Here is a 140,937-nt window from a genome sequence, read left to right on the forward strand (position 1 = left end):
TTTGGGAAAGTGAGTGAGGATGAGAGGAAAGGAGTGTGTGTGTGTGTGTGTGTGTGTGTGTGTGTGTGAGAGAGAGAGAGAGAGAGAGAGAGGGCTTCCCTCTTCCTCCAGTCACCCTCCTTCACCTAACGTCTGTGATAATTTATCACTCCTCCTAGCTTGGCTGACAAACTATTTGCAGGAAAATGAGTTTTTCCGCCACGGATTTGTCCTCTGGGAATAGAAAGGGGAGCTGCTGTGTTTTTATTCCCCCACACACACACACACACACACACACATACAGATATATGGTTGTTCTCGTGCACTCGTGCGCGGGCGCACACACACACACACACACTAACACACCCACACACACATGGATTGAGGTCTCCAGTATTTATTGGGGGGAGGGGGAGGTGGTTAAGATAAATGAGGTAAATTAATAGAGTTACTGAGGGAAAGGATCTGCTTCCGCACCAGCAGATCTGCAACTGACACACAAGAGATGAGCACATACACCCCCTTTCCTCTCCTCCCCCTCCCTCCCCCCCTCTATTCCTCCCTCCTTTACCTGCCAGGCCCTCTCTACCTCCCTCTCTCACTTTGCTCTCCGGTCCTCCTGATCCCTCTTTTGCCCTCCCACAGATGACAAATGTAACACTCAGACAAACAGCGATCAGGGCCATACAGCATAATGTCAGCTTAGATCAACACTGGGACAAAAGCAAATATCACAGCATCAACACTGCATTACAAGCACTCTGCCTGAGTCTGTGTGTGTTAGTGTGTGTGTGTTAATGTGTGTGTGTGTGTGTGCCGGTATTACGGCGGCTGACCCGGGTCACTGGATTCCAATCTCACTTTCAACCTCATCAACCAAGCTATTGACAATGTGCTTGACGGAGAATTACACGACAGTAAAGGCCTAATTACATTGCTATTACCCAGGGCTGTCCATAATCGTCAACACGACGCATCAGTGGGACATCGCAGCAGTAAATCTGCAGGCGCTCTCTCTCTCTGTCTCTCTTAATGCCTGTTACCAAATACAGTGTTAACATTTCTTTCCACTTTATCGTCTGTTGACAGCAGAGACAGCCAAATATACTGAAGCCAGTCACTCTTACATGATATCAGTTTATTAATAAATATCAAATTAAATATGCGAAAATAGATGCATGCCTAACTACCCGCTTCTATTCTACACACCTCCCTAGCTTGACAATAAAAAGGTTTCACACCGTAGCGGCTATATGTGTGGCTTTATTTAGTCAGAGAGGTGCTTTGAGCTAATTGGTAACATACTAGCAATGCCAATGCTAACATGCTGATGTTTAGCAGATACAGTGTTAATCGTGTTATCTTGGTTCGCATGTGTGCATGTTAGCACTAACACACAAAGTGCATCTGAGGCAGATGGGAACGCCATCAGTTTTGAAGGTATATGGTCATAAAAAGTATTGGACAAATTACAATTTTGACATGATGATGGCGCCGGATGAAAAAGTTCTTACAATTCTGGGTCTCTTCAGCAAGTTAATTAGAAAGCTGACAAGATGACAGAACGTGTTTTGGTTTCCTTGCTGACATTCACTCAGCCTGCTAGTTGTGCTTTGATATTTTCCGCGCTCCAGCTGCATTCTGCTGTTTGGATAAAGAGGCTCTTTTGCCATCCACTTGATTAACTCGGTGCTCTCTACTTGTAAGACGGCACCTGAGTTCTCATGAGGACTTTCATCTCCACAAGCCTCAATAACACCACGGCCAACTGGCACATATGTGATGCCCGTCTCCCTGGAGACCGACTCTGACTGACAGGCATGAGGACGAGGTCCACTCTGATGGACCGCTCTGATCATCAAAGTCTACCGCAATCACCAGTGTGTGTCGATGGGGGTGCGTGTCTGTGTGAGTGTTTGTGGCCTTTATCACCCACATTGAATTCATTCATATAAATCACTAAGGTTGGTGACCTCTTTTACTGTTACACTATTTTAGGAGACGTTAAGGAAGGGAGAGGGTCAGTAACAGACCAACGGGAACGGAGACTGAGCAGATTAAAACTTCGATTGAAGAGTTCACATCTGACCACCAGTCCAAATTGCATGTGGGCTAAACACAACTAAACACAGCTCACAGGCCGAGCCCCTCTGTTGCTAATGGCCATTACTGCCTGTATGCCATTGTAGGCCTCACAATAGCAATCACGCTGGGATTTTGTGTGGAGCTTGCTGGCAACAGTTATTAGCCCCCCGCCCCCCCCCCAAAAAAAAAAAAGTTAAAGGGGGAGCAGTCAAGAGAAGAACAAGAAGATTTGGGGTCCTGCACAGGGGGGGAACGTCAGCAGGAGGGACAGTGGGGAGGGGGCAGGCTGTGGGGTCAGAGGGCAACACCAAAGCGGAAATGGGAGGCACAGGGGGAACAATGGACGGGGCTGGACTAAGACAGACAAAGCTGGAGGGATGCACAAAACACAGGAAGATGAGGAGAAAAAGATGAGGGCACAGAATGGAGAGGAGCCCAAACAGATGGTAAAGGCTGGTCGCGGAGAAAGAGGGCGGCACTGAAAGGACGAAGGTGGAACCAGCTGAAAAGCTAATGGCAACGCATGCATCATGACAGTATACACCTAGATGTGACTGAATCCCATATGGTAACAAATAGGCAACACATAGACCATGCACCATCTATGCAGAAGAGAAACAAGAATCGTCATATCACCTTATCCTTAGCTTAAGTTAATAGTAGTGGACTTAATTTAAGGATTATGTGTTGTGTCCCATTTCTCATGGGGACATACTGGGACACTTAAGGTCCTCAAAAAGCCCTTAAAGGAATATTTAATTCAACCCACAAATAAAGTCCAAAGACATTTGAGTAAATAAACATAAAGTATGATTGGCATTTTCCCGTATATTTGCAAAAACCCATATTATTATTGTGAATGTCTAAATTAACCAGGAACAGGGCAGAACACATTTCACCACTTGTGAGCTGGGAAGACCGTCGCCTATATAATGGGATCATCAATACTGAGGTGTTTCTGCAGCTATTATGACCTAATTACGGGCTCATCTCGACTCGCTGGCCACAGAGGAGACGTGCGCTCGCTGGGCTAGATTTATAAAAGTTGTCATTAAGTGGGTGCTTTCACCCCCCCCCCCCCCGAAAAGCATTCATCTTTACGGGAGCGCGCAGGGGAGCAGGAGGCGACGCATCAGTGCGGGAGCGCGCACTGCGAGTCCGACAGTCACACCTCTCTTAGTTTGAGTGAGGGATGGAGGATGAGAGAGGATGCGCCGCTGGTGAACGGAGAAGGACAAATTTGACTTTTATAAAACTCTCGGAGGGTTTTTATGTGTGTGTCAATCATAGTTAATCTTCAACAGGTTTCGCTTTAATATCCTCCAGGTGCACTCTACCCTTAACTTGTTCATAAGGGCTTTGGACCATATTACTTTCCATGTTATTACACTATTTTTTTTGGCCTGTAAAGTTTAATATAGTTTCTGCTATAAAACACATGTCCTAAAATATAGATGTGCAGAATTATCTATAAGCGGTTTTTTGCGGAAGTCAAAATACAATTCAACGCATTTTTTAATCGTGTCCAATTTATTTTGTGCGGTGTAGCATCCAAGCAGTTCCCTTTGGCAAAATACAACAAACAGAAAAAATAGTTATGCATGTCTTATCTCTGCAGTCGGAAGTGTTCGCCCTGACCTTTTACCCTCACCTCTTGTTGCCACCTGTCGCCGCAGGTCGTTTTTTTTTTTTTTAGCGGACACACAAACTTTGCTCGGGGATGTAAATCCGGAGATACACCCGTCAACAAGACACACCCGGAGACAAGAAAGAACAACGGAATAAACATTGCATATGTTCCTCTTTTCATCCTGAGCGTTTAGAAGGTCTCCTTGTTCCCGTAACTTCCGGGAGGAACATCCGAACGAGGAAGCAAACTCAGTTGTTCTCCTTAAACTGAGAATGTGTCCCACTGAAATGATTAGGCACTTTTAATAACGCAGTTTATAACATGTAAATTCAGCCTGCAGCTGAAACAAATCAGCAGCATACTCGAGAGGAAAAAAATGATACTGCAGATTTGAATCGGTGAGTGTGTTAAAGGTTTTATGAAGTCTGGCCTTGAATCTTTCTGACACATAATTGTAACTATAGTGGGATTGCACTGACACGATGGGGCGTTGCAGAAAACATCAAATAACTTGCACAATCACGTCTGACGAGGTATGAATGTAAGGGGATTATACAATTTAAACAAATCAAATATAATGTGCCAGCCTGTGCACATGCAAAAGACATCTTAGCACAGCACTGGTGTGCCTTTTAAAGTTATATTCTGAATTTCTTTCCCAAGTTGCACCTTGTCAGCATTAACAACGCATTTGATTGAGCTCTTCACATCTAATAGGCCTACGTGGGTAAAATATTTTAAAAATATTAGGACAAATATGGGAAAGTTGATATTTGCACACAAACAAATGCAGTTTCTTTAATAAATGTTACAATGGCTTTAGTTTTAAATTGAGACACGGTATATCTTTGCACATTTGTTTCGTTCGAAATGAAGTATTTCAATATGTATAGACAATATTTGCAATAATTGTAACGAAAATGTATTTGTCTATTTCTTACATTATGATCAACTCTTTATTCCTCTCCTTTCACGGTAGATGTCAGTGGCGAACTGGTGGCATTTAACATGAAGAATGTCTCACCATTAACGACAGCTATCCTAAATAAGCCCAAATGATAGATCTGACAGCATCCCGTCGGTGTTTCTCACGTGAAAACGGATTCACGTGAAACTTGAGGGAAACACGAAGATGCTTCATTTGGAGCTTTACTAAATATCGGCCTGTATGCGTTATGAAAGTCCCGAATTAGGGCGTGTGTGACTCCTGCCCCTTGGCATGTGTACCCATATAATTACGCGCTATTTTAATTCACAATATAATCACGATAGATACCAATCTGTGAGTTTTAATCCCTTGTTAAACTCTCGTTAACCTCTCTCTGTCTCTTTCTTCTGCCACTTCTGTCCCTCCGGGCACTTGTCATTTCTCTCTGGTCACTTTACAGAGGACTGTCTCTGTTTCCATCTCCGGTTATGATTCCCTTCAGTCTCCTGACGCTTTTATTTATTTAAAAACACTCGCCCCATTGTCCTGCAGAGGCACTGGGCTTTTTAAAGACAAGCCAATGAAGGACTTCAATCACATGGCTGACGCGATAAGGACTGGAGCTGCATTTTGGTTCCCTTTTCTTATTGTGAACCTGTCGTTAAACTGAATTCTTATGTATAACAACTAGTGTTTACCTCTCGCAGATCAACTTACTCCAACATAAATAATTTACTTAAATGTGTCTCATTTTCTCACGTGACAACTCCTCCTAATAATCGCTCCATATGGCTGAAAGAAACCTGCTTTTCCATCAGACGACACGGTGCCATGCACGGCTGTCATTAGAGGTGTTGTGTTTGTTTTTACGGACTCGTGAGAGACAACATTAACAGCGTTTTAGCTCAGGGGGATCCTGACACCCTGGTGTGACATCACGCGTGTATATACGAGCCCTGTTTCACGCGGCGTGCAGAAAGTAAAATCAACTCACTTCCCTGGAGCTTCAAGTCGTTTTCATGCATGCAAGAACTCTGCATATAGCACAGACATCTACACAGCAGCCCTGAAGTAGCATCACCGCTGTTGCAATGCATGCTCTCAACGATTTTTATATGTATTTTATTACTAATGTTATCTGGCCAATAGAAGAGGAGGATGGCCCTCTGTTGTGCTTTGATCTCATTTATTTCAAGATGCGTTTCAGGAGAAGAGCAAGATGAGCTTTAGGAATTCCGAATCAAACGTGATCCACGGACTTTAAAGTTATAGTGTTTCGCTTCACTATCACAGTGTCATTCGATTCCAAACTTATCTTAATTAAGATATAATTAAACCCGCATTGGACCAAAATAAAAGATGCCTCTGTGGAAGAACAATCGCCTGACTTGAGATTGAGTTGTTTCATAATTTCAGATGTTTTCATTTATTCAAGTAAAAGAAAAAATATTTTTTTACAGGACAAATTAATATACTGGTAACATATGATACAAAGAGATGTATGAGGGAAATGTTGTCATTTATTTAAAAGACCTGCTCCACTGTCAGAGCTTGAAAAGGAGCAACTGGCGCTGAAAAATATTTCTGCTTCCACTTTCTTGTACGAAATAGTCCCTATTGTCCAAATAGACGTTATGAAATCTATTCGGGGTCAAAGTGCCGGTCTGATCCTCAGTCAAGTGCAGTTTACCTGTCAGGAACCATCTGTGACTGATTGCAGAAAATCAGGTACTAAATTGTGTGTGAAAGACGGCCGTACACAGTCTAATTAAAGCGGGGCTGTCGCTGGAGGTGAATGGAAAACAAGCCGTCTCCCTGACAAGTGTTCCCGTACAGTCACTCAGTGGGTGTAATGCCATCAAAACACTGTCTTTTTTTCTTCTTCTTTTTTTTTTTTAGGGTGGGTGCTCCTCACTTTTCCATAAGACCACGCCTCCTTCTTCCTCTCCCCTCCTCCTCCTCCTCCAATGGCTGCAGGGCTCCATCCGGTGCGCAGCCCCGGTTGGATAAAACCGGGCTGAGTGTTGGCTGCACACACACACACACACAACACAGCACAGCAGCCCTGCCTCCTCCAGCACAGCCCGGACACACACCGTCATCTCTATTACACCACCGGAGTCCTCGTCATTTTGGATAATATCAGAATATCTGCAGGGGGACATTTTTACTTTGAGCGGCGTCGTTGAAAGGTAAGCTCTCACTTCAATGTGTCTCTATCTAGTTGCGTGGCGTGATGTCTGAACGGCTGTATCCGTCCGCAGTCCCGACAGCGAGATGTAAAACGGAACAGAGGATGCTTCAATTATCCATCCCCCCCCAAAAAAAAGCACTGTAGACTTACTGTCGCTCTGCTTTTGGGGATTCGTAGAAAAAAAACGAGGCATCCTATTAAGACTAGTTTATTTGATGAGCGGAAAGTTTTTAAAGAGCAAAAGCATTCAGATTCACCTCATGTACGCTTCGTTATTGCACAAAAGAGCAGAACAATTGTGGTGAATTCTCCGGAGTGAATCGCAGTTTGTGTTTTCATTTTCTCCGCTAGCTTCATGCATGATCCTCACAAAATAACCTCAAGTTAGAAGCTACGGGCCATAGTAGGCTACTAATCTTATTTCTGTCATCTGTTGCAGGCAAGTTAAACTCTGTAATACAACTGTGAAAATTTTAAAAAGTGAAAAAGTGAAAATCTGAAAAATATTCCTTAACAGAAACTGTTAATTAATTAACCAATGCAAGTGTAAATAATTAACAGAAACTCTCAAATAGAAAACACAAAAAGCGAGCTAGACATATGTTAAAATGCAAAAAGTCAGGTAATAAGATAAAATGACATGAGATGTTAAAAATAAAGGAAGTCATTGTTCAAATGTTCATGTTAATTTACAGGCTAAAAATGATTAATTATGATTATTAAAGGGAACAATTAATAACAGTTGTGTTCTAGTATTAGCAGTTTAAACTTCAAGAGCCACACAGTTACATTTAGTTGTTTTCATTCTTCCTTGTTTTTTATGTTCCAAAAACTGATCTCATGAATTGGTGATTTATTCATTATTTTGCTGCATTTTGCTGCATTTCTACTTCAGACAATCAAGAAGTAAAATCATTACATACCTCACATTTTAAATAATGGGCAATTTTTTATATACCGACCAGCTGCTTTTATTTTTGTATTTTAAGTTGTATTTATTATTTAAGAATTATTTTTAGATTTTGGGAGATTTACTTTAACTCACAACCTGCAAATGCTCATGCTGAATTTAAAAAACCTGAACAAAAAGTTAAAATTAATTTTCAAAAACTTTCTAATAAATCCATTATTATCAAAAGACAGAAGCTAATTAAACATGGCAATGCACAGTAGGCAGTAAACCAAAATAAGTTTGACTTAACTTACTGACGTCGTCAATCATCACATCGAATCTAACAGTGTGTGACAGGCCGCTAATTATTTGGTTAATTTTAAAGTGTCCACCCAGCAGGACATGACAACACCTGACACGCTTAAATGGCATTAAAACAGTTCCTCACAGCAACATTAACAATCATTTTCACATGATTATTTTCCACTTTTTTAATCATGTTATTCCAATAATTGCAGTTGATGCAAATTAACAGCAGCCTGAGTCTGTGTATTGAAGAAAGGGTGATATATCACCCTTTCTTTCCGTTGTTGTTTTTTCTTACTGTGGAGCTGGAAGTTCCTTCAGCAGAGTGGAAAGGTGTGCAGCAGCTGAGCAGATGGGGCCTGTAAACGAGGCTCACATATGGGCAAAAACTACTGCCAGCTACCACATTTACAGCAGATTTAGCATCTTTTAGTTAAGAGTTGAGTTTATGATAATTTGTCACATCTCTGAAGTCCATCTGTGTTGTTTCCTGTTTGTTTTTTATTAACAAATCAGAGATGAAGCAGCCACTTGATATCTTTCAGAAAAGCCCTTTATTTATCTTCACTTCATCGTAGTGATTGGATAGAGCTTAATTTCCTTTTAATAGTCATTTATTTTTCTCAAAAGGTCAAATAATCAGTGATTTGAACGCAGTACTGCAGCGAGTCTCTCAGTTTTTTTTCACTTACACCTCCACATCATGATAAATATATTACCCCAAATAGAATACACTCTCTGGTTCTAATAAGCCGATTAATGCAACCAGTCATTCCTGATTACAAAGCTGTTAATGAAGGGAAATTTTATGTATGACAGGGGCAGCCGTCTGGGTTGGCCAAAGGGGGAGAGGGTGACAAATACTGGTTATTCAATTGTAGTATTTTTCACACAAATACAGATACACAGGCCTGTTCTATGTAGCCTTAAAGTGAAACAGGAGACCCATGCAGGTGATTTGAATACAAGAATCGTAGCTGTATACCTTTTTAGAGACACACAGAGTGCCACCAGCTGAGTATTTGAGCTCAGAGGCGTCACACGTGACAAACAGCCAGTTTGATAAACCACTGTCCTCCTGCAGCGTGTGGTCGACAGTGCGCTCAGGAGCACACTCATGCCAGACGAGGCAGGACGGGGAGTAAAAACACTTTAACTGGGACAGCGTGGAGCCGACCGTCACGTTCAGCTGGTGGAGCAAGGACCAAAAACTCAGGGATATGTCCAACAACGCTGGAAGAGGTAAATACACAACACAAGTTGGCCTCTCGGACTCCTGTGAACAGTTTAGCTGAACACATTTTGGCATTTGCTCGCATGACTTTCCCCTTTTTATTTCCCCTTATGTAACTTGAAGTTTGAAAAGAAATACAAATCTCCTAAATCCCCTTTTCACATGCATACAAACACATAATAAATGGTTCATATCACACCCACTCACACATAGTTGCAAGCAGATATAAGTGTTTATTTATGTATTTGTCAACAACTAGAACTCCCTCTGTGAGTTTCCATAAGTTGAGGCTGCTGTATAAACAGATAATACAGCACAATAGTCAAAAGGCTTCGTAAGATATAGGTGTTGACATATACTGAACATTACTAAGCTCTGTCACACAACGTCCTTACATCTGCTTACAACCATTACAGTGTGTCAGATAAACCATTTATTAAATGTTTACGTGAATACTAAATAGGGTGACTTAAAGTTACCGTATCAGCTTGTTCCAGCTCTCTACTGAACCTGATGTTAACATGAAGGTTGTGCATCATTTTATACACACTTATCCGATATCCGGCCTGACATTTCGTATCCTTGGGATCTCCACTGGAGTTTGAAATAGAGTCACATGGGTTTGAACCATGTTTGGCTGTGTAGCATGACTGTAACAGTCACAATCAATAGGAAACGTTCTTTTGGAGCATGTAAGCCTACAATGGGATTCAGATAGGTGTCCTGTCTGCTCACTGTAATTATTGTCTTCTTCTCTGGTTGTTGTGCAGGATATTGAGGTCCTTAATTGGTTGGCACTAAAAGCTGTCAGATATAAATTTAGAACAATCTTCCCCTCCACCCATCTATCTATCGATCCATCTATCTAGCTATCCATCCATCCATCCATCCATATATCTATCTATCAATCTACTCATCTATCCATCCATCTATCTATCTATCTATCTATCTATCTATCTATCTATCTATCTATCTATCTATCTATCCAAGTTTTCTTGTAATGAATACACGCTTTGTTTTTTGGTGTGCTCGCGGTGTCTGTGCACCGTGCGCGTGCACGCGTGCGTGCTCGCCCCCCCCTCCCCCCCCCCCCCCCCCCCCCGGGTCTGCTCGGCTTTAATATCCTGCAGGTTGATGAAGCTTGGCGGGGAGATTTTTTTCCACACTCCGCTGGCAGCGTTAATAGAGGCTCCCCTCCCTCCCCTCCCTCCCTCTCTCCCCCTCTCTCCCTCCCCTCCCTCGGCCTCGTCCGGACGCCGTTTGATGTGGAAATGAAAGCTGGGAAAAGGCTGAGAGAGAAAAAAGGAGCGTTTCAATGGGTTAAATTAAAAGCAATGGTGTTCTTGCAGAGTCACCACCGTGCAGTCTATAGAGGAGATAGTGGAGGCTGCTGGTTGAACGCAGCCAGCGCTTTGTCTGCTGCAGTTTACCGGGAAAACCAGTTATGGTGTTGCACGTTCTTTTGCAGGAGCCACATTTGACAGATCTTTTGGGTTTATTTAGACTAATGCACGTGCTATGTATTTGATATTTATGACAATCAAATATAGGCTTAATCACATTGTCAGTCTTTTTTTTTTTTTGCAGTAATTGACTGATCTAAAAATATATTAAGCATTTCATACACTGGTATCAAAACAACACGCAAAATAAGAAAGTGAAAAACTAAATATCTTATATTTGGAAAAAGCTTATATGAAATATAAAGATTGAGTAATATACCACAATTTTCTTATTCCTGAGGAAAGACCATAATAATCATAATTATTCTCTATAATTATAGACTGAATTCTTTACTAAATCTCATGTTTCCTAATAATCTACAGGCACACAATAAGGACAGTCACCTTCACTGTCGCCCTCAAAACAAATTAGTGGCCATATAAATGATAATTGTGAGAATAAGCCTGCAGGTATTATTATTTATAAGGAGGTGATTAGCCTGCAATTAACCAAACAATAGTCCATTTAAAAGTATGAGCTTTGCTGCTGGGTAAAATTAAATAGGAGCATAATATAATAATCTGAAGCACCAATAATATTCCCATAATTAATATTTGATACAACAGGTTTTTTTAGACCCAAAAAAAAAAGTCTCAATGCGTTGAAAGTAGACATCTCAAAAACTTAAACTAGATCCAACTTTATTGATCAATTCACCTTAAATCTCTTCTTTTAAAATAAGAGTGAATAAATCAACCCTGAAACATGAACGTCTACCATTACTCACAGCCGCCTTGTTTGCTCACTGCAGTGAAGGTTTGTTTCTCCTCACTGCCTTCATCTCCTCCTGTGTCCTCCACTTTTTTAATGCAAAACTTCATTATGCACCTGACACTGCTACAGTTGTTTACGACACATCTAATCTTCAGCTTGTTAAAGAACGACTGATCCATTTTGCAGGTCGCTGCAAACGAGGGACAACATAATATTCTGTTTGAGAAAATGAAAAAGAAATGTCTGTTATTTTAATTACTTTTCTGTTTTAGATCAAATCCTTGAAGCTATAACACTAAGTTTTCCAAAGCTTTTTTTTTTGTTTTTGTGCTTTTTTTGACAGCTTCTCTTACATTCTCACTCGCAACATAAAATTATTTGATGAATTAAACTTGCATTTCAAATAGCTGTGCTTTTGTGTGTTTGAGTAGTGCTCTGTTTAATCTGTGTAATGTGTGTGTATTTGTGATTTAGCCATCGTCTATGAATGTGGAGATGATTTTGACCATGGGGACAGCTTTGAGGGATCTACATTGTAACTAATGAATTGCTAAAACATTTTCTTAGGTTAGTCTTTGGTCAGCAGTGTGTGTCTGTGTGTGTGTGTGTGTGTGTGTGTGTGTGTGTGTGTGTGTGTGTGTGTGTGTGTGTGTGTGTGTGTGTGTGTGACTTTGTAGTGCGGTAACATTCTCCCAGATCTCAGGTTCCATGACATTTATAAGTGTTCATCCCCCCTCCTCCCCCAGGTCATGGGGGTTTTAACCAACTAGGTGGAATGTTTGTTAATGGACGTCCACTTCCGGAGGTGATCCGGCAACGCATCGTGGACATGGCCCACCAGGGGGTCCGGCCCTGTGACATCTCCCGGCAGCTCCGAGTCAGCCACGGCTGCGTCAGCAAGATCCTGGGCCGGTAAGCGAGCGCCTTGCTCAACCTCCTGTTACATGCCGATCCGCCCGGTCGTGTTCTTTGAACCTATGAGAGTCTTGTTTACTGATCGGGAACAATAATGACTGAAAGCCTCGACCTTCTTCCAGTTACTACGAGACGGGCAGCATCAAACCCGGTGTGATCGGCGGCTCCAAGCCCAAGGTGGCCACCCCAAAGGTTGTGGATAAAATCGCAGACTACAAGAGGCAGAATCCCACCATGTTCGCCTGGGAAATCCGAGACAGACTGCTGGCGGAGGGAGTGTGTGACGGCGACACGGTGCCCAGCGTGAGCTCCATTAACAGGTGACATATACTGAATTATGAATGAAATCATGTTAGAGGTTAGTTATACAGATATGCCACTGCGTCTCGGGCGGCTTGCAGATATCTAGAAGAACTAGTGCATTAGTAAAGTTGTGAAATCAACAGCTACTGAAGATCTTCTTTCAACCTTTATATGCTATCATTATGGCAATGCTTACACCCACCAGACAACATTTACACACAGAGTTTAAATGTGAAATTATTGCTCACTTAGTTGCGTTTCTTCTTTTTGTTTCAGAATAATCCGCACAAAGGTCCAACAGCCGTTCAATCTTCCTCTGGATGGAAAAGGCCTGAGTCCAGGACACACTTTAAGTAAGTCTTTATCATTTGCAAACACACACGTGTACGCACAATGGAGCTGGTGTCACCATCCATATCGCCCAGCATTATAACGTGATGTTGAAGGATTAAGGTTAAAGAGAGTGCTTATTGTTGTGTAGGATTAAGCTTGTGACCTTTGTGGCTACAGGACTAGTGAGACGTACAGTATCATTTCCGCTCTCCGTCTCAAATCTGTCTGCGTTTGTTTTTGTCTCTGTCAGTCCCGAGTTCAGCAGTCACCCCTCCCGAGTCTCCACATTCGGACTCTTTGGGCTCCACTTACTCCATCAGCGGCTTGTTGGGTATCCCCCAACCCAGCGCCGAGGGCAAGAGGAGCCACGATGACAGTAAGAATTAGATCAAATGAAGGAGACACCACACCATTGGCATCATTTTTGCCATGAGATGTGTATCAGTGTGAAAGACGGAAGGGGGTTTTGCTTCTTTTTTTTTCTTCACGAAAACAACAATTATCTGATAGTTTTGGAGCAACATACTGGAGTAATTTCCAAATACAAACACTTAGATTCACCAAACTTTTTCAACTTCGTTGATTCGTTGCATACAGTGTATTAGCATTCAGCCGGAAGTCATTCACTCTGAAATATCATGTCTCAAAAAGCTGAGAAACACCCTTCACTCTTCAGATTGCTTTATTTAATAACTAATTTGACCTTTACTTTACCTGAAATTCATTAAGAACAAGTTTTTCTGCCACATGGGAGAACGGTCCGAGAGGCAGAAAACAAAGAGCGATGAAGTGTTTCGTACAAATTCTTTTAGATTGCATTCAAAATACTCCATTCGTCCCTTTAAAGGGCAATTTGAGGCGGGCTCGTGTTGCAAGCATTAAAAACACAATTTATTCACACATTTAAAGATAAACCTCATTTCTATATTGTCTTCTTACAGTTAAATGGTTCAGAGTCATTTTTGAAAAATGAAAGAATTGTTCAACTAAGAATTCTTTGTATTTTTTATATCTTGCCAGAAGAATTTTAGAGAGCACAAATGTGTGAATGAAAACCTTTTAAAGCACACACATCACATGTAAACATCTTTTTCCCGTCCCTCTTCTCCTCCGTCTTCTCAGGTGATCAGGAGAGTTGTCGGCACAGCGTGGACTCTCAGGGTAGCGGAGGCGTCCCGAGGAAACAAATGAGAGTGGATCACTTCTCTGCAGCCTCGCAGCATCTGGACTGTGGGTTCGATCGTCACCACTATCCCCCGGACTCATTCGGCTCCGCCTCCAGCAGCAAGACGGAGCAGGTAAAAAAAGCAAGTGTTACATCCCAATATGCACCCATGTTCATAAGGAATTCATGTTGAAGAGCAATTCAGATTTACACTTTCACACTTTACACCAATAGCTAATCCCTGTTCGTCATCCTCAGACTTTGTACCCGCTGTCCCTCATCAATGGCAGCCTAGACGAGGCCAAGACCAGCCTCTCAACATCCGGCTCTGCCATTGGACGGAATCTGACGGCGCACCAGAGCTACACCATGGTGACCGGTGAGACTCTTAATGCTAAATGATGACCTTTTGACCCGCGTCCAAGCTCCAAGTCGAAGCCCTCAACACGCTGACTCTTACCATCGGCATCCGTTAGGCTGTTGCACAACGGCGTCCTGAAACCGCTCACTCTTTGTTTGTTTTTGACATTTCACTCTTAATTTTGTCGTTCCACTCATGTTCACCATTCGTTTTCATTTTCTCACCCACCTGCGCGCTGGCTGTCGCCACCTCAGAATCCCTACAGCCCCTGCCGCTCTGTCTAAAACAGGAAATGTCCCCAGAAGTGACGAGCACGAGCCCCTCCCCAAACATGGCATTGTCCAACCTGGCGTTCGTGGAGCTGCAGGCGCTGCAGAAGCCCGTATCTGTCAGCAGCAGCTGCAGCAACGCCAACCATTACCCCAACGCCTTCAACTCATTCTCCCATCATGCACCAGTGTACGGGCAGTTCAGCAGTCAGTCTATCATCTCAGGTATTGACAGCATCCATCTCATTCATGTTCACACTCATCCGGGCTGCACAACAAAAGGGCAATATATTTTCATTATTGATTAATCGCCCAATTATCGGATGCGATTAATAATTTGGTCTATGAGCTGCAGAAAATAGTGAAAAACACTGAACAGTTTGCTAAACCCTTCCTCTTCAAGTATCTTGTTTTGCCTAGAACTCTAAAACACTAAATGTACTATCATAAGACAAAGAAATTAAGCAAATACTCACGTCAAAGTCGCTGAAACCAGTTCATTTTGGGCATTTCTTTCCTTAAAGAAAGAACTTACACGATCAACCGTTTTTTACCATCTTGTAGCTCTAACGAATAGTAAATTAATAACTTAACAGTATGTTAAAGGTGTGTGTTTTGGTGTGTGTTTAGGGCGTGACATGGTGAGCTCCACCCTGCCGGGCTACCCACCACACATCCCCTCCCCTGCCCAGTCAGGATACTCCTCCTCGGCCATCACGGGCATGGTAGCAGGTAATGAAAAAACAACAATGAAGCTTGTTTTTCCCTTTCCCTAGATTTAAAAAGTCAAATTGAGAAGAACGGGGGTGGGGGGGGGGGGGAAATAAAAAGCACCAAATGAGTCAAAGAGGTAGAAAGAAAGGAAAGGAAAGGTGATGAAGGCAGGAAAAGAAGGAGTGAATGGAGGCTTGCAGATTAACAGGAAGACAGGCTGAGTCAATGAGTAGTCTTGCCAGTGAGGTGAACTGTGTTGTGTGTGTGCGCGTGTGTGTGTGTGTGTGTGCGTGTGCACATGGGCCCAGGGGGTATACAGGGAACAGGCTGGGGGTTCCACCCTGCTGCCCACACCCCCCACCCAGACACCTCTGACCACACATCGCCATGGGAACCAGGGGGCCCAGGAGGGAGATGCAGGGTGGGCGGAGGGGGTGTAAAGTCTGGGCATGAGCGAAGAGGAGGAGGTCTTTGTGGTGTGTGTGTGTGTGTGTGTGTGTGTGTGTGTGTGTGTGTGTGTGTGCATTTGTGTGTGTCTACGTCAGGATGCCTGCATACGACCAGAGTGTGTGTGTGTGTGTGTGTGTGTGTGTGTGATGTGCCTTTTTTATTTGAAGTCTGCCCTCCGAAGCGCGAAATGAGAGGGTCTGATTTATTATTTTTCTGGTGGGCTCGCTGTGAGGAAGCGTTGATACACAATTACTGAGTGAAAGGAGGGGGGGTGGGGGGTGGGGGGGGGGGGGGGGGGGGGGGGGGGGTTAGGGCAGGAGGAGGTGGAGAGAGAGGGGGGGGGGGGGGGTGCAGGGATTCATTCCAGCCAACATAATTACCAATTAGATATTAAAAAAGAGAAAAGAAAGAAAGAGGAGTGCCAGAGAGGCTAAAGCAGGAAGTGTAGGAGAGGAGGAGGAGCGACGCGAGGGGCCGAGTGCTGAGCAGAGAGGGCGTAGAGGCTGGCTGCATGCACCACTGGGTCGAGGGATTTTACCCTCAGCCATCCACCTGCACCACAGATTAATGGTTTACAGGCTGCACTAACTGTTGGTGAATTATGAGCTAAGCCTGAGCAGACTCTGGCACACACACACACACACAAACAACCCAACCCTGTACAGAGCCCTCGGCGACATCTTAGCTTTGCCCGTTTAATAACGCTCTTTGTTGTATTGATGTGTTTTATCTGGTGTTTGATGAAGTTTTGTTTGTCTCGCAGCCGGCACAGACTATTCGGGTCAGACCTACAGCCATTCGCCCTACACCTACGGTGAAGCCTGGAGGTTCACCAACTCCAGCATACTGGGTATGTATGTGTACTGCTGACAACCTCATGCCCCCAGCACATTACCTCTTAATGTATTTAGTTTCACTACTTGGACCTCCACAATAAAAAGACTAACTGCTAATTATCATCCCCTGAGAATTAAGAATAAAAAAATCACTTCTACTGACCGTATGATTCACAAACATTTCCTCGTGGCTGTCATTTTAAAAGCGGCTGCAGGAAAGAGGAGAGACTCAACAGGAAGTGGTGTTCAAACTGCCACTAAAGGCTTAATACTTCAATTTTTGTGTTATTTTCACTTATTCAACCCATATTTAACAGGCTCCTTTAAGGTTGGACACCTCTTTTACAGCCTGCAGGCAGAAATCAGGCAAAAGATAAAACAAAAAAGGCTCAAATAAGAACAGGAGTCATTTATCAAATTCACAATCACATACTCCATTTAAATTCCTTTTACATGTCTATTCCAGATATTATGAAGGTTTTCTTTCCCATCTCACACCATCCCACGTCACTACCTTGACATGTATTCATTTGGCAGACGCTTTTGTCCAAAACAACATACCAATGAGGTGCAATCCAAATGAGACTCCTACAAGGATAAGTGTCACAACGATCAGCTCTTCCACCTGACGTCTTGTAGGCGAAGATAATGATTACAAGATCAACTTGCACCATTTTATGTCATTAGCAGAGATGTAATGATAACATTAAACGCTGAGTTTCAAAATTATACAAACAAAAAGGCAAGGCAAGTTAAAAGAGATCACCTTGTTTTTGCTCTGATAATGTAGACGATGATGAAATAGCATCAGACTGGTGTAAATGAGCCTGGAAGCTCTTTTTCAGAAGTATGTCAGTTGGGTTTTGGGGGGAAATCTCCTCCACTGCATTGCCAATCAACCTGGTAAGAAAAGGGAAAGTCCTGCGTCTCTCTTATCTCTTTTGATTATTCCTCAAGAGTCATGAGAGGGTTTAAGACTCAACCCAGTCTTGCAGGACAAACAGTCCAAGCAGCTCAGACTTTCAGCTCAACCATCTGCTGTAAAACCTCAGATAAGATGGATAAAGAAGGTCTGATCGACCAACACCAGCGCCTCCCAGTTCTGAAGGCCTCCATCTGTGTGTGTGTCCCCCCCCCCCCCGCAGGTTCACCCTATTACTACAGCACCGCCTCCCGCACCGCTCCACCGTCTGCGGCCGCCTACGACCACCTCTAGTCCCTCGCTGCAGCAGGGGACCCGACTCCACCAGGACCAAGACTGGAGAGCTCAACATCAGCTGACACTTCTGATTACGGACCAAGGCATGAGAGTCACAGCAGGATGTGAACTTGAGACTCTGCTGATGAACCAGCAACACGTGTTATTTTACCACACCTACTCGTATGTTATTTATTTGTCATTACCGATGCCGTTGCCCAGGGTGACTCTGACCCATGCACGTTTACACGTTGCCCAAACTCCTCCCATGCAGGGCCTGTTTCCAGAGACTCAGCCTGGCGTCTCTCACATCGAGGTGCATATTTTCAGCTTAGAGCTCTTCAATGCTGTTTTGGCCAAAGACTTTCTTTCCTCGCACATCTGCAACCTGACACCACTGATCCAGTGAATACGGATATGCAACGTCTTGATACTGAACTATGCCTGCTTTTGTTTACAATGCTTTCTGTCCTACTTTCACAAATTGATTCCTTTTCTTGATCTGTGTCTGCTTGCAAATTAATTTTTATGACTTGTTTTCACCATCAATTCAGATCTCAAGAGCTTTTCCTGTAGTGAAAATAGACTAAAGGGTGACACATTAAATCACAATTACAACAAAATGCCCACATATGCCCCTCCAAGACAATTAATATATTTGTCTAGCAATATGTACATATTGTAAATGATGAATTACTCACGGGGAAGTGATGCAATTTTACTCAGAGAATGACTGATGAGGTGGGAGGATGATGGTGATTTGGCTACAAAAACCAACAAGGCTTGAAATACATTTGTTTTGCTTCGAATAAATTTAGTTTGTTGTCATGCTGATGTTCTGATGTTTGGTAAGAACTGTGACTATTTTTTCTTATACTGTTATTAATATTATTGCAGATGTAAATAATGAATTTCTAAAGAATTATTTTAATTAAAGCATGACAAATTTACTGTGTTTTTTACTGTGGTCTTTTTTTAAAGAATGGCTTTGATTTGACAAACTATACAATAATAATAAACGAATTATATGTTCTGAAATTAATACTTTGTAGGTTTAGAGCTAACAGTACTGATAGTCTAATATGTTAGTTTTAGTCAACTGAGGTTGTTTAGTGTGCTGAAGTTTACTTTACCTACAAGTGCATTTTATTCTAAATATCTTATTATTATTATATTATTATTATTATTATAATTATTGTTATTATATTATGATTATTTGTAGTAATAGACTCTTATACTTACACGCTAAAAGCTGCCTAAAAATGTTGCATTTCTTTCTTTTCTTTTTTTGCACCTCTCAGCATTTTATAAGGACGAAAGCAACGATCCCGAAAACGCGCGCATCTGTTTAATTCCTTTTTTTATTTTCTGCATCATGTAGTTTTATTTGCAATTATTTCGTCCCTCTTTGAGGCCTCATAATTGCGGCGCGTTAACGACGCCACGGTTCGGCGGTGCCGCGGCCCACCTGGTGCCGCCGCGTGGGACGGCGCTAGGATGATGGAGAGGGAGAGGCCGCGCGCGCTCCATCTCCGAGACCTGCAGCACGTGAAAGTGGTTGTTTTTTAGGCGCGCGCTCAGACATTAAGCGTTATACATTGCAGATATTGTATCAGTGAGTGTATCACCAGATATGAGTTTAGAGTTTGCATATTATTTGTATTGTTAAAATCCAATGAATTAGCCTTTATGAAAACAACGATGATTAATGTGCGAGTAAACAAACCTAAAACCGTTTGTTTACTCCACTTAAATAATATACAACAGCATTCAGACCCGTCTATATTTGACTATGAATTAGTTTATTAGTAAGCACCTGGTTTCATATGAATAGTGGACAAACTATCTCACCACAAAGACCATTCTGGAGCTTTCATCACAGCAGTCTTCCTCAGGAGATGCAGTTTTCATGGCATTGTAAATATGTCATATGATGCATTAATAACAAATGTGATGTAAATGTAAAACTAAATGTCGACAAAGTTTGAATTATATAAAATACATTTATATACAAGAAAATATACAGATGTTTGAGCACAGTTTTTGACCAAAAGTGTACCAATATAACAAATATATTATTTACCAATGCAAAGTCAAGTATTTATTGACTTTACTATGTGTTTGTTTCTAGTTATGGTTTCTTTTTGTGTTCACTTGTTTACTTATCGAGTAGCCTTTCATGAGCTTCTAAAAAAACATTTAAAAAATGAAACCGTATCCAGTAACTTTAAGAGTCCCATCAGTGCGCTTGAACTTGCTCCAGTTTCAGTGCTTTTATTCTGTTTGGTCTCATTAGACCACTGCAACCTCTACCGTAATTCTCAGGTCAAGAACTTCTGTGTGGTTCATGGCCTAATTCATCATTAAAGAAACCCTCAAGCCTAATTACATAACTCTTGAATGACGTTTTTTGTCTGACTTCTGAGACAATCACTTAAAGTCCTCAATATCAGTTCAGTCGGAGCGGTATCTGTCTGCTGATGAAGATCGGCCCTGACGTCTTTGTGTTTACAGTATGCACTTCTCTTTCTCTCTGCTCCTCCAAGCCTCCCCTCTCCTCACATTTCACCATTTTCCTGACTCACCTCTTTACACCCCTCTCTTTGTATCCCTCTCCTGCAGCCGCACTACTGTACACACCCTGTAAACTTTAAACAATAGCTGCACTTCATCCCATTGTTGTCCAAGTGGCCTGCCCCACTCCACTCAGCCCATCAACTGACTGGACACTCTTTCATTCTTTGCAGTTCCCTGCTCAGGCATGCAGAAACACACACACAAATCCATATACACTCGTACATACAGAGGAGCTTTTCAAGTTGATGCGCCTCACAGGGGCGAAGGTAAACCTTCTCACCGAACCCAATTTCAAATTCCTCATCCAGCTGATGGCCGGCCAGAGAAATAACAGCAGTTAACGTTAAACATTAACAGTCTCACTGCCAGAGGAGTAAAAAACAAAAACATTACACTGCTACACACGAGCCACAGCAGAAATAACTCTTCTCTGTCTCTCTCTGGGCCTATTAGCGATGAGGTTTCGGGCCACAGTGCTTCTGGTAATGAGCCCGGCAGCACAATACAGGCACCGGGCCGGAACAGCTGAGGGCAGACAAAGCTGGCAGGACGGGGACTTACTACATTTAACACAGAGCCATACTAACACTGTGTCCGCGTGAGTGTGTGTGTGTAGGATGGAGGAGAAGGCATGTGTCCCATCACCATTATGGGGACAAACTCAAAGACAGAATGGGGGCCCCTGGAGAAATTGCTGCCAAAAAGGCAGCAGAGGAGTGTGTGGCAATCAGTGGGCTGACGGGTCGGGGTTGTCCTGCGCCAGTCATCTGGAAAGTTCTCCACTTATCTCTCGGGCTCGAGACACTGGGCCAACCAACTCAGCCTGGCAAATAAGCATTATGTAGGCTGACAGAATTTGTCCGTCCAAATGAGCTGCAGAACACGCTGTTGTTTCAAACTTTGAATGGCAGCGCCGCAGTGTGGGCCCCGCCCCGGTTCAGGCGCCTTTGTGGCCCTCCAGAAGACCCACATTGTGTGAGTGAACCCATCACCTTGTCTGTTCATTGTTTAGCCGAAGCCTGGCTGATTGTTTTGAACCCTTTGTCATCTTTTTTTGTTTTGCATTACACCATCCTCTTTGTCTTTGAATATGTAGCATCCCCTTCCAGAGTGTGAGATTCTCCTTTGGTTACTTAACAGGACTGACAATCAATACTTCACCTTTCTGACTGCTGGCATTGTGGGAGCTGTGTCCGACAGTCTGAAACCGACCATCTGACCATCTCGCCGACTTTACGCAACAATTAGCCGGTGTGCAGCCAGGGGAATGTCGGCAGAATCTCTGAAGCGCTCTTTGTTCATTTTGAAACGTGAAACTACTTCTGTTACTATTCTTACGTAGAGACATGCATGTACAAAGAGAAGTAAACATAAAAGTAATGTTGGGGCTGAAGGGAAGGCCTTAGTTTTGCAGGTATTTGTCATAAAACAAACAACAAAGCATTGGACACAATATTTTTACCTGATAATGGCACTAGATGAAAAGTTAAGGATCTCCAAAGATGTTACAATTCATCCTCAGGCGGATATGAACACCTGCTAAATTGAATTACGACCTTCCTCAGTGGAAAATCAATGTGGTTGAAAGCATCATTAACACTCATCCTTGTTTCTGTTTTTCGAGGACTAAAATGAACCTCCAGACCAAACAATGAATCGCTGTCACTACAACCAAAAGTGTCTTCCTCATGGTGACGCTGAAAAGAAACGTGAGATCACAGAAGTCAACAGGATTCATCCTCTTTGAACCATTAATAACGAAAGAAAAGTTTGTGCCAATCCATCCAGTAATGTGGGGATATTTCACTGAAACATTTAACTTCATGGTGGTACTACAGATGGAAAGTCAAAGATTAAAGAAATTCATTAGGATTCATCCTCTGGGGACCACGAATGTCTGTGCAAGATGTCTTGACAATCCATCAAACGGTTGTTGAGATATTTCAGTCAGGACCAAAGTGGGGGACCGACCGAACGTTGGCATAAGAGCCAAAGGGCCTCCGAACACCTGAGCGGACTTCAGAAGACAACACCTTCCTCAAATTTCAAGAAGCTATCTAATCTCCTCCACCTTTAACCATAATGCACCTGGAACAAATGTGCCAGTCAAACAGAGCAACGTGGTGAAACAGAGGGTGTTTCTGTTTGGGAGCAGGCTGAGAGAGGAAACACAGGTGCCCTGTGTCCGACCAGCCTATTAAACAACACACAGGCCCTGAAGGCAGGAAGCTGCTATTGACTGGAAGACATCAAGAAAAACGCACCTTTCAAGGCACGCACACACACACACACACACACACACACACACACACACACACACACACATTCAACACTATACACACACACATGGAGGTGGATAAAATCTGCCAGGTATCAGGTACTGCCCTGAGGGAGAGGGTTGACCTGTGGAGGCCGGGGGAGTCAAACAACACAGCTCACTCAACGTCACGCACACATCCCGATAATGCTGCTTTATCCTGGAATTAAACTGTAGGTTGAAGATCATGGATCAGAGAAAGAATTCATGCAAATATTCATAGCTTTTGGATTAAAGTTCAACCTGACTCCTGCTTCGAGTTGAAAGACGAAATGAGATAAGATGGAGGAGATAACTTCACTCACATTCTTGCTCTGCTCTATACGTTGCATTAACCTATGGAGCGACGACCGGTGTGTTTGCCCTGCATCTTAAAAGCCTTAAGAGAGTCTGTGCCCGAGGAGTGTTGTCAGAGGCAGGAGTGTGTGTGTGTGTGTGTGTGTGTGTGTGGAAGAGGAGAGGGCAGAAAGAGGTCATGCGTTTCAATGCCCTTAAGCAAGGCACTTGCCTTAACTCTCTCAATGAGAGGCTCCTTTGCTACAAAAAGCCAGCATTTGTATAAGAGGTATGGAGGGTCGGCTCTGATGAAATCTAAAGAGTGATTCATGTTTGGGTCTGATAGGCAAATAAAATGAAAATGTCTGGCCATGGGAGAAGCAATACTAATGAGTGCAGTCTGTGGGGGGGGGAAACAGGGCAGGGGAGATGTTTTTCTTCAGTGCCTCCCATTTCTTTCAAATCAAGTTACAGCGATAAAAGAATATCACTTCCCGCTGGAAATTACACTCACACCCAAGCCAAATATATTGACTGCGTTTGCACAAAAGTACAGGAGATGGTCTGGTACAAGTGGAAGCTCGGAGAGAATAAGAGGAGAGTTATTATTTAATGTCTCAGTGAACGAGGCGAGTAGATTCTGAGTGGGAAAACAAAACCCCTGAAAGGACCGCAGAGAGGCTTCGAGGGCTCTCGACGAGGAAATCACAACAACAGTAGTGAAGAGCGAAGGATGAAGGGGGGGGGGGACGCCGAGAGTGAGACAAAAAAATGTTTTGTTTCAATGACCAGAGTGGGAGAAATCAAGTGTTTGGTGCAGATAACAGATCAAAAGTAACAAGTAGAGCGTGCGAGGCGTCGGGCAGCAGATGGAGAATGTGCGTCAGGAGGAGCATTGAGGGCAGACAAAAAAAAAAGAATCCCAGGGATGAATGCGAGTGTTTACAGCACAGTTTATGTTTGCTGGCAGTGTTTGCAGGTGCTAATATTTACAGAGCATCTCAGAGCCATTGAGGATGTTGAGCAATGTTCAAAGCAACAACGTGTGTGAGTGTGTGAGGGGGAGGAGGAGGAGAAACAGAAAAAGAGGGTGACCTTACGTGTCGGGGTCTTTTTTTTGGAGCCCATGCTGGACAAGCCCCTAATGATCACAACTTGAGCTCTTGCCTTTTTAATTACCCACCCAGGCCTGACTGAGTCGCACAAAGCTTGAGAATGGAGTGGCGCAGATGGAACAAAAACAGGCCAATTCCTTGGGAAGGGTGCCCTCTGAACCCAGCAGCTAATGCAGCCCCTGCTGCTGCAGCCGGTCATTATTGTTGTGAGAGAGGAGAAGAGAGATGGCACTCCAAAACAAGGCCACCACCGCCGCTGAAGTCATGGTCCACAGGCCATGTGAGAAGAAGCTCTTGGTCGAGAGCTCCTGTGTGACGCCAGCACACAACGAGCAAACCTCCAGCGCAGACTCGTGCCCCAGTCGGAAACATAACACATTATTAAACATTTCAATTTGATCCGACGAACAACGGGCACTAATGGCCGCCTCTCGTCGTAACATTTCGTCACGGGCCCGAGAGCATTTAGGTTAGCCAAGATGGCGTCGCCTCTCAGCGTCGGCCTCCCCGCCCTTCTCAAGGTGCTACGATGGCCCCCAGCGCCTGTCACTCACATGGCCCATCAGTCAACCTCATCTGCTGAATCTGACTTTATCTTAATGAGCTGTTGTTATTCCTGTGACTGAATGGAGGCCGCTTCCTTTCATGGGACAAGAGGTTGAGCTTTATCACGTTAACTAAGCGCCAACGATGATCCGTCAGAGTTTCACCTGTCTGTCCAGGGCGGAAAAGTCTTAAATAAATCTGAACAAGGAGCTTCGGCTTTAATGAAACGTCCGCTTGTCCGGTGCCTTGATCCGATTCAGGCACCCAAACAGTTCCCGTCTGTATTGTCTGTGTTCTTCATTGCGTTTCCTATTGTCACATCACATTCCTGTGTGTGTGTGTGTGTGTGTGTGTGTGTGTGTGTGTGTGTGTGTGTGTGTGTGTGTGTGTGTGGAGCGGGAGGGGAGGGGAGGGGAGAGGGGGGGCTTAATTCCAGACATCCTGCTCTTATTGTTGACCGCCCCAGGTCGACTGCTGCTCAACATGTCAGGCTGAAAGAGAACAAAATGGGGCCCGTGCCACTGAGAGCGATTACACACACACACACACACACACACACACACACACACACACACACACACACACAATTCCAGGTCTGCTTCATCTTCTGTCCTTTTTGTAGTTGAGGTGACAGAATAATTCAAATTTACACCTGCAGTATTTGGAGGAAGTGACAAAGTAATTGTTATCGTACAGTTTGATCAGTAACTGCAACTCACACTGTGGCCTCGCGATGCATATTCTAAAAGTCTTCCTCCTCTTTGAGCTTATATTTGAGATATTATTTGAGATTAGAAAGTACGTTTTCCTCAAAATGTTTAACACTGTAAGATTCTGTTTTGTGCTTGATGACACACACACACACACACACACACACACACACACACAAAAACAAACATTTTACTGTGTTTGAATATCAATAATAAAGCAGATTTCTTTTATGAAAAATCAAACAAAAACAGATTACTGACAGGTTGAAAATGTTACAAAAGTGACACTGATGAAAAAGTGTTGCTGCATCTGTTCGTGTTACAACTCACCTTGTGGTGAAAGGAAACATGTTTGTATCTGACTTTACAGCTCACAAAACCTGTAATTGTGGAGCAAATGTTTGATTTCCTGCTGTTTGTCGTCTCTAAATTTAAACTGAATTACAGGCCCTCAAACCTGAAGTGTTGACGCTCATGAAGAGTCTCACGACTGAATGAAGAACAGAAGGAACATTTTATTTTTCCCCCAAAAGAGAAAATAATACATGACATTTTAAAAACAAATCCTTCATTTGGAAACAATATGTAACGATGTCATCAACATATTATAGACAATATTAAAAACAATGAAAGTGCAATTAGGATTTTTTTTTTTCTTCTTTTCTTTTAAACACACATCCTGTTCCCCTCCAGTCACTCACAGTTGTGCTATGCTACAGCACCCTCTAGTGGTTGACATTTTAAAAAAAGGGACAGTTTTGCCCAAAGTAAAAAGAACAAATGAAAGCAAACGTGTACAATGTTGAGCACAACTACAGACCAAAGTTAACACAACTAAAACAAAATAAATTAGCTCCAGACAGTCACTCAGAAAATGAATCAGGTTCCCGCTTTCTTTCCTGAGAGAAATTGAGGGTTTGGGATTCCCTGAGGTTTCATTTTGTAAAAGTGCACAAGATAAAAAAATGCAGAAAAACAAAAACACTAACTCGCTGAGGCCTCAGATATGTACAACTCTGGTGCTGCTTTCCTTCTCTGCTCATTGCTTCCACAACTAAACGCTCATAAAACACCGCTCAGACCTCCTTATTCCACCGAGGAATGATGGTCCGGCGATAAGTCCGTCTTTCTGAGATGTTGCGTCTGACTTTGATCACCGTCGGAGGGGCCAACTCCACTTCCAGAGAGGGGCTGGAGTAGGACTTTTTCAGCACGCCCTCAACCTCGTCTTCCTCCATCAAAGAGTCTGCCCACACTGCCTTATCAAACTGTTTCATGTCCGCGACGCTCGACACGCTGCCGCCTGTCTTCTTCACGCTCTTCCACGCCTCCAACCCCTGGATGTAGATCTCATAGCGACACATCTGCAAGGGTTTCAACATGCACGGGGTCACTAATGGGGATTTTTAGACACGTATACACACACACACACACATTCACTCGCAGCGAATTCATTACCTCGTACTGCAGGTACTCTGCTCTGACGCGATGCTCCTCCAGCTCCTTGGCTTTGGCTCTTTTGCCCTCTGGCAGGTTTTGCTGCAGGTACGCCAAGTCCTCTTTGAAGGACTTCAGTGTTCCTGCATAAGACTGCAGCTGACGCTCCTGCACAGGGAGAAGAGCAGCACAACAGATAAGCGGCTGCATGCAAGTCCTTTTTAAGCAAATCCTGCTGAGGAACAAACAGAAAGTATGAACCCTGTCTTGCTCCAGCTGCAGAGGTGAAGCGTTCCAGGATTTGAAATTGTGCATCTCATGATTCATGTCTGTGCTGTGAATAAAGTTGAATTCAATTCAACAACAATTCAGTACAATTCAGCTACAGCCTTGTTGGTCTCTTATGACCAGTAGCTTATGAACCTAAATTGACATAGTCTTGCTTTAACAGGACAGAAGGGAGTGTTTGAAAATGGAAATTCTTTAGATTTTAGGCTATTCACTGAAATGGCTGTTGGATCGTACAAGAACTGGGCAAAGTACAAGCTAGATTCATTACACAAGTCATAACAGGTTCAGTAGGAGCAGCTCAAATAAAGTGGTGGCTTGGCCTTTATATAAAAGAAAGGCACGGTAGAGCTGGGATTGCTAAAATCTCCCAGGAATTAAACACCTGTGATATTATTATCCGTAACTGTGAGCCAAACAAATACCGAAAAACACAGTCGTACTCAAAATGAGTTAAGCAAGAGAGGTATGAGTGTGTACCAGAGTGTGAGCAGACTGCGATGAGGGGAGGATGGGTCTGCAGAATCTCCTCTGAGAGCCGACGGCGGCGGGGAACGGAGGCGACGAGTGAAGAGCCGAGACCAGGTTGATGCGGCTGATCCATGAATACATCTCCACTTTGGATCTGAGAGGAAGAGAAACAGTGTGGCACTGACTGTCCGACTCTTTGAGACACACACACACACATATATATAGGAACACAGCGCTGTGACTTACGAGGCCTGAAAGAGTAAAACCCTCCAGTCAGCCGTCTGCAGACGGAGGACGTGCGGCTTCTTGATGTAGTCGGCCGCCTGCTCGGCCAGAGAGTGGTGCAAGCTCACCACCTCCTCGTCAATCGGCTGATCCCGCCGGTAATCATCCTGACGCACATAAATACACTCAATTATCTACGCTGTAGGGAGAGGTGATAATGACATGGAGTGCTATTGAGAATCCTAATGGATGAGTTGCTGACCTTCTGCAGGTAAAGGACCATTCCCCTCACCACTCCGTAGAAAGTCTTCCAGCCTCTCTTTCCCCATGGAGCTGCCACACAGAGACATGCAGCAGGTGTGTGAAGATTTGGAAGTATTGATATAAAAGCCCTCAATGATGAGCGCCACTTGATGCGAATGAGAAGGTGACCAGAAATGATCAGTGATAAAGAGCTGAAGTTGCCTACTGCAACGTCAACATGAGAAGTATCTCAACTATAAATGAATAGTTAAAATTGTGTAAAATTGTGTATATTGTGTGCTGTTTACTATGTTACTCACACAATATACACTTTACAGCATAATGTGGTGTGCTCAGATTCAGTGATTCAGATTATAATATAAAATCTAACAAATAATCTAAAAAAAAACAAAGAAAACCACAAAGAATTTAAATTAAACATTAATTTCCACTACACCACTGCCACATCTCATTTGGACTCAGAGACTCCTGTCTATGAAATATATTTCAGAACAGTTATACTTCACTGCCCTTCTTTTTGCCCTGTTGCAATACATTTCACGGTAGCAGAGCCAAACATCAGAAATCCTCAGTTCCCTGTAACGTTGTGTTCCTCAACACCCCATCTGACATATTATAAATTAACTAAAGTACTTTTGCGCCTTTAAATCCAGACTTTTGCTTGCGTCTCACTCACTGCGTTTGCCGTCGATGTCGGCGTGCAGCTTTCTCTGGATGTATCCCTGCTTGACCACAGAAGCCGTTTTGTCGTGAGGAACATCCTGGAAGGGGTTGGCCTTCGAACGCAGCGGCGCATCTTCCCTCGCGTCCTCGTCCACCAACACGGAGCTCTTCAACTCCTCCTCGTCACTGTAACATGCAAAGACAGACTCTCACTGTATGTGTAAGATTATAAATACGCGAAGGAGGAAGAAGAAGATGTTTTATGACTTACACAGCCCACTGCAGCGGCTCACTCTTTATGGAATTGTAAAGACTCTGAAATGGCGACGGAGATGAAAAGGTTAAATATTGTTCCCCAACAAGGATGTGACTTTGCTTTTTGAAAAAGAAAATCAGTGACAGTATTACCTTCAAGAGATCCTTGCTGAAGTTTTCTCCTTCGTTCATCCCATCGAGGTTGGACACAAACTTAGCCGAGGACATTGATTTCCCCACATTCTGTTAAAAACACACAAAACGTCTGACTGACTAAAAGCCTCACAGAGGTCGTCTGGTAACACGGCGCCACGTCAGAACAAAACTTAAGATGCAACTCATAAATGTTTCCCACCTGTCCATGCAAGTCAGTGTTGAGAAGCATCAGAGCACATGTGAGCGCCAACGCAGACTCTGAGGATGTAAAAGAAAGAAGGAAAATGTCACATGTGAGCGCTCGCTGCTGTATCTTTGAGCAGAAACCAAAAAGTCGACTGCTACTGAAACTCACCTGAAGAGGTAAAGGAGTCGGGGTTGCACTGATGGAAGCGGCAGGCGAAATGCTGCAGAACGCGCTCTCTCTCCTGGGTCTCTCCTATCAGCACCACCACCTTCAGAAAAGACCTGAGAGGGAGAGAGAGAGAGAGGGAGAGAGAGAGAGAGAAGAGAAAAAAACAACATATACAAGACGATGTATGAGCGTGTTTCGTGAGAGACGTCAGTGCATGAGAATCCAAGCTCCACCTCTGCAACTCTCACCTCAGGGCGTGATCCAGAGTTTGCCCGGTGAAATCAAACAGTTTCAGGTATTCCTCCCCGACAGCTCGGCTGAAGTCATTGCTAAACAGAAACAAAACACATTCTGTGTCAGTGTTGTGACCACTTTATTTCTTAAAAATGAACCTGTTTTTTTCTGGGTGAGAATAGAAAACATCTTTAACTTCATATCTATACGACATTTCAGGGATGATTATCTAAACCGCAACGATATCGACAACCAGCTGACATGAGCAACCAGAGAGTTGGTGATAAGTTACTATTTAAAAGGGTAGAAAAGGTTCTGCGGCTGCAGCTCCACTGGCCAGTCGTGGGTTTGGCTGCGGAGCTCGTAACACCATCATCCTTAAGATATAAACAAAATCAAATAATGTGCTTACTCTTTGTCTAAGTGCTTCACCACGTCCACACGTTGGATCCCATCCAACTTATACAGCCGCTCGGCGAGGCGTCGGGCCATCTCTCTGTTCACCGCGTCTCCATTCATATGAGGCGCTGCTGTCTCGGGGGGTTTGGGTTGCTCGTCATTTGCAACGATTGTTCGCACGGAGCCGTCCACGGCGGCGCATCCTACTTCTTCTTCTTCGCCCCGATGTGACGTCTCCGCCTGTTCGTCCACCCGGTTGAACTCGGCCTCCGCTGTCTGCTGTGTGACCTCGGGCTCGGGAGACAGATGCTCCGTTATTTCTGACTCATCTGTCTCCGGCTGCACAAGCTGCCCAGAGAGAGACGAGTCGGTCGTTTGCGGCGTCTGCTCATTCTGCTCTGACGGCTCCGTCTGTTCTCGCCGCTCTGCCACTCCGACAGAAACCGTCTGCTGTGATTGAGTGGAGTCCTGTGGCAGGTCTGCAGTTTCACGTTGGGTCGCCGACTCCTCCGTCGGCTCCATCTCCGGTGGCTGCTTCAGATGCTGCGACTGTCCTAACTGGTCTTGCGACACCTCCGCTTGGATCTCCTCTAACTCGTCGATCGTCTCAAGCTGCTCGGACTCGGCTTGCTCGGGCTGCGGTGAAAGCTCTACGTGCTGGTCGCAACCTCGTCGCTCCAAACAACTCGCCTCCTCCGGTTCTTCCGTGAGCTCTATTATCTCTGGTGAGTTTTCTATCCTCTCTGTATCACCTGCCGCCTGGGTCGACAGTTCTTCGACGTCGTCCGCAGCCTCCGACTGTTCGGGGTCAATGTTCTGATCTACATCTTGGCACATTTCTGGCTCTGCAGTCTGGCCAGTGGGATCTTCATGTAACCGCTCTAGTACCTCTATGTCCTCTTCAGTCCCCGAGTGTTGCCTTTCCTCCAACAGCTCTGACTGCTGCGGATCAATCAGCTTATCTGGGTTTACAGTTGGTCCGGTATCGTCCTTTTGGAGCGGCTCTGCAGGAAACTCCCTACAAGGTGCGGATGACACACGGATTTGAGTTCATGTCATATTAGCACATATTACTGTGACATGATTAACATACCGAAAGCGTCCACTGTTACATACTTCCTGTTCCCCTTTCTTAAGTTAAGTCCATGATACTCACACATCAATCAGACAACTGACAACGTTTGCCTCTTCACTTTCGTCAGTACAGGACACGTTTATCTGCACCTCCTCTTCTCCCTCGTCCTCAACACCGTTCGCTGAAGTTTGCTCTTCCTCCGAGTCTCCCTGTCCAGTCAGCAGAACGTCGGGCCCCTCCTGTTCCTCTTCTAGTTTTAAATCTACAAAACTGTCCGCTTCATCTTCTGAGGCATCAATCCCTTCAAGGATGTTGATTAAGTCCACAGTTTCAACGGGATACGAGGCCACCGAGTGTCCTTCCTCCTCTTCTTCTGCCCTCAGTGGGACATCTGGATGATTTTTGTAGAAGAAGGTTACACATCACAGTTCAAACCAGAACTATTTTCAAATAAAAAAACGAGAAGGCCACAAAACATTTGCTATTCAACAACTAATTCAAGCCGTCTCCCTCCGAGTGATACATACCGTTATTGCTTTCTACCAGCTCATGTGTTGGATCTTCCCTTTCCTGTGTCGGCGGCTCTTGCACATCTGCAGCATCACATGGCTGGAAATTGCAACACAGGCCACTGATCATGAGCATGAGTTGTGCGAGAAAGCTTGTGATTGCCAGCGGGGCTCACGAGTAAGAAGCTGCACTCTGATTCTCATCTGACGAACATTGTGTCTACTCTATTCCTCCCGCCGCTGCTCAGCCCACTACAGTAACCCAAACACGTGTCTCTACAGACACAGACTAAAAGGTGGTGAGGCCAGAGTCAAGTGAAGAACGGGTTAATGACACAGGAAATCTGCACTATATGCACCGAGACTGCACAAAAATAGACTTAACTCTAAATAATGACAGCATGACAACACAACACTTTTTTTTTTTTGTATCTCCTCACATACAGTACGTACCTCCGAGCCGTTTCCTGTCCACTCTAGATTTGAGTAGAGAGGCAGACGATCAAACTCGTCTTCTTCCCCTCTGCCCTCGCGTGTGAAAAGATCAGCATTAACGCCTCGAGGTTGGTAAAGCGACGGGGAAGTGAAGTCTCGACTCGTCACGCCGCCAGAGCTCGGCTCATTGGCCAAGCTGCCGTCGGTCACGAGCGAAGGTGTCGCCGCCGAGGGATCGGGCATGTCCCACTGCACTGTGGCGAAGGAGAGCGAAGGACTGGTACAGTTCATAGGCCATACTGCCTGCTCCCACTGTTCCGCCTCCTCAGGGGTGTCTCGTCCTGCCTCTAGGGAGACACTGAGTGGATCCGTCCTGTGCGCCTGGTTTATCTGGACCTCTGTGTCGCCCCACGCAACGGCCTCCTCCTCTCCGTTCATGTACTGGTGGTCGATGGACGTCCACGAGTCCTGTAGAGGCTGCTGAAGGCCTGAATCTGTGACATCTGGTAGAGAGGGGCACACGTTTTCCTCCTCCATTAGCGTGTGTCTCAGTCAGTTCCGTTGTTGGGGGTGTTTGTGGGTTTTGGTGAGAGACGCTGTAGCTGCAAATGTCGCCTCGCTACAAAATGTCCTGCTCTGCCGTTTGACGATGGATCATTCTGTCGGATCCCATGAATGTGAAATCCTGAAGCATGCTACGAAATCCAACGGCGCCATTCACAGATCTGTAACGAGAGAGAGAGAAGAAAAAAAAACGTGTTAATGTTCAAAGATATTTCACTACACTCCCATCTGAAGCAGAATAAACTTGTTGGGTAACCTCCAGGAGGAACATCTGATTTGCTGAGAGACAAAAAGATTCATAAGACTCTATATTTGGTTGTAGAGCAATAGCGATGATTCATTGGTTGACTTTTGGCTCTACATTTGTTTCCTATATTAAAACTACTGAGGACAGCATTGCAAATTACACACGACCCTCCTAGCAAAAACAAAAGTGCCATTAAATCATTTACGGCCCTGATAGCACAAAAATACTCCAAACACTCACCACTTGTGTGTTAACCCAATCCAGCCTTGAGAAGGTTTTTGTCAGCTTTTTTTTTTTTTTTAAGCCTGCAATGCTCATTTGTCAACTGTTTTTAACTTCTTGGTGTGTCTCTGCAGGTGTGTGCAGTGCAACAGACTTTTTGTGAATTGTCACAAAAGCAAGTTTGTACTTCCTGACCACAGACACAGTGAATAAGCCGAGCAAGTGAGCAAGAGAGAGAGATAGAGGTGTATGGTGCGGATTAAGAACGGAGGTGGGGGGGGGGGGGGGGGAAGAGGGTGGGGTATGAGGGGATGTTTCGGGTGAGCAGTTTAACTGCCTGCGTCCTGTGTTTATCAGTTTATCGCCACGCTGCACGGTGAGTCTGAGCTGAGGATAAAACCGTGAAAGGGTCCGAATTTAAACTGCATGTTGTCAACACAAAATTATTATTCTGGTGACGAACAGTTAAAATGTCACAACAAATATCTTATTCTCTTCTGCCTAATTTAATCTTTCCCTCTCTCTCTCTGTCAAACTGTTTTATTTGCATGTCTTTACTTTTCTGCCTATCTTCATTATTCTTGTATTCACGTCACGCTACCAACATCCGGGACAGACCGTGACCACATTTCCTGTGTGGGTGCTCACTTCTCAGTTCCTGTCAGGGTGCAACAAGTGCTGCAGTACATGAAGATTAGCACAGACGATCCTCTGTGAGTGTTAATAGGGAGAATCTGAGTTTAATAAACAGAATTTCAAAATAATGTGCACCACTCAGATGATAAAATATTGTGTTTTACATGATAACACAGTTTGATGTGTGATGTTATCTTTGGCAGCACTGTTGACGATACAAATGGTAAATGAAATGCTCAGATGACTGCAGAGATTTCTAGATTCCTTCATTAAACAGAAGAAGACAAACACTACGTTAGTCAAACAAATTGCAGTATGCGGAGTGGAGCGCGCCAGGAGAAGTTGTGTACAGTGCATGGGAAGGTTATACAGCACGTCACAGGCTTGAGAGGGTGATTGACAAAATGTTAAAGGAGAAGTAGAAGTATGAAAAAAAACTTCCCGGGGAGAGAATGAAATAAAAAGAGGAACACAGACAAACTAAAGCGAAAGCTGAGAAATGTACGTCTAATAATAGAATCTCTCTCAAGAGGATAAACACTCCCCGTGTCATTCATTACCATCAGTGTAAACATGGCACAGACAGGAACACTTTCAAAGAGCTACAAATGAAACTCTCATTAGTAGGAATCTTTTCAACTGTGAAACATGACTTACCCCCTCCTGGGTCTTTACAGCAACATCATATGATCGGCCAGCTTGTGAGGTTTTAAGTCTCGTGGGAGGGAAAGGCACACTGCTGTGTTATACCGGGATAATATCGCTGTCAAAGCGCTGCAGCTTCACAGACATGCTCACCCAGCATTCACCGAACACTCAGTTGATTATGCCTGAACCTGCTACACACAACAAACAAGCCTCACATCCGCTCTGTTGAAGCCGAGCAGCCTTTCAGTCTGTGGTGTCGCATAACGATGCATGCAAGTCACAAGTCCTAGTCTGAACCATGTCCTCCCCCTTCTTCTTCATGCTTCCTGTCCATTTTGGTATAGATCAAGATCAGACTTCAGCCTCCCTCTGTCCTGTTCCTCTCCCAGCAGGTATGGCTGTAGGGGGGGAAAAAATAGGGGGAATTTGAGTGGCACGGAAAGGGAGAGGAGGAAGAAGAAGAAGAAAAAAAGGCACATTGTGATTGGCAGATGAGTCAAGAGCTCAGAGACACCTGAGAGGCCTCGGTCCACGCCTACCAGCCTGAAGGCATGCAAGCACACACACACACACACACACACAGGCCAGGTGAGGGGAGTGGCTCAGCTTCATTCCTGCAAATGACCCCCAGGAATGATGTGGTAAAACCAGAAGGTATCCATATTCAATATACTCAAGTCATTAGCTGTGCCTCTGGTACCTGGCTGTGAGCAGAAAAGCCTGTTCAACACAGACGTGAGTTATTGTTTTAACAATAAAAAGACTAAATAGATCTTTTAAGGGACTCATTCTTTTTATGTTAGTAGCTTTAACTGATAAACACATTTTTCTTTATTTGCATAAGAGTTGCAATTTGCATAATGAGCACTCATCACTCACATGATTAGTTAACGTCATAAGTCATTACTAGCTTTATTAAAATAAGCATTTATTTGTTAGCACTCTTGTTACTTTGTTGCAGTAAACGTCTATCATACTAACAAACACATTAGCTAAGAGAAGCCCATACAACCCGAGTTATTAATATCATAACGTCACATAATTTATATTCGTTTTGAGTTAGTCACATGATTAGCCTTGTCACTTTTAGCTTTACTCTTGATGCAGCCGCTAGCTAACCTAAGGAAACATTGTAAGCAGTGTCGTTAGCATGATTAGCATTCAGTTGACGGTTGGTATTAAAATATTAGCATTACCTAGCATCTATGTGAGCATCCTTGCAGTTGTAGTGAGTTAGTGGCTAGCTTAGTGGTTGCAGTAGCTGATTTAGTAGTAGTAGTGGCACTAGTAGTATTAGTGATGACCCAGTAGTGCTGCTATGGTTTTTCAGTTCTTCTTCTTGTTATTTAAACACCATTTATCACCGTGGTTATTTGTGTGCACAGTATCACAATGACGTTAGCTCGGGCCCCGGCTAATCCGACGGTTCCCCTCCACACCAGCAGGGGCGCTACAGGCTAGTTAGCAAACAATTAGCTTCTCCTCATCGTCACTTTCGTGCGACTGTCTCTGCTTTGTTTGTTCCGCACACGGCAGCAGAGTCGCACACACCCACTCCCCCCCCCCCCCCCATCCCTCCCTCCCTCACAGATACTTTCAACCGTGTACAAACCATCTGGCGAGTTGTCCGCAGCCGCAACCGCTCGGTCCAACATGGCCACGTCTAGTGATCTGAAAGTCTTCCTGGAGTCGTCGCTGAATGAGATATTTAAGGCCACAGTGAGTGACATCCTGGACTCGGTGGACCGGACCCTGTCCGAGTACCAGGGCACAATACAGAGGATCGAGTCTGAAAACGAGGGCCTGAAGCGGCTGCTGTTTGCACAGAAGAGCACCGAGTCTGCTGCAAGAGGTAGGGGTTGTCTACACTCGGTACAGTGTAGCTTCGTGCCTTTTGTTCCAGTATCCCCTGCATTGTCAGCGAATTGTGTGCGTGTGCGCGTGTGAGAGAGAGAGAGAGAGAGAGAGAGACACACGTGTGCGAGAGTATAAAATCAGAAAAGGCAAGCAGACGTAAACAATGCAGGCTTGCAGTACATGCAAAACAATGTCTGTTCAAACGTGCACGAGTTAACTACACTGTTACTGTAGTACACTACTGTTGTACACTACTGTCACAGCATCCTGTCCATACTAATGATGGCACCACAACACAGGACGATCCTACAGTGAACCGGAATATTTGTGTACCGGAAGATGTAAATAGGAATTACACGTTTTTGTTTACTGCGTTATCTAGAACTAATATTCATAGATAACTGAGAGGAAACTGAACCAAATTGCTTCGAGTCTGAGCTTAAATAACAGCTACTGCAACCAATAAGTGTGTGTCAACCCATCCCAGTGTTGTCTTAAATAAAAAATAGCAGCCCCCACTGCCTTAAGTATTACAACAGCTCCATTACAACAGCTTTATGGAGCATTTTAGTGTCTTTTAGCTCATTGTTTTTGGTTTCTTTCCATTTATTATTAGACAGCTTTTTCATAACAACAACTGCTGCGCCTGCTGTATACTATCTGTGTACTTAACTACTACTATGTGGACATAGTGGAGCATTTCGCAGCTAAAGAATCAAATAATTCCCTTAGTTAGTAGAGACAAAAACAGTGATTTTGTCATTTAACCAAAAGCTTGAAAAATCAGTTGATGTCCCTTTACATTATAAGTCGGTTGAGTTTGTTCAGGTTGTTGCTTCCACATTGTCATTCAGTTCTTTCCCTAGTTTATCGTACTACTGTCAGCTAAAGTACTAGTTTGTTCATTAATATGGCTTTTGCCTTTTCACAGATATTTGCGAACAAGATGCCACTGAAAATCTTTCGACTTCAGAATGGAACACTTGTCCCATCGGCTCCACTCAGGCCACGTTCAAGATGTCCATATGCAGCAGTGACAAGAAGAGCTTCAGGAGGCGGCAGAAAGACAAGACGATGGATACTATATCCTCTTCCTCGTTTCTACTGCAGACTGATCGAATGGTAGAAAGGCCATGTGTGAACACAGGCGAGGTGTGTGCGTCCACCCAAAACTTGATATCGGTAAAAGCCGAGCCAGACCTGGATGAAAGCGGTGCTATTGACCTCTCCCAGCCTTCATCCCTTCTCAATCTGACAATGAGGCCGGTGAAGAATGAGAGCACGGAGGTCAGTCATGGTGCATATGAAGCTCTGCTGCCATCCGAAGGCCTCGAACAAGAATCCGGAGGCAGCGACGGGGAAGTTAAAGTCACCGTTGTCTCTGACACTTACATGCAGGATAGACAGTTCATTAAGACAGAGGAAGAGGAGCAGAATGGGGTGTTGCAGTGCGGTGACGACGACGACGACTCTAAGCAAGAGTTGACTCTTGCGTTGAATTGTTACCCTGACTCAGAAATGGAAACGGCAGCAAGCACACCGGTTGTGGTGCCGGAAGTAGTGGCGCGTGAGGAAAACGCTGCCGTTCCTGCAGAAGCGCTTTTGGAGATTCGCGACAACTTCTTGCGCTGTCCCACCTGTCCCAAAACCTTTAGTCGCGCCGCCTCGCTCAACATCCACATCAAGACGCACAGCGGCGAAAAGGCCCACAGCTGCAGCCACTGCGGCAAACGCTTCGGCCGGGCCGACCTCCTCAAGTCCCACAAGCGCACCCACACGGGAGAGCGGCCCTACTGCTGCAACCTCTGCAGCAAAACGTACGCCCATCCCAGTCAGCTCAGGATACACAAACGCGTCCACACCGGAGAGAAGCCGTACTCCTGCTCGCACTGTGGGAAGCGCTTCAACGAGCACAACCAGCTGAAAGTCCACTTGCGGACTCACACGGGGGAGAGGCCTTACAGCTGCCAGGGGTGCGGCAAAACCTTCAGCAACGCGGGCAACCTGCGCATACACGAGAGGATCCACACCGGCGAGAAGCCGTACTGCTGCGCTCAGTGCGGGAAGCGGTTCAACGGCTTGGGCGACCTCAAAACGCACTACAGGATTCACACCGGAGAGAGGCCCTACAGCTGTGAGCTGTGCAAGAAGACCTTCAGCCAGGCGGGCCACCTCACCATACACATGCGGATGCACACGGGGGAAAGGCCGTACAGCTGCAACGAGTGCGGCAAGAAGTTCACGGTGGCCAGCAGCCTGAAGTTGCACCAGAGGACTCACACGGGGGAGAAGGAGTACAGCTGCTCGTACTGCAACAAGAGCTTCAGCAGGTCGGGTCACTTAAAGAGACACGAACTGGTCCACACCAAAGAGAAGGTCTTCCTCTGCAACCAGTGTGGGAAGAGCTACACCGACCAGTCCTCCCTTAAGAAGCACCTGAAGATGCACGCGGCCAAGGAGCAGAAGGCTCAGAGCGAGGGGAGCACCAGCGAGGCTGAAACCAACCGACCCTCGGCCTCGGAGACTCTGTCAGACACCGATAGAAGTTAGAACCGAGCGATATGAGAGCTGAGAATGAGAGCTGTATTGTGGTACAGGGCAGTACACTGTTGTCTATTTGCTGTGGTTATAGTAGATCCAAATACTCCGCCATCTTGTAGTCTTCTCTCTCACAACACAGCGTTCAGAGACAGAAGACAAGACCCTAAAAGAGCTGCTGTTTCTTTTCTACATACTGCGTGTTACCAAACTGTTGGTAACACAATGTCGAAGTGCTTTAAAGGAAAAGTTATTGAAAGCAGTGACGACGAATGATTTAACCACCCTGCTGAAACAAGACACTGAATTCTTTTTTTTGTGGTCCTGACCTCCTTGTTGAGAAAATGAAATATCCCCACAAGGGGGAAAAATAACAATATAGTTGTTTTAGAATTAAGATGTTAAGATGCTTCTACACCCATGTATACACGTTGTAGTAGCCAGAGAGTTAGAAACGATTTCTAACTGATGATTAGAAATGATTAATATATTGCTGTATATAGCTTTAACTATACAGTCCGCAGTCTGACACGAATGTATTTATATAATAACGTTGCTGCAATGATTGTTACTGCAAATGTTCTGTATTGATTGAGCAGCTTTCACTATTAAATGAGTAGTTGTTTTGTAAGCCAATGCTGATATCAAAGAGCGTCTAGAGGTTTTGTTTTAGGTTGTTCACTGTTCTACCAGGAAACGCGTCTCTTGAATTATGTACAACTGACACACGCGGGAGTAAAATGTCATGTTTATGATGATAGGGCTACTGTTTGTTGTGGCAACTCGTTGATATACCTGCGCAGCAATGTATATCAAACTGAGTGTTTGCTACTAGGAGTTTATTGTGACTTACTTTTGTGTGATCTGTGTCTAAATTAAAGAGAAAAGTTAACCAAATGATGTCGGTATGACTTATTTATGCTATTTTAAATCAAGGGCAGTGTGCAAGAAAATCATTTTTTTATATGTACAAATACATACATTTTTACACATTTAGTGCAACCAGAAAAGTAAATACTACAGAGTATATAGTGAAGTACCTGCACATAATGCAGTGGTTCCTGGCGTTTATTCCATGAAGTATGAAGCCTGTTTAATCACTTCTCACACACACACACACACAGGCACAACGGTTTACTTTCTGCTGAGGAAACTTTATTGCTTTTATTCGTGTCGTACTTTTAGATATGGTTTATTTTAATAGTAAAACAGTTATGTTTTAACAGACGGTGTTATATGTGAAAGTTGGTTTACTCCACATCATTATGAAACAGATGTAAGACGAGTCGACTGAACATGGAAGTGACTGACATTTACCAGATGGTGTCAAATTTGAATATTTTAAATAGCACAAACAAAAGGTTGAGGTGGGAGAAATTTGCTATCTCTTAGGGCTGCAAAAAATATTTTCATTGATTAATTTGTAGATTATTTTTCCAATTCATCAAATAATTGTTTAGTCAAAAAGAAAATGAAAAAGAAAATTGGAAAATGCTGTTGTCTTCAACCTTTTTTTTCACTCGCAAATAATTAGCTAGAACTTGCAATCTTTTTCATTTCATGCTTAAAAAAATATTTAACAATTAAAATGTTTAATGATTAATTTTCTACGGATCAATCGACTGATTGTTTCAGCTCTTGTATCTCTAAAACTTGACAAGCACAACCCAAACTAACCACGAACCAGAACTTTATCGTTAAAGTTAAATATTTAATATGCAGTTATGTTCTCTGGCAGAGATATTTTGGAGAAATCTATCAATCTAAACTGTGCTATTAATTAATTCTTCCTCAAAACAGGCAAGAACTTTAATCTTTTGAGCCCTCCTGCAGGTTGGAAACCACTTTTACATCTTTTTAATAATCAGATCAAACAAGAACATGATATATTCTCCTATATTTCACAACAACAGAACATTCATATATTAAAATTAAAATAATACATGTATCCCTATTGGAGTTGTGTCGTGCTGCTCTGGCAGCAGTTGAGCTTTTCCTTGGACAGATAGAGCATCGGCTGAATGCTGCTGCTGAAGTCCATCAAGCCGAATGCGACATAGTGGATGTAGCAACGAAACACGTCGGGGGAGAAGTATTGCTGGAAGGGAAACAGTGCGACGGGTGGGAAGTAGTTGAACACTATGATAGCCAGGATGATGAGGACCATCTTGAAGGCTCTCTTCTTCACAGGGTGCATCTCGTCTCTGCCGGGCCCGGACTGCCTCAGCACATAGAGGATCGCGATGTTGCAGAACACCATGAAGGCGAACGCTGCCAGGATCATCGCCGTGAAGACCTTCTCGAAGTTGACGATGTTGCCCACACATTTAGCGGCGGCGTAGGCCAGAGTGATCAGCCAGACTACGATGGCCAGGACTGCTCTGTGGTGGCGGTCCTTGAGCTCGGTGAAGGTGATGGGGTGGACCACGGCCATGTAGCGGTCCAGGCAGATGCAGGAGAGGAAGAGAGGCGAGGAGTCTTTGATGCCGTAGAAGAAGCGCAGGACGTACCAGGTGCTGGTGGTGGTGAGGAAGACTATGTTGGCCAGCTCAAGCGGAGGGATGAGACAGAAGAGCACGTCTAAAATCGCCAGATGAGAGATGAAGATATCTGAGGTGGACGAGTCCCCCTTGTTCTTGTGGATGAGCCACAGCACCATGAGGTTGGCCGGGATGCCCAGGAACATGTTGATGAACTGCAGGCCCAGGTACCAAATGATAACAGCGGGCATGTCTTTGCAACGCTCATACACTGTCCATCCACCATCGGTGTAGTTGAGGGGTCTGTGAGAGACGAAGAGCAGGGAGGAGTTGATGTATGAAACCTCCATCAGAGGACGGCAGCTAGAGGAACAAAGATCTGTCAGATAAACAGAACAGACACACTCATTCCGGTCAGGTGTTAGAACGGAAACAGTGTTAGTTAGCTTTGAGATGAGGGTCAACACAATGATAACACAATGGTTGATGTTTAAACATGCAAATATGGTTGTGTACGCTGCCGGTTGCTGCCACAACTCGGTTGTGTGATGTGTTTTTGAAATGCTTTAAAGGAAGTGACAGTTCATAAATAGTTTAATCTGAGTTATCTTGCAATCTCTTATCACCCCGAGTTCAGATGAAATACTGTAGAAAAGCATTGAATCATGTCACACTATTAAAATGGAGGCACTGCATCACAAAAAAGAAGTCTCTGGACCTTTCATGTGAGTCACTGCGGTCTTACTAAGAATCCAAATTCTCTGAAGAAATATACTTCCTCTAAATACCCTCTGTAAAAAATAGACCTCACTCATCGAGCAAAACCGTAATAATAAAAATGAAGTCTGAGGCATGGTCACTTACAAAAAGTAGTAAAGAAAAATGCATATTTTAGCAGCTAATGCACTGGATCAACAGAACAAAAGTTGCAACAGCAAGAAAGAAAATTGCTTTCAATCATGTAGTTCTTAAACTTGAAAAACAAACCAACACACATGAAGTTGTTTCATCCATACGTAAAATGTATTTTCTTTCCATGCCGTTTTTGTACAAGTGAAGCCTCTTACCTTGACCTGGCACTTAGTCGTCTAATGAACTGATCTTCCCTCAACTATCTCACTGTCACACTGTCACACTGACTCTGCAGACTCCTCAACCTATTTAATTTGCACACGCTCATGCATAGCCAATGAAGTGGCAGTGCGTCGAGTGTGGCTTTGTGCACAATTGTTTGTTTCCACCATGTCATCAGGCGGTTCATTCAATCTCTGTATCTAAGGGTAACATGTAAATGTGCAACCTGACCGCAAACAGAGATCCTTTTCTCCTTTATCTAATAAAGTCTGCAGATAATAACCACAGTAAAAGACACAGCTATAAGGATGAAGAACTCTCCCAAGACACAAGATGTGTACGTAAAAATGCAGTATTTGAATTTAGCGGTCAGAAGTTGAATACTCACAGGATACTGCAGCACCTTCCTGAAGTGACTGGGGTCCCCACTCTCCACTTAATCCTTGCGCTTCCTGTGTACGTCTGTCCCAGTGTGAGCAGATACAGAACCCTTACCTAAAACTATGGAAAACATCTTTTGGAAGATGACCCAACACTTCAGGGATCCTGATCATCCAATCAGACGAGGGCGTGGGAGCTGAGGACTTTCCCTCGATGCTACGATGTCTTCTTTGGCCCCATGTACATCCGTCACACATTTAAAATTAAGAATAAAATAATCATAAAACAAGCATGAAGATGAATGAAAGTGTGAAAGTGAGTTGGGGGGACAAAGCGGTGAAATATAGAAACAGGTTTGTGTGGAGTACGTGTTGTGGCAAGCCATCATCCATTCACACCGATTGGCAATGATGCAACAAACCGATGGTGCCTGACGGAAAATCGGCAGTAAACAACTGATGCAACAGTCCAGAAAATCACTTCTGATTCAAGTCGGTGTAACGATGTGTAATATGTTACGTGAGGCTGACATGTTTCAAGGTGTGATGTCTGTCGGCGAGTTTGTGCTTCTCCCAACATGAAGAACAGGGACAAGTCTCTCTGCTGAGAGCTACAGATCACCTCACGCCGTGAATTGTGTTTTTGTTTATGGCATCTACAGATAGTGTTGTTTTTGAGGATGGTTGAATGACCTCTCAGGTGACCGTTGACCTTTCACTCCTATTCTATTAGACATTGAAAAGCACTGCTGGGAGATGAATTCAGAACTTTTACTTCAAAGTAGTAATAACACAGTGCATAAATACTCTGTTACAAGTAAATGTCACATACGTTTACTCAAGTAAAAGAACAAATGGAAATCACAATGTACTTTAAGTACTACTAAAAGTAGTCATTTTGCAGAGTAGGCCACTTCAGATATGCTATTACAATGTTGGATTATGGTCATTGATTCATTAATTAATCACTTTAATATTGCATCTGCTAAAGTTGTGACTAATTCTAATTTATTCAGTTGTATAAATATGAATTTTTTTCCTTGGGATAAATAAAGTCTTATTAATACTATATTATCATCATTTATTTGTTAACATTTTGTATTCTTAATCTGAATCTGGAAAGTATCTAGTGACTAGAGATATCAAATGAATGTAGTATAGAAAAAAGTAGGTTACAGTATTGAGTACAGTAGTTCATTAACATCGCCAATCGATGTTAACATAGTCGATCTGTTACACTGTATAAACATGTTGCTGTAGAAAGGCCTATTGACTATAATTGATCTCTTCTTCATCAGTGTACTGCAGGTTGTGTGTTGTTCCATGTGTGTTTCAGGCTGTTTGAACAGCTTGACGAGCCGACTGATGAAACGTGACCCAGGTTTGTTTACCCTCTGCCTCTGAACGTGTTTGTGTATTGGTGTCAGGTTCACAGGAGTTGTGTCTCCCACCCCTAAGGAAGAAGATGTGTCTCCCTCCTATAAGGAGGAAGGTGTGTCTCCCTGATGTGTCTCCCTCCTCCTATAAAGAGGAAGATGTGTCTCCCTCCTGCAATATTCTCACAGCTTTGTTAAATTCTGCATCAGAGCAGAAACACACACACACACACACACACACACAGGGCAGCCCACAGCATGCTTCTGTTCAAACAGGCCCGTCTCAGAAATCCTTGGAGCTTCCTGAAGTTGTAATTTCAGTTGAACATATTTGCAGATTTGTGTTATGCATTAATTTCCCCTTCACAAATAATGGTAAAAAGATTGAAATCATTTTGTTCATATTCCTGCATAAAGCACCACTCCACTTTACACAGATTTAAATGATCATAATTAGAGGTGCACAGTCTTTTCAGCAGCTATTTTATAAGGTTTTGATCAAACCTGATTGTAAAACAAATAGATACACACACACACACACACACACTCATATATATATGTCTATATCTTTTCTAAATAATATTGTGCTTAACAGCCACATAAAATCAAACAACAAACTTCTGGCTGTGAGAGAAAAGGCAGAAATAAATGAAACCAACACAACCATCAGCAACAGCTAATTCATGAAATAAATTAGGGCATAAATGGGGCACAACGGGGGCACAGACCTGATTAATCCCCAATCAGGTCTGCAGCCCCGGAGAAAGAAAGCGCAGACACAGCAGAGGAACCAAACAGACGGGCCATCACGGTGACTACGTAGTTTTGAGAGTTTTCAGCAGCACCCATCTATAATTCACTGCACCAACTGTGCCGGTCTCCAGTCAAGACTCCTCATTAAAAACCGAGCAGAGCTAATCACATCGGAGGGTTAAGTGGAAATGTGGTGCATGGATTACATCAGATCATACTCACTATCTTGGGACATTTCCTTAATTCATGACAGGAAATCACAGCAGAACTAAGCAGGACAGACCTTCCTGGAAACTCACTAATGCTTTATTTAAAGAAAGTATTTTTCTTTTAAATCCAAAGTGAGACACTGTATGAAACACTTCCCACAATCACTCGTGCTCATCAAAATGTGGAAGCAATAAAGGAGAAGTGAAAGTTTAAGTTATGATCTGCTTTAATGTTGAGAACAGAGCGATCCTTTGATAACAACTGATACATCATTGAAAACTGTTCAAAAACCTGTAAAAACACCCTGAAGAAGCTTCTCTATTTTAAAGAAAATAAGTCTCAAGGCTAGAATAAAGTGCTATTTAAAAAAAGTTGCCATCTTCACATGGAAGGACAAGAAATATGAAATCTTAAAATGTGAAAAATCTGTGTTATCATTTTGGTAATGTACATTTGATTCGTTGTTTTGAATGCATTGCTTTGGTTTAAAAGGATTCTAAATGGCATCATTTAATACTTAGATATAAGTGTTTTCGATTATTTCAAGAGTGGGAGAAAAAACACAGCAAGGAGCCACAGAATCATAGTCGACCTAGTTTGGTCATATTTATTGTTTTACATTTTTCTCTGAATTTGAGTACTCTCAATAGAAAGCAGAAGGAAAAGAGTTTCACTCACACATCATGTAGTTTGAGCAGCAAGAAACATACAATCAAACAAGTGGGAAACATACATCAACAATATGTTATGTGCAGACATCCCAGCAGTACCATACAGATCCATTATAAAACTACACGTTTGTTTCATTCTACCGCCACCCACTAAACTAAATAATCATCTTGTAAACTTTGTGGATGGCTGTGTGTTTGTACTGATCCCGGTAAAGAGGACAGAATGGGTTTTTACATTTTGTGCTAATCTCCAGGTTTCAAACAGAAAATCTCTTCAGAAGATAAATATTTTGGGGCTGGAAAAATACGACCCATGCAAAGAATCCACTGTAAACACATATAGGGGATGTAGCATTAGATAGCCAACGTGATTTTTCTTTTGTTTCTGACGTGACATCAGAAGATCTCCCAACCAAGGAGCTCTTGCTCCGACACATTCGCCGTCTTCTGTTTGTCTTCCACAGCTCTCTTCTAAGTGCAAACTTCCAAACTCCTTTCGTCCGTCTCTGCCTCTACAGCTCGTAGGCTGTCCTCCCATCTCTCTCTCTTTTTTTTTCCAGCTTTAAAAAATAAAAATTCCTAAAAAAGGTCTTAACATTAACACATGCTACCATAATATAAAACAGGTCCTTTCAGTAATTCTAGTCTCTCAGCATTTTAAATGAAACACTCTATAAACCCAGGAAGCTAATGTCAGGTAAACACATTATTATTTTACATTAACAGGAAGGAGATACTGAATGACAAGAGCAAAGTGTATCTTAACATCATTAAGATCAAAGAACCAAACTAAAACATAATGTAATTGATAGGTCACAGCAAACAGATGTAGCTGATGATTTGTTTTCATATTAAACTGTGAGAATATGGCATTTTATTCCAACAGAAACCAATCCCCCACCCCCCCCCACCCTACGAAGTTAAAGTTCATATTGCCTGTCAACAGCTGAAGTAAGAAAACAACAGTCTTTGGGGACTGGGAGTGGCGATCTTGCAGATGCTGTAATCCTGCAAGAATTGGAGTGATGGGATCTCATGAGAGCCCTGCTGGTTTTGTCGATGGTGTCTTTTCAGCTTATTTGGAGTGTTTGTGCAGGAAAAAGGCTGCAAGTAAGAGACTCTCGGGTCAAGTCACATCTAGGTAGTGCGTGGTTTGGTTTGGGGTGAAGTGGTCACACATGCTGCAGTCGAGGGTGTTGGCGCGTCATGGCTAAAAGGTGCTACAGGTGTTGGTAAAACAACAGTCGGCTTACAGTCGCATAAAAGTTTGCTCCAGACCAGCGTCATTGATGATTCCCAGCTGAAAACGTTTCGCTAACATTGGAAAGGCGTGTTGGGGGTGGAGTGTAGTTGTTTTCAGATGAAGGTTGAGTCCATGGTGCTGGTGTCTTGCGCACTGCGGGCGCGAGCCTCAAAAAGCTGTTTTATCAACGCCGACTTCTCCTGCTCCAGCTGGGCGATCCGCTCGCTCCTCTCTGTCACCTCCTTCATGAAAAGAAGGAAAAGAAGTGAAGTGAGTGACTTAAAAAAAAACAGCAGTACTGACTGGCGACTATTAGGGACCTCTGTCTGTCAATGTAGACTGTGTCGAACCTGAGTGAGAAGTCGGTTCTGGTCCTTCAGTCTCTGGATGGCTTGGGGAGGAGCTGGACCCGGAGGCTGGGGGTTAGCTGCTGTCTGAGCAGAGCTGGAAGGAAATGACTGCTGGGAAACAAAGAGGGACCAGTCTTAAAGGGAAAGTGTCATTATTTAGGTCTAGAATACGTTAACTTCCCATTACTTGGTGCAGAATTTCCCTGAATTGAATATTTAGTCAATGCGGCAGGCAACACTCACATTCCCAGAGCAGGAAATAAGGTCATTTAGGCAGCGGTTGACTTCTTGCAATTTGGGTATTAGAACATTCATGCGACTCTGATTGGCTTCTGTGAAGAAATCCTGAGGAGAGAAAAATAAAAGACAATTCAAATTAAAGAAAGTAGCAAAAGGTCATAAAAACGAGGCGACAAGGAGGGATGATGGCTTAACCAACCAAGAACAAACTTTAGTAAAAGGTTGAGTTAAAGTAGGTAATAAGCAGGATACTCTGAGGAAAAACAGTGACAAATCATTTTTCCAATATAAGCAAAACCATGATATTTCTGAGGCTACTGTGGGAAGCAAAATGTCTGCCTCTTCCCCTACTATGAGGTATTTTACCCTGTTTGACTACTAAACATGAATTAAAAAAATGCCATAATTTTCCAATTTTTGGGACTGACCCCAAAATCTAATACTTGGTGTTTATGTTTAGGTCAAATTATAAATCTCTCCCAACACACTTCTAGTTCATAAATGTTTATTTTTAGTGTTCAAAAGTTTGTATTTTGAAAAAAGACCACGTTCAACAGCTATGAATCTGCATTACATCTGTGCTGGAAATATCTTTTGTTAGAATCAGTTTGCATCTTTAACAGTCTGTGTTTGAACTGACCGTGGAGAGGGAGCTCTGGCCGACCTGCCGCTGTCTCTCTGTGACGCTGTGGATTTGGCTCTGGTACCAGTCGCGGGCCCGCTCCACCACCTCCAGGCCCGCCAGCAGAGAGTCCTTCTCCTGCTCCAGCTCTTTCATTTGCTTCAACTGTGCGAGTTGAAAGTTTAAAAAAAGGAGGGTACGTTGTTGGAAAGTTAAAAAGAAACGGAGGGGGACAGGAAAGGGGTAGAAGAGGAGAGAGAGAAAAAAACAACGTGATTAGGAACAGACAAAAACAAACCTGCCTGAAGTCACACAGAGACACAAAACATTACATTTTATATTCCCCACGCCATCACTAAGAGAGCTTTCAGGTCGACGCCAAGATTAAATCTAATTATTGATTTCTGGCTGCCGGCAGCCTGCATGGTAGACAGACTCCCATCTTTTCACAAGGGCATCTGCAGCGAACTCTTTTGTGCTGGCGGAGACAATGGCGCCGCACCAATTGTGCCGGACTCTCTCACTCCCATCCAGAACACTGTTTAGAGGAGCAATCAGTCCGGCGGCATGGCAACAGCGCAGCAACCTAAGAATGGGGGTAAACAGCACTTCAGCTATGGCCGCCCCAGTGTGTGTGTGAAAGGGAAAGAGAAAGAAAGATGTGTGTGTGTGTGTGTGTGTGTGTGTGTTCACCCCAGCAAGGCTGCATTGAGTTGTGCTGACCAGGCTGTCCAAGCAGCACACTGCCACAGGCCTCATTGCTGGCATTCAGCCACCTGGTGTGTCAAGCTTTCTATCCACCCATCATGTCCCCTGTTGTAGCTCAGTACATTCCTCTGATCATCGCTCACCAGTGCTGTTTAAAACACAAAATACACAGCGGTACGCGTTGCCAAAGTGGACGAAAACAGGACGAGGCATTTCAAGAGTCTCGATTCGAACCCCGTTTAAAATATGTGTGCTCTATGTGTGCTTGTGAGGGGACACAGAGGAGGGGGGGGGGGTCTAGAATGAAGCATGACCCGGTGTCAGGCTGCTTGAATGTGTGGTAGTCCACAAGAAGGAAAACCCCTACTGCTTAAAAAAAAAAAAATAGAAAATCCAAAGAGCAGAACAACAAATGGCTGAAAGTATGTGCATGTATGTTTGTGTGCTGGCTGAGTGAGCAGGCATGAATACGCACAACAACACGCATACAATAACATGACACACGTTGCATAAGCTGTTGAGTTGAAAACACAAAGAAGAACACAACGGCCGTTCAACTACAAAGCACCATGAAACGGTGCGGCCTGAACCTTGAAGCTCTACACGTACATCAGCAGATCAGCGGCAACATATTAATCCAAAAGTCCCCGAAACAAAGACGTTTAGAGCTGCAACTAACAACTGTTTACATGCATTCATCTGTCCACTGTTTTTGTGATTATTCGATTGTTATTGACAGGATAAAAACACAAATTTAGCTTTATATTAAAAAGAGAGAAAAGCAGCAAAATGAAACCAGGAAGTATTAGCATTTTCTTTCTTTTGTCAATGACTTATGTCAATTAAATTCTGTCAATCAACTGATCAGCTCCTCTCAGCTCTATCCAAAACCTGAAGCTCAACAATACCACAACAGATTAGAGCTAACAACAAGACCCAAAGTCCCTGAAAGAGGTTTGTTTTTTCCTTTTATTGATCTGTCAGTTACTTTTGAAACACTGACAAAAATGCAGATCAAGTTCTTGGTTGTTTAGTCTAACAAACGGTTCATAAGTGAAAGATATTCAATGACCATGATCTAAAACAGAACAGTTAGTAACTCCTCACATTTGAGAAACTGTAACCACCACACACTTGGTAAAGGGCTTTAAAAATCATATTCTTGCACTACTTCAAACTCTAAACCTCAACAATACCTCAGCAGGTTAGCTCCCAAAAGTCCCTAAAAATAGCCCAAATAAATAGTTTATCCTGTTCCAACACGTCACAATTAAATATCAAAACAACCATCTTCAAATCATGAAATGCACTCATTACAAAACCATCTCAAAGATGAACTTAAATGTTCTGTCCTCTACAAACCATCTCTCCCTTTCCTTCTCCCTCTCTCGTCCGACTCACCCAGAGGAAGAAGTGCAGGGCCTTGCTGCTGTACAGGCTGCTGCTGAGGGGGATGAAGACGGTAGTGTAGGCAGCCAACACAGCTGTCCAGGCTGGGCCGGGCCGGCCGAGCGAGTCCTCTACTTCTATTAGGCCCCTGGGCCCGACCCGGCTCACTACCATCAGGGCAGCAGGGGGCCAAGGCGGCCTGGGTGGGAGGGCCAGGGGGGAGGAGGAGGAGGAGGAGAGGGGCAGGGAGGGAGTGAGTGAGGAGTGGAGCCGATCAGTCAGACTCTCCAGACACCGAGGCCGAGGGGGGGGGGGGGGAGAGAAGGAGACGGCGACACAAACGGGGAGAGAAAGTGGGAGAGGAGGCGAGCTGGAGAGAGTGAGAAATGGTGAGGCAGAGGGAGAGAGACGAAGAGTGAAGGGAGGCATGAGCTCCCGACCGGAGGGTGGGAGGGGCAGAGTGAGGGGGAGGCAGACGGGAGAGGGATGGGAGGGGAATATGGGGGCCAATAGAGAGTGAACTGGAGAAGAGCCTCCACTAGAAAACCTTTTCCTGGAATTCTCATGCTTCCACTGTTTACTTTTCCAGACACATCAAATATTGTATATCTTTAAAATCCTCAGTCCCTCTCGCATCCAATCACACTGAAAATCATCAAAGATTTAGTCCAAGCAGACCCCGGTCTCTCTGAAAGTCTGTTACTGATCCTCTCATCCTGAAAACTATGAAAACTCTCCCCGACAACATCTTCATTAGTTACTCACTTATTAATGTTACACCTTTCGGTTTTAACAACTAGTGCAATGTTACGGCAATCAAAGACTATTTTCATTACTGACTGATCTGCCAGTCTAAGAAATGAAAAAAATATCCATCCTAATTTCACAAAGCTAACGGTGACATTTAAATTGTGCGTTTTGTCCTATTATTCTAATATCCAAATGTTTGATTATTTATCATCATATAAGTCAAAGAAAAGCAGCAAATTCTCACATTTGAGAAGCATAAACCAGCATTTTTTGCTTGTAAAATGATTGAACTATTAATCAATTACTATTACTCTTTCCAAGCTGCAGTAATCTTTTATATAAAAATCAGACAAACATCGCTGAGTTTGGTCTCTTATCGTCAAATCTTCACTGAGATATTCCAACAGACAACTAGTGATGTGCAGGTTTATCAAGTTTGCAGGGACGGCGGTTTTACCAGTGAACACCAGAGTTTTTTTTAAATAAAGTCCTATTTTTGAAGAAGCTGTCTAACAGGGTTCTTCACAGGTGAATAGAAACTGGGTGGAGCCACAGAAGACCCAAGTATGAGTAATGTAGACCCATGACCTGGTTTGCTGTTCAACATGAGTAACACTACGGCCCAGGCGGGGCTCCTTTATAAAAACCTTTAAGATGCAGACTGTGTGTGTGTGTGTGTGTGTGTGTGTGTGTGTGTGTGTGTGTGTGTGTGTGTGTGTGTGTGTGTGTGTGTGTACGAACCATTCCATAATCCACGCCGTTGGTGATGGTATGCCGCCTCTGCTCCTCCCGACTCCGCCCGTGGCGCCTGGAGACGCCAGTAAATCCGGTTGCTGATTCGCTCTGAGATCTTGGTAAACCTGATTTCACAACGTCACAGATTTAATAAATTGCAACACTGCTGTCTGGTATGCACTTTGTAATAACTGCAGTTTTACACGACTGTGATAACAGTACAGGGAAAACATACTTTGGGCAAACTTTGATGAAAATGTACAACTTTACGAGCTAAGAGGCAGCGTTTTTACACAATGGTTATATCACATACTTTATGTAGTATTATGTATTTTCCCTTCTACAGAGGGAAACACTCAAATTGCATCACCTTACAAAGGGTGTGTGCCAGATTCAGCAAAATCCAGGTGAGTCTGAAAGTTCTTAACGGTCCATCACATAAGCTAAAAGAAATATACATGAATTTGGTTTATTAGAAGAATAAGTGTCCCGTTTTGTACACTGCAGACGAGACATTAAATTGGCCTGATGAGGCATTGGAGCTGCCGGTGTACACCACAGGAGGGAGCTGTACTCTGCCAATGTGTCTGGAAGCTGAGCTCAATCATGGTCCCTTGTTAAATGACTTGACTGAGGAAGAGTTCAGTGGAGCAGACAGAAATATGTTAAGTATCTGAGCTTAAACATACCGTCGAGAGAACATCTCTGAAAGCTCAACTAGACAGTGCAACCTGCTTCAGTTAAAGGAAGTCCTTTCATCAGTAGGTAGTAAAATAACTTTTGTTGGCTGCCATAAGGTGAGGATATTTGCTTTGTTGAACTTCTGTTCACTTTAGCAAACCACATCTGCCAAGGAAGATCATGCGATATGATAGAAAGCTCCCAAGCGGCTACTAAATGGACCTAATGTTGAAACCAAACTCAAGAACGAACTTTGAAACCCAACTCAGTTATTCCAAAGATAACATATGAAAGGATTTCTCTGCCCGATTCCCCTTAAACTCGCATTAAATCTCTGCTCCGTTTTTTTTTACATGTTTTGGAGGATTTCCAATCGTACCGCAGCTAAAAAGTCGTGCAGCTCTGATGAAGTGTGTGAGAGTGGCGGGACTTTGCGGTGATGTCCGGGGTGTTGGGGAGGATTTCACCGCTGCCGTGATTCAGTGAGCCCAGGACTTTCTGCTGTAATCTGGTCTAATCCAACAGGGTTTGGCTGCATGTGAGAGATTACGGCACGGACGCTCTGCCGGTGGACGCCCAAACCCAGTAAGTGGACATAACGTTCCACACATATATGTGATTTTTGGACATCAATATGCTGCTACAACAGCCTCCGCTCCTTTGGGAAAGCTTTCCACAAGATTTTAGAAGGTGGTTGCAGGGATTTGCTCCCTTTAGCCACAAGAGCTACTGATGTTGGGTGATTCATCCAAACTCAGAAAGCCTTCTTTTCATGCACCTCACAAGGCATTGTCATCGTATCATTGCATATTTTAGCATTAAGATTTCCCTTCACTTGAGCTAACAAGAAAAGTACACAAAAGTATGTGAACTTTCGGTCGTATGGCGTATTTTTCCATCTATTTAGCAAAACCACTGTACTAGTGCAGCAGTGAAAAGCCCCGAGGGCTCGACAGAGAGAGTGTGCGAGAGCGTCACTCTTATAGCTCCAGACAGGCCTGGCTTTACAGAGATCAGGCAAACTCGGACAGACTAGTTGAGTGTGTGTGTGTGTGTGAGAGAGAGAGAGAGAGAGCGCATGTGAAATAACTGTTGTATGATTGTGAGAGGAAGAGGAACAAACGTCAGTTAGTGTGAGAGTGAGAGCCTGTATGAACAAGATAATGAGCAGGCAAACTGTGAATGTCTCAGCAGCAGCTCCTCTAACCTACATCTCACCAGGGGGAAAACGGTGCAAATGAACACACATACAACTGACCGTCACCCGTTCAACAGTCAGAGGGGCCACGGCAGGGATGACTGTGCCCCCTCCACAAGTGAAAACCCTCAAGATAGATAAACTGCTGTGGGAATTTCTGACACGACCTCTGACCTGACCTGGGGTTAACAGCGGCAATTACTCAACTAGCCACCCATAAACAGCCCTTAAACGGGGCCTGTTTAAGCTGTGACATAACACTGTTTTTGACCCTTCTATAATGCAGAGGTGCTGTTTTCTTTTTCACATCATATCAATTGAATATCTTTGACTTTGGGACAGTCGGTCAGACAAAACAAGCAATTTAAAGACCTCTTCTTGGGCTTTCGTGATGGGTATTTTTCACTATTTCCTGACATTTTCTGAGCTAAACATTAATAGCAAAATTAACTGACAGATAAAAGCAAAACAAAATCTCTGCAGATGCAGATCCAGCTGCATGACAGCAACAGCTTGTTTGAGCTTCTGATTGGCAGATGAGGTTTGTATTCTGTATTGTGTGTGTGTGTGTGTGTGTGTGTGTGTGTGTGTGTGTGTGTGTGTGTGTGTGTGTGTGTTTTGACGGACAGGGGTTTAACTTATTGACATAAGTCTTCCATGAACTGTCCATAAACCCCCTCACACACACACACACACACACACACACCATTCATACCTATTTACATGGGCTTTCGTGGTTCCACTTACTTGGTCCTTGGAGCTGCGGTGACTCCAGAGCCAGTGACTCAATGGACCTGACCCGGCTCTGCTGGGGATGTGTGGGTTTGGTGGCATGTCCCGGGTCGGCCCGGTAACACCCGCCCCCCGGAGCGACGGAATTCTGCTCCAAACTCCGCCCGGACCTGTCGAAGCCCGCGCCGTACCGCACCGGTCCACACGCGGGGTACCCGGACCCCTCCTCCGGCCTGCCGCGGCTCTGCAGGGAGGACGCCCGGTGCTGCAGAGTGTTGGTCACGTTGCTCGGTCCAAGCGGACGGACCTTGTTCTCGACCCGGGTCCCAACACTGCATGTGGACAGCGGGGCGGGTTTCTGGGGCTGCTTCGGTGCCTGCTGCGGGTGCACGGCAGCCTGGGCCCTGAAGTGCGCGCTGTGCGCCGGGTTGAGCATGGAGTAGCGCAGCCCCGCCACGAACCGCTCAAAGGTGAGGCAGCCATGCGGCGGCGTGACCCTCCGGAGGCAGCTCAGCACCCCGCCGGGCAGGTCCCGGGTGTCTGCCCCCTGCCAGCGGCTCTCGATCTCCGAGATGTGGACGTAGCCTCGTCCACCATCATCCAGAATGTCAAACAGGGTCCTCAAACTGTGCAGGAACGCTTTGGGCAGGCCATCTGTTGAGTACTCAGTCTCCTTTTGGTGCATTTTGGCAGGTTTAAAGCCCTCCGCGTTGCCTTGAAACACTTCTTTTCTCGGTCCAACTCGGCCGTAAATCGCCGACGTCCCGTTCATCTTGCAGCCCTGATCGGTCGCTATCAAAGCCATGAATGCAATGATAATCTCCAACGACCAATCACTCAAAAACACACCAAAACAAGTTGGCTAACTTTATATAAACACATACAGAATAATAAAACAAATACTTGCTTTACTTAGCAGCGGAATGCATCTCCTAATAAAGCATTATAGCCTAAAATATTCCCTATATTTAAACGTTTTGGATGCCCACCTTCCCGTCGAAACTCCGCTGCTCTGTGATCCATACTTTCTTTTTTCCAGCGAGGACCGCCTTACAAACGGCTGTGCGCGAGCGTCCCGGGACCAGCCATTGGCCGCGGTGTGCACGAGCTCGGCGCTCATTGGTGCAGTCCCGAGGTAGGCTCCAGTTTGAGTTGTGCTTTTGTTATTACTAATCCTGAGACGTTATTCATAAAGGCTGGATATCATTACCCCCCCCCCCCCCCCCCCCCCCCCCCCCCCGCCATATAATCAGAAAGAGCTGGATAAACTATCACCTTACAGCCCCACACGCAGCCGCAAAGGAGAACAGACTCCCTTTGTTTCACATAATTCAAAAACGTTCAACTTTGGATGGAATGTCCGTCATTTTAATGAGTAAACAGTTCACTCATTTATGTGGATTATAAGTCTCAAAATGTACCTTTCCTTTTCAATGTAAAATCACTGTTCAATATTGTAATTTTTACATAAACAGGGATTTGATGGCTTATCTTACATTTACTGTAAAGTGACAGTCAGATATGTTACAGTACTTCCTTTATTAACAATACTTTATTTATCATTTCCAGCTCCAAGTTTATTTAGCCTAAGAAGTAGAAGAATTTTTTCAACCCACAAAGAAACACGTAATCCTTCTGTTTGTCAGAAAATAAATGCCAACCAACTAAAGAAAAGGCCATGGACAACTGTAATCTAACTAAAGCAGTCAGACGAATCTAGTGAAGTAGAAAGTGTAATACCTCTCATAGGCTACAGTACTTTAGTAGCCCTATGTGTACTTAGTTTCATTCCACCAATGACCCCTTGTCTGAATAAAACGGATTGAATTAAATGATTAAACTAAACCCATCTACATTTCTTGGGCAAAATAAAGACACCTGTGTGCAATGTAGAAAAAAATAGCCCAATTCAAGGATTGTTGTGGAGCTCAGAAACGTGTATTATTATTATACAGTACAAAAACATAGCATTCAATACCTCTCTGGCAAAAAAATATGAACAAAAGGTCAGCAAATACAGAATTTACTGAGCAGCTGCTCTGTCAAGTTGCCATTTTTATCGATGTGCAATTTCCAATGAGTGCATTATTGTACACACATCCTTGCTTTTAAGCCTTTTATCGTTCATAATCTACTTAAAATCAAAATAATCTTATTTTCCATACAGGAGTTACTTGCTTGTATGCATTTTAAAGTAACCACTGATTGGCTTTGGTTACACTTAACGTAAGCCCCAACCCCCAAACTAGGCTACTATGTGTCGTGACAACAATGACGACATATAATCCTATCTAAATAAAGTGAGAACTGTGTTTCTTCCTCCCCTCCAAAGACCCTTTCATCATCGGCTTTGACGCAAATTACTGTGAATATATATGAAGGTTTTCTCTCAGTCAGGCAGGAAAGCTGCATTCCACATCCCTGCACACGAGTCAAATCCCACTTTCATTGAGTCAAAACACATCGCACACCATTTCAGGGACTCTTCTGTTTTTCTTTCTCCGGGGGATGAGTCACGCGAGAGAAACTCTCTGTCCCTGCACAGACCCGTGTTTATCTCGGACCTGCCCAGACTTGAGCTCTCATCTCGTATTCATTTGTGAAACCTTTAGCGGTGATTCATGTTGAAGCTGCTGTCACACTCTCACAAAGGAATCCCTGTGATTTACCAACTTCCTGAGGCATATCATTCAGTAATCTTTTTTCCTGTCAGACCAGGTGTTTAATCACACATTTCCCCCTACTATGAACATCAAATGCACTTTACATTTTTCCATATGAGAGGCTGAAAGAGAGGACACACAATCAATAAATCCCCTCACAACATATCCTGTCGCCCTCCCTCTGACAGTCAATCACACACCAATTGTTGTTGTTAACATATCAATTTGTGGGCATTGATTGTGACTCTAGGCTAAAGAGAAGGTACAAATAGAGCAGATGTTCAAATACTCAATAGTAGTGTTTCACAGTAGAAATACACGGTGGGGGATGAGATACAAATGCTGTAAATTGTGTATATTTTGGGGCTTTTTTTTTTCCAGGCATGCTTGTTATATAACCGACAAAAAGTGGAAGAAAGCGGTGGAAGAGACACACTCATGTCCAGTTGCAGTGATCACTTGACTCACGGGGTCAGACAACTGAGCACTCACTCCTGCTCTCCTCATCTCGGTTTCTCATGTTGACACGCACACGCACTGCTGCCAAACACACACACTAACACACACTAACACACACTTCACAAGCCATGCCAGTGAGACCAAGTGTGCCAAAAGGCCAGTCCATATACCGCTGTTTGTTTCAATTATTGGACATGTACAGATCCTCGGCTCCACTGGACAGTCACTCCTCTCACGTAACGCACACACACACACACACACAGACAGTCTTTTCCCTCATTATCTCCTGCTCTCTGTTTCTCTGCAGTCTTTTCCTTCAGCAGCATCCATGTGCATGTGACAATGGATTTGAGAGCTTATTCAATTCATGAAGCCTGTTTTTTGTTTTTTTTTATTGTTTTTTTGGGAGGATGGAGAACGACAGAAAGATAATTCAAAACATTCAAATCTTGGCGTGTTAAATCAGATTTGAATTACAGTGCGAGGACGAGAGCGAGTGGGGGTGGAATCAGGCTGCACAAAGATGGGGGAAGAAAAGATGAACATTGAAGCAAAGCTACATTCTTATCTTCCCTTATTCAGATTGCTTAGGCGACATTTTTCGGTTACAAACACTGTTAAAAAACGTTTCCCCCGATATGAGCTGGTGTTCTCAGAGTTGGTGAACTTTCTTTAGCTTGTTCTCAGTGAATCAAGGCCCTGGACTTTGGTCCAGGCTTCATTCAACTCGAGGTGTTAAAGCCTGAAAGACTCGATTGTTTCAATGGGTTGCACTGCATGGTGCAGAATTTATGTTGCTAACACCTTATTGTACGAACTAGTTCAGCGATGCAAATCACGCACAGTTGATAACATCTGTCTTTGTGAAGGGGATGAATGCTGCACCTGGTACAGAGATGTTTACAATTCAACCTTTTGATTCAACAGGCATGAAAGAATGGTATGTACTGCATGTGTATTAAATACTCATTTTAATGTGATGTGTGTTACTTTGATGAATGATTTTGAGATAAATATATTTGCATCTTTGACATATGTTGTGGTGTTTCTACTTTGCATATTGGGTTAAAGGTGCTGGGTACTTCTCTTTCATGGTACATTGTCTTTCTTTGCCCTCTGTGTTTGTTAAAAAACATGAACATGTGGGTGTCTTTGTGTCTGTGGACGAGGGGAGGATTGATCAGTCTTGCGTTACTCTATACATCTGCATTATTGACGAAATATATCACACGCCTATTCGACGCTTTTGTCCCAAGCAACTTGGGACTAAAGTGCTTTAAATTTAAAAGGAATAAGATATAGATGTCTAAATTTACATAGTCTGTCAAGATATATCTTTTATTATTGTATTGTTTACTTTTGAGCAATAAAATACACAACAAAGGGTGTTTTTGTGGACCTTTTAAAGGGCAAACGTATCATTAAATGTATAAGATGGCAGCCTTTAGCGGGATGGAAGATCTAAAAGTCACATTTATAACTCAGAATTCTTTCCTCCTCCGAGTTCGTTTGCCTAAATCCAGTGAACATTTATTTGTAAAACTGCAAACACTGCACTGTTCATTACAGCGTCACTGCACTGAAGGCCGATGGATGTTTATCTGTTTCAAATGATGAATCATTCCATGATGATTTGCTCTCTGTAGTCCAAGGCGAGCATGATTAAAATGATCAATGTATAATTTAGATAATACGCTTTAACTGGTTTGGTTGACCCACCAGTAACTTAGCTCTGCAGATCCCATGAGGTACACAGTGACAACTAGTGTCTGGTTTTAGTAGAGCAGCGTTAATTCAGTTGCATGTCAAACAAACGCATCTGAATAATAATAATACCGGCTCACAAGCTTAACATCGGATTCCTCCTAAAAACCCAAACTAATTCCTGACCTCTTATTTGGGAAACTCGTATGTTTATCCACACAGTAATGCCGTTATGAAATGCAAAAGCTCCTCAAACTCCTCAAACTGAAAGAAATGACTTCATTCACATGGTGTATTGCAGAAATGGAGGTGAATAAAAATACACCGGAATGCAATTAAATACAGAACGTACTATCTCACATTCAGCACTCTCTTTAGTCAACACATCATATGAATATCTAGAGCATTTTCTCAAAAAGGTGTAGTTAAATACAGTAGACACACAAGTTTAAAACTACGTTCACTCCATCACGTCGCCATATTTTGTCTTGTCAGTTCCTTCTGGTACCTCTGGTTTGGACACTGAAAGAGAGAGAAACATACAGCATTCAAGTCTACAAACTGTCCTCATTTGGTTTCATGACTGAGGAACAGAGCTGGCACATACATCTGTTCAGAGTACTGAGCCCAGGACAAAATAAAATGTATTTACTTCTATAAAACAACTGTTGCTTTGCTGATTTAAATAAAATCAAACAAGACAGTTACTACCACAAATACGTCCCCATTTCACTACTTTCTAGGAGGAGCCATGAGGGACGGCGAGCAGGTCTGCAGCCACACTTTGTACTCACCCTGCGGCGGCGGCGGCGGCGGCGATCTGTCCGGGACGCTGCCCGTTTCCAGCATCATCCAAAGGTCTGAGCATTTCTGCGTTTCCCAGCGAGTCACTGCGTAACTTCCCACTGATGACGCCACTGAGAAAGAGAGAGAGAGAGGCAAGGTTAGAGGACAGAGGTAAGCTGTTATGTGTGTCTCAAACTATTTAAAGCTGATGTTTCATTACCCACCTATTGAAATGAGTAGGTTCCATTGACTATGATAACGAAGCTTCCTCTGGAGAACCTTCTGAAGAGCAAATAAACTACCAGCGCCTGTAAAAAGCAACACAAGTAGCAGCCGTGACAATACCTGTTGAGGTACGATATGTGAAATCACAGATCACAGTGTAACAGTTCATCATGTTCATTGCAATAGAAGCCAAACTGAGCTGTCATTTTCAGCAGCCTCGTGTATTTTCCATAAATGGATTACAAATGAGGCGTATGAAGCTTATATTATTTTATAACTATTATAATAATACAACCGTGTGTTGAGTTTAGTGTGCACCGTGCATTGAAAATACCCTGCTTTATTGATACTAGAAACATTTGCAGAATATAGCTCCATCCTGTGGTATACATTGGTCATAACGATTTTTTTTTTATCAACTTTTGTTGGTCTTCTTACTTGTTACTTGGTGCTTATCTGCAGACATGTATGAATTTAGCTGTACAATGTATAATAGATTGTAATAGATGTATAATTGCAAGTGTAAAAATATGGGTAATCCAACATGGTGTATTCTTTTTTAAATGTCTGATGGTTCAGTGATGATAATACAATAGAAATGACAATACAGTGTATTTTTCTAGTGTGGGTATTTGTCTCTTACCAAGTATAAAGGTCCCAGTCCCCTTCATGAAGGCGCGAGACTGACAGGCAACATAACTCTGTAAACCCTGAAAGACAATAGGAAACAAACGCACAACAGCTTTTACTACACTGTATAAATATTCATATGCAGTTCAATGAATTGACTGTCAGTGCCCTCCAGGGATCAGCAGCCTACAGTGGTGGAAGAAGAAACTAAATACTCACCGGATGTTTTGCTGAGAGCGCATCGTCCACTTTGGTGAGACCGATGTTGACCATGTTGTTGTTGCAGTTGTAAGCTGGAGGTTAAAGTATTGGATGGAGAGTCGCATTAGCTCATGCCGCGACCGTGTTCATAACACTGTTATAAAACTTCCGTGTTGCAAACCAAGAAAATGCACACAGAGGGAGACGAACAGCTGTTTGTATAAACACTAGCGACGCCTGACGGAGAGGAGGTGGTACTGCAGCTCCTCGACACAAAATATTATAAATATCTCATTAAACAGAAAGAAATCTATTATTTAATTTGATCAAAGAGGAAACATAGATAAAATACACATGACAATATATAATAACTAAACTGTTACTAATAAAAATAAGACTAAATATTAAGTTTGGAAAGTTTGTTAAATAGTTCCGACCACGACAATATCACGACCCAAGAAAGTCAAACTATACAGTAAAGGTAACTGTATAGTTTAGACATGTCTACTGTTGACTTCAACTTAAACCAAAGAGGGATTTCTCTTCATAGCTAATTTTTAGAAGTCAATTAAAACATTGTCACATGAACAATCATAAAGTTTAGGGGAAAAAAGTGTTTGTGTTACAGAACATTTCTTATAAAATGTTTATTATTTATAAATGAAATCCTCCTGTCTGAAAAAGATGTGCTGTTATAGTAAGTATATGTTATATACACCAGAGCTACCAACTATCTATCATTATAGATCATTTCCCACACTCAAGATGAATTTGGTGCTTTAATATTATCTTGCTCATCTTTGGTCACTAAATAAGGATATTTATTATTAGGTAACAACACTTGCTAATACATGTAAAACATTACCTGCAGCAGTATGACGTTCAAGGCCCAGTAAACAGAGTAACTGTTAAGTTGGAGCTTAAATAAGTCCTCATTCTCGCCTGTCTTTGTGTCTGTTACGCACCATGTTTGACTTCAGGGGCCTGCCACAACAGCACAGCCTGCTGACGGACGCGACCCCTCTGTTGAACTTTGACACCGCGGTGACTTCAAGGGTTCTGCTGGAGGCTGGACGTGAGCGGGAGGAAGAAGAAGAAGAGGCAGATGGAGAGAGGCTGAACTACTGCTGAGACACAAGTAACAACACAGAGGCTTAAGTTACCTACCAGACATCTGTTACTTGTGACACACGAGAAGGAATAGAAAGACTCCAGAGATACAAGTGATAAAGCCAAAGAGTTGATGAAGGGATTAGTATGTTTTAAAAGATGTATTTTAAACACAGGGTAAAAAGAACAACAAATTCACTACAAGTATTAAAGGTGGCTCAGTGGTTAGCACCGTTGAAGCTGGACTAGCAAGATGTCTCAGTGAAGCCATTCGTCCACAAAGCAGATGGTAAATCAGATTAAACGGGAGTAATATCATCGTTCCAGTCTTTGAGAGTAACATGTAACCCAGTATCACATCAGAAGGGGGGGGGGTCGTGATGGAGGATATTCATCTGACTGAACAGCCTTTTCACTTGAATGTGGTTTGAGTCGAACATCAAATATCAAAGTGCATATAAAATCACATCACACAAATATATAGGGAAATAATTCGGGCTTCAATTTATGATTATTTTCATTATCTATTTCTTTTGTTTTGAATAATTGATTGTTTACCTAATAAAAAGCAAGAAAACTGTAAAAGAAATGGCACCATCACGGTCAAGATATTTAATTTACAATTATATAGCCTACTTTGGTGAATCTTCAAAATATTTGTAACATTCTGCGTGTGAAAGTCCAGGGTCAGGGGATGTGTAATGAAAAATGACTGGTGACAATCAACCCTTATTTAATTTAAGCATTTAAAAGCCATTTGAAAACATTTAATATATGGTTTATAACACACTATAATGTAGTTGTAGGAAGATAGAAGTTTGTAAATGTGTTCATTAACCTCTTGTGTGAACAGTGCGAGTAAAGTTGTGTAACCAAATAAATATCACAACAACTATAAAACCTCATTTTACATTTTAGACTCTTCAGGTCGATTTCTTTAAACTAACTTTCATTATTAAGGAGCTTCCACTTTGACCAAAATGTACAAATTATTAACTTCTTCTTACACAAGCAACTTTGAATTGAACGTTTGAAATGATAAAATATAAATAATACTCCTCTTACATTTATCGTTATTCACAGTTTAAGGACTCTACAAGCTGACTCCAACATATGAGGTTCATTTTATTTATTATCATTTTACATTGGAAAAGCAACGGTCAGTTATCCCCCCCCCCCGAACTGTACTTCCATTCACATGTTGTAGCTCTTTATTTCTAGGTGATTAATGTTTATATTCTTACGAAACAAAAAGATGTCAGACACGATCTGTACACTCCAAATCACACCCCTCCCTTCAACCCATCTAAGACAAATACAGCTAACAAAGGGAGCCAAATCTTTAGTGCAGTGTTGAAAACCTGTTCGCGCACACATACAAAAAAAACAATCAAGTCGCATGTACAACTGTGGATTACATGCCGTGTGTCTGGACTCCTCCCCTAAGATACAAGAGGACACATTAAGCAGGTGTGCGTTGTCGGTAATACAAGGAAGGCAGGCGATCGAGGATAAAAGGTGACTCGGAACAAGTTCATAAAACCACTCTCGAAATAAAATCTACCAATAAGGTGTGTAAAGGGGGGGGGGGGGGGGGATTCAAGTTTTACACTCCAAGACATCTCTCGTGTGGAAGATTTTTAGTGACAATGATGGTGTGCAGTATTTTCATGGAAAACTGGAACACAGAGGACTCGTTCATCGAGGATAAAGACAGAAACAGAAGTAACAGGGTCGAGGTGTTCCGTCCTCTTCCCTGCCCCCCAACAAGACGTAAAAAGGTCCCATATCGTCCACTTTGTTATTTTTTTTTTTTTAGAACATTTGCCTTCAAATATCACCACGACAAAAAAAAAAAAAAAACATGTTTCACAATCAAATGTTTTAAATAAATATAGCTCCAATGATAGAATTTCTTAAAAAAACAACCTTAGAGCAAAACTCTCACGCAAGAAACTGAGCACTACCCCCCCCCCCCTGACCGCAACACGCACGCATACCATAACCCTGCAGGTGCAAAACATACAGTTGAAAAGACAGGTGTCTGTTAAACAGCAAACTAAGACTGGAGGGATTTAAACCAGTTGATACAGGAGTGCCAAAACTACAGGTCATAGTACTTTGGTAGAGATAATCATCAGACTTTGTGTCTTGAGAACATGAAATATTGAGATCACAAGAAAGCAGTTTTCTTACACCGTGACCAACATAACGAGCTTTGTTTGTGAGCGATCACGACAAAGTACTGGTATCACCAGGAACAGCTTTCTAAATAACAGGATTGTTTAAAAAGTGGTGATTAAAACGTTGTACCGTCTCAAACAACATAAGTCCGATCAAATTGGTAGAAAAATAAATTAACTCATGGGTCAAGAAAATGTCCAGGAAAAAAATGTTTAGCCTTTTATTTGGCAGCTACTTTATTATAGAACAGTGAACATATTTAACCCATCAATTTACGATTAAATATGAAATTTAAAACGGTGTAATATGGCCCCTTTAATAAGAGAAAAGACATACATTAACCCGGCCCGTAAAACCCATGTAGACCATTTCAATGTCCTTCAGTACATAATGGCAGCACACACACACACACACAAACACACACGCATACATACATACACACACATACTCAATACTGGTAGTGTGATTCAATCAGTGAAATCAATTTTGACGTGCGTCGTGGTTGGCTGCGCGGGGGAGTACAACAGGAAAGGGGAGGCGGCTAAGGTGTCGATGACCATGAAGACAGCGGCCGTGTGCAGAGAGGGAGCGATACAGTGAAAAGGTCCATGTCCCGTCGTACCAGTTGAACGACAAGGTACTGCAGCCCCCCCATCCCCCCGGGGTCCCCCGTTTGCACAGACGTCACCACACCCAGCGGCTGGGTGGAGGAACTAAAGTGGATGACGACAACAGTCTATATCGTGGTCCAAAGAAGCTTGTCCAGTTCCGTCAACAAGACAACTTTTTTTCCCCCTCACATACAAAACCATAGCAGCAGGTCGATCTCGAGGGTCTCCGCCCGTCGAGAAAAATGACAAAAATAATAATAATACCGTTTCCCGTCATCCAGCAAGCAAGCTATGGAGAGTTACCAGTTCTGGAAAGTGGCAGATGTCTTTTCGCTTTATGCTCCTTCCCCTCCATCTTCTTACCGCCTCAATCCGTCCAACAATCAAGCAACCAACATTGTCCTCCGTCGTTTGTCTCTTAGCGATCCCCCCGCCCTCCCCCGCACCGCCGCTTCCCTCCCATAAGTCCAACCCTATCTCTCCCCCCCTCCCCCCCCCCCCCCCCCCCCCGCTGTTCTCCCTCCTCCTCTCCCAGGCGAGGATGAAAGCAGATCATCGTTCGGGCTCCGACTCGAGAGCCAGCACCCGCTTGCGCTCGCGACACTGCTTCTTGTGGGCGGGCCAGTCCCTCTGCTGGCACTGGGAGCCACAGTAGCGCGCCACCTGGCAGCGACCGCAGATGTTGAACTCCCGGAGCTGTTGAAAGACGAGGAGCAAGTATCAACGTCTGGTTGGGTACAACGAGGGGGAAACATTTTTATAACTATAGCATTAATCTTCCACAGTACATACCCTCCTCTCGATGAGTGAACAGGGAGGATAATGACACTCGTAGTAGGTGCAGGAGCACTCCTCCTCCTCCACCAGCTCCCCGTTAGCGTTGTAGTAGCGTGTGCGGCTCAGCTCCAGATACTGCTCCTCCACAGGGTCGGCCGGTACCTGCTGGATGGCCAGCCAGTACAGAGACTGCTCTCTGGACAAGTAAGGGAAGATGAATCAGCCCGGCTTTGCAGACACACAAAACATACGGCTTGTGCGGTACTCTGTGTCCGGCTCTTAGCTGTAGTCCTACCTCTGCTTGCTGGAGATCTCCTCCGGCTTGGGGCTCCAGCCCACTGGCACCAGTCGCAGGTTGTCTAGCCGGTTGTCCACCGTCACAGAGTTGATGTGGATGACTTGAAAACTGGGGGCAATGCCTCCTCTGTGCTTCTCCCTGTGCCAAGACATACGTATCATAAGTCAAGCAGCCTCTCACCAGTTACAAAACAACTGATTAGGATGAGATCCACTCATGTAGATGTGTTAGCAAGACTGCTAGGCCTGCATGTTGGCCACTATATGCTCGCCTATGTCTTGAGCCCAGATGCTGCTTATTCCACACCCGCTTTAATGATCAAAGTACTTACCAGAGCAGCTCGTGCAAAGGCCTGCCTGCCCATCGGCCTTTGCCGATGTCGAAAGCGTAGGCGAAGATCTTCGCTCCATTGCCATCCGCATCTACCTCCATGCGCGCCTGGAAGAGACATAATGTAATATTTTTACAAAACGGCACTGTCAGAAAAGTGGCATCAGCAATACTTCTCACGACACACAAAGTTGCAGTTCTTCATAGTTTACCTCAAATGCATAGTTTTCCACAAGCGGTATGTCCTGCTCATCAATCAGTGTGTATTTTGTCTGAAATGAAAGAATGGAGAAAGAATACTTTAATGTCAACAACCACGACACATACAGGAGCAGCATTCACAACAAGTAAATGATTAAAGACTTCAATCTGTGATCATTTATAGAAGAATTTGATAACGTGTCTATCGCAGAACCACTTCCTGTTGTTCAGCTGTCAAGAACTCTGAGTTAAGTTACAAGACAGCATGGCTGCATATTTATTAACCAACCTGAGGAATGAATCGGTCCCAAATGGGGCTTGTGTGTATATTTAACTGGTTTGAACGGACTTGCAACAAAAACATGACTTCATAAAAGTGGCTTGTTTGCAGGAGACAACATTCACAAATAATAAGCACTTTATGGTGAGTTTTCCCTGCACGTGACAGCTGCAGAAGACAAACATCATCGAGATGGAAATTATCTTAACGTGTTGTGAACAAACCAAACTTTAATCTCGAAACTCTGTTAGTAGATCTTTCAAATGCACGTGACAAGATAGCAACACAAGTAGCTCCACGCTACACTGCGCGTGGCACACAACAGCACCGAGTGGTGTGGTCCACATACCCGAAAGGTCGTAACATGCAATGTGACACTTTGTCTCGACTGCCAGACTATTGTGTAGATCTCAACTAGGTGTGACATCATGTAAATAACACGGAGCACTGCCACCCAGCAGGTGGGCAAACCAATGTGTCCGCACAGTCTATCCTGAGCGAGAGTGTTAGTGACACGAGCTTCTTCTTTAACGTTAGTGTAACTCACTATAACTCTCCAACTTAAGCTTTAAAAAAGACGCTGTTTTGGGCTACAGATGTGGAGTAGTGTGCTGTCCAGCCGGTGCTTTGTCACGTTGCACAAAAGAATCAGTTGGTGCATGGCAATGGCTTCCTCATTAGCAGACACTTCCACCGTGTAATCTAAATAACACAGCTAGCGCTGCACTGCTAACTGTACCACCGGCCGTGGGAATGAGAGGACCCACCCGTGGAAATGAAAGATACGTATCGTCTCAGTTTCAACCCGACACTGGTAACTACACTATAAGGACCCGTGTGTTTACTTTTGTGGCTATATTCCGCCGTTTAACGTAACGGCTAACGCGACCCGCTACGTGCTAGTTAGCGTTAGCTTCATAGCGAGACTGTGGACCAGTCTGGCTTGGCCGGCTTCTCTAATCCGTTCAAATGCAGTTAAAATCGGTCAAGACGCGCCACTCCCGCATCGGCTAACCGGTAGCTAACCATAAAGCTGTTGACTAGCACCGACTCGACACCGCACAAAAAAACATTTTCCATCGCCTTTTTGTGGTCCCTCGCGGGCCCTCCACCGGCCGCACATGGCAGTCCTGGGATCCTGCTCACCTTCCCGGCCACACGGCCGAGCCGCACGATCCCGAGCTTGAAATCCGACATCGGGAAGGACGAGGTGGTGGTGGCGACAGAGAGAGGGATCCAACCGGAGCTGTATTCAGCCCCTCAGCACCCACTGCGATGCCAGTTTTGGGTTTGGGGTTTGTTCGCCCTGGACTCCGAGTCTCTCCGGCAGCACCTCGGTGACACACACCGCTGCTGGCGCAGGAAAGCCGAGCTGTCTGCTGGGGGGGCGAGGCGGGACGAGCCGCTAATCACACCATCCAATCAAACGCGACGTTGCGGGTTTTTACTAACGCGACGCGTCCTATCGTGTCGTCAAATAGAAAACGACTGTTTGTTCAACGACCGCCTGTTTCTGTTATTACGTCATTGAACTCTCGTGACCACTTCCAGACATTTTCGCGCGAAATGTTTGATGGCAAGTTATTTTATTAAGGATGTATGAAGAGAGCGGAGTACTGTTGGATTTACCTGTTAATTTAATGTTATTCTATTTCAATGCATATATTGTGCATTTGTATGCTATTTAATATGTTTACTCTCTTATTTATATTATATATACTGTGCATTTTTATACTCAATATATATATTTTTGTACTCTGTTACTTTGATTGCTTACCTGTATCATAATGCTGCTTTAGCGAACAAATTTCCCCTTGCAGGATTAATGAAGTGTCTGTCTGTCTGTCCATCCATCCATCTATCTACGTCCATCTATATCCAACTCTGATGCTCAAATGGCAGCACACGAGAGGATGTATCCAATTGCATTCATCACTGTGAATAAAATCCAGGACGTGATGCAGTGAGCACACAAGCATCTTCTTTCCCAACACATCTGTACGGTGATAAAGCATGACTTTCAGTTCAGTGTGTGAGCACCCTCTGGAGATCAGGATCTGTATTACAGAGACTTTTTATTTGTGACATAAATTATCAGGTTTTGTAATATTTTCTGAGTTTCTATTGAAATAATTAGTTTCCAGTAATTCTTCATGTTATGAATGTGTTGTTGCTGTCAGGTGAAATACTTAATCTATTTTCAGTTTTCTGACTTTTTGGAAACACATGGGTTTCATTTAACACGACAATTATATTTTGATTCATTGGTAAGGTTTCAAAACAAATCTTATCCCAATCGTATATGACTCAAAACCAGAGATGTCCCAACACTCATCAACTTAATGAATTTAAGTGCTTTGAAACAGTAAAGTGTTGATTGAGTTTCAATAAAAAGCAGTAATTTCTTTCGCCCACAACAAACTTAGTGCACAGGAATCCCTTGTTTGTTTCATGATGAAAACACATCTTGGGTTTCCTACTTTTTTCCATGACAAAACAGCTTTTTGTGTCGGAAACAATGGCAGCCCTGTGCCTCTGCTGTTCCCATTTCAAAGTGAAATGTGTGGAACACCACCTTGTGTTAGCCAGAAGGCATGACTCTTCTGTCAATCACTCCTATTCAGTTCCTCACATGGAGCTGGGAGGAGTGGGATGTGTGCGTCGTTCCTCGTGAAGGTTTGAATTTCTTGAGATTTGATCTCTGTCCTTCCAAACATATGTGCAGCTTTAACAAAAAAGTATTTTATTTAAGCTCAGTTTAAAAAGTCATGGGATAGAGAGGGATACAAAAAGGATAATCAATGCATGTGTTTTTACTTTCCTTTGATTTAAACCTCTTGTCCTGCTCTTCAAGGATTTTAAGAACAGAAAACGTATTATTATTGGCATCCACCGGTGAAAGATAAGGACATGGGTAGAAAAGGTAAATTCTAAAGTTAAAACAATATGTTGATTTAAAATGAAAACATAATCATTGGGATGCTGGTTGCAACCAAACCCAACTGACTGCACAGCCACTTTAAATGAATGGGCCTGATAAGGGAAGACCATGTTTTGTAAAGTACATTTGAGGTTATTTTCTCTGGATTCAAGAGCTTTTCCCGACAGTGGGTGTTGCTCGCTGGATTGCTAAACAGAGCCGTCTCTGAGGTGTGTCTGCACCGCTGATCCCCACATGTGATGACACGGTATCTATCACACCTATATCCACCCTGGAAAATGTGATTGCTCTTCCACAGTGTTCTCACAATGGTATCTAGTAAACATTAGGACATTTTCAAATGAGAATACAAGGGTAGTTTTTGAATAGCAGACTGATATAGCAAATAAAATGCCAAAAATGGTCCAAAAAACAATCTGCAGTATAAGAAAAATTAATTATGGAAAATAGTCCTTTTAATAATATTGTTGGATGACATGTTTATCAACTCTCAGTAGAATTGTATTGTAATATCTATTTCTTAGTAAAAGAAAGTCATTCAAATATGGATTTAAGCAAACTTAGATTCCCATTTTTACTTGAACGTTTTCTTTCTGATACATATTTAAATGAGCTGGTTGGATTGAGCCTCTATACTTTCATTGCCAACTGCTTCTCTGTAATTGTTGTGCACATGACAATAAAGAACTTGAAACAAATAAAATGTTGTCTTGCCTACATGTCCTTTATTAAAATGTATTCTAAACATCATGCAGGAATGCAGGTTCACATCCTGTGATTTTAATTGTGATATTTAGATAAGCAGCTCTTTAAATGAAAATTGGTTTACATAAAGAAATGTAAGCGTTGAAGTTAAAGACAGGCTACCTTTTGTTTGTGGTAGTTTAAACTACCACAAATCATTCAAATTAATAGGCGTACTCTCCACGTTTTCCTTGTAAAATTTTGCAAATATGTGCATATAGTAAAAACTACCACTTCTCACTGAAATACCTGAAATAGTTAAATACTTAAACTGGCAATCTTGAAGATTTTCATCGAAATAAATGTCTATTAAATCACTAACTGGTTCACTGATGAAAGTATTGTTGCATTACAGTTTTTCTCCATTGTATACACAACAATTTAACTATGCTCCCAAAATCTGAAAACTTGAAGCTGATGTGGTTGGTCTTCACTTTGTACCAAAGCTGGACATTTGAGAAGTTTTAGGGCCATAAAGACAAATACGGGAAGAGAAACATGAAATTAAGGCCAGCTAAAAAAAAAAAAAGAAGAAGAATATTGTAATATGCACATTGATATCTATCTTACTTTTACATCATATAACTCAAAACTCAAAAGACGGTTATCAGTTCACGCCCAAATCAAACAACTGAAACCCGCAAAGCAGAATCCTTTTTTCCCCTCTCAGCTCTGACCTCTGGTGTCCGTGTTACTTCCGTGTTCTGCTCACCTGTTACACCTGTATTACAGCGCTCGAGGCGACCGAGGTGCGACTCCAGTTCTGCCAGTGCACCTGTTGCGTTATTGTGCCATGACCGAGGAGCTCGTAACGTGCGACTTAACATGCCCATCTTCACCGACTGGCTCGGATAAGACTTCACGTGTCTTCAAAACGGAGGAGATGGATTTTGAGCAGCCTATTTTCTCCGTGTTGAGCCGCGGTGGGAAACAGGAGCAGGAGCAGGAGGCGGCGGACACCGCGAAGGCGACCTCACCGACTGGGACCACCGCCGACACCGAGTCCGGGATCTTCTCTGGTGAATATGAGGTGTGTGTGGAGCATGAAGCTGAGCTCGACTGGTTCTGTGGCACCGAGCAGAAACTCATCTGCTCTCACTGCGCCATCGTGGGCCCCTGCCACGGACACACTGTGACCCCTCTGGCCACCAGAGTAACCGCAGTCAGGGTGAGTGTAGGCCTATACTAATAGCTTACTGTATTTTAATGTAACACCTGTTTATTTCTTGTTTAATATATTGGCTGAGCTGTGGTAAGATAAAGCTCTGGAAATGTACAAGGCAAATATGTTTTCTTTACTGAGGAAACATGCAGGGTTACAAATAGCCCAGGAAGGTTACTTTCATTTTGTGTGAATGACTTGTGAGGTGTTTATTTCCCCCTGTTCTCAACCGTTTGACAGGTTTTTACTCATGTTACCTCACCGCAAAGCTAAAATGTTTCTTTTTCTCAATTTAAGTTTTGTTTATGAGAGAAAATGTAGATTTTTCCTATTTCAATCACTCACTTTTTTAGGATTGTAGCTGTTATAAAGCAATGCGGACTGACTGATAATGTGTGAAAAACTGTGTTCACATATTTAACAGTGTAATATGCTTATCTCATAATTCTTTCTTGGGTGTGCCACATTTTGCATGTTGTCTTTCCTGCTGATTGCTCTGCATGGCAATTTAAAAGACAGGATTTTCTTGTTGCGTCTCCAGCTGATGAGTGTGTGTGTATGTGTGTGTGTGTGTGTGTGTGTGTGTGTGTGTGTGTGTGTGTGTGTGTGTGTGTGTGTGTGTGTGTGTGTGTGTGTGTGTGTATTTTCACCAGAACCAACTGGTGGATGTGTGTGAAAAAATGCAGCTGCAGGCACAGAGGATTGAGAGGTTTATCGACCAGACGCTGACAGCCAAAGAGCAAAAGCTTCAGGTGAGAAATACCACTGATCCCCTCCCACTCAACCTCCCACTAATGATCACACACACAGCCCCAATAATACTGGTACACATTGCTCAGTGAAGCTACACTGTTTCACAAGTACATTGTTTTGATGTTGGCTGGCTCGGCTTTATGAAAAAGTCCCATGTGACTACATGTGCTTTACGGACATGTGTTGGGAAACGCCTATAATAAGTCTCTTTGCATTAGATCTGCAACTAAGGATTATTATAATTGTCAATTCGTCTGTTAGCTATTTCTTCAAGTATCCGATTCATTGTTAAATCTACAAGAACATAGCAAAAACTAACACCCCAGCTCTTCTTAAAATTGCTTCTTTGGTTTGAACAGCTGTTCCAAAACCCAAAGACATTCAGTTTATAATGATATAAAACTGAGAAAAGCTGTAAAGCTGCCCCTTTGAGAAGGTGGAACCAGGTTGGCTTTTTGGCTGATAAAGAATGAAATAGATTCTTGGACTAATTGTCTCACCACTTCACTGCATGTGAAACCATTATTGTCACATCAACATGGAGAGGAAATTGTTAAAGGAATTATATAGTGAGAAAACTCCACTCCACATAGGCTGTTCATTGAAAATGCATGTGTTTTTTTATTAATGTTCATTCACATGTTTTAATATGTTAAATCATAAAAACGTGCAGGAACACAGCATGAAATATCAGTATGAGATACTTCCTAAATCTAAATTAAAAAGTCAAAAATTAGCAGATGTACCTAAGATAAATAAAAATGGTTAACTAGTCATACATAACTTGCTGATTCAGTCAATTTCTTACCACCGAGCAACAAAGCAAAGGTTGCCTCTTTCAGTGCACCCATAGCCTATTTATTAACCTCCCTGAACACAATGGGTGTCTAAAGGGGTCAGATCTACGGACATGAGTGTGTAATATTCTAGGTTACAAGTTAGCACGAGTAAATCCAACCTCAAGCAAGCAGCAAAGGCAGGTAAAACAAACACGGTGACACCTTATCTGAGCAAGAATCCAATCACCAAACCGATACGTGTGTCAACGTAAAACAAAGGTACTCCACACTGTGAAAACACTGCTTTATGTTAGAAATCGGGTCAGTGAATCTCTGTAGCCATTGGTGTGTTTGTTTATTGTTTATGGCTAGACGTGGGAAGTCAATTGTGTGAAACTCATTAACAACCTCTGGGCTTTTATGGGCGCCCCCGTCAAGTGTCTGGCTGCTTGAGAGCAACAGAAACTTGGGCGGTGACACTGTTTGACCCACATGTTTCCTTAATGTTTGATGTATGAGATACTTTGCTTAAAATCTTAAAACCTCCTGACTAGACCTCTTACTTACTGTAAACTTGCAATAACTGGTATAACAAGTTGTGAACGCAACACTTTGTTCACCGGCCAACTGTGTCTGCCGTTTGGTGCGGAGCAGATCACAGTGGGTTTTTGGAGCTTTTTTTTTCACTGTCCGAAAACAACGCTAGTAGAGCGATGAGAGTGAACCAAACCTAAAGTACTGGACCAGAAAGCTAAGCGATGAGCTGAGACTCACTATAAAGCTCTGTGAAACCGATGGGAGCTGCAGGTTCAGATGATAATTGCCTCGTTGTAATTTGATTCCTTGTTAAAATAAAAAATCAGTTTTGGCTTTTTAAATATCAGGATTTCTCTGTGTTTCTATTTCATGGTAAATTGAATATCCATTGGTTGTGGCGTAATGTTTTTCATCTAATCCCAATTTCAAGATGTCAGTTTGGGCTCTAGGAAAGTGTAATGGTCAATTTGTAGATTAAATGGTTCGTTTTGCAAGGTTCAAAGCATATCTGCTCATAAACTATAAAGATATTTATAGATTTGGAAACATAACAACAATAAAGTATATGGGCTTTAGAAACTTACAAATCACCTTTTGACTACAGTCATATTGATACGGTGTTGATTATGCAATTTGATTCAACAAACATGTAATTTCTCCCCTGCACCACAAGTTGTCTAATATTCCTTCTTGTCCCTTTGGCGTAGGTAGTGGCGAGCAAGGCGAGGGAGCAGATCTTGGCTCAGGTCACCGCAGCACGTGAGGCCCTGGAAGAGGAGGAGCAGCGTCTCCTGGAGGAGGTGCAGAGAGAGGAGGAGCGAGTGGAGCAGTGTCTCCTCACCCAGAGGGCCCACTGGAGCCAGGCGTTGTCGAGGCTGACGCAAACGCGCTCCGGCCTGGTGCACACGCTGACACACACTGCAGACGCACAGCTGGTGGTGAGAGATGGGACATGTTGGGGAAGACTTTTGAACAATAGAGGGACTTGTGCTTGAAATCCAGTAACTTGATAATGAACATAAATTGCCCAAAAGACTCATCACTTTCTTCCTGTCTTTCAGACTAGTGTCCAGGAGATATCTGACAGGTAATCTTTTAAACATGCCATTGCTTGTGAATATTTAGTTTCTTGTTTAGGACACCGGAGAGGTAACATCTCTTCTTCTCTCGCTGTTTGTGTGTGTTCGCGTCAGGATGGAGGAGGCCGACGGGGTCGGGGAGCCATGTGACACAGACCAGCTCAACCTGAACCCAGACTGCAGTGACAGCAAGCTGCTGAGAGCTCTGTGGGCCACTGCAGTGCTGCTGGGGCCAAACGGTTAGTAGATTTGTATTCAATCTTGATGCACAACGTGACAGATCCAGCAGGAGCATACAGGGTTAATACATACATCTATCATGGTAATTAGTATACTGTATATAGATCCAGAAAGAAATAGTATCTATGCTCCAAACAGAAACACGCTGAGAAACTGTACAAGTGAACATTTCAATGACAAAAGTGAAAATGTCTTATATTGGAGTAAAAAGTACCTAAAAATAAATTTGCCACTACACTGTATACAAGTATAAAGCCCCTCAAAATTGTACCAGAGTAAATGTACTTACTTCAGTGACTATTTACAGCTGTATCAATTGCTTTCTTTAAAACTTTCATATCTTTATATCATAAGTAATGGTGTTTGCATTGGAGAAAATTGTGCAGATCTTTGACTTTCTTTGGTTTTCTGTATTTTTGCACACAGAACCTTCTTGACTTGTAGTAGTGCGCAGTAGTTTTGGAAATATATTGCACATATTGGTAATATACACATTTATCAACATAGACTATGTATTGTCCTGATGTATTTTGCTCCCTGGCTGGAAATAGCAGGATTGTAAAAAGTCATGGATGTTTTTTGTGTTATCGAGCAGGAGTTAAAATTAATCTAAACATGGGAGAACATTTAGAGAAAATCAAGGGTTGTTCATGTAAATCTTGAAGGTGGACAAGCGTGATACTGTAATTAGGGTGGACGGATGTTACCAGCTCAGTGACCAACAATAATTTTTGACATCCTTGTGTGTGTGACGAAGAGCAAGCTGTGCCATTACAGTAAAAGAAAAAGGATTTAATTAAAGTAAAGAATTCTCAAGCTTCCTCAAAACATGTCTGCTTATAGTAATGCATCAGCATATGACATTCAATCCATCATTTTCTTCTTCCTTCAGCTTATGGATCATCATCAAAGTTTGATGAGCGCACAGTGAGCCCTCTCCTGTCCCTCTCTGACGACTTATACACTTTGACCTTTCACAAAAAAGCTCGCCAACTGCAGCTGTACGACCCAGCACGCTTCGACTGTTGGCCCAACGCACTGGGTTCACTGTCCATGTCCTCTGGCACCCACAGCTGGGTGGTGGATGTGGGTCAGAGTGGTGCCTTTAAGGTTGGGGTCTGCTACACCTCTCTGGAGCGCAAAGGCTCTGGAAACGGGGCCCGACTGGGCCACAACAGCCAGTCTTGGGTGCTGTCTCACTACGACGGGGACTACTCCTTCTGCCACGCGGGGAAGAAGGTGCCCCTGCAGGTGGCGAGGAAACCCCAGAGGATCGGCCTGCTGCTGGACTGGCCGAGTCAGACGCTGTTGTTTTATGAGGCGGACTCCAGCACCGTGCTGCACTCTGTCACACATCACTTCAGCGCCGCGCTGCTGCCGGCGTTTGCCGTGACGGACCGCAGTATCACCATACTGCATTGACACAAGGCACACTTTGCCAAAAAACACTAAATGACCTAAACATGTGAAGAAATGCCTTTTTCTAATGTAAATATGAGCAGCAGCTAAAGATCCTCCATATGCAGTTATGAAAGGCATCAATTTCTATTTATTTTATTAGTAGCTGCTGATTCTCTCTTTTATAGTTTTCATGATTCAATAGATTTTGATTGAGAGATAATCAGATAATTTAACTTTATCTGTTGATCATATTATACAGTGGTGCTGTAACAGCATTTAGTTTGACTGATGATGGTTGTATTTTTAAAATCTTTTTAATAGCATCAGTTTGATCTGTGAAGAATACTCTTTATGGAAAATATTAATAACACTGGTTGATCCAGGACTGTTTTTTCACTCCAGAAATACTTGACATCATGTTGTATGAATGTTATATGCTCAGTTAACCAATTATTACAGTTTGACTGTTGTGCTTTCTGACTCTGCAATAGACTTTTCATAAATAGACTTAAACAAGGTATGATTTTGTGATTTCTGTTGCATTAGTATATGATCAGAACTGAAAATCCCTGTTTGTCCTTTTATGCCTCAGCGGGGTTATGTTTTGTTTGCATTTGAGAACATACTACAACTAAGTACAATAAGTAATACATTAGATAAGATAAGATATGTCAACAGAACTCAAAAACACTTAACATTGTGTTGTGTTAAACTCAGTAGTGTAGGATCTGAGAACACACTGAAAGTCCTGCAATGAAAATGTTTCTTAAGTTAAAGTAAGTTGAATCAGGAAAATGTACTAAAAGTATTATAGTAGCATAAAATGGCCACCGTGTGACCGTTACTATTCTATATCATGTCATTAGATTATTATCATGCATTAATGTGTAAAGCAGCATTTTACTGTTGTAGTACGTTGAGGTGGAGCTCATATTTTAACTACGTTATATAAGGCTGTGTAGGAGCCATTTTTGTTTGTTTTGTTAAATAACTACAAGGCGTCGCAGTTTGAGTTTCAAATGACGCAATCACTGCGCGTCCATCATCAGTAAAACACACAGGTGTGTCGTGAGGACACCATCAAGAGTTGTTCTTGTCTACCGCTCGTATCAAGCTGTATGACAAGAAAGGATCGTGTTTAGGTATATATTTTTTATGTTGAACTAAGGCCTACGTTTTTAATAATAGCCTTTTTATTTTGCTGCAAGCGTAACTACCTTTTTGCACCTTTTCTTTGCATTCCTTTGGCTCTTAACTTGTTTTTGATGTGAACGTCCCGACTGGACGATATATTTTTTTAAACCGTTGCAAAAACCTTTCGCAGGACAGTTTAATTTAAGTGTGTAAAGAGATGTTTCTCTCATACTGACAGCTCTGCTTGTCATTCAGCGGTATTATTTTGTTCTGATATAACGTTACTGTAACGTTAAGGTTAGCTAGTTGACACTGCTAAGGTGTCTCGTGCGTCAACCGAACTAGTTATGCTAACGTCCGTTGTTTACGCTAGCGTGAACGCTACGTGTTCATTACTTCAGTGTTTAAACATTGATTTATTTACAAACTCGCTTGCTGCAACTCAAACCCAGACCTTCAATCAACCAACTCACCAAGTAAGTGATGCATTGCTTATATACAGTATGTTGGATCTTATTGAAGCGTGTTGGAATCAAGTCAGTCCCTCTAGACATCCATTGAGCTACAAGACTGAAAGCTATGACAGGCTGCAACTAATGATTATTATGGATTTATCTACTGAATATATTGCCGATCGATCGATCGTTTGGGTTGTACAATTTCATCAATAAATGAGAAATGGCGTCACAATTATCCAGACCCAAAATGACATCGTCACCGTGCATTTTGACCAACCAACTGTCCAAACCTCAAATTTATTTAAAATAGAAATAATTAAACAGAAAAGAAGCCAATCTTCACTTTTTAGAAACTAGAATAATTAAATGTCTGGCACGTTTGTGTTAAATTGTTGCACTTAATTAGCTATACTGTCTGACAATCATCGTTTCATACATGTACATTTTCTATAACATCTTTGCTGTTAAATAATTGTAATGGAGTAAAAGTACAATATTTCCCTCTGTAAGTAAACAGTAGAAGCATAAAGTAAAACCTTTTCCTGAAGTACAGTGAGTAAATGCCCTTTAAGTTCCATTCCACCACTGGTACACCTTTATAAGACAGTTACTGTTTCTTCTTTCCATTAGAAGCATTATTGGAAAAACAACTTTGTTTAAAAACTTTGAAATTAAAAGTCCACAAAACCAGTATTCTTTTGTAAGTCCAAAGACAACTTGGGAATCAATGTCATAACATGAAGCAGAGCAGATCTGAACGCCTCTGCTACTTCTCAGAAGTTTGGCAGAAAACCACTGGAGGGCAGTAATGTCAAATTAACCCTTCACCCCCAACATCAACAATGTGCCGCTCCCTCTGAGCTCATGATGATGCTTTCTCAGATCAGGAACTGTTTCTCCAGGACTGCGGACAGCTACAGGTGCTGAATGCAATCAGACAAAAACACAGAAAACTGAGCACATACATGGTACCTGTTGAATCAATGTTTGTGGATTTAGACATTGCAAAAGAGAATTGGCATTTAGCTTTAACATCCACGCGTATGTTTGGGAAGTATGGGAGCAACAACCCCGTAGTAAGAAATGTGAAGAGATCACACCCTGGACACAAGCTGTTCCACCTCCTCCTCTCTGGAGGGCGCTACAGAGCACTGTATGCCAAAACCACCAGACACAGGAACAGCTTCTTTCCGCTGGCCGTCACTGATGAACAATTAATCAGACATACTGCACTCTGTTTGCTCTATTACCACCACTTGCAATACCACCACAATTCCATTGCCATTGTTGTTTTATAGGTTTATGTTCATATATATATATATATATATTATGTACATATATATATTTATACTTATATTGTACATAGTTGTTAAATGTTTATACTTACATCTGTTCTACTTTTTTTGTTGCCCTTGTTTTATTTTTTATATATATTTTTTTCTTGTTTATTGTAAATGTGTGTATGTGCATTGAGAGCGAAGTGGAAACCGGTGTCAAATTCCATGTATGCGTATGCATACATGGCCAATAAAGCCGATTCTGAGATCTGAAACTCTTATGTGCCGAAAGGGTAGTATGCAATGAGACAAAACTGAGGGAAAGGGAAAAATTATGCTCAAGTAGTGACCTCAGTGACTCATTACAGTGGTATTTTAAATCCAAATAAGGTATTGTTTATAGCCCTGATGGTCATGTTAGTTTTAGGGGGAAAATTATTTGAATAGTTTCTGGCTGGGGGAAGTTGGGGATCTTCAGGAATGTAGCAACTCCAGATCTTTTTTGCTATATGTGGAACATTGCAATTTGAATCTAGTGTGTTTTAGGCTTAGTTATTGCCTCTTTTTAGGGCTCTCTGAATCATGGTAACTTCAAATATAATCTGCAGGTCAACAGGCCAAAATGAAGAAATCAATTTGTGGGACAACAATAAAGATGCAGTGTTTTTTAATCCTTTATTTGGAGGGAAACACATCACACAACAGTCTTATCCACAATGTAAAATCATGGCTTAAATATTTTGTGTCCAAAGCAAAATTGGGAGGTATTCATTTGCACGGCGACACTAAACTAAATGTACGATGCGATAGCATTTAATGGATTGGTTCTCCATGTTTTCTGATTTGTGGATTTAACACATTATGAACTATGAGAATGCTTTTAACTAGAACAATATTATGCGTTATTTTCCACCTGGTACACACTGACTTCCTGCGAACGTCACTATTACTGTAAAGGAGAATATGACCGAGTATGCGATAAGATAACAGACACAGCTGCACTGACTGTTTTTTTTTAAGCTAACATCTGCTCTTTTATCAACCATAAATGTTAGTACTGCTGCATGTGCACATGATGCTAATTGTCAATAATTTGACAGCGGTATAAATTAGAAAAACGGTACAAAAATACCAATTTTACTTGCCAAATATTGGCATCAAAGTTATATTAGATCAAAACCAATATTACTTTTTAAAGCTCACACCAGTATATAGGTAGTTATTAAATAACGGACATAACGCATTTTTTAAATTGATACAAATACACACTTTCTCAACAACTGGTGGCGACTGAACATGACCTGTTGAACCAAACATGTGATCATCTGAAATTACTTAACTCCAAATGATTCACATTTCCAAGTTAAAGATGACTAAGTTTGGAAATTTTAAAATGTCCTCATATTTTTTTTTTGTCTTCCTCAGATGTTTCTGCGGTTGGTAGCAGTGAGGATGACAGGAGGTGGCTCTATGTTGAGCTCTTTTCGGAGGTCTTCGATGCTTTGCGCCCATCGTCTCTCGTAGAAGATGCTGAGGACGCAGCGGGACCGATGACCATTCTGCAGAGCCCAAGGACCCAAGGATGTGAACAGCGACTGTAAACGTCTAGAAGAAAGTGAAACGAGAGGAAAGGTTCAGCATGATGCAACATTTTTACCTCTGATAAATCAGTAACACAAAAGCACAAGGAAGTTCAGTTATTGAAAGAGGAAGAATTCATTTACCTTTACAGGTAAAGGCATTTGTTCATCATAACAGTAACAATGATGTACAACACAGTGTTTCCTCTTATCCCTTTGTGACACTTCACACTAGAACCGGACAAAAACCTAATGAATGTTTACTACATGTTCATTTCTTTGATAACAAATTCTGCATTGTCAGAGTTGGGGTAATGCTTTTTAATGCTTTCAAAAAATCTGGACATGTCAATTCAGGCTTTGAGAGATCGACATCATTATTCTTCACAAATTCTTATAAAACAATCTGTTAATCAAGTACAATAATTGGCAAATTATTGGCTAATGAAAATAATCATTAGTTGCAGACTCTACCTCCGCTCCACACTGCTACAGAGCTTACTAAATGTCTCGTGGTCCATCAGCACCGTACTGCAGTTTAAACTCTGGTGAAAACACTGGTTATTGTACCTTGCATTCAGCCGCAGAGGCCCCAGCACAGCTCCAAGAGCACACATGGGAAGCCCAGTCTGAGCCGCTTCAAACCATTTCACTGCCACTTCACCTGAAAGCAGCAACAAGGGGCAGAAAAAGACATATCCAGAAATAAGGGGAAACTTTATAAATGAATGACTGAGAAATTATTGGAGATACCACATTTGTGCCGGATAGTGATGGTCTGAAATGTAATGACTTAATATTCTTAAGTACCATTTCAGTTTCATTTCGTGACGTAACCAACACAAAACACATCCTCTCATCATCATGTCAGGCCCTCCTCCTGCTGACTGGGTCAGGTTGACACGTCAGATGATATTTGTATGCACTTTTCTGGGGAATGTTCTGTTTATCTTTCAAACAGATAACAAATGAGGTCATGTGCGATTCTTCTTCAACACTGACTCACCCAGCATGTTGGTGGGCATGCCCAGTAAAGTGTGCAGCAGGTCATGGACCTCTCTGTATCTCTGCATGACGTAAGCTAGCTCCTCGTCGTCCACATACTTCACGTCTGCCCTTGAGTCGGGGGTCACAAGCTGACAGAACAGGAAAGTGAATGCATGAGTGAAGACAGAAGAGAATCTTAAAAGGAGGCAATTCTGAGGAAATGGGTTTTTCCTGATGTAATCGGTCTCACTCACATTTTCCTCTAGAAAACGAAGGTACTCTCTTCCAAAAGAGCCGTCGGGCAGAGAGGCCAGCTCTTTCAGATCAAGTGTAGACAGACGGATCCTGGGCCTTTCTCTGCAATACCCAGTCAGTAACAAGTAAGACTTAATCCAATGTGATTCACGGTGGAGAAAACTCTGTTTAAAAGTGCCTAAATCAGAGAGTTACTGTGCGGTGTTACAGGGACTCACGTAAGGATTGTGTAGCCTTCAGGGTCGTTTCTCATCTTGTCCCTGATATTCATCAACGCCAGGTGTCCCGTCGTCTCCCCGAGCACTGCAACCATGTCTGTAGAGTTTCATGCAATTATATGGTGTTAAATGTGCAAAGCTAAATCTACAATTGATTGCCCCAGAATAACATACATTTTGACATAAAGATCATAAAATATGTTAGATTGATAATACAGTTGAATAATATGCAGTTTGTCTTAAGTGAAGTTTGTAATATAGCTCAAATGTACTTGATTTAAGGGCCACTCCAGACATTTTACACATAAGAATCCATTTACTCATCAGTGGGAGTAGTAGTCAGCCTGTGAACACAGCTGTTCATTGTGTTCTGTGGCTTTGAAGGACATTTCTTAAGTCTGACTGTCTGGCTGAAACTGTCAAGTCTGACGTCATCGGGATTATCTTGGTTTTTGTTTAGGGATGACAAACAGAACGCCTGTTTACCAGGCAGCAGGGGAAAATGCATAATAATAATGGTACGAGCCAGCACTTTTTAAGGTTAAACGATACTGGTGACTAAAAGTCAGGTGTGGCCCTTTAAAGACACCTGCAGTCCCTAAATTAAATGTCATATGACAGGTGTTAGTGCTCTCTTCCTCCATGAAAGTTTCAGGTAACTGCACTGACATATGGCCTCGCTTTGTATTTAATCTCATTTCTGTTTCCAAGACCTTTTTAGAAGCGCGTACCAGTGGTCTCCTGAGAATAAAAGATGGAGAATACTTAAACAGTACGTGAGAACCGAAACCTCAGTATAATCCCCAACAGTCGGGTTCATTTTACTGAAAAATGTAAAATAAGATGAGACATCCAAGTTTAATCTTGTAATTTACCAATGAAGGCAAACACAATTAGAATTATACATTTTAGTATTCAGTTACAATACAATTGCTATAGAGATCAATTTAACACAATTAATTATCAAAACCAATCACTTTACAAACCAAATAACAGAATAATGTTGCCAGGTCTGAGCTTGAGGGTTCATTCTTGACCTTGGAAAAAGCAGTTGGAGCGTATTCTTATCACAAGGTTCACTTTATCACAAGGTTCCCCCCCCCCCCACCGACACACACACAGCTTTCAGTTACAGTTTGTGGCATTCACCAGCGAACTCCATCTGCTAACAAGGCCATCAGAAAAGCACACAACGAACTCTATGATAAGACTATTTAGTTTAGAAGCTATAGAAGAATGTGTTTTATCATTTTCTTATTAGAGTGATGGACTTCATTATTTCCACGAGGCTGCAATGTATGAAAGATTATCTTAATCAGCCAAATAGATTGATTTGTAATTAATTTCCAAAGTTTGGAACATTAGGGGTTTTCTATTGCACCATGGCTGTACCGCCTTACTTTACTGTTTATGGGAAGGCTTTTTATGTTGCTGTTTTAACCACTTGGCTATCAGACGCTACATGTGAAGGCATTTTTAATCAAATCTAAAAAGTCTCACCATGTCTGTAGGGGTCTTGTAGTGCAGCCACACCTGACCCAAGAGCCAGCATGGCTTTCTGGAAGGGGGTGGTGTGGATATGTCCAGGATACAGCCCATCATAGCAGCTGTCTGCACACACACTGCTGCTACTGTGCACCTGGTGGACACACACTGCTTGAGCAGCAATGTGGAACAGCGTTAGAAACATTAACACTACCGGGGAAAGACAAAGTTATAATGCACTAGTTGATATTTGTTGTCCTCGTGCAAAAATAAATTTTGCATTTATTGTTTACTTGTGCAGGCTGTAGTATACAGCACACATCCTGGGATCAAGACTGGGGCAGATTGTGCTCATGTTTCAGATTAAGAGTGTGTATTATTTGGGGGGAAATATAACCTATGCGTGAGTGCATTTTGTGTGTAGTTCTCAGTTAACATTAATACTTACTAGACAAACTAAATTATGTGTGTAGCCTCGTGTTTGTCTACTCTGGTAAATGATTTAACCAACTCGACATTCATGGATTTCTATATTAAAACAGTTAACTTACATCTAGTTACCAATATATATTTAAAACGTAGTGGTAGCTTTTCGCTTTTTCAAATAACGCAGAAACGCCTATCTGGCTGTAGAAACTCATACCTTTGGAGATCAAAATGTAGTGTAGCCGATTTAAGCGACCTAGTAGTACGGGCAGCAACATTTTGGACGCTAATGCGCATGCGTCATCTGGTACCGCACTGACTTTCAACTCCGGGGCAGCCTGGTGAAGGGGCGGTGTCAGAATGCACTGATGCAGGGGGTGACCCCCGGTCTCCGCCAGCTGCGATGTATGAAAGTAAGCGCACGTAGCAATGTAAACACAGCTAAAGGGTGAGCTGTCCTTCTAAATGCGATAGCGGACAAACAGTTTCGTTTTCTGTCTGACGCCAGAGACGAGGTGAAGACGCCGAGGGTAGCGAGATAAACCTGTGTTTCTGAGATTATTAATTACAATAATGATCTACTCTTTTGAGTAGATAATTCGCTAAAACCTATAGTAGTAAACTGCTCAAACACATCCTAACTTAGCTAGCTAGCTAGCTAAAGTTGTGTAAATTAGCTAACGTCACTCATACGAACCAATAAGTGAAGTGTAAGTTAGCGTTTAGCTATATCATTGTTGGTTTTAGCCAAAGACACAAATGCCAAAGGAAGAAACGTTACACACAAAGCGTTACGTCCAAATGTCACTACCCACGAGATAATGTCTCAGATAGATGATGAGCGTAATTTATAAGGTCTCTAGTGACTGCCGTGTCAAATGACTCACTCGTGGGTGTATCTGAGCTACAAATACTAAGGTTGGGCTGTGCGCGATTACGACGTTATAGGGCAGACTTTCTTTACTTGGTGAGTATATTTATTCGACTTCGTTTTCTGTGCAGTGTCGCAAAGAGGTTTTACAGATTCACAGTTTCTGCAAGAACATGGCGAACAGGGAAGGGCGAGCTCCCAGGGAGAAAGGCAGAGGAGAGGCTGTTTGTTCAGGCTTCACATGGCTGCTGCTAGCTGTAAAAGCGAGGAGCAGTTGTTTGTGACACAAAAAGTAATGGTTGTTGAGACTGAAGGCGTTTTGATAGCGAATGCAGCTGTTGGTGTTATTTCTTTCAGCAAGTGTAACTCACAGGCCAGATAGAGTCCAGTGTTCATTGTTTGCTTGTCATGTTACTTCACTTCTTGTTCCTGTCTTTCTCAGCCACAGTGTACAAAGAGTCTTTTTGTTAGTCTTATGCAAAGGAAATCAGCATATGTTTTGTTCATCATGCTTGATTTTAGGGTTTCTACAGGCTTGTTTTAATTGTTTTCAGTTTGTTTGTATTTGGTATTATCTCAAAGTTGTAATGGATACATAAACTAAAGAAGAGTTTGGGTTTATTCATGCCCATAATAAGGTGTTAGATCATTGTTCACTTTGAGTTACTTTCTGTTCTGAAAGTAGATCACATCACTCCAGTTCTGAGGTCGTTGCACTGGCTTCCTGTCCAATAGAGAATTGACTTTAAACTCCTGCTTTTGGTTTATAAAGCACTGAATGGTTTAGAGCCAAAATACATCTCTGATCTGCTGCTACCTTATGAACCATCCTGACCCCTTAGGTGGTCTGGGACCGGTCTACTTTCTGTTCCCAGAGTCAGAACTAAACATGGAGAAGCAGCACTCAGTTGTTCTGCTCCACATATCTGGAACAAAGTCCCAGAAAGCTGCAGGTCTGCTGAGACCCTCAGCTCCTTTAAATCAAGACTGAAGACTTTTCTGTTTGCTGCCTTTAATTAAACTATATTCAAGGATATTAATAATTTTCCTGCATTTCTGCATTTTACTACTGCATTTTATTTCTTACACTGCTTTTTAGTGTTTTAATGACTGTTTTTAATGTTTCAATGAATGTTCTTAATTGTTTTTAAATCTCCTTTTCGTTTGCCTTATGTTTTGATGCTTTTATGTGAAGCACTTAGAATTACCTTGTTGTTGAAATGTTGAAATAAACTTGCCTTGCCTTCGGACATGTTTGAACTTATGAAACTTGTGAATGACATAACAGTTTTACTTCTGCGTGTTGCAATAATGACACATATCGTTAACTGGATGTGGTGATCTGATATGCGTTCAGAGAATGGTGCCAGTAAAACACGTGTGGCTTTCCAGTGATAAGCAGCATCGGCGTTTTTCTGAGAAGTGAAGTATGTGTCTTCTCGCCTTCTTCTTGAGGTTGACATAATGTAATCTATAGGGGGGAAGAAGACACATGAAGGCTTACAAATCAATATCCACTGTAACATAACCAATAGTGCGTTTTCACCATGTAATGGAAGGGACTTAAGATTCATTTCAAGTATTATTTTCTATGTTGACATATAAACTCATATTATCTTGGTTGAAATGTGAATTGAAACATGTCTTTAGGTCCTTGCAGCAGTATCTCTGTTTTGTCTTTACGTCAGACAATAGGTCATCTGGTTTAGTTGCCTCAATAGAGAAGTATAATTGTGTGTCATCTGCATAGCTGCTTAGTTTTGATCCCAGAGACACTTACAATCTGACTTCCTTACGCATACTTTTTAGGAATTTTCCTGTGTCTGGGAAAGGGCTTCAATTAAAGTTTCCCCAGGATAAATAGTGTCTTTTGTAACCAAACAATACAATGTTGGTTGGACATTTAGCAAATATAGAAATAGGAACAGGAAAACTTCCTGTTGTGTATTTTTGTACAAACATTTGTGGCATTTTGACTCACACAGAAGTTAAATTTAACAGTGACTGAAATGTTCTTTTAAAACATGCGACGACCGAAGCAAATGAACAGGGTGCGACAACATTGCTCAAAGCTTTCTGAGTTTGTACGGTAGAGTTCAAACCAGATCGACTACATATCATCATGCAACCTTAAAGCCAACCAATAATATTTCAAAGGTTGTATTTTCATGTCGCGGCATGCAAAGCTGCAGTCTGATCGTATTCTTTGTAGAGTTTCCTGAGACACTTGCATTAACTATATGTTGTGCAGCACACCGTGCTTGCATGCACACACACAGCATACATATGTCTGCATCTGCAAACAAAAAGCAGCTGTGTGCATATTACTAATGGAGTATTTGCTGTGGGTGTGTTGGGAACTGTCAATATATGGTGACATCTATCGGTTTATGTGGAAACCACACCTCACTTATTTCCCCACACAGTATTTTTCAATGATGAATCGTTTACTACGAACAGATTACACATTCACAGAGCACTGCAGGAAATTGCTTCAGCGGTACTTCCAGCTCAATCTGATGAACAATCCTTGCATTGTTTCTTGAGTAGGAAGCTGATGATCTTATCATTGCCATTCTATTGTTCTTATAGTTGATAAGGTTATGGCTTATAATGCATCACTAGCCAAGCGCACTTCAACCCCTGTAGCGGCTCATACCTTTTGACCGTGTGACAAAGAGCTGGAAAGTCCGGTTGCTGCTCAATACAGATTACTGTGGTCGTCCATAGTGCAACGGACAACAGAGTAGATATTTGAACCAGAACCAGTTTCGACCAGTAAAGGTCAGCGTAACAATGCTTTGTTACCATAGGCGACTTGATGAAACAGTTCCTCGATGCACTTAACATTACTATGGCAACACGTTGTTTTATTGGAAGGAAAACCTCAAGGACTCTTGAGACTTCACACCAGTTGAACATTTCAAAGAGTGTAGCTCTTGGTAGTGCCAAAGGAAAGAATATTCCAATCATCAACATTTAAGATTTTACTTCATGTAAAGCACAGATATCATACAAGTAAAGGTTATTATTAGGACCACGCCCAACTTTGAGCTATTGTGCATTATGTTGTACTGCATGTCTTGTGGGCAGAGCATATAGTAACTACTAAATGGCTGCACAGGCACAATTATTAGCCTTATCTTATCTTTTGAGTAGTAAATGGTGCACACGTTTCAAACCAAAAGTGTTTGCAAAAATGTATCAAGTAGCGTTTATGACTCCTAGCTGAACACAACTGTCCTCTAGCAACAGTTTGGAAGATTGGAAACATTAAAATCGATGTCGTAACAAGACAGATTGAACGCATGGTGGTGCTGTGACCAGCAGCTCAGCTTTTTGTTTTGGCATCTCCTGGAATGTGTTTTGTTGGATCTGTTGAGTTTGACACAAAATTGAACTTCTTTGGGAAGTGTTCATTCGTTTACAGAAAGAAATATACAAATTCAGTAAGTAGTGCTGAAAAGTCAAACTGTCTGATATTGGTAAATCTCCCTTGGTGTCAGTGTTTTGTCATTGACAAACCACTGCTCTACATTCTCAAGCAACTCTGTCACCAGAATGTCTTCAGAATGATCTGTATCTCAACAACTCGAATGATTTCGCACGCATCTCATATCTGCCTCATGGATAAGGAATGCACTTTGGAAAGGGCAAGCCATCAGACACAACATTTTAGTTGCAGACAATTTCCACTGTAGCCTCAACGATTTTAACGTATTATTTTGGATTTTATACACAACCATGTGTTATTTGCATATATTTTATTATGACAGTTCCATTTATTCAAATGTACATGTAAAAACATGTCGACATGTAAATCATGCAGCCAGCCAAAATGTACACGGTTTCACAATGATGAATCAGCCTTACACTCTCATTCTACAATCGGGGTGCTGCCCACGTTGCGCTTTCGGTACAACTACTGAATTTCCCATGTGACCCTTCCCATGGGTGTAACTCTGACACACTGGTTATTACAGATACGTACTGCAAGTAATTAACGGGTAATTTGTCAGTAGTTCTGCGTACGTCAGAGAAAACACAAAACATGGTCATTGCTGTTGAACTGTTGACGGTAATGTGTGGTATTCATTCAACAGGATATAGCACCAGATTGATGGAGAAGAATGGCCCGAATCTCGTTGGACTGCCCCAACTCCTTACCAGGGATACCCCGCAGTGTGCTGTCGGTGCCCATGGAGAATAAGTACCAATGTCAGCAGTGTCTCCAGGTCCTGAGGAAGCCCGTCCAGGCTCAGTGCGGCCACCGCTTCTGTGTACACTGCTTCAAGCAGCTCACCAGGTAGACCGGAGGTCCTCAGACCACCTACAGCCGTGTGCCATGCAAACCCCTTACCCCACCCCCCACCTCCCCCTAATCCTTCCCCTCTTACCGGACACGCTTCAGCACATCCTGTGTTCTTATCTCTGCTCGCCACTGGGGATATATTTTTTTTGCACCCGAGATGAATTACTTTGTTCAGACTCATCCCTCACATGACTGGAATCTTTGTACTGAAGTCAGTGAATGACAAGGATCTGACCACGCTGACTCATTCTAAAGGTGTCCATTTCTTTTCTACCTCTTTCTCCTGTCACTGACTCATGCATTGTGAATTTATGACAAATACATCGGTCATTCACCTTATGTCTAATGATACTTTGGCAGTATCATGATACATAAGGTGAAAATGTAATCATTTTAACGATACATGAGACCATATATGAAAGGGAACCTTAATAACATGTATGTAATGGAGTCCCATTTTGCTAATCTTCCAACATTCACACATCAAAAAGCTCTTTAATTTCATGTGAATGATTTAAAAACTTCTGTCCTGTGACCTTTCATGTGAAATGTTGTTTCACATGTACTAAATTTTAACCCTCGTGGGAAATTGAGGTGATTTCATACGAGCTGCTTGAAAACCACTTCTGCCTCTACATGAGAATTCATCATGTGATAATGAAATCCACATGTACTTTTTTGTTTTTTCATGAATTTCCCGCACCTCATTAAAGGTTGCGAGTTGCATTATTCGTACAGCGCTGCACGCTTCTGTCACTGCTGTTGTATTTTTTTATTGAATTGAATGAATCTGCTAATTGAGCTGTGAGCCATACTGGTCAGCAGCTGTTGCTGTAATGAATCAGCAGGAAATGTGTTGCTGGTTTCTAGAACCAACCAGTTGTTTTTTCGGTAAAGTCACAAACCTGTTTTGTTTGTCAGTTGTGGGCCAAAGCCTTGTGAAGCCTGCCGCCAGGAGGGGATATATGAGGAACCTATTTCCATTCTCAATAGTAATGAGGTAAGTTATGAACTACGTCATTTCTCAGCCAACATTGTAGTTTTATGAGACATCTTCTTAGTAATCTGTATGCTATTCCTCACTCCCAGTCTGATTCAAACCATAGAAATATGACTACAGTCTGATGGGACTTTCCTTCACCACACAGCACACAATGCTGCCTTTTATGTCTGTTTGGTTTATTGCTTTATGAGTTCACCTCCCACTGTTCTTTGTTTGCCCCACCAGGCATTTCCAGACAATGCAGCCGGTCGAGAAATAGCAAGTCTGCCTGCCAGGTGTCTGAACCAGGGCTGTGAATGGACCGGCTCGATAAAAGAATATGAGGTGACGTATTAACTTACTGTGGGTGTGCGTACTGCTTTCTACTCGAGTGATTTTCCCCGCCTGTCTCGGCTTAACCGTGTCGGTTTATTCCACCCAAACCCGTACTGCCTGTATTCTTTAGAATGTTTTTCAACCACCAACCGCCCCAGAGTTTATCCTGACACCTACTACGCGTTCTCGGGTCAGGGTCACATGGTTTTCCCCTGCAGCCTTTGGTTGGCATTTCATCTAAAAATGTGGCTGTATTGCATGCGCTGCAGCAGTGCTAGAGAAACAGGAAGTGAAACTTAACATGCAGCCTGGAAAGTCCCCACGTTACCGGCTCAGATAACAACAATAACTCAGTGGGAAAGTACCAGGATAAGAAAGGCCATTCAACTCCCGCTAGATTGCTGATACCTTAACCATTATATGACTATGAAACTAGGTTTAAAGTTGCACCAGTCCACAAGGGAACTACTCCATTTATCCTGTTAATTATATATAACAGGAACTTGTTCAGACAGTAGACCACATTCAGCAGGCTGTGGTGTATATATAATTACAGAAAGCCCCATCTGACTCACAAGTTGCCTCGTGTTTGAGTCAGTCCCATCTCTTTTTAGTTTTGTTTCTACTGTGTGGGGAGTTAGTTTGTTGAGTAAAGAGTTGCTGAAGCTTGTTCTGTGTAAAAGGATGTTTGTAGTGCTGTCTGTTTGTTTGTGGTTTTCCTTATCTGAACTGTGTGACCCAATTTAGATCAGGCTTCACACAGGAAATGTAGAAACGATGTGATGGCAGGGAATGTTTAAAAAAAGAGAGCACCAAGCTGATGCTGGAGATTCTTTTTGCATGATTTGCAAATGTGGCTCAGACTGGTTAGCTTGTAAAGACACAAGCGCTCCCTTCTATCAACCATGTGCTCAAAGCGTGATATAATTTGACTTTAGTTCCAGAGGAAATGATTACTATGCTGTGTAAATTTGTGGGCGGCCGTTTTAGTCACTGTCGTTAACTAGCCACGCACGCCCAAAAGTCGCTGGATAAATAGACTAAACGTGGCATCGGAGTGGTGCGGTAGGGACACGGATTGGACTGGAAAGTCACTAAAGATGATTCATATTTGGTTTGGTTATTCCAGTGTAGCAAGTTTGAAAAGTGAGCAGTCAAAGCGAAAAACAGCCTAGCCTACCTGTGGTGTGCTCTGTGGCTCCAGCGAGCTGTTGATAGTCACAATGAAAGAGAATCACTTCCTTTCGAATAAACTCCTCCCACCTTCGACCGTTTGGTTTCAAAACGATTTTAGCTTGTGCAACACTTTCAAAACCCGTTTTCTTTTCCAAGTAATGTATTGTCACACTTTGCTTTTTGCGCTTCTGTTTTTTTGTACTTTCATTTCTTCTTCTTCTTCTTCTGTTTGGTTTGTTTCAAGATGTTGAAAAAAAAAAACCTGTCTCTGCTTTATATTATTTTGTGTTTTAACAAACATGGTTTGAAATATAGAATATCGTCAAACAGAACTTCAAAAGTATTTATTTGTGCAAGAAGAGGCAGAGTTCTACAGAGTCACAAAGAGTCTGTAGAAGTGTGCGCTACAGAGTTAAAGTCATACAGAGTTATATAGGGGGGGGGGGGGCTGTGTACTGGAACATCCTGTTTCAGGCTGTGGCAGTTAAAGTATAAGAAGTGCTAGTGCTTGTGTGCTTGTGTAACAACAGACACACAGATACGTTCTATCCTTAAGGGTTAGAACATGTGAACATACAATAGCTACTTGTTATCCAACACACAGAAGAAGAGGATGTGTGTGCGTGCAGACAGTCAGCTGCTACACGGATCACAAGTTACATGATGCAAGCTTATGATGGTTTATTTCACAACAAGTTATAAAGCTTATAAGAATACAAGATACTCATAACAATACAAAATTTCCATTACCCAACAGCAAGATACATTTGAGGTTACGTATGTAAACGCAAAGGCTGAAGGTCTACCGACTTCAGAGCAAAAGTACAAACACTTAAGCATTTACACAATATACTTAAGTAGGTTAATTTAATTACAAGAAAAAAACATAACTACACCAATAACTACTTAATTATAGTTACTTGTGATCACTTGTGTGATTCAGTGCACTGTGGTGTTCCAATGAATCCAATAAGTGTTGTTGCTTTTCCACATTTCAGCTGTCAGAACATCTTGTACCACACATGTCAACATGTGCAGGCGTGACTGGCAGTTAAATTTGTTCAGAGCATTCATTTCAACAAGGGTGTGCCATTTTTATATAAAAGCTTTAATGGCATGTTTGCTCATCTGCACGCAAGGATGCTGTAACACCAACTGATGTCCTTTATAAAAAAAACAATGAATACCACACACGTGCTGGCAGTAAGGATGTAGTAATAATCTATCTGTCCTCCATCTTTAGGCTCAGCACGAAGGCTGTTGTGAGTTTGAAAGGATACAGTGCGAGGCCTGCCAAACCTCCATCCTTCGTACGGAGAAGGACAGACACAATGAGAGAGAATGTGAAGCAAGAACGCTCAACTGTAAATACTGCAAAATGACTTTCAACTTTAAAGAAATCAAGGTGAGAGATGGAGATTTATCGAGTGTGAAGCAGTTGTCGGTTGTTTATTAAACGGACACAAAGTAATATTCTCTTGCTCCTGCGTGCTGTGTTTTAGGCCCATGATGAGATCTGTTTGAAGTTTCCCTTACAATGCAAGGACTGTGGCAAGAAGAAGGTCCCGAGAGAAAAGGTTTGAGCTGCTCCTCAAAGTACTCTCAGCATTAATTGCTCTGCATGGTGACGCTTGACAGCTTTCTGACCAAAGGCTCTGAGATGTTATACTTGTAAACTATAAAGCGACAGGTAGCTTCTTTTTACTAAGTATAGAATATTCACTGAATAGACTAATGCTACAGAGAGCATTCATAGCTCAAGCTAACATGAAACAGCTGTCCCTGAATCATCCAAAGCACATGAACAAACAATAGGCAGAACATAGAAGTTACAGTAAATGTAGCATGAAACTAGATGCATGCGAGTTCCACAACAGTGAAAGTCTTTTTATTGGAGTTTTGAAGAAATGCAGATTTAGAATTCCCTTTATGACCACCAGTTTCTTTCTGACTAATAATCCTGTTCTTCACTTTCACTTTTCTGTTTCAAGTTGATGCAGTGTTTGGAGTCAGTCCATTGTTACTTAACCCCCTTTCTTCTTCTTTTTTTACCTTCAGTTCAATGACCACATCAAATCCTGTGCCAAGTCAAAGAGTGCCTGTCCATTCAGTGATGTGGGCTGTAAACATGTGGTATGTACGAGAATCTAATCAAATATATTGTTCATATTTTAATATTTTCTTAACTTTTTTTATTGAAGCAGATCCACAAAAACATTGATGCAAATACTGTTTTGGAGGTTGGCTTGTTTTCAAGGTGTTTTAAAGGAAGTTTGACATTTTGGAAAACGTGCAAATTCACTTTATGGCCAAGAGTTAGAGGAGATTTATACATCTGCAAAGTTAATATTAAGCTACGTTCTGGAGATGATTAGCTTAGCTTACCATAAAGAAAGGAATCGGGGACTAACAGCTAGCACGCCTCTGTCATCTTCTAAAACGAGAAATGGAAAGATTCCAGTACATAAACCCCATAATATAATGTTATGCTTTTACATTAAAAACCCACTGCAGTTTTCAGCTCAGTGGTGCTTTAACCACGATAGAAGGCTAAATGAGCTCCGTTGTGTTTCTCAGATAGAGAACGGGAAGCTCGGCGACCATGAGCACAGCAGCACCATGGAGCACTTGCGTCTGCTGCTGCCCATGGTGCTGTCCATGTCTCTGACGCGGGCCGATGCTCCTGGTCAAGGAGAGTGGCAGGAGGACTCTGGTCTGGGCCTGTACAGGGCTCCTGAGGAGGGAGTCGCTATGGGCCCCGGAGCTGCAGCCTCCGTGCAGTCTGTGGATGTGGAAAAAAAGGTCAGTCTCAATGGATTTAATGCTCATTGTTGTTTATATTTGTAGGTTTTGAATGAGGATCTAAATGCATTTGTTGTTTCTTGACAGGTGAACGCTTTAGAAAACATTGTGTGTGTCTTGAACCGGGAGGTGGAGCGCAACTCGGTCACGTTGGAGGCTTTCTCACATCAGCATCGATTAGACCAGGAAAACATAGAAAACCTCTCCAATAAAATGCGTCAGCTAGAGCGGACGGTCACCATGAGAGACTTGCAGCTGTCTGAAACGGAACAGCTGTTGAGAGAACTGCAGTTCTGCACCTACGACGGGATATTTGTGTGGAAAATCTCTGAATTCTCACGCCGCAGGCAGGATGCTGTGGCCGGTCGAACACCTGCGATGTTCTCACCAGGTAAGATGAGAGACGTAATCACCACCCATCCGTTTCAAAGGTCCTGTGTACACATGGTGTCAGCTGGAAGGTTATTTTTGAGTTTGAGTGAGCTGAGATCATGTGGCTTGTATGATGTGTTGGCGTGTAGTCGAGGGGAATTTTACTTCCCTACACCCTTGTTGCTCTTCAGGGAGTGACCACGTCACGCCTATTCTCACATGGTGCCGTTTCTAAGCTCTTGTTTACATTGTGGATTCTTCTCTTCTCTCCTCACAGCGTTTTACTCCAGCAAATACGGCTACAAGATGTGTCTGAGGCTGTATTTGAACGGCGATGGGACGGGTCGAGGAACACACCTGTCGCTGTTCTTTGTCGTCATGAGGGGGAAATGCGACGCTCTGCTCAAATGGCCGTTCAGCCAGAAGGTAGCAACACTTTACAAACGCTCTTTCTACCCATTTTCAATCCACAAACACCGCAACAAATGGCTCAAAACAAGCTCCTCCTCTCTCCCCCAGGTGACTCTAATGCTCTTGGATCAGAACAACAGGGAGCACATTATCGATGCTTTTCGCCCTGATGTCACCTCCACCTCCTTTCAGCGGCCAATCAGTGAGATGAACATCGCCAGTGGCTGCCCGCTCTTCTGTCCTCTGGCTAAACTGGCTGGCAAAAGCCCCTATCTGAGAGATGATACCATTTTCATCAAAGCTATTGTAGACCTCACAGGCTTGTAAGGTGTAGTCTGTGGAAGCTACACCAAAACAAAAGTAAAAATGAATAATAATATATCTATTATATTTATAATAATTAATCATATATTATATGACTTCAATATTATATTATATCATATCTCAACTATACATTAAGAATGTCATCAATTGTCACATTATGACGGGTGCACAAGGTTGTGTATAATCACATATAATCACATGGTACATCTGTAATGTGTATAGACATACCCGGGCTTTATGGAAGTTTAGCAATTTCTGTTAATGCCTTGTATAGTTAAGACTTTGTCTGCACTTAGATGACATAAACAGTTTGTATTTCAGTATAAAACTATCAGCAGGAGTTAAGGTGAAGTGCTTAAAACCATCAGAGCTTTGAGGTTTACTAACATTAAAGTGGCAATCTTACAGATATTTGTACACCAAAAAAATGGAACTGTTTGAACACAATTCTGAAAAATATTATATTGTGAAATTTTGGAAGCAGCCAAAAAAAGATCCTGACTGCTAAACTCTGAGCACAATGCTATTGTTTTCACTCCAATAGAAATTCTAAATCAACCAAAGCTGAAATGTTGAGGATTGCCACTTTAAGAGCTGCCGAGTTAAATATCTCTTTCATAATAAAAGAGGTCCGCAATCATCTATCATCTTAATGTGACTCTGTTGGCACTAGAGTGAAAGCTGAGAACTTAGAACTAAATCACATAACAAATATTTGTATCAAATACTTTGTATATAGTATATACTATATTACAATAATTAGAACACTCCGTACTCCGCTCTGCATTATGTAATATTACATCGACTACCAACACAAGACTCAAATTGAATTCAGAGCATGTGATAGGTTTAAGGTTCATTTATTGTCATTCAATGAAATTAAAGTTGGAATTCCCTTATGGTACAAAAGAAAAAACAAAACACTTTTCTTTTTTTTTGTTGGCGAAGTACGGAGGATGAGTTGAGGTGTCTTGCAACCTGAGGAAGGAAGCTTCTCTGTAGTCTAGTTGTACGTCAGCGGATACTTCTACACGGGCACCTCACCTCACAGATATCACTGACGCTCAGACGGGCACCAGTGATTTTCTGGACGGTTTTAATAACACATTTATAGCAGGTTAATATTGTAAAAAAAACACACTTATACCTTAATAGTTAGCGCAAATCCCTGCTAGTGCTACTAGTTACTAGAAATCATTAACTAATATCCACCCTATATTATATTCACTATATATTCTTATAACATACTTCAATCATAATCTATGGATATTTATTAGGATTAAGCCAAAAATGTAATTGCTGATTTTAGTTCCACTTTATTCCATTGCTTTAATATAGAATATGAATATACACTTTGACGTGTATGAATATAATAAAGTACTAAGTGAATTCATTTGACATTTATTGTTTTTTTTATAAGTGTGATGTGTGAATCTTTGGGGATTTGGACTATTTTAATACTTTTATTTACCTTTTATAATATATTTACCTTGGGCTTAAAGGGAATTATGTTAATTGTCATTGTTTATATAATAGAATAATAGGTAGATTAATCAGTAATGAAAATAATTATTAGATAGAGCCCTACGAGGGAAAATAAATCAACCTTTGAACTACAGAGCACCTTGCCTTTGATTCATCTTGTACATGTAGCCAGCAGCATAAACTGCATTAACACAGTTTCGAGTAAGGTTGTCGTATAGATTAGGTTTTTTTTAACAATCATATAATATATCTAAACTACATTGATAATGTCCTGAAGTGAGGAGAAGCGTCACAAATGGGCTTAGCTTTAAAATATCCCAAGAATAGATTATCTCTTTATCTGATGATTTTCCCTATTGGTCACATGTAAATATTTCCCCTGTGGGTGTAAAAGGCAGTTTGTGTTGTTCTGTACTACTTTCCGTGCAGTCTGCTACAGAGTGATGAGACGTGTCCGTAACAACCCAGTTCAGTAATGGAAAAGGTCACCTGTGAAAATAACAACCACATCAACAGTGTCAAGCCGCTAAACCACCGTGTCACAAAGTGCGGGAGGGTGTATGTTAACCTAGTTGTTGGTGTATTTTGTATGTTCCTGTATTGCTGTTGTCACGAATGTTGACATGTGCTGTTATTTATATATTAAAGAAAGGCCAAATCCCAATGTCCCCCCTAAACCCTCAAGGACTTACTGACGTCACCTGGTAAGTGGGTGAGTGTGAGAGACTGTGACGGCTTGAGATGGTGTAAATATGAATGGGACCGCACTTTGCTGCAACATATCACGTTACCATGAAAACGACAACAAATATGATGTATAATTGTGTGTATTTATTTTATACTTTGTACTCCCTGATTTGAAAGTCTTCCAGGCTCTTTACTCACAAGATGAGAAGTAATTTCATATCATCTATTTACTCGTTTTTGTCAGCTTCAATGACAAAATCTAATATTTGACGAATAAATAAATAAATAATCTCTGATTTCATGTTTATTTTTTCTTCCATCTTTAACCCTTAATGTTTCTGTGTACATGTAATACTCCAGGCTGAAAACACGTGAGCCGTCCTCTTTGTTTTGTTTTGTCTCCATGCGTCCACTGGTTACCCCGTGTTTAACGTCACATTGCAATGATTTGTGGGTAATTCCCTTCGGCTAAGTCAGCATAGGAAAGGGTTCATAAAGGGCTCAAAATGTCTGTGAGAGAGCCCTCATACACTTGACGATTTGACAGTGGGACAGCCCTAAACCCTCACGGACTTCGCGGGAGCGCGCCTCAAAGTCTGTGGGTCCATAAGGGAGGACATTGGGATTTGGCCCAAGTGTCTTAACAGAAATCCTGTGTTCCAAACTTGGGCCATGAAATTTAAATATGTGGGCACTTGCCAGATAAGGGGGGGTCTAATGAAAAGACGCTATTTGTTCCATTATGGGAAATATAGGATCCAGTTTTGAGGTTGTTTCCCTAATCGGTCTCTCATGTTCTTCAACTTTATTGAAGTGGAATACTAAATTGCTGTAGTAAACTGTCAACAAACAAGTAAGAAACACCTTTAATTCCAAAATTAAAGCCCTTCAAAATCTCATTCATGAGACAATTTGTCTAATTTAAGCACAGGATAAGGGTTAGGGTTAGGGTTAGATGATTGGAAGGTCAGCCTTGGGAGTGGGCTCCCGAGTGTCTAGGAACTTGGGAAGAGGTGGATCTCATTAATGATCTCACTTCAAATCACATTCATGAGACAATTTGTCTAATTTCAAATGAGATTTTAGAGAAAATGGTGCATTGTTGCAAAATAATTTTAAAACAGGCTAATAGCAGACCACCTCAAGGTCTCACTCTGAAATAACCAGGACATCCTGATGTAGGATTCCAAAATCTCGGTCTCCTCCGTCTCATCTTTCTCTGACTCCTGCTCGATTTCTTCGCCCGGTCTCTCCCCAACGCACCTCTCCGTTTCTCTCGCCTTCGATTCGTCATTGGGAATCTCTGGTATAGTATGTTGAAAAAAATCATAGTATAGCATGTTGAAAAAAGTCATAGTATATTATGTGCAACAAATCAGTAAAAATTCATAGTATCATGAGTCAAAAGTCACAAAAAGTAATTGTATAGTATGTCGAAAAAAGGGTCCAAGAACCTTTTTTTTTTTTAGAAGAAAGGAATATTAATGTGACACGTTTGCAGACATCTAGCATTTCAGGGCATGCTTTATTATTTCAGGGAGTTTGAAAATGACTTCAGACGAGAGGAAAACACAATTAACCAAATGGTGCTACAGTATTCAAAAGGGAACCAAAGATAAAGTTCATGACTTATTACACACATTTCAAACATGGAAAATATTGTTCCAACTGTTGGTAAGAATCAACTGATGAAGTTTCTCAAGAAATTTGACATGAAAATGCAACCAATTAACTTTGGCCAAGTAGTAAGCCAACCTATAATCATGATTAACGTTTTAATTTTTTTATGAGTCACAACTTCCTTCAGCAGGGAATCTCCAAACATCTACATACAGTAAGTACCTGAACCTTGTGCTGGTTGAACTGCAACTTAAAAACAAGTGTCGCGGTTCATTTCCTGTGCATGCTTTTTTTGTTTTGCTTTTGTTTGATACCATTCCTTCAGCGATAGAAGAGGACAAAGGTATGATGGGAAATGAAGCGGTAACCCGTGTACACACACACACATTTAAAGATTGTTAAATCCCAAACAAAAAACAGATGTTTTGATCAGGTTTGTGAATGGGCAGGAGGTTTGCTCTTCTTTTTCTACTCATATCTATGTCCCTGTCCTACTTGGTGATATTGATCTGTACGAGCACTTTATATATTTGTGCATCATTGGTTGTCCTTTTAAATTAATATCAGCAAATATATCCTGTGGTACTTTTAGGGTGTACTACACACATTTATCATAACATAATGAGGTGACAATTCTGTGACTTGAAATGTCCAGGAAATGGGTTTTATTTATTTATTTTTTATTGTTCTCGTGTATAATCTGTTCTTCCAACATAATTGCAGCTTTAATATAGTTACAGTTGTACTCAGAAGGGCTGTAGGTTATCCATATGTAAGGCTGAGGAAAGAATTTTTTTTTTTAAATAAAAAACGTCCGGGACACTTTCTGAGATTCATCTGTCTCTTTAGAGTCTTTTGACAAAATAACAGGGCACACTTTTGTGCTACAAACAAATAAAGGTGTATAAATACATGTCTACATAATATCGGTCCAAATAACAAGAAGCTACACAAACAACATCTTTTGTTCAGTCATGCTTCACGCTAACTGTTCTTCGTCGACTCTTCTCGATTAACTTACTCAAGAGTTCTACTTTGAATAGAGCGATCGATCATTTATGGGACACAAACAACGGGATGTAATAAAAAAAACCAAGGCTGACTGTTGTCTGCCCTTTAGGTTTTAAATATTTATCTGAAAAAAAATTAGTTATAGGGTGTTTATACTCAACTGGACATATCCATTAATAAGAGAATACATTTCTGCAGTAATTCTCAGTTACAGCACACGACGACCGCGATCGTACGGTTTCGTCTCCGCAGGGCTTCACATACATTTACACAGTGCAGGAGTCCGGACCTGCTCGTACGCAATGGTTACAGATAAAAAAAAACAAACACACACCATCTCTTGGGTAACACGTTTTGGGCGTCCGTCCTGTGCATTTAGGTGTCAGCTCTACACTATCGCTACCTGTGAGAACATGTCGTATCACTCCTGCCAACAGCGCAACAAGAGACCGTGGGGATTTCTCTCCTTTGCTGGTGCAACAGCTCTCTCTTGTGTCGCGTCCCGTCTCCTGTTAGCTGAAGACACTTAAGCGCTGCTGTGTGTGACACAACACCGTGAGCTCAAGCAAAACCACTGACTTTAACCACACTGTACATATACATGGAGTGTATGTATATATATTCACACCACAGAGGAAAAAGATCACACTTCCTCCTCCCCCCGCCGCCACCGCCGCCGCTCCGTCCCACTTTCAAGTGTTTTCCCAACCTGACTCATGGTTTTCCATTCACACTGCTGGCACACGTGGAGTTCTTGTTGCGGTTCAGCCAGGACGGCAGAAGGCTGCGGGGCCTCAGCAGCCGGCTGGGGGCCTGCGCCAGGCGGACCATGCGTGGTGAGCGCCACACCTTAATGGTCGAGTCATCGCTGGCAGACAGCAGCAGCTCCTGGTCGGCGGGGCTGAACGCTACCGAGTTCACCACGTCGTCGTGTGCCAGACGTGCCAGGCAGATGTTGTAGTGACGGTCCCAGATGTAGCCGTGCTTGTCCTCTGCTCCGCTACAGGAAGGAGATTAGACACGGAAGTCAGCGAGGCCTTTATGATGTCATTATTTCAATATTATTGTCAAAGCATTTGCTTCAGTCTGTTATTAATAGATAGATAGATAGATAGATACTTTAATTAATAGTGAAAGCTGCATCTATTCTTCAAAAATCAGACGGTCTTTGGTCACCCACCTGGCGACAAAGTCTCTGCTGACGTCGAGGAAGATGAAGAAGCACTCATCGTTGGGCGTGAAGGCTCGGTGAGCGCGCAGGCTCCTTCTCTCCTCCCGCAAACTCTTCAGATCGATGACGTGCAGGTCGATCTCCTCGGCAATGGGAGGAGGAGACATGGGGTCAGAGATCACACACCCGGCTGGCCAAGCCCGGCTATTCACATAAAGGTACCTGATGAAGGAAAGGAAAGGAGTACATTTATTGGTCAATGACATAGGTAATCGGAAAAGTTGAGTCTATGCTTTTAAAGGTTCTGAAAAAACAGTGAAAGCATAACATGGGCATTAATAAAATAGCCTCCACTCTTCTTGGTAGACATCCCATCCCATCCCTCCCATTCTGCCACTGATGTCGCTATTCCAGTGCATTAATATGAGCCCACGTGAAAGCAAACTGAATCTATACATATTTTGAATTACCTGTGGTCTGGAGAAAGGCCCATCCCAATGATGTGTCCATGGATATCAATAACATGGTCTAGGGAATCAAAAAACTCATCTGAACTCCGCTCTTCCCCGAGCACAGGACCACAGGTGGTCATCTGGTCAGGCTTGATCCGCTTAATACCTAGAAAGGGACAAAGATGACCGCATGACACGTCTTGACAGCATTTTGTGTGTTTTCTTATGAAAAGTTTCATAAATTCGTGCGTTATATCTGCATATTTTAGCTCGGATGCCCGCAGCTTGGAAGCGATCGTACCTATCTGGTGAGGGGAGTACGTAAGGCTGCCGGTGGTGAAGAGTAAGTAAGTTTTGTCCTCTCCGTCTCCGGGCTCAGAGGGGTCGATGAGGCTGGAGTCAGGGGCCTTCGTGTGGGCTCTGCCCATCACCTTAGCCACGTGGGTCTCAATCGCCAACTCCGTGTGTCCTACATTTTTACAACTCTAACAGGAAGGACAAAAAAGAAGCCGAATGAAGAACAGTATTAATTCAACAAAGCATCAAAAGGCCTTGAGTTTTACATCCAACTCACCTGTAGAACGTGCTCCAGGCCTGAGATGGAGGGCTGAGGAAAACGAGCAGCGGGAGGCCTTGCTTCCTCGCCCCCCACCGCCTCCTCGTCTTCTTCCTCACTGCCGGAGGTTCCCAGATCGAAGAGGAGGGGCTGGTGCTGCTGCTGCTGCTGCCCTTTCTGCCTCCGGGCCTGGGACTGGGCCTCGTAGTCCAGCAGCAAGTCCGGGTTGTCGTGTCGGCGGCAGTGGGCCACCATCACCGTGCGGATGGTGCTGGCGTTGACGTTCTGGATCTTGAAAAGGCGCTTGACTACGTTGACGTTCTCTGATTCAACGTCCTGTCGGAGAAAAGAAAAGGGGGGGGAAGAAGAGGAGAGACGTTGAGCGTTGACAATGAGTGTTTGACCGACGTGACCAAAGAGGCTTCAGCTGCTGCGCTGGGCCTCACCTGGAAGGCTTTGTTGAGCCAGAGCACAGAGCAGGACGTCATGTTGCCGATCCAATGCAGGTTCCCAGAGATCAGGTGGGTCTCATTCAGCCAGCAGCCAAACACATCGTACGGCTTGTTCCTCACACGAGACAGCAGCGTGTAATTGTCTGCAGTGTGTCAAGAAACGGGGGGAATGGAAGAGTTTGAAACACACACTCACGTCATATGTATGCATGTGAAAACTAAAAATAACTTTGAGAAACATCAACAGGAAACTACACATGATGACTGTTTTTAACTGGGGGGATTTTCTTGCTTCCTACCCAGACTGATGACAGCGATTTCCCCAGACGAGGAGTGGTGTGGGCCCATGTAGACACCAGACACAAGCAGCAGGGTGTCGTCAGCGTTGAACTGGGAGAACTGGGTGTAGCCCCAGTTAAACTGCCGCATGCTGGAGCTGTGCACCATCGAGATGTTACCGTCTAGCCGCTCCGTGTCCCACAGCTGCAACACAGGAAGCCAGAGGACAGGTTTGGAACAGTGATAATCAGAAACCTGCTATGAAGCAAAGTGAGTTAACCATTTTTCAGCGTTCAAATGACAAAGAAAAGCCCCACTACAGTTAATACGCAACTAAAATGATAAACTTTTCACGCAGGCAGAAAGTAGGAAAAAAAAGATCCGGGATGAAACAATAATCTTTTAATCCCGACCTTAACGGTGCAGTCTTTGGAGCAGGAGGAGAAGCGGTGACCCCTGTGAGAGAAGGCCAGGTGGAGGACCTGGTCAGTGTGCTCTCTCAGCGTCTGCACCTCCACACAGGGGATACAGTCGAACAGGCGCCTGAACTCCCTGTACCATGACACCGCCGCTGCACAAGGGAAGGAAGATCCGGTTATTCTTAATATCTACACTCAAAGCTGTTTTTAATCTTCCGTGAGACAAAAGATGGTTTACCTGGGTGTCGGGGTACAGAACGCGGGATGCGGTAGTAGCTGTAGAACAGCTCCCTCCAAAGGAACTCATCTCTGGAGACAGCCAGCCACTGTCTGCAGGTCAGACCCGCTCTGAGCACGGCATCGTGAGGTAGACGCAGGAAGATCTCCAACACCAGGCTGTCCGGCAGAACTGGGCCACACTCCATCCTAACATCCTGTGTACACCGCACACACAAGTACATGGAGGGGATGTCATGTGAAAGCAACTTCAACCCACAAACGTGCAGTTTCCCCTCGAGTAGCTTTAAAATAATCTTCTTCCATTGAAGCAATATGGTGTAAAAAAGTCAAACCATGTTTTTACACGTCTGCCATGATGACATATTTGACATCTGTAAAGAGAATTGGGGGATTTGCTGCTCAACTGATATGCCACCATTTAAGAAGGCATTAAGGCATGTTCACCAATGTATGAAAGACATTATGTATGACTATTGTTATCATCACATAATAATATTTTGTTTTAACCGCAGCCGTGACCTGAACTCAAATCTGATTAGAGGCATTTAATACTTAGACGTAGATTGACTGAAATTGATCAAAGCTGAAATTGATTATCAATAATATTACACAGAACCTCAGAAATATAAATCGCCTCTCAAGAGTACAAAAACGATGCAAACCCTCAAGGCTTAATTCCAAGCAACAGAGGATGATCACTACACGCCAGCTATAAAATGCAACGGTACATATTTTGGGTTGCAATTGTCTTAATTAATCGATACGTTGTTTATCTATAAACAGTGAAAAAAAAATAGAAAATGCTAATAGAAATATGACACATTCTAACTAATAATATACCATTTTAAATTAGAAGAATAAACACTACAATCATTATTATTATTTTGGCCTCTGCATCCATAAATAACTTCCAACCTTTTAAGGGAATTTGAGCCTGACACTGGTGTGTGTTTCAATGCATAGACATCACTGAGCTGTGTTCACTCGTACAGGCTGTCAGGGCAGCTCACTGAAGCTCTCATCTGTATGTTTGACAAGCACTCCATAATGGCTCCTCAGACACTTATTTTCTTCATAAGGAAAGGGCAATTTAAAAGGAGGGTGTGTGGTATATGTACAAAATCATATAGTTGCTGGTGGAATAGAGCCACGTTAACGTGGCGTTTCCTCAATTACAAGCTACGAACATTAGTAGAATTAATGCAAACTACACTTTATGAATAAACAATCAGTACTCTCGTCTAACTCAATAAGCTAATGCAGCTCTTCTCTGAAGAACCAATCCGCCGGGTGAAGATGACCTAACATGGACATTTGTGTCGCTGTGCATAAACAGTTGAAACTCACAACAAGTCCCTGTGTTTACACTGAAAGCAGACTGTCCAGCCTTCCTGATTACATGTGACACAATACACAGCTCGTGATCTGACGGCTAGTTTGTGTTTTTTTTAAGCAAAATCAGTTAAGAGCTTAATTTCAAGCTATGCTAGCAGGAACGTCTATCAAGCTAACGTTAAGCTAGCTAACTTGTTAACGAGCCAGCTAGCGGTTAGCTGACGTTTGCATTCAACTTTTAGCTACGACGTTTACTTCCGACAACAATAGGTTACGTTTATAAACTATTGCTTTCGTTGTAGGTGTTAATCAGCTTGGCTCAGTTAACACCTGTTGACATAAACTGTGACCCACCTGCTGGATCAAAGTATGTTGGAGAGAAAACCAAGCGGCTAGCTAGCGCTGAAGGCTAGCCATAGAAAAACATGACAACAATCCTGCAGCAGCGGTGAGTCGTCAAGGCTGAACTAACAGATCACAGCATCATCGATCGAGCGAGACCAACTCAATCTAATCCGTGTTAGAGATACATTTTACTCTTGATTATGATCAACCCATCTCGCGGTGACCTAATAGCCACAATATATGCATTTTTTTTTTCATTTATAGAAATTATCACGAGGCTGATTCTTGTATTTGTATTAAATGTATGTTCTATCAATTATTATTTATGTATCTTTTTAATGTGTCACTATATTCCTCTGGTGAAATATACTTTGAACCTTGACTGGAGTTGTTATTGCAACTAAATGTTCATGATGGAAGTATTATGGAGTGTTATTTTTATTTATGTGTACAGATTGTATGAAAAGATGACTCATGAATGTGTACATTATCTTAGTTACTGTGCTCACCGTTTTCATGTCTTTGAAGTAAACATGCAAAGGAAAACGCATAACAGTAATTCTATACTTCCTGTATCTGTGGTGGCCCTCAGTTCGCTGACATCAGTCAGTGAGTAGAGTCTTTGTGACAGAAGAAACACTCATTGGATCACATGGGAACCGATTACTAACTCATAAAGAAGACATTATATTGGATCAATGCTGTGACTAATATTCTCTGGTATGTATTCAAACTTTCTCATACAATTTTATAGCAGTTTCTTAAACAGGCAATTTGTGCAAAAAGGTTTTATTAACGTTTTTATTATGTTATTATTATGAATGACATCTTTACCTGATAAACAGCTTTATTATTTTCACTGTGTTGAGAAACATTTTAATCAAACTATTGACTTATAATAGTAAATGCAGAGTAGGATTGTGTACAAAATGGAGCGTGTTAAACCTGATAGGGGTGGCATCAGATTACCTGCCACAACATTATCCCAGCAGCAGTGTTGCTGACAGATAATAAAAATAATATCGTCTGTTTCTTCCTTCCTTTAGCTCTGCGCAATGCCGCTGTGTGGATAGCTTCTTGCTGTGGCTCCTCAAAGGACAGGACAGCTAGAGGATGACAATACCAGTGTAAAGGTGCTCCCTGTTGGGTGAAATGGAACCATTTTGAAATGATGATCTGTGTAGATCTGACGGCTAAACTGTCTTTTTTTCGTCAAGGTGCAGGGCAGGAAGTGTGGACAGTCTCTAGCGATGAAAAAACATCCAGTCAAAACCCTCCCTAATTCCTCTGGACAGAAGAGATGCCCACATTTCCCCTCCACCTTATTTATTTCTGAAGTTCATTAACTTGCAGTATGTTGCTCTGTACTTGTTTTAATGATGACTCGTCTGAAAACTCCTTGTTTGGAAGTTGGACAATGTCTGACAGCAGACAAGCGCAGCAGTGGCTCAGAAGTGGCTTACATCTCCTGTGTACCAATAATGTATATGGTGTAAATGTAATGTGATCAGCACAGCAAGTTAATCCAATACATTCAATAAATGGCTATTAAAATCATGAATGTCATTGAACTGTCCTTCCCCTGTTTCTCCAGGAGAGGCCCACTTTTCTCTTATGAGATTCTCTTTCTCTTCTGGGTATTTGGCGCCATCGTGTGGAAGACAAAACAACTGCAATTACCTGCAGATAAAAGCAAGATAGAAAACTCAATTATTTATTACAGTTACAACTTAGTGCACATTAAGTGTATAAGATTAAAACACATTTTCAAAAATTCCACCTCTTTGATAAACATAAAATACTCCGTTGTGTTGTCTATTATCAATTAACTATTAATTGCTACTTTTATATGCATTAAAAGGTTTTGATGAAGACAACTTTATTGTCCACAAAGGTGAAAAATTGTCTTTCATACATCTGGCAATTCATCAAAACATCAAAACACACACCCACACACATCACATAAGAAGAATACTGACAGTATGAAAACTCAAATTAATAGACAACATTTCAGAAAAGCAAAACAAAAGATTCAAATTGAGTCTCTATGAAATAAGTAGGCCAACTGCCTGTGGGATAAATCCCTTACAGAGACCGGATGAACTCTGAACAAGTTGCCAGTCTATCACAGGGCTGACACACATATAGATAAAAAAAGCACATTTACATCTTCGGCACTGAGCCAATGGGCTGTTTACCTGTCCAGTGTTTGACCCCCACCACCTGTGCTTTACCCTGACTGCTTAACTTATGAGTCAAAACTTGGAAATCCAACATGATACAGTGAGTTCAGAAAATGGAAGGAAGATTCATTTATAGAGCAAAATAAATAATGAAACTTTCTTTCTGTATTTCACTTCTCAAAACTGACACTTTGCTGGTATGATAAACAAAAACAAGCCTTGAGATTATTTGAAGAACCTTAGCAAAGTTTCTTATTATTTCTTAATAAAAGAAGTGCTTAAGTTGTGGAATCATTCCTATTTTTGTTTCAAACTTAGTATTTCATCTCTGAAAAAAATACAGCAATGGCTTTATTTGATTAGGAGTGCAGTTAAGTAAACTAGTCTTTATAACATGTTATGATATGATGTGTGATAATATATAATATATACATGGCAGAACAGGAAAAGACATATAAACCTGTAAAGCAGCAGCATGTGTTTTTTGATGTGTGACTTCTGAGAATAATTACCATCGTTTGTTATATCTTATCATATTTATTTAGAATAGAAGAAAGCACAAATGTATTTACATTCACATGTACAGTATAGCATACAATACAATTTTACATTTACACAACAGTATAGTATACAGTCTGTGCAAGATTAAAGTGACAATTTCAGTTTACAGTGAGGATGCAGCTGAAACAATGTACACTGGTGGCCACGTCCCTTAGTGTCGACTTACTCTACAAATATCTGACTGTTTTCACCTGAGCTGGTGAGGATGTGATGCAAAATAATCAGTTTTAAAATGTAGAAAATATCTTTTTTTTTCTCTCCCAAATTTGCAGTGATGTATGACACAGGTTTAAAGATTACACGAGAATAACAATTGTAAATCTTCAGAGTTGTTTTTCAGCACATTTCAGCTTTCCAAAGACAAACATTAAAACATCTTTCTGCTGGAATTCTGATCGCATGATAGCCAAAAAAATACAAGCAATACAAATAAGGCAACATATTCAAAAGTCTGTGAGATGCTTTGCTATCACATCAACTCCTTTATTCCCTTAGTGGAGGCCTGTCCCATCAGGATCCCCTTTACTTCTCCCCTACAGCTGTAACCTAAAGTGCAACGTTGTTCTGCGTGACTGTCCCTCCGTCTGTCTGTCATCATAGCACCATGGTGGGGATGTGGTGCACGAGGGGCATCTGGTGCTGGTGGGGCATGGCCGTCATCTGTGGGGGAGGAGGGGACACTTTGGATAACATCTCAGCGGCGTGCGCCGCGGGTTTGTGCCGCGCGCTCTTCTGGTGCGCCCTCAGGCCCGCCAGCTGGGAGTAGGCGCTCTGACAGACGTGACACTTGTAGGGCCGCTCCCCGGTGTGCAGGCGGACGTGGTTTCGGAGCGTGGACGACTGGCTGAAGCGGCGGTTGCAGAAGCGGCAGACGAAGGGCTTGTCCAGGGTGTGGATGCGCATGTGGGAGCGCAGGTTGCTGCGGGAGTTGAAGCCGCGGTGGCAGATGACGCAGCGCATCCGACTGGCTGTGGTTGTGCAGGCGGGTGGGGAGCAAGAGGAAGGGCCCTCACAGCAGTGGGAGTCCTCTGGTAGAGGGAACAAAAAGGGAGGGAGATGAGATTAAGTTTGTCTCAGATGTGTTGCTGCTGTTCGGATTTTTTGTTTTATAGTTTTAAAATGACGCATGTTTATCTAAAAAAACTAAATTATAGGCTACTCACCATTCCTGGTTTTCTTCAGTTGTTCTTCATCTATTCCCGGAACTCCGGGGATTCCCAGGAACGTGTTCTGAGTGTTTCCATACCAGACAAGAAGCTCCTGGTCTGGCGGGATAGTCTGAAGAAAGAGGGCACACGTCAGCTAATCAGCTTGTGTCTTTGATTTGCTGCTTTGCGGCTGGTGCAACATGACAATTCCGAATTCCAGAAATCACATATTCAATTATCTCTCTGGCCAGCAGACGGCGCTGTTCTAAAGGGCATTTACATTGTTGTTGGTCGTCAATACAATCCCATAAAGCCACTGACTGCACCAGCCAATGTTTACAGACCTTACAGCGTTATTCGCACAAGATAGTGCAGAGAAACAAAGTTCATTTTTACCTCCGATGCCTTGTAGAATATGCTGCTGCCGATCTGCACCACCTCCAGGTTCTGCTCTTGTTCATTCCGGGCGCACTTTATGTAAGTCATCCAGCTGCGTTGGTCCTCCTGACTGGCATCGATGAAGTAGCGCACCGTGCCGTCGTCATTGAACACCTGAGCGCACACAAAAACAGCGAGGAAGTTATAAAACATCGGCCTAACTTGGTCACACGTCGTGTCACAATCATCATGCCCTGCAAGCTGAACGAATGAAGTCGAGACTCCATCAGAAAACTAAAGTCTCAGCTCACCTCCCACATGAGGTTGTTGTTCTTGAGCAGGTCCACGTGTTCCGGGGACAGGACTCTCCCTGTGAAAGGGCCCATCTCAGTTCCTGCTTTGATCCAGGTCTTCGAGAAGATGCCCAGACCTTCTCCGGGGATCGAGCTCTGAGCGATGATCACTTCACTGGGCAGCACCAGGCTGGACAGCTTCTGCACCTCTACAGACATAAATAAGAAACGTGAGTTAGATGAAAGCTAAATATGTATATGTTTGAAATAAAGGAAGAAACGAGTAAAACTGCACAAAAAATGTAATTCCAATAAAGCGCACGGACTAATGTAAATTCTGGGTAGATGCCAAAGGCGCCTCATGAAACAGGAGTGCTGGAAAAGTCCTGAAAGCAGCTAATGGACTGGATCTTATTTTAGTCACGAAATATTAAGCTACACCTTGTCCTCCGTTTAATTCGATTATCTGGTTGAATTGAACGTTTTTGTTGTGGAGAGAAACCCCCTCGGAAAGCATTTTTATCCGCACCAGAAAGGGTAAAAAGAAAAAAAATCGTGCGCTTCTTTAATGTCAAAATCAAAGATCTTTTTTTTTTTTTTAGGCTTCGAAAAAAGCCGGGCCGAATAGGGGTTAAATGGTCCTCTATTGCCCAGGGTCCAGCAATTTGTCATGCTTCAGATGTGATATTCATTAAAGTTTACTGGAAAAGAAACGGCTAATTCCAAATTCATTATCCTTTTAAGAACTTTGTAGCAATAAATTTGCGCTGAATGAAACGAGGACTTGTTAAAAAGACTCAGGAATTTCTGCAACAAAAAAATGGAAAGGCGATTAGATGGTTGACATGCAATGAATAGCATTAGATTTACCCTTCACGGTGCATTATGCGAGGAACAGCAAATCTTTTAAGGGGAGAGAAAGAGAAAAGCTCCGGAGCCCCATAGCTGCCAAGAGAGGAAAAGAGACTGTCCGGAGATTGATGAATGCGGGCTAAAAACCCGGGACGTCTCAAAGAAAGGAAACCTTTCTCTCCTCGAGGTTTAAGTGGAAACTTTCCCAGGTCAAGCACAAAGTTAACCAAATGAATTTAATGCCCTGCGTCTTTCAATCAGCGGCAGCTACACGCCTAACAAGCCTCTAAACGCGAGGTCTCAAAGCTCTGAAAGGGTTAACGCGTTAAATGGGTCGAAATAAAAGCAGCATACGAGGGAAAAATGTAGAAAACTGCAACAAGTTGGTGAGAGAAACTTTGGGAAATAAATGTTTGAGATGGACAGTGGATTTTTTTGTATAGTTTATTGCGCAGGACGTGCGGTCTTCTTGAAATAATGATAGATGAGGTGATATTATTGGGACAAAATGCCCAAATTTGTATGTCAGCGAAAAAATTAAAAAAAATATCCTTGTGGATTTCTGTGATACACATTTGTAGGAAATGTCATACAATCTCAACTAAACACATTATTTGGAAGAAAAAAATATATATGCTTCATTAAAACTGTAATCAAATAATGCTTTTTATTTCAAGAAAAAAAAATACTTAACATTAGGCTACAAACCCGCAATGCAATCTTCCAAACTTGCACAGCAAAAATGATAAAACAATCGGGATTGAAATGAAATATGAAAAATAAAGCAGCATGTCAGCCTACCTCCGACGAAGGACTGCGCCAGCACCTCGGCGGTGAAGGCGGTCTTGGGGCTGCCGCTCTGCCGCTCCTCCGCCAGGTGTTCGCCCAGCACGTTCCTCCACCTGCCGTACAAGAAGCTGTGCAGGATGTCCGAGGTGATCACGTCTGACAGCGAGCGGCTCGGACACTTAAATCCAGACTTGAGAGCCAAAGAGTCGGCGGGTAGCACGGAGCCCATGTTGCAAATTAAAAAAAAGAAGAAGAACCCTCTGAAGTGACAACAGCGGTGCGGCTGCAAGTGGTACAAGCGATACAACAAGAAAAAAGAAAGAAGAAGAAGAAGCAGAGCTGCTCCTCAGTGCGTCCTTCTGCTCCAAACGGTCTGTGCGTAAAGCTGCCCTGACTGGCTGTGAGGGTCTCTTTATATAAGTGGCTAGTGTGACCCCTGTCTAATTACTTATTAATGACACACCCCTCACCGCGAGGACCTGCCCGCTGCACCGCAACACACCAGCGGAGACATTAAAGAAACACCAGCAGAGAGAATAAAGGGAACAATTGTGGCCAAAACTTTAATTTACTAATTATCTGCACTTAAAGCTGAATAAAATGAAAGCAACGTGTTTGTGCGAAGCTGCAAATGCATGCTGATTGGCTAGATTGTCGATACATATATTTAATATGATGAAATTATGAAAGTTTAACGTGCTCTAAAAGCTTAAGAATGTTGTAAAAATAGATTATAGTAAAAATAATTAACAGGATGCACGCTGCAGCATTAAATTAAACTATTGCACTTTGTTTAAAAACCATGTGCATTATAACTATAAAAAAATAACCAGGTTTCAAAATGTAAAACAGAATAAAATAAAGAACATTTGGTGGAAGTTTAAGTGATAAAGTGAGTTTTTATGTGCACAAGTGGGTCATTGAGTCTGGGAGTTGCTCGCCCATTTTTTTCTCATGCATTTGTTATTCATGTGGTGGTAATAATAATTTTTTTGTGAGGAGTTAGCGCGGGAATAACAAGAATGGAAACAATCTCGACGTGGAGTTTTTTTTCTTACAGCATTGTTCGCATGCAAAAAATGCAAAGCTGCTTTGACGTGGTTCACTTTTTCAAGCCCTTGTTGAGGTAAGCGGTTTAATATTCATGGATGTTCGGAGCCCCCTCGGTATTGTGACAACGTTTAGATGAGTATATACGGCCCTTTTCTTCTCTATAGTCACAGTCCACTGTGTTTTTTCCTCTCTTGCCTATTTTTCGGGCTTGATGGACTGGGGCTAAATGGGCAGTTTTCCTTCTTTTCCAGCAGAGAGGACATCTTTATTCCATCCCCGGCTCACAGGTTTCCCATTCAGCTCTCCTCCAAGTAATGTCAGGGCCCTGAAAAGTGCTGCAAATCAATCTTTCATGGTGTTTTGAGGGCAATTTGACATCCATGCACTCCTCTTTTCACTCCAACAACTACAAGGGGATTGTCCGAAAAATGGGCAAGTTGTGGTCTCTCTTTCTTTCTCTCTTTCTTTCTTTCTTTCTTTCTTTCTCTCTCTCTCTCTGGACCAGTATGGATTATGGCAATGTAATGGGAAAGAAGATATGGCCACTAAATACAATAGCGGAGGTTCTTTTTTTTAAACTGAGGAGATAGTGAAAAGGCAAGGTGAGTGACAGGGCACGAAAAAAGATTACTGTGAAACAGCTGCTTTTTATGAGCGGGCCCCTCCTACATTTGTCTCCTTTTCCCAGATGAAATTTCTCTGCTCTTTCAATGGGATTCTTTCTCATCTAGATTGATTTACATTTATAGCATTCATCGCACAAATCCGAGGTAAATGGCGGAGGACAGGGGGTGGGGCCGCTTCTTTATTAAAGAGGAATTAAATGAATTGAATTGGGGTAACGCATGGATTTGATTTGCTTATTTATGCATTAACCTATGGCATTATCCGGAGCTAGTAAAGCCGCGGGCATGTCAGCAATAGCAAATCATCCTGCTTAGCTGTTCCATTGTAAAACAATTTAAGCTATTATTCTGTCCATTTAAAGCTTATCAATTTAATGTGGATGATTGACAATTATTGCACAAAGAATACGGTAATTGTTTTATTTCAAAGAGCTGGTGGGAAACCTATCAAAGAGAAGCGTTTGTTTGCGGATAAATAGCGGAGTTTAACGCCAATCAGGGGAAAAGAAAACGTGGGGAGAAAGGACTCGGTCATGTCAAAGTAATCCATGTGAACGTTTAAACTTTAATGACGAAATAACTTAAAGTAAAAGACGCATTTATAAATAAAATAATAATAAAAATAATTTGTCATTCTAAAATAATAATCCCCATTAAAACACATGTGGCTAAAAATCCTAGTTACATTGTGAATCAGTGACTCAGACACACACGCATGGACACACGCACGCGCGTACACACACACACCTCTGCGAACTGCAGTCATCCAACCAGCTGGGGGGAAAGAGTGCGGAGTCTCTGGGGATCCTCCGCAGGGTCATTAAAAACAGATTAAGGTAGCTGCCACAGTGTGGAGGAGACTGAAGATCGGCTCATCTGTTGCAAAGGTGAGAGAGGTGGTGGAAGCCCCCCCCCCCCCCCCATAAAGAGCGTTTTCTCCACCCTCCCTTGTTGGACAGACAGCGCAGGGGGGAGTCAGGACACCTGCTTGATGTGGAGGAGTCGTTTACCTAAATTTACACAGCGAGGAGAGCGGGGCTTTAAATTGTTTAGCCGAAAAAATTGAATTGGAAAAGTGGATTCATCCTCTCTAACAATTAAATCATCACTCAGTTCAATGCAAAAACACTAGTAGCGAAAAGTAAGTAAATACATGAACTCAAGCACAATTTTGTGGTACTTGAGTAATTTTATTTCCACTATATATTCACACTGTGCTTTATACTCTGACAGCTTTAATTACTGCCAATTCAAATTATTACGGGAATACAAAATATAATCAACTGATCATTTATGACAAACTGCAACATTGGTGTTCGACATTAATGCATCAACAATTAGAATAAATAAAATATATTTTTCTGAAATGGGCCATTTTACATGCGTATACTTTTACTTCTGGTATTAAATATATTTTGACGCGAAACCTTTTGAACTTTTAATGAAGTAAAATGTTGTTTCCATGACTTGTTACAAAGTATTTTTACTTTGTGGTATTGCTACATTTACTAAAAGATGTCAATACTTCTTCCACTGCTCTTTAATGTAAAGACAGTCCAAACAGATGAATACGGCTCATTGAGAAAACCCTCCGTTGGTATAAATAAGTTATTTAAGTGATGCAGTCTTTGAGCCTCAGTGGTGCAAGTTAAAGTAGAAATACCACAAGGTGATAAATGTATTTAAAGTGTCAAAAGTAAAAGTAGTCATTGTGCAGACTGGCTCTTTCTATCAATATAGTGTTGTTTTATGTATTATATTTATTATTATTTTATAAAAATTCAACTAAATTTGTAACTGTAGCTGAAAAAGTGTATAAAGTAATAAAAAGTGCAATATGTTCCTCAGAGTTTTAAGCCTGAAGTAGCAGAAAATGCAACTTCTAAAGTAAAGAACAAGTTCATTGCTTGAGTAAAACCACTGAACACAACACAAAAACTGCAGTTTATCCAATGTAAAGAATGAGTTTAAATAAAAAAACTAAACAGTTAAATAAAAAGTATTATTTCCCTGCAACATTTTTAATGTTTATAATATTCTTGTTCTGTATGTTTGGTAATCTTTAAAAGTATTTAAATACATTATTAATACATATGTTGTATATTGTGTCAATAGTCAAGTCAAATTAGCATAAAATTAAATTGGCCCCAAAGGGTTTTCCACTTTACAGAAACACTGTATCCTCCTCTAAACTACTGTTTATATGGAGGATGGTTGACATGCTGCAGCATAAAATAACCCCCGAAGGAGCAAAGGTGTACGAGTAAATACTATATGAATAATAATCGTGCCTCTCAACCTCAGTCTGTGAATGATCCTGGAACAACTAAATCATTAGACGGCCACAATGGACCACCAGGTCAGAAGTGTCCACGGGGACGCGGCCTTAAAAAGAAGGAAGAGGATCAAAATCAAGGGCTGGATTTGGAAACAGCTGCACTGCATCAATGCAGTGGACGGTCTGGGGCCGCGCAGGGTCCACTGTGGAAGGAGTCCCCCTGCTGAGTGCAAAGATGTGCAGTGACAAAGCTGGAGGGGGGGTCTGGAGGGGGTGGAGAGGGACTGGACAGGCGAGCTGAGGGATGACGTGCTGCGGCTGGAAGTGGACATTTAACATGCGCACGGAGGGAAAGGATGGAAATGATACATGGATTGTTTTAGGGAGCAATGAGACCTGGACGAAATCTGCTACTATTGAGCAATGAGGAGAGTGAAATCCATCATGAAACAGTTCATTTTGAGAGACAAACCCAATTTTGTAGAGACAAACAGGAAACAGCAGCCTGAAGAAAACATGAGAAGAGACTTTATATAATGGCAATCATCTCACCTGCTTGATTTAGATTTGGTAACAGACTAACAAAACAGGTACAGAGTTGAATGCCGATACAAGATAGAATATTAAATATTGTTTTTATAGCAAAAGCCCTAAATAAAGAATTAAGGACAATTATATATGTTGACTGACTAACAATTTCAACACAAGTTTTTTGCTTTTCTGTCAGAATATTGTAACTGTCTGATAGATTAGGACTAAAACTCCCAACAAAAAATAAAGCAGCAAGTAAAGAACATCTCCCGATTTGAATCTGCAAACCGGGAACAATTGTGCCATTTATTGTATGTGATAGATTTGGAGTTTTATAACTGTCAAAATATGTATTTGCTGTTTTTCTGGCAGCGCTGTGGTGATAGAATCCACCTTCATGTGTACTTAGATGTTAAAACTATATTAACCTTTGAGGAACGTGTCAACATCGGAACTGTAATCAGCTTAACAGTACACAACAAAGGTAGTCTGGATGTTTTTAATACATGTTAACTGTACACGAAGGAAAGAAAACACCATAATTAGACATTTTGAAATTATATCCCTTTTCATTAAGAAATGACGTTAATACCAGAATCATTTTTCCATAATGATGCATCATTTATATCATTTATATTAGATCACACAAAGAAATAAAAAATTAATTAAAAAGTTATTAGCATTGGACTGAGTCCAACGCCCCACTGAGTCCACAGGGAGGGCTCAGTGGGGCGTTGGTGAACTGGGAGGTACCAAATAAGACAGTTTTTGATCATAATACTTAAAACATAAAAATACTATATTAATTATTACACAGGTAGAAGTACAGCGGCTTAGCAGTCTTGAATAGTTCAGGTACAGAACATACACAAAAATCTATCACTTATTTTTCTTCATAACAAGATGCAACATCAAATTTCAAATCACACATTCACAATCTTTGAACATTTTCAGTATGAAAACAGAACAGAAAAAGAGGGACAATTCTCCTGCTACACTGATCACAGGAAAAAAATAATTTTTATATAAGTATATATATATGAAACATATATATTTTAAATTAACAAGTCAAATATATGAGCATATATACATAGTTTTACAAGGTAGCAAAGGCAAAAAAGCTATTTGCAACATCCCCCTAAATCCTATCAGAACAGATAATTGTAATACATTATCGATGACATTTCCATTTGAAAAGAAAACCCAAAACAAACATCTTAAAACTACAAGTTAAAAGTCTGTCAAAATATTAGAGAACCCATCTTTGTTTCAAAAAGGGAAATGAGATATTGCACCTTTGTTTAAACCAGAGTACAATAACACGACAATGAAAAACAGCATACAATGCACAACAGGAATTAAATCAGAACTACTGCCGCTGGCCGACATTAATCCTGCTTTTTAAACCGTGTAACAAAAATACATTTCCTGTAACAAAACATCACAGTTTCATTTCACTGAATTATGTAAAAGGAAAACATTTTAACACGCTCGCTTTTAAACATCTCATGACAACGTGGTATTCAAGACTGCTAAGCACATAATTGGTTTCATTTCAAACAGAACTAGAAAAAATAGATCATATTGCCTTTTGAAATGTTACAACTCTGGTCAGTTTTGGCGGTACAATCTGAGTCAAAGACAGGAAAACATAGAAAAAAAACGAAACAGCTCTCTCAAGTCCAAAAAGGGATCCCAGATACTGTCTATTCAAAATAACAGTGTACACAAGCATTTAGTAACAAATAACTGTTCCTGATTTTTAGAAATATTACTTTATCATATAAGTCATTCTACAGCTAGTGTTTCTCACTAAGAAAAAAAGTCTTCAAGGCGTTGTAAATCTAGAACCCTCCGTTAAAAAAGGGTTGTTTCCATCCTCAGTGATTCAAGTCTTTCCCCGTCTTCTCTTAATGATCCTGAGAATAAAAACACGTTTGCTCATCATTAACATCGCAGCCGATTCCACTCACATTTAAAGAGAAATCAGGTGATGTGTTATATTTCCAACCAGTAAGAACTGTGCCATAGAGCTCCATTGACGTATAACTATTAAAAACACATTTCCTTTCACAGATTACATTATTAAACTAGTTGCAGGTACATTTTCTGTCTTCAGCGCTACTCGACAGTAGGAACCAAGAGCCAAAGTCAAGTACTGAGGAACAGACCAACATTATGGGTTTTGCTCTTTTTATGGGATTTGTTGGCAATCAGAAATAGCAGCCGCCTCCCGATCATGTGTTCGGCTGGTTCTCACCTGAAGGCCCGGGGCTTGTGTTTGCTGAGCGCCCTGGTTGAAGTAGGCCACCGGCTGTCTGTAGAAGTCAACCCAGGCGTTGTAGTCAGGATTAGAGGTCTGCTGAGATCCGGGACCAGCTGTCTGGCCTGAAGGGGAAGAAAAACACAAGAGTAAGGAAGGAAACGGAGGCGCCAGAGTCAAATACATGAAGTCAACCTGCAGGTTTGAGCTCATAATGAAACACTTCCACAAGGACTCACCCCAAGCCTTGTTGTATTCAGGAGCAGTGCTCTGGGCTTGGTTCTGCTGACCTGAAAACCCAACAGAGGAGGAGTTCCAACATTGTTTTTTTTAATAATACAAGTCTTAAATACAGCATTTCCCCTCTTGACTTTGCAGTTTTAGTGAGCAGAGTTTTACACTTAAGTTGCAAGCAGGGTGTATGCTCATCTTTCCAACATGGTGAGTAAATAAATGGCTTCATCAGGCTTGTATTTAACAAAAAGGATGATTTCAATTTAAACTCCTGTGGAACAACAAAAGTATCCTGTTCTCTTGCCTAGCTTTTTATAATACTGCTCCCAGTCCATCTGGCTCGTCTGGGATCCATTGTGACCTGAAACCAGACACACATAACACCACCACAGTTACTGACAGTGGCCTTTGCGTTTCCCTTTTCACCTTCTGCTCTCATCCGTTTCCTAACGATTTCCATCGACAGCTAATTTCAAATCTGTCTGAACAGGAAAGAGGTGGTTAGCCACAGCGAGCGTAGCCATCTTATCCCCGCCTGCTGAAAACTGGCTACGCTTTCAGAGCCACGTTTAAAAAGGCAACACGGTAAATTCAGTTTGTTCCCTCATTGAGCCGAGTGATCTGGCTGGGAACGGATCAGATTTCTATTCATACGTGGTCAGTTCTCGGTGCTTTACTCACTGTGGTCCTGTTGGCCTTGAGGCTGCCATATTTGAAAAGTTGTACCCCACCCTCCTCCTCCTCCTCCTCCTCCACCACCTCCTCCACCTCCTCCTCCGGCCATGAAGGTCTGAGCCCCACTTATGTAAAAATAAACAAGACAATTCAATGTGAGTAATAAAGTTGACAATCAATTTCTTACGACAACGTGAGGCGGTTTGAGGAGAAGTTGAAGCATACTGTTGAGGAGGAGTGGTTGGTCCTTGGTTGTAGGGGTTCATGCCGAAGCTGCTGTTGCCCCCCATTCCTGGGCCCTAGAGCACAGAAAGGGAAGAGGAGGCGAGTGAGGGACCACACTTGTGTTTAAAAAGGGAGCCAACAGGCAAGGTCAGAGGGCAGGGCCGGGCGCTGATGCACTCCATTAAGTCCATTTGATGGATTCTTTATGTTTAACCTCTGGTGACATCCTGCCGGCCACCAGCGCCACAGCAACCCGGCAGCTCTCCGCATTGACATGTGCGCTCATGAATATCGGGCCAGACAATAGATTTTTTTGGGGCCAGAGCCAGACCACCTACCCCAATTCTCTCATCGATCAGCTGGCGGGCCTTCTCCAACTGCTGAGGGGTGCCTCGGATGGAGAAGATGCGCACGTTGGGGTCGGTGTTGGGCGGCGGGTTTCTCTGCAGCTCCACGTGGGCACGAGACTGCTCTTTGATGTTCTTGATGGTTTCTCCACCTGGGGAACGCAGCGAGGGATGCATCGTATTTAACCGGGGCGGCGACTAGCAGGTGTTTTTGTTATTGGTTGATTTGCCTTTATAAGACTATTCAAGAGCCCAAGAGAAAGTTCTCACATGTCTTGTTTAGTTTGACGAACTGTCTTTTGTGAAAGTTAACTAAATGTATTTGTTTTGGACAAATGAAAACAAAAGAATCCTCACTGAGAAACTTACTTGGCAACTACCTTGATAATTGTATAATTGATTAATAAACTCATCACACATACGATCACAAACTGAGTGAGTGACTCACGTAGGACTTTCACAACACATGTTAACATAAGATGAACTTCTTGTCAGACAGCAAACAGCATCTGAAACTCTTTTCTGATGTCAGAATTTTGGGATGTCGCTTTCTACAATGTTTTGAAACTCCTACTTCACGTAGAAGGAAGAAAGGTTTTCACAAAACACCATGATTAGCATGTAGAAAGGAGTGCAACACAAAGACCAACCGTGACTCTAGTAACGTAAAGTGTGTAATCATCACCGAAGAGGTGAACGCTTGTACGTCACTAATATTTGAATCCATCCATCCAATAAGATTCGACCGCAGCATTGAGCCAGTGTGATGGAGCTACCTTATGAAGACTCCGGCTTGCGTCTCACCACTTATCTACCATTCTGTGGCAACATCCATGCAAATCAGGAAACAAAAGGAGACATCTCCTGCACACCTCCCTCCCCCCCCCCCCCCTCCGCTGCGTCAGATGCCAGCTCTCCGACGTGTGGGGAGAGCAATTACACCAGCAGGGAGAAATTAAACATAGCAGGCAGGAGAAAAGGGCCAAAATTGAAGCGTATCCTCCTTCTGGGATATCGTTTGTCTCTTTTACCCTTTTCATTCTTGACTCGGTGTTGTCCTCTGTGATGAGAGGAGGGAGTGAACGGGGGAGCATATAGACGCCGCCACCCCCCCTCCTCCTCCTCCTCTCCACAACAGCCATCTGAAGAAAAAAAAGGCTGAGGGTGCTTCCCGGGGGGACACCGGGGCTGTCCCAACATCAATTACACATTTGTTCACTTGTGGCTGACACTTGGATGACCCCGGCTGACCTCCGAATGAAAACGCTCATCAAAAAAGCTCTCCTCCTCCCGGAGCCGATCCCTGGCTGCCAACAGACTGCACAGGGCCCATTAACCCATTGTCAACCAAATGAAACTTCTGCCTTAATGAAGCCATTATGAGCTCTTCCAGTCAGACGGCAGAGTGCAATGAAGACCCCGACTATTCATTTCATGGACTGGGCTGTAGTGAGGGCAGATAATACGGGCCTTATTAATGAGACTGGTTTAGTGAGCTGGAGAAAAGGAGGGGACACAAAAGTGCAACTGGTGACGGCATTCAGGGCAAACCCGATGGACTGGTTAGCTGCTGGTGGGGTGAAACTCTCCGGCCTCGAGGGAAAACAACTGTTTACATCAAACTAGAGGTGGGCAGTATGGTTTAAAATCAATATCGTGTTGAGAAGAGTATTTTTATATCACTGTATCATCAGGAAAGACATGTTTAGTAACTTCCACTAAGAAAGAAATAGATTTGTCCTCCAGGATGAATTTGGTTGCAGATTGTTTATTGTGTTCTGATAAGTTTGCTGTTCTAGAGGCGACCTGATCAGTTAATCAAGCCATTGAACATTAACCGATAATCCATCCATCTAGCCGCTTATCCTTTAGAGGGTCACGGGGGAGGGGGAGGGGGGGGGGTCCCAGCTGTCATTGGGCGAGAGGCGGGGTCCGCCGTGGACAGGTCTCCAGTCTATCACGGAGACTGACAGCCATTCATGCTCACATTCACACCTACGGGACATTTAGAGTCGCCAATCCACCTCAGCTCCACGTCTCTGGACTGAGGAAGGAAACACACAAATCCCCAATTTGGGATGCCATCTCTCACACAAAGACACTTGTGTGGACAGGAAGAGCTGGGGATTGAACCACCAACCCTCTCACATACAATCTCACTCAACACTTTGTCCGTTACATTTTAATTACCAATATTATTATTAAGTTGGCGACTGAATTCGTAAAAATACATCATGTCATGATTTCGCAAAACGATTTGATTGAGAACATTGTACTTCGTCCCAGCCGTACATGGAAGAGATGAAAATCAAGCAGCATAGCACTTTTCTAAAAGATGAATACAGATATATCAAAGTGAAACGTGAGAAACCAAGTTTAGCTAATGTAACGTTGGATTTAAAACAGTTTGAATCATCAGGGGTAGAGAGTAAAAGTCCATTCTTCACATTAAAAGTAGAGTTTGACAAATAAATGTCAACACATACTAGCTTTCAAAACAAGCTAATTTAAACTTTAAAATGAGCGAACTCCATCCAGTATGAGAAGCGACTGAAAGCCCTAGAAAACCCAGTAAGTGGACCTTTGAGTTTAGACTTTTAGTTAAGTTGTTGGATGCTTGTTTCGGCTCTTGCACTGAACTCACGGCTGTGATAAAGTGTGAGCAGGTTGGTGGGTGGCTTGATTCATCAAGCTCTCTGTGTCTGTGTGTGTGTGTGTGTGTCTGTGTGTCTGTGTGTCTGTGTGTGTGTGTGTGTGTGTGTGTGTGTGTGTGTGTGTGTGTGTGTGTGTGTGTGTGTGTGTGTGTGTGTGTGTGTGTGTGTGTGTGTGTGTGTGTGTAGGGGGTCAGAACGGAGGGGCAACGGGCTGCATATGGCATCGTAAAGATATTAATCACCGCACCCTTTAAGGGACGGCTGACAGCACCCAGACCCACCGCCATCTCCACCATATTGGCCCACTTCATATGCTAATGCGCAGAGAGGGGGACGCAACGCCCAGGTTTATTTGTTTCCCTCGCCCCACGACATGCACAAAAGCCACTTGACATTTCTATTGCCATGTTTTTATCTTAGGTAAAGAGGCCCACACCCAACCCGCCCACAACTGCACGCACACACACACACACACACACACCAAGGAGACATGCATGCAAACACACTACCCACACACACACACACACACACACACACACACACACACACACACACACACACACACACACACACACACACACACACACACAAGCTCCTTCCAATGCAATGGTCAATGACTTTTAAATAGCTGGCAATAGAGTGGGCATGAATAGCCAATAAGCTAATTCCTTCTATTCATTCCCTCGCTGCACTCTATTGGGCTGAAAGACCCTCATTAGATGCCAGGCAGCCTTCCACATGATTGAGGGCTGTTATTATGCACCTTTAACAATTAATGTCACATTACACGCATTATCCCCGTCATTAAGCCCTTAGTGAAGCCAATGAATGCCACTTGTGCTGTATACATGAGGCCTGGAGAGAGAATAGGAGGGTGGTCACTCACACCCCCCCCCCCCCTCTTCTCATCAGTTTCACGCAGAACACCAAACGGCATTCAGTTATTAAAAGGGAGAAGGCAATCTGGCCGTTTGGATATACTCTTATTAAGACTGTTCATATTGATGGACTCTATTATTTCTCTCAGGCAGCAAGAAACATTATACCGGGCACGCTCACCAAAAAAGTCTCAGCTATACCAACAAAGCACAACCTTACAGCAACAACACGTTTAAACCGAGTTATGAAACCTTGTTCCTTACCTTTGCCAATCACCAGTCCACACTTATCGGCCGGTACTGCATAGGTCACCTCCTGCAGTCCTCCAGAGCTTCCCATGTTACAGTCACTTCGCCCCCGACGTCCGATTACACCTCCAAATCCGTCTCGCTCCTACGGGAAGGGAAGCAGCGACAGTGTTTTGACGCAATCGAGCAGTTTGCAGGAAATTTAGAGATTCTCATTTAATGGATAGGAAGCTTTTTATCCTTATTATTAAAATATTGTGTCTTGTTGCTATTCCAATAAATACGTATTTATGGGAGCGATGTAAACGGAGAGGATGAAAGCAGAAACACGAACCTGAGCGGTCTGGACCAGTTCATTGATGAGGTGGACCGCATGGTGGCAGTGGTCTGGCTGACCCATCACCTGAGCGATTCGGTCAGGACTGACTCCATCATCTGGACGACAAACAAGTGACACAAAAGGTCTGTAACTGTCGTAAGACGGCATACGCATTTACTTTTTAGTGCTTTATATTACAACTCATTATGTAAAAGCCTTCGGGATATTGTTTAACTTTAGGTTTCACAGTGAGCAGGGATTAAGTAGGAAGAAATTATGAATTTTGGGATTATTGGACCGGAATAAACAGCCACCAGATGAGAAACTCAACCTCAAACTTGTTTCTATTCCTGAGGCAACATTAACCGTCTTTAAGGCACAAATACACGTTTCAACATCATTATCATGACCAGCTTTAGGGATTACACATGTCTACTTTACTTCAGGCCTCGTCTCCTCCTACCTTGTTTGAACTGGATCCGGACCCCCGCATCATTCTGAATCTTCTTGATCATTTCTCCGTTCCGGCCGATGATGATGCCGACAGCAAACCTGGGCACAACCACCTGGACGAAGAGGACAGAGAGAAGAATTCAGAAAAGATCTGATGCGAATGAGTAAAATCACATTATTTTTAGAAGCAGAAGAAAAGCCCTTACATCCAGACTGCTTCCCCCCATTTTGGATCCAAAGTCTGCGCGGCCCACCCTGAAGTCTCCTTGGTCCTTGTCTCGGATGAGCTTTATCACAAGTTCACGGGCTTGCTATGAAGACGATCGAAAGACAAAATCTTTATTAAAACACTTCTCTTTTTTTTTTAAACAAAGAATGTGAATCATAAATGTCCAGCAGGAATTCTCAATAAAAACAAAGAGACTTTAAAATGACTGGAACACTGAAGGTATAAAATGTGTAAACTTGAGAGTAAACTGGCAGCATAGCAACACACACTGAGCTCCTCTGAGACCGACCTGCACTTTGTGGGGATCCCCAGTGATTCTCAGGGGCTTGTCTGCTCCAGTGGGCATCGGGTCATCCTGAATCATTATCATCTGCACTCCTGTCCTCTCCTGCAGGGGTACAATCAGACCCACACACCATAGAGTTACCCGGGGCTCTAAAGACTATTCACGCCGAAGGGAGCAAATTCTGCCACATCTCCAAGAACAGGTTTTATATTTTGATGTAATCTTGGGTCATCTAGACCAGAAGATGAATAACTATGAAGGATGTGAAAATGATGCTTATGTTAGTGTGCGTGTGTGTGAGACAGCCGTAGAGCATCACGACACATCTATCAGAGATATATACATTTGATAAGTGTTATTGAAAACATATGCACATGTTAAATACTTTATAAATACATACATTTAGCCAGAGGTGACGGGCTCTAGTTTTTTACCACATTGGATAACTGTTATAAATAGACTGATTATTGAGCAATACTCCCTCACATGACTCAAAGGTGTACTGCAACATTAAATCTCAAATAAAAGATGGAAGAAATTCTGCACATTTATTTGGCAACCCTAATAAAATTGGTATTGTCGGGTTGTGTTTAGTGCAGTCAACTGTTTGAAAACAAAAATGACGGCCGACTAACGGACTACAGTTGTGTTTCATTCAGTGTGGTCTACTAGCACACCTGCAGCTGTTTGATGGTCTCTCCTCCTTTGCCGATGACGAGGCCCACTTTGTTGGCGGGGATGAGGATCTGTTGGATGGAACTGCCGTCCATGTCGCTGTGAAAGCCTGGACCGTACCGACACTGCTCCACAATCTCACTCAGCAGCCTCTTGGCCTGACTGTGTGGGAGGGGAGGAGGAGCAAGAAATACATTTATCACCAGAGTTACAAAAGTAAACTCCACTCACATCTCTCTTTGTCAAAAGTGAAAGAGGTGTTCAGGTGATTCAGTGACTAATTAAGTGGAGATGTGAAAAGAGATTTGAGTTCATGCCCTCGGTGTCACTACAATAGGGCACACTTTGAGCAAATCTGTCAAAGTTGAGACTCACTCAATGTTCTCTGGGCTTCCAGTCAGTGTGCAGGGCCGGTCCAACATGCCTCCGCTGTCTGGAACAACATCAGCACAACAGTTAAAAGAGACTGCACACGCGGAAGTATAAGAAGTAGATCGCAACTTCTTTTTGCGAAGGATTCACGCCCCTTCTCGGTCACTGAGAGTCAGAGCTTGTATGCATGTTGCACACTCTGGAACCGAGATACAACATTCATCTCACAGCGATACTCTACAACCAAACCAAAGCTGAAGTCATGGAATCACTGAAGTAAGCGGGTAGGAAAGAAGTAGCACGCTATGAGCTATAACAGGGATTTTTTTAAAGAGAAGTCTGTTATTTATTTGTGAATAAGGGCAGCTTGTTCTGTCAATTGAAATAACAATTTTGTGTTTTTACTACGAGGATGCTGCTGCAGACAATATTATTTATTTTCTTGTTGGTTCTCTTTGCAATGCAACCCTCCAGTTGACACATCTCTTCTATTTGTTACTAATATTGAATTAATAAAAGATAATGGAAGTACATTCATCTGTTTATTAATAATGAAACATTACAACTATGCAATGTTTAAAAAAAATAAATAGCAGATGCACCCAGTATGAATGTTGAACAGTGGGGACTTAAAGTGATGCTAACATACTTGTAGTTGTACCGAACCTGAAATTTGTCAAGCCAAATAATTTGAATCTCTTGACAGAGTACAACGTCTGAACGTCATTGTGATAACCACTACTGCACACAAGGAGAAATAATGGCAATCGTTAAAAGACCCCACATTCTACTGTTCGTGGTTCTGGCCTCTCAATGGATCTCTTAAAGCAGAAACAAGAGGCGTAGACAATGTGTTTGGTCACAACTCACCTGAAGCAATCTGGATCTTACAACCCGACTCCAGCTGGATTCTTGAGATCTGCTCTCCTCCTTTTCCAATGACTACAGAAGCAGGAGAGACACAGTTTAGAAGCCCCTTTGAATTTAGACAGGGGCCTTAAGCAGTGACCCAAAAGCTGAGCAGAACGTCAATACTGGTGATGACATGAAACATTAATACTGACTATAATGAACTGAAGAGCTACTTACTGAATCCCACCATCTTATCAGGCACGTTATAGTCTTCTGTAGTGAGAGCCCTGGAGAGATTAGCACATGATCAATAGAGTATTCTGATTGCTTCTTTTCTCTGATGGAAAACCCAAAGATTTAAGTTTACGGTCAGAGGACGTACAAAAAACTGAAAATATTCATTTGAGATTTAAATCATTAACAGAATTGCTGATTCATTTTCAGTTGATCAACTAATCGACTAATAGTTTCAGCTCCAGAAATTATGAGTTAAATCATTGTTTTCTTACATTTGGTTTACAAACGTTTCCGAATTCTAGCTTCTCAAAAAGATTTGTAGCTCTTTTTATATCATGGTAAAAAAGCACTATAAAATATATTTAAATCTTATTTTCATGCTTTTAGGTTGTCCTCTTTCCAAATGGTACTTTGTATGAAGGGTTTGTTTTGTGCGTAGATAAAAAATAAACTACAACGATTCAACCATACGGACAACAGAAACGGAAGAAAAAGACTAAAATCCCAGTTTAAACAAAGACTGCAGAGAGCCTAAAGAAAAACAGCCACCCAAAAATATTTAGAGCCCAAATGAAAGTACTGTTTTGGTTCAATAATGATCAAGGGTCACTTCTGCTTTTCTGGACTGGAAAACACATTTTAAATTGAAGAGTGTGTGTGTGTGTGTGTGTTATATGTGTATTCGTATTAGTTTGTCTCTGCACTGTATGTTTACTCTGGTTTATGCTCTTAGATACTAGTTTAAAAAAGGAGATGCACTTATGACTTGTAGTTCTCTTGAATACCTTTGTTGAATACACTTATTTTAAGTCGCTTTGGATAAAAGCGTCTGCTAAATGACTAATGTTAAAATGGTTACAGCAGGAGTCTCCCCCTCCATGTAACACTGGGGGGACGGTGACTAAACAAAAGTTTTAATGATTCCATTCTTCTTCTTTTGGGGGCAAAACTATTTCAAATGTAAACAATGTATCTTGTGTCTGAATTACACAGTTTATACAAGGAAAGACAGAACATAGTGTAGTGTACAGTGTGTACGCAGGTGAGAAAAGAGGCCACAGTGAGTAAAATGTGACGGGAACACTTTGGGTTCAGAGGGTTAAATGAGGCACAGAGAAAACACTGAGAATACAAGCAAGTGCATCAAAACCAACAGAAACAGAGATGAGAGGAGGCTCTGCTCACCTTTGATGTACCATTGCACCGAGGTGGTTCCCTACTGAGAGAGGGGAGAGGAAAGCAAACCAATTAACGCAAGAGAAATAATGTGAGATCATGGCTAATAATAAACGATATTTTAAATATCTGTGAAAGTGACAAAGCAGCAAAATGAAAAAAGGAACGAGTCACGGAGGGGAGCAGATGGATATGGTGCTGAACAATCCTCCGTGTTTGTGTCTGACCCACAGCAGGGGGGGGGGGGGGGGGGGGGGGGAGGCTTCCACCAGCATGGTAATCGGGCCTGTGAGTGTTTCAATCAGAGCCGCTCAGAAAAAAAGAGAGGCAGCAGCCGGGTCAGTGGCTGCTGGTCCTGAATTGCATTTTGACGGGTAGCACCAAGCAAGGGTCCTGCAGGGTCAGTGGAGGATGTGCTGCCATGAACGTGAACACCTGAGTTGATATCTAGCAACTTCAAATCAATTTTATGGTCGTTTGCACTGATTTCGCTTCCTCTGGAAATGCACCGGGGTTAACGCTTGAGAACGGAACAGCTATGAATATAAAACAGGGAGGTGTACCGCGTTTATACGAGGACAGGGCCGGAAGATAAAATGGGAATGCCGCGAGTACATTTGTGTACTTGTACATTTGATAACTAAATGCTGAGCGCTAACCGCAGCGCTACAAAGATACCATTTCTGTTACTCCCCCAATATGGTGGGACAGCCTTCACAGAGAGAAACCGAGGACACATTGTTCAAAACAACAGTTTGTGTCAGTGCTTTCAGGGCTGAACTATACAAACAACTGACAAGACAAGAGGACGGCGGGATGAATAGTTAGCATTTCCACATCATGGACATGAAATGGAGGAAATCTTTCATACATATGGACAGCAAGATAGAATGACATGTTTTTCAAGATACTCCATAAAACATGAAAAGAGAAGGCCATGGTTTCCTTTTGTTGTGGTTTATCATCTCTCTCTACGGTAACATGCAAGTCAGGGATGCAACAATCACAGTATCTGCTTTGGCTCCGATACTTTGCTCATGTTATTGTAAAACTACTCCGATAAAACCGCAGCGTGCATTGTTATGGACACCTGGAGCCAAGTCTCCACCGCCTCAGTTAGTTCAGCTGCGAGTTTGTCAGCTGTGTAAACTCTGACGGGGTTTCCGACAAGTGAAATGAATGTAAACTATGCCAATTAAAAAATAAAAAATAAAGTGATTTGCAAATATTTATTGAGCAAATGCATTCAGCATGTTTGTTAGGCCTCGAGGATACAGGGAGAGTTTTAGTGAGTTCACACTGAATGTTTACAAAAAAACAAACACCTCCAAGTCAAACTGGATCTCACTGGGGGAACAGTTTAATTATGTAAATGTTTTAATTTAGTTTAGTTTAGAGGCAGGCTGATGTCTGCAGGGAGGTTTTCTTTCAACAAAACCTTTAGGTTGTTTACCAGCAACACAGACAGTCACAAGCCAAACATTTCAAATTATTATTATTCTATTACCATGGTTTATTTCACTAACTTTATTCTGTACAAAATCCTTTGCGTGAGAATGTTATGACCAGGTCAGTAAACTATGAGACACGTTCAGACTGCTGATCTTTAAAAAGACTTAAGTTGAGGAGATCAATTCACGAGAACGTTCTGCAGACGTGCAAACGAGACATGTATGCGTTTGCACTGAAGGCCTCTTACCTCCATTGTCTAGTGAGCGTTTCTGCCCTCCAAAGCCGTAGAGGGAGTGGTCTATGACCGGAGGGGAACTGTTCATGTTGGGCATCTGGTCTCCTCCCATCTTGGCTGCCATCTGGAGACACAGAGCAGGAAAACAGACGGAACAAAAAAGGTGAGAAGTGGATAGGTTAGGATATTATCTTTGAACATACTGTTCCCTTTCCAAGACAACCCTTCATGAAAAGAGTGACACACTGTTTTCTTCTTGGTTCCCTTAAAAGCATCGACTTTGCTGCGAGGTTGGGCCTTGACAGAGTCATATCTGTAGCGGAGTGTTATTATTTGACAGCAGCGCAAAACTGCACTTTGTACATCGCTACAGCAGCTTGAAGCGGTGTAGACTACCGAGAATCATGTTTTCCTAGAAACATCATGCGTCCGGTCTCTCTGACTAAACTAACTGCTTTCACTGACAAATTACACAGATCATCACAGCACACGTCTGGTCCTCAGCAGACTGAATTTGCCAGAAAGTTACAAATACCCAGAACAAAGACACAACGTATACTTTCCCAGATCCTGAATCAAGTGAAGGCTCTTCCAGTTTTAGCATATGTAGATGAGCAAAGGCAGACAAGAGAAAAGATAGATGTCCAAATCCCATATTTACCTTCAGTGATCTTAAAACTATTTTAATTACCTTTAATTGATTTTTAAAATCTGGAATGATGTAGTTTTGTTCAGAGTGGCGTCAAAAAGGTGACGATTACATTTTATGAGCTGTAGTTTGTTTTATTTGAAACTGTTTTATACTTTAATGTTTTTCTATTTCTCTCAGAATTTAATACATGAATGGAGATACGATACTAAATCATGAATTTGGCAGATTAGAATTTAAACGAGACGCATTAAGTAACCGAGGAAAAGCGGTCAAAACGACCACACAAACCATGTCTGTCGCAAAACACAAAAGCCTCTCATGTCGAAGTTTGTGCAACTTTAGTGAGTTAACACGACACACTGCAACCTGTTGTGAAGCAACAGAAGTTGGCAGCAATTCTGTCACAACTATCACAAGTTTGATACCCTGCAGCTTGACCCGCCACGTGACCATGGCTAATATTAAGTTTAGACGTGAATCCTTAACAGCTGTGTTGTCACACAAGCAGCTGTACAAGAACTTTGCCTACAGTAAATAAAAACTGTTGTTTAAATCAATATCAGCTGTCAGTACTTGACCAGTTTTTCCTCTCCGTACCAAAAAAAAAGTCTTTGCTCACACCCACACCTAGTCCTGTCATGTAAGAACACCGTACAATAAAGCAATTAGTTGATGTGTACGACATACATTTCGCTACACGTTTCTGTTTTAATGATGGAAAGTGTCCAACCCCCGCAAATAACTTCAAGTAGAGTGCAGTTATTTGCGTTCTGCAGTGACGGACATTTAAATCTTCAGTTATGCTGCACGAAAGCCCCAACAGCGTTTTCCACTAGCCGTTAATCTGCCACCTCTGCTTCCATACTAAAGTATAGCATTTCAGAAAATTACACCAAATTGACATCTGTGCCTGACTGGAATCTCTTTCACGATACGAAAATATAGTGACAGCAATTAGAGTCTTCCACCACCTTCGGGGATGATTATCTACTTCAGAGCCCAGCGGTTGAAGTGAGAGGGAATAAGGAGGCAGGAAAGGAAGCAGGTGTGAGGGCTGCCGTTTCCCATGACATCGTTGTAGCCATGCATGTCGAGCAGACTGAAAAGCATTTTTAGATGGAAGTCAATACTCAAGAAAAGGCTGAAAACTTTTGAGTTTAACTAGTTTTACTCCCGAGTTATATTTCACTACAGCGGAGCAGATACCAGAGAAATATTTCCCAAATCACCCGTTTTATAGGGCGTGTCCAGAATAGTGAGGGTGTAGGTTGTTATTGCATTTTACAGTATTTGTATAAACATGTTGAATTCAGAAGATGAATTATCTTGTTGTATCTTGTTTTATTAATTACAAACTAAAGCGGTTGCTGTTGATCAGAATGCTGTTGCAACACGATTCAATAGACGCTTATCTATTGCTTGTTCAGTAAGTTCCACCAGCAAACACAGAGTTTATTATCAACCCTATGATTCAAACGTATGCACACAGACAGCTGCTCAGTGAGAAAGACCACCGACTGCTGGACTGCACTTTGTCCATATTAAACCAACTATATTTAAAAACGTACATTTTTCTCTTCTTGTCAGCCCTCCAGCCTCACGAAAAGAATAATCTCAACGGTGGATATATCTTACATGATACCTTTATGTTTGAGTATGCACAGAGAAAACAAATAAAATGACAAGTCTGGAAGACAGATGAAGATATTTGTTTAACTGTGAAAACGACCTGAAAACGCAATTTTGTGTAATTTTTAACTGTTTAATATAGACTGAGTCTTAGGTGTAATGAATTATTGTTGATTTGGGTCACTAAGACTTTCAAATAAACTACACAGAGTATACGATAAATGAAGTCTTGCCAGCTTTGAGGATCAAAGAACCTAAACTCACGATGACAAATTGTACTTTGTCTGATGCAGATTTACCTGCGTGTAGTGCATATAATCAAAGATGCATTCGTGTGCACATAAGCATTCGCTACAGAGGCGTCTTGCAGCAGTCTGGTCAAGTACGGTCACGCAGTCTGTTGGATTTTATGGCAAAGTGTCCGTAACAAACTATTCCAGAAATGAAATCCTGTGACATGTGGGTACATGGGAACCAAAGTATGTATGGTTTATATTTAGGGTCCGAGAACACCTTGTCCATTGGGCGGCTGTGGCACAACTGTTCGGTCACAGAGCTACACTATTCACTCGACGTGGTCTTCATATAACGCAAGAGTTGGCGTGTACATTTTCATCAGTTTACATGAAATACATTGCAAAGCAATTTCAGCTCATGCAGCTTAAAGATTTAAGTAGAGAACCCGTGACACCTTTAACTGCATCTGTAGGAACAGCTAACATACACACCAGTGTAAAGAAGCATTAAAACAAGGACTCCACTTCCTATCTCTCACACTTCTGCTACATCAATGTCATATGATAAACACGCAAAACCAACAAGAAGACTTCCCCTTTCTATAAAGTACATGGAGGCGTGAATAAATCCACAATGTAACACCAACACAATGTGGCAGATATACATGATTTTACGAGGGTTAATATGCGATTCATTCTGATGATAGTCTTTGATCATTAACAGCAGTATCTATGGCCCATCTGCAATTGATGATGCAAGAGGGAGAGGTAGATAACCACAACTAAATCCCTCGTAACCTACTTGTTGTCACCGCTAAGAGGCCGACATGACGCTTTTTGTTTTAATCTGAGATCTTGTGAACGTGGTGCGAATCATACATGTGAGAAGGTGGACGAAGGAGGGATTACTTGACATGTCATGTTTGTATCTGGGTGCACTCAAAATTGCACTACATGTTCCCAAATTTACTAATAATGAGCACTAAGCTCAGTATCTGTTATGCAAGATATTTATACACCATCGTATAAATTACGGGATTAAAACACGCAGGGACAAATTTGGCTATTAGGGATATAATCTACACAGGGGGGGGGGGGGATTAACTGGTAGCTGTGTGACTAAAGTCCAATTCACACTGTATTAACAGCAGTTAGTGATATACTTATCTTCTTCTGATCAACTTAATGGTGGCCTAAACTACAGTGACTACAGTCACGATCTGAAACTAGTGAATATCAGGTGAACAGGGGAGCAGTGAAATGCAGATTGGAAGTTTTAAATTATATTTTCTGGTATTTTCCAGGCAGCAGTGGAAAAAAACAAATGTGCTCCACAGGACGAGTGGAGGGGGGCTTATTTGAACAGATGACGTTACACTACATGGCCTTACTCCAAGGCTGCCTTTTGGGACACACAGTGCCACACACGCTAGCTAGCTAGCTAGCACCAGCTCCTAGCTAGCTTAATCACATGTATGCTACTAGGCAAAAAAACCCACGCTTCAAGTTTTAAACACGAGCTCGTTGTTAAGTTAAACACGGGGGGATGGACGTTAGTATTGCACGTGATCCCCGTTTAAGCTCTAAGTGCGTCTCTTTAAATGGGGCAACAGCCGGTTATACTAAAGCTAACTCAGGACCAAGAACTAGCATGCTAACTTTATTGACAGCGTGTCGGGCGGCTCGGTGTTTAAGGATTCACGTCTAAACGTAATATTAGCCATGGTCACGTGGCGGGTCAAGCTGCAGGGTATCAAACTTGTGATAGTAAGTTAGCTAGCTAAGCTAACTGCAACTTATGTTGCTTCACAACAGGTTGCAGTGTGTCAGGTTAACTTACTAAAGTTGCACAAACTTCGACATAATGAGAGGGGCCTCCGTGTTTTGCGTCAGACATGGTTTGTGTGGTCGTTTTGACAGCTTTTCCTCGGTTACTTAACGCGTCTCGTGTCCCGTGTTAACTCTAATCTGTCCTCTCGGCTATGCTGCCTCGGCTACTTAACGTTAGCTTGCTAGCTTGCTGGGTACATGAGGAGTGTTGTGTAGTAGGGGGTCCGGGGTGCCCCGACCACAGTCCTGCCCTGCTCCACACGCAAACACGTTGTTTGTGGTCCGAAAGCGCGACACGTGTGTTCGCTGGACAGCATTTTACCTGTCGTACCCGGCGTATCGTGTCTGCGAAGTCATCTTTCGTTCCGGGCTGAGCCACCGAGGCCTGTCCCTGAACCAGCTCCGCCATCATCATCATCCGCCTCGGCAGCTGAGAGCCACACTTAAAAAAAAAAAAAAAAAAGAACAGCACACGTGCCAAACCAAAGCTCCGCGAGCCAGATGATCTCGCGAGTTGATCGAGGACCACATAGCATATAGGCAAAGACAACAACTTTAACATAACTAAAGAGGTTATTATATTTTTGTTACAAATAACATACAATATATGAGTATATATACATATATATATATATATATACACATATATGTATATATATATATATATATATATAATTTTATCTTTTGCCGTGAAAGAGTTTTCATGCATGACTTTTATATGTAAATACACCCGGTCAATTAATTTGATTCTGATTCTGGTATCATTAGGCCAACAAAAGTTGGCGGTGTGATCGCTGGCTCCTACAGTCCGCATGTCATAGTTGCTCCCTGGGCTCTTTACAGCAGCCCCCAGCTTTTAAAATGCTCAGGATGGGTTAGATATAGATCAAATTTCATGTATGTGACAATTTAAATCAAGTTTAAGTTAGTAGTGTAAACAAGACAACTAAACTAACCAGCTGACAGCAGCAGGCCTTGCTCAAGGCTTCTATGGCAAAGAGAGAGCCATGTTGAGTTGTTATTCATCTACCTGAGACATCTGCACTGTGCCACCTTCTCCCTCATGTGCCTCAATGTGTTCTGTAATCTTGTTAAAAAAGGAAAATCAAAGAGTCACATCAATGTTTTAAACTGACTTTATATGTATATTCCTAACATTGAAAGCTGTTTTGTCAGAATATTAAAAAAATCCCATTTGGCACAAAAAAAAAAGCACATTGAGGAATATTGTTTTTTCCCTTGCTGCACATGTGGAAACATCTTGTTGCACATCTGGAAAATGCCAGCAGCCAGACAGAAGAAAGTAAAATTGCTGCAAATTTCCAAACTGTTTATGCAAAACAGTTCCTGCTCCATAAATTGTATCCAAACCTCAATGAGCAAAGTCCGACCAGTAAGGACTAAAATGATTGTGTCCAGCAGAGTTAGAAACAGTCAGAGTTCATTTCTGAGTGACTGATGAAGCTTTTCTTCAGGATCAATGCATTTGGATCATTTTCTTAATGATGTACAGAGAAGCCTCCCTACTGATATTAAAGAGATTAAATATCTGTCAGATCTCTTATGGCCAAAAACATCATTTTAAAACACGACACAGCATAAGCAATATAAGTAAATTCACACGCCTGAAACTTATGATGAATTTGATAACATATGTGCTGTTTCTTAACACTTAAATAACCGTTTCCCGCTATAGTTACATATATGCAACATGCTCATGCAGCTGCTTGAACAGGGATGATTGACCTCGAACTTGAGACAAACAGATTGGAGTGCTGCGTCTTACAGACATCCGTACAGATATCAATTTCCCTTCCTTGTCAGCCCCTGGGCATGTTATCACCTCCAAAAAAGAAGCTGGGAAATTAAGTGGGAGCTGAAGGCTGTTCCCAGACCGGCACCTCTAAATGAAGACCTCCAATTTAGCATGACTGAAGTATGATCCCGGCTATTCAAACATATTGCTACCATGTGCCGTCCAATGTATTCAATGTGGCTGGGACATGATTTTAGAGCTCTGGTATCAAAGGGTAAGTCAGGTGGTGGTCGTCATATACAGCCAGGCTATTCAGACATAAGGATGGATGCAAACACACACACACACTACAATGAATTCAGCCCCCATCTGGTCAAACAGGCTAGAAAGTAAAGGCAGTTAAAGCAGGTGTGGATCTCTGGCGTCCTGCCAATCAAGCAGTGGGAATTGACTGAGAGTTGACCAAGTGTGTGTAGATGTGGTTACCGTAGCAGGCTGATCAAGTGTCACACACAAACACAGCTTCCTGCCTGTCATTGTCTTGCAGAGAATAGACTCTTGTTCCCAGGGTTCACTATCGTGAAATGAGTGCATCTTCAGCAAAGCATTTGGTCTCTCAAGAATAAATGTTTTTTTCAAGAAATCATCAACGTGTGCTGAATAATTGATCCACTTTTCTTTTCATTTCAATGAAGTGTATACGAAAATGTGATGTTTTTTGTGGTCAGGCAAGTGGCCAGACATACCCAGCTGGACACCCAAGCATTTAGAAAAAGGAACATCAATATTGCCACACTTAATCTTTTTAACTACTGAGCTTTTACCTCCTCCTTTTCCTCCTCAATCTCAAAAGAACGGGCCATATGAAACTGTAATTGCTTGATAATTACCACAGTTCTGCTATGGGCATACATTTCTAAAGGCAGGATACAAGAAACGGATAGTGTTTCATTGAGAGACCTCAAAGGTATCCCTGCATAGCTTTCATTCATGAACACATTGTTCATGCAGTGGGAAGCGGTGAATAAATAGGTAGTGGCTCTAACATATTCATAGCTGTCATATTTGAAAAACACACTGGACAAAATACATTTCAAATCTTTTAAATCATTTCTAAAACTCAATTTGAATCCCTTTCTTTAATTCTAATTATGTTTTCAACCCGGTTTGATTAGATTTTTTGTATGATCCTCATTATTTTACTCAGTGATCTATTCTTACATTTTTGGGAGAATCTACTAAAAAAGTTCTTCACCAGTTCTATGGCCACTTATTACATTGTCAGACTCACGATGGACAATAAAAAAAAGGATGAAATCGATTCAACAGAACCTGAAATATTGTCTTTTTTATTCCACAAATTATTCTTCCTTGTCAAAAACTTCTGCCTAAATTATCCACAAATTAAAATTGAAATATTATCTCATAATTATGAGATGCTAAGTCATAATTATAAGACATTAAGTAATTATTTTGAGAAAGGTTCTCATTATAATGACTTATAGGATCTATATTTGTTCATCACAGTGGCAGAAATGGGCTTCCAGCCTAAAAACCTGTAATCAGACATTGACGTGTTATATTTCTCCTCCAAGCATTTTGTAATGCTGTTTAGAAAAGTAAGTAAGTTATTAACAAGTTTAACTTGACAAAACATAACCACTATTTATTAAGCATATGGTCAGTGTACGTGCACACACACACACACACACACAACAATAGAGCTTGCAACCAGCATGTTTTAGTCTTTTAACTGCGCATATCATTCTGCCATTTTCCAGTTTATTGTTCCAACTGCAGTTAAATTATGTTTTTGTTAAGCTGTGTTTAATGTGTGTCGGAACTTTTGCACTAATTCAGGAATATGCGCAGGTCAGTTTAAGTCCCTGTCAGTGGAGTCAAATATTACATGAGATGTAAAACAAAAAGAAAGAAAAAATGTAGGGGCAAATGATCAGAGATCTATCACCAGCATCAGAAACCACAGCATGAAATACCAAAACGAATATGGACAAAAATAAGAAAAGTGCATTTACTGCAAAATAAAATACATTTTGAGAGAGAAAATAAAGAAAACAGGAAGCAGGAGTATTATGGAGAGTACGAACAAAGGTAACATCCTGTCTTGAGAGAGAAGATTGACAGATGAAAAAGATAAACAGACCAGCTTTGTCCAATAATAGGAGGCACACACTTCTTCCTCGTTGTTGTTTTTTTTACCTCTTTTTCATTTTACTTTGCCTTCTCCTCCTCCTCCTCCTCCTCCACAAGCCACTTTGCTTTGATTCAGCTCTGTATCTGTATTTTAAATGACTCAATTACATGGGATCCCGCGGTGAAAATTACGGATGTTTTCCACTATTTCTCTCCACTGGGACACCATGACCCCTCCCCGGCTCCAATAACCCCCCCTTCCTCTTTCCTTCCTCCCTCTCTCCCGGCCTCTCTCTCTCCACCTGTCCTATTTTCCTCCTCTCCCACAGTCGCCTATTTTTCTTGATAAACGTTTATTTTGCTGTGTGTATCTGCGAGGGAATAATAGCTAAATGGTCTTGTTTGTGAGCCCTCGGCACGGTGAGCTGACAAAAACTCTTCTGCTGCGACCACACAACAAGAGTTTCTTAAGGATGACAGGAGGTGCTGTTCAAATGGAAACACCAGGCATGGCAGAAATAAAAGCACACGCAACAGGCAGAGCTGCAGAGGTGGACAGTGTTTTTTTTTTTATTCATCTAAAGCAAAGCAGTGTTGTGATTCTTTTCAGCACTTTAAACCCACAGCTTACTGGGGTTGGAGGCATTTTCAAAGTGGAATCTATCTTTGATGTACTCTGTAGGTGTTGAATCTATTTTCAAGATAAAACCCTCTCTGGGGCCTACTGCTGTGTCGTTCACTCACTGAGGTGCAAGGCGGCAAGTAATGCTCAACCAAAGTATGCGGCTGGAACAGCTTTAGGTTGGCAATACATCCACAAGCCCCATGAAACAAAACAAGTCTTCCTCATTTCATGCAAACAAAACATCACAGATCTGGGCCAGCTTTATTCGTTGCTATGTTGTGATTCAAAGGACACAAAAAACGAAAAATCTTTACCACTGTCAGGGTGGTAGCCTGAAGGTACTGTATAAAATGCCCTAATATTACTACTTCTTCTCTACGACAGGCTGTATGAACTTATGGAGTACAATGGGTATTAAATGGGTCCATTCTCATGAACACCATGTCTCAGGAAACGCCTTCACATTTGGCACAAACGTCCACTTGGACTCAAGGATGAACTGATTAGTATTTGATGGTTAAAGTTCAAGGCCACTCTGACCTCACAAAACTATTTTTGGCCTAAACTCAAGAATCCATATAAACCTATTATGACAATTTCTCACAAATGTCTAGTAGGATAAAATGATAAAGTGATGACATCTTGGACAGATATGGATGTAACATGACTGGTTGGTGGAGGCATACAACGTATAAATATACATATGGTTACATGATATCGTCTAGCTGCACCTACACAGTGCGTATGTTGAAAGGATGTAAACGCAATAAACATTTGATCACAAAAAAAAAAATCCTTTTCACTATAATTTTAGAATATACTTGCGAGGCCCACTAATGAAGCAAAATGTAACACCCAACCCAAACAGCCTGCATGCTCTGTGGTGTAAACCAGGCACCATCAGAAAAAAACCTAAACTGCATTACCATTCATCATAACACACGCCATAACAACCAAATAACCAGCGCCATTAAACATTTAGATCGGCCAAGGGATTCACTGAGAGTGGGGAAGATGAAGCTGCCAGGATAGCCTCCCCGAATCTGATAGGCCCCTCATCCATTCACCACCTCGCAGACCAACAGATCGAAGAACATAAAAGAATGTGCGCCAGCAAACAAACCCCACCAGTAGACCCCAGGGAGAGGAGCAGAACGGGGGAGGCAGGAACCAAGTCCCTCCCAAATGAGGGAGATAAATCTATTGATTTGAGATCAGCATGCTGCATTACTGTTGCTGCCCCGGAGGATCTGGGGAGTGGAGGAGGGTGTAATGGTGAAGGTGGTTCGTGGCATGGCTCTAGATATGGTGATTTCAGTCTGTTTGTTGGTCCATGACTTTAGACCAGACTAAAACATCTCAACCAACTAGATGGATTG

At 42.3% G+C, this 140,937-nt stretch overlaps 13 protein-coding genes and 1 long non-coding RNA gene across 22 annotated transcripts; 5 read left to right on the forward strand and 9 right to left on the reverse strand.

Annotated features, from left to right (window-relative positions):
* Positions 1-12,240: 12,240 nt before the first annotated feature.
* pax8 (paired box 8) lies at positions 12,241-18,027 on the forward strand (the record flags this gene model as incomplete). Its single annotated transcript, XM_079178857.1, has 9 exons — positions 12,241-12,377; positions 12,503-12,700; positions 12,960-13,036; positions 13,267-13,392; positions 14,139-14,314; positions 14,440-14,560; positions 15,442-15,543; positions 16,739-16,825; positions 17,957-18,027. The coding sequence occupies 9 exons, from the start codon at positions 12,241-12,243 to the stop codon at positions 18,025-18,027; spliced, it is 1,095 nt and encodes a 364-aa protein (XP_079034983.1).
* An 8,018-nt stretch (positions 18,028-26,045) lies between these two features.
* On the reverse strand, positions 26,046-35,015 carry LOC306710819 (uncharacterized protein). The gene is made up of 16 exons (XM_079179516.1): positions 34,643-35,015; positions 32,335-33,041; positions 31,900-31,981; positions 31,454-31,763; positions 30,311-31,315; positions 29,913-29,993; positions 29,665-29,777; positions 29,509-29,567; positions 29,307-29,396; positions 29,170-29,213; positions 28,912-29,084; positions 28,234-28,304; positions 27,993-28,138; positions 27,756-27,900; positions 27,009-27,155; positions 26,046-26,914 (listed from the first exon to the last, which is right to left on the reverse strand). The coding sequence occupies exons 2-16, from the start codon at positions 32,851-32,853 to the stop codon at positions 26,627-26,629; spliced, it is 3,273 nt and encodes a 1,090-aa protein (XP_079035642.1). The 5' UTR covers positions 32,854-33,041; positions 34,643-35,015; the 3' UTR covers positions 26,046-26,626.
* Positions 35,016-36,246: 1,231 nt separating this feature from the next.
* LOC306710600 (uncharacterized protein) lies at positions 36,247-39,919 on the forward strand. Its single transcript, XM_079179240.1, has 2 exons — positions 36,247-36,485; positions 37,422-39,919. The coding sequence occupies exons 1-2, from the start codon at positions 36,287-36,289 to the stop codon at positions 39,038-39,040; spliced, it is 1,818 nt and encodes a 605-aa protein (XP_079035366.1). The 5' UTR covers positions 36,247-36,286; the 3' UTR covers positions 39,041-39,919.
* Positions 39,920-40,979: 1,060 nt separating this feature from the next.
* On the reverse strand, positions 40,980-41,858 carry hcar2 (hydroxycarboxylic acid receptor 2; the record flags this gene model as incomplete). The annotated part of the gene is made up of 1 exon (XM_079179295.1): positions 40,980-41,858. One exon carries the CDS (start codon positions 41,856-41,858, stop codon positions 40,980-40,982), a length of 879 nt encoding a protein of 292 aa, XP_079035421.1.
* A 5,400-nt stretch (positions 41,859-47,258) lies between these two features.
* On the reverse strand, positions 47,259-55,635 carry sapcd2 (suppressor APC domain containing 2). Of its 2 annotated transcripts, none has more exons than XM_079179454.1 (6): positions 54,636-55,635; positions 52,016-52,134; positions 48,446-48,592; positions 47,809-47,910; positions 47,566-47,673; positions 47,259-47,457 (listed from the first exon to the last, which is right to left on the reverse strand). In XM_079179454.1, the coding sequence occupies exons 1-6, from the start codon at positions 55,423-55,425 to the stop codon at positions 47,329-47,331; spliced, it is 1,395 nt and encodes a 464-aa protein (XP_079035580.1). In that variant the 5' UTR covers positions 55,426-55,635; the 3' UTR covers positions 47,259-47,328. The 2 variants fall into 2 exon arrangements, with proteins under 2 accessions (XP_079035580.1, XP_079035579.1); XM_079179453.1 differs by having other exon boundaries at positions 47,566-47,676.
* A 2,535-nt stretch (positions 55,636-58,170) lies between these two features.
* Positions 58,171-61,446, reverse strand: tmem141 (transmembrane protein 141). Its single transcript, XM_079179237.1, has 5 exons — positions 61,307-61,446; positions 61,101-61,167; positions 60,457-60,540; positions 60,241-60,363; positions 58,171-59,968 (listed from the first exon to the last, which is right to left on the reverse strand). The coding sequence occupies exons 1-5, from the start codon at positions 61,358-61,360 to the stop codon at positions 59,907-59,909; spliced, it is 390 nt and encodes a 129-aa protein (XP_079035363.1). The 5' UTR covers positions 61,361-61,446; the 3' UTR covers positions 58,171-59,906.
* Positions 61,447-65,729: 4,283 nt separating this feature from the next.
* On the reverse strand, positions 65,730-68,427 carry zmynd19 (zinc finger, MYND-type containing 19). Its single transcript, XM_079179473.1, has 6 exons — positions 68,226-68,427; positions 66,811-66,870; positions 66,600-66,706; positions 66,266-66,406; positions 65,986-66,166; positions 65,730-65,889 (listed from the first exon to the last, which is right to left on the reverse strand). The coding sequence occupies exons 1-6, from the start codon at positions 68,274-68,276 to the stop codon at positions 65,746-65,748; spliced, it is 684 nt and encodes a 227-aa protein (XP_079035599.1). The 5' UTR covers positions 68,277-68,427; the 3' UTR covers positions 65,730-65,745.
* A 3,125-nt stretch (positions 68,428-71,552) lies between these two features.
* Positions 71,553-77,215, forward strand: bspry (B-box and SPRY domain containing). 2 transcript variants are annotated; one of them, XM_079178725.1, is made up of 6 exons: positions 71,553-71,932; positions 72,580-72,678; positions 74,703-74,933; positions 75,057-75,082; positions 75,189-75,313; positions 76,207-77,215. In XM_079178725.1, exons 1-6 carry the CDS (start codon positions 71,558-71,560, stop codon positions 76,734-76,736), a joined length of 1,386 nt encoding a protein of 461 aa, XP_079034851.1. In that variant the 5' UTR covers positions 71,553-71,557; the 3' UTR covers positions 76,737-77,215. The 2 variants fall into 2 exon arrangements, with proteins under 2 accessions (XP_079034851.1, XP_079034852.1); XM_079178726.1 differs by having other exon boundaries at positions 71,553-71,794.
* A 3,048-nt stretch (positions 77,216-80,263) lies between these two features.
* On the reverse strand, positions 80,264-85,253 carry coq4 (coenzyme Q4 homolog). 3 transcript variants are annotated; one of them, XM_079179013.1, is made up of 7 exons: positions 84,753-84,835; positions 84,125-84,280; positions 82,625-82,721; positions 82,406-82,508; positions 82,171-82,300; positions 81,735-81,828; positions 80,264-81,189 (listed from the first exon to the last, which is right to left on the reverse strand). In XM_079179013.1, the coding sequence occupies exons 1-7, from the start codon at positions 84,811-84,813 to the stop codon at positions 81,006-81,008; spliced, it is 825 nt and encodes a 274-aa protein (XP_079035139.1). In that variant the 5' UTR covers positions 84,814-84,835; the 3' UTR covers positions 80,264-81,005. The 3 variants fall into 3 exon arrangements, with proteins under 3 accessions (XP_079035139.1, XP_079035138.1, XP_079035137.1); XM_079179012.1 differs by having other exon boundaries at positions 82,171-82,508; positions 84,125-84,277; positions 84,753-85,253; XM_079179011.1 differs by having other exon boundaries at positions 82,171-82,508; positions 84,753-85,253.
* A 174-nt stretch (positions 85,254-85,427) lies between these two features.
* traf2b (Tnf receptor-associated factor 2b) lies at positions 85,428-97,514 on the forward strand. The gene is made up of 11 exons (XM_079179010.1): positions 85,428-85,502; positions 89,510-89,712; positions 90,640-90,718; positions 90,947-91,045; positions 93,456-93,617; positions 93,715-93,789; positions 94,271-94,345; positions 94,790-95,014; positions 95,102-95,405; positions 95,664-95,812; positions 95,906-97,514. Exons 2-11 carry the CDS (start codon positions 89,537-89,539, stop codon positions 96,122-96,124), a joined length of 1,563 nt encoding a protein of 520 aa, XP_079035136.1. The 5' UTR covers positions 85,428-85,502; positions 89,510-89,536; the 3' UTR covers positions 96,125-97,514.
* Positions 97,515-99,799: 2,285 nt separating this feature from the next.
* Positions 99,800-106,269, reverse strand: fbxw5 (F-box and WD repeat domain containing 5). The gene is made up of 10 exons (XM_079179037.1): positions 106,183-106,269; positions 104,492-104,687; positions 104,248-104,405; positions 103,855-104,038; positions 103,550-103,698; positions 103,122-103,439; positions 102,849-103,032; positions 102,566-102,713; positions 102,105-102,317; positions 99,800-101,924 (listed from the first exon to the last, which is right to left on the reverse strand). The coding sequence occupies exons 2-10, from the start codon at positions 104,676-104,678 to the stop codon at positions 101,639-101,641; spliced, it is 1,827 nt and encodes a 608-aa protein (XP_079035163.1). The 5' UTR covers positions 104,679-104,687; positions 106,183-106,269; the 3' UTR covers positions 99,800-101,638.
* A 491-nt stretch (positions 106,270-106,760) lies between these two features.
* On the forward strand, positions 106,761-107,698 carry LOC306710607. Of its 2 annotated transcripts, none has more exons than XR_013767501.1 (3): positions 106,761-106,893; positions 107,220-107,306; positions 107,391-107,698. It is a non-coding gene; the product is annotated as an uncharacterized lncRNA (long non-coding RNA). The 2 variants fall into 2 exon arrangements; XR_013767502.1 differs by having other exon boundaries at positions 107,397-107,698.
* Positions 107,699-109,511: 1,813 nt separating this feature from the next.
* prdm12a (PR domain containing 12a) lies at positions 109,512-112,606 on the reverse strand (the record flags this gene model as incomplete). Its single annotated transcript, XM_079179043.1, has 5 exons — positions 109,512-109,945; positions 110,081-110,195; positions 110,462-110,617; positions 110,755-110,945; positions 112,390-112,606. The coding sequence occupies 5 exons, from the start codon at positions 112,604-112,606 to the stop codon at positions 109,512-109,514; spliced, it is 1,113 nt and encodes a 370-aa protein (XP_079035169.1).
* Positions 112,607-117,305: 4,699 nt separating this feature from the next.
* fubp3 (far upstream element (FUSE) binding protein 3) lies at positions 117,306-135,453 on the reverse strand (the record flags this gene model as incomplete). 4 transcript variants are annotated; one of them, XM_079179598.1, is made up of 19 exons in its annotated part: positions 117,306-118,784; positions 119,126-119,253; positions 119,368-119,418; positions 119,667-119,723; positions 120,044-120,162; positions 120,263-120,336; positions 120,601-120,761; positions 124,406-124,535; positions 124,725-124,825; positions 125,173-125,275; positions 125,369-125,473; positions 125,681-125,779; positions 126,355-126,514; positions 126,728-126,785; positions 127,595-127,666; positions 127,814-127,863; positions 128,999-129,032; positions 130,689-130,800; positions 135,346-135,453. In XM_079179598.1, the coding sequence occupies 19 exons, from the start codon at positions 135,439-135,441 to the stop codon at positions 118,776-118,778; spliced, it is 1,719 nt and encodes a 572-aa protein (XP_079035724.1). In that variant the 3' UTR covers positions 117,306-118,775. The 4 variants fall into 4 exon arrangements, with proteins under 4 accessions (XP_079035724.1, XP_079035725.1, XP_079035726.1 ...); XM_079179599.1 differs by lacking the exon at positions 120,044-120,162 and having other exon boundaries at positions 120,225-120,336; XM_079179600.1 differs by lacking the exon at positions 120,044-120,162 and having other exon boundaries at positions 120,225-120,336; positions 135,355-135,441.
* Positions 135,454-140,937: the final 5,484 nt, after the last annotated feature.

Source organism: Pholis gunnellus (genome assembly GCF_910591455.1).
Source record: "Pholis gunnellus genome assembly, chromosome: 18".
Taxonomy (NCBI): domain Eukaryota; kingdom Metazoa; phylum Chordata; class Actinopteri; order Perciformes; family Pholidae; genus Pholis; species Pholis gunnellus.

Excerpts from the sequence above, each read along its gene's own strand:
- LOC306710819 (XM_079179516.1), bottom strand. The coding sequence starts at position 32,853 with ATGGAGGAGGAAAACGTGTGCCCCTCTCTACCAGATGTCACAGATTCA. Across the intron at positions 29,397-29,508 it reads ACACTGACTTGCATGGACAG|AATGTGGGGAAATCAATGTC; the intron begins GTGGGAAACATT and ends TGTTTTTAACAG. Across the intron at positions 29,085-29,169 it reads GAGCCGCTGCAGTGGGCTGT|TGACGAGGAGGAGTTGAAGA; the intron begins GTAAGTCATAAA and ends TGCATGTTACAG.
- LOC306710600 (XM_079179240.1), top strand. The coding sequence starts at position 36,287 with ATGGCCACGTCTAGTGATCTGAAAGTCTTCCTGGAGTCGTCGCTGAAT. Across the intron at positions 36,486-37,421 it reads CACCGAGTCTGCTGCAAGAG|ATATTTGCGAACAAGATGCC; the intron begins GTAGGGGTTGTC and ends GCCTTTTCACAG.
- sapcd2 (XM_079179453.1), bottom strand. The coding sequence starts at position 55,425 with ATGGCTTTGATAGCGACCGATCAGGGCTGCAAGATGAACGGGACGTCG. Across the intron at positions 48,593-52,015 it reads ACGGCGTGGATTATGGAATG|TTGAAGCAAATGAAAGAGCT; the intron begins GTTCGTACACAC and ends CAACTCGCACAG. Across the intron at positions 47,911-48,445 it reads GCCAGAGCTCCCTCTCCACG|GATTTCTTCACAGAAGCCAA; the intron begins GTCAGTTCAAAC and ends TTCTCTCCTCAG.
- tmem141 (XM_079179237.1), bottom strand. The coding sequence starts at position 61,360 with ATGGTCAACATCGGTCTCACCAAAGTGGACGATGCGCTCTCAGCAAAA. Across the intron at positions 61,168-61,306 it reads CGCTCTCAGCAAAACATCCG|GGTTTACAGAGTTATGTTGC; the intron begins GTGAGTATTTAG and ends ATTGTCTTTCAG. Across the intron at positions 60,541-61,100 it reads GACTGGGACCTTTATACTTG|GCGCTGGTAGTTTATTTGCT; the intron begins GTAAGAGACAAA and ends TGCTTTTTACAG.
- zmynd19 (XM_079179473.1), bottom strand. The coding sequence starts at position 68,276 with ATGTCGGATTTCAAGCTCGGGATCGTGCGGCTCGGCCGTGTGGCCGGG. Across the intron at positions 66,871-68,225 it reads TCGGCCGTGTGGCCGGGAAG|ACAAAATACACACTGATTGA; the intron begins GTGAGCAGGATC and ends CTTTCATTTCAG. Across the intron at positions 66,707-66,810 it reads TGGAAAACTATGCATTTGAG|GCGCGCATGGAGGTAGATGC; the intron begins GTAAACTATGAA and ends TGTCTCTTCCAG.
- bspry (XM_079178725.1), top strand. The coding sequence starts at position 71,558 with ATGACCGAGGAGCTCGTAACGTGCGACTTAACATGCCCATCTTCACCG. Across the intron at positions 71,933-72,579 it reads CCAGAGTAACCGCAGTCAGG|AACCAACTGGTGGATGTGTG; the intron begins GTGAGTGTAGGC and ends TATTTTCACCAG. Across the intron at positions 75,083-75,188 it reads GTCCAGGAGATATCTGACAG|GATGGAGGAGGCCGACGGGG; the intron begins GTAATCTTTTAA and ends TGTTCGCGTCAG.
- coq4 (XM_079179011.1), bottom strand. The coding sequence starts at position 84,813 with ATGTTGCTGCCCGTACTACTAGGTCGCTTAAATCGGCTACACTACATT. Across the intron at positions 82,722-84,124 it reads ACAAGACCCCTACAGACATG|ACATGGTTGCAGTGCTCGGG; the intron begins GTGAGACTTTTT and ends GAAACTCTACAG. Across the intron at positions 82,509-82,624 it reads GAAGGCTACACAATCCTTAC|AGAAAGGCCCAGGATCCGTC; the intron begins GTGAGTCCCTGT and ends TGGGTATTGCAG.
- traf2b (XM_079179010.1), top strand. The coding sequence starts at position 89,537 with ATGGCCCGAATCTCGTTGGACTGCCCCAACTCCTTACCAGGGATACCC. Across the intron at positions 93,790-94,270 it reads AGAAGGTCCCGAGAGAAAAG|TTCAATGACCACATCAAATC; the intron begins GTTTGAGCTGCT and ends TTTTACCTTCAG. Across the intron at positions 95,406-95,663 it reads ACCTGCGATGTTCTCACCAG|CGTTTTACTCCAGCAAATAC; the intron begins GTAAGATGAGAG and ends CTCTCCTCACAG.
- fbxw5 (XM_079179037.1), bottom strand. The coding sequence starts at position 104,678 with ATGGAGTGTGGCCCAGTTCTGCCGGACAGCCTGGTGTTGGAGATCTTC. Across the intron at positions 103,699-103,854 it reads AATCGCTGTCATCAGTCTGG|ACAATTACACGCTGCTGTCT; the intron begins GTAGGAAGCAAG and ends GACACACTGCAG. Across the intron at positions 102,318-102,565 it reads GGCCTTTCTCCAGACCACAG|GTACCTTTATGTGAATAGCC; the intron begins GTAATTCAAAAT and ends TTCCTTCATCAG.